The sequence below is a fragment of the Paramisgurnus dabryanus genome, chromosome 16 (assembly GCF_030506205.2).
Source record: "Paramisgurnus dabryanus chromosome 16, PD_genome_1.1, whole genome shotgun sequence".
Lineage (NCBI taxonomy): Eukaryota > Metazoa > Chordata > Actinopteri > Cypriniformes > Cobitidae > Paramisgurnus > Paramisgurnus dabryanus.
The window spans coordinates 21,675,027-21,810,499 of NC_133352.1; the positions used below are offsets into that span (position 1 = coordinate 21,675,027).

At 36.8% G+C, this 135,473-nt stretch overlaps 10 protein-coding genes across 12 annotated transcripts; 5 read left to right on the forward strand and 5 right to left on the reverse strand.

The window, feature by feature from the left end:
- The first annotated feature begins 8,036 nt into the window (after positions 1 to 8,036).
- clint1a (clathrin interactor 1a) lies at positions 8,037 to 23,151 on the forward strand. Its single transcript, XM_065272411.2, has 12 exons — positions 8,037 to 8,250; positions 13,747 to 13,851; positions 13,950 to 14,046; positions 14,170 to 14,278; positions 14,547 to 14,711; positions 17,194 to 17,377; positions 17,567 to 17,792; positions 18,007 to 18,091; positions 18,458 to 18,535; positions 19,027 to 19,310; positions 21,173 to 21,353; positions 21,458 to 23,151. The coding sequence occupies exons 1-12, from the start codon at positions 8,210 to 8,212 to the stop codon at positions 21,778 to 21,780; spliced, it is 1,878 nt and encodes a 625-aa protein (XP_065128483.1). The 5' UTR covers positions 8,037 to 8,209; the 3' UTR covers positions 21,781 to 23,151.
- A 710-nt stretch (positions 23,152 to 23,861) lies between these two features.
- lsm11 (LSM11, U7 small nuclear RNA associated) lies at positions 23,862 to 27,134 on the reverse strand. Its single transcript, XM_065272424.1, has 4 exons — positions 26,672 to 27,134; positions 26,396 to 26,535; positions 24,986 to 25,069; positions 23,862 to 24,807 (listed from the first exon to the last, which is right to left on the reverse strand). Exons 1-4 carry the CDS (start codon positions 27,126 to 27,128, stop codon positions 24,496 to 24,498), a joined length of 993 nt encoding a protein of 330 aa, XP_065128496.1. The 5' UTR covers positions 27,129 to 27,134; the 3' UTR covers positions 23,862 to 24,495.
- Positions 27,135 to 27,935: 801 nt separating this feature from the next.
- On the forward strand, positions 27,936 to 30,980 carry zbtb3 (zinc finger and BTB domain containing 3). The gene is made up of 2 exons (XM_065272458.1): positions 27,936 to 28,106; positions 28,553 to 30,980. Exon 2 carries the CDS (start codon positions 28,566 to 28,568, stop codon positions 30,339 to 30,341), a length of 1,776 nt encoding a protein of 591 aa, XP_065128530.1. The 5' UTR covers positions 27,936 to 28,106; positions 28,553 to 28,565; the 3' UTR covers positions 30,342 to 30,980.
- Positions 30,981 to 31,067: 87 nt separating this feature from the next.
- Positions 31,068 to 32,782, reverse strand: rnaseh2c (ribonuclease H2, subunit C). The gene is made up of 5 exons (XM_065272491.1): positions 32,675 to 32,782; positions 32,326 to 32,479; positions 32,133 to 32,245; positions 31,420 to 31,539; positions 31,068 to 31,327 (listed from the first exon to the last, which is right to left on the reverse strand). The coding sequence occupies exons 2-5, from the start codon at positions 32,477 to 32,479 to the stop codon at positions 31,307 to 31,309; spliced, it is 408 nt and encodes a 135-aa protein (XP_065128563.1). The 5' UTR covers positions 32,675 to 32,782; the 3' UTR covers positions 31,068 to 31,306.
- Positions 32,783 to 32,953: 171 nt separating this feature from the next.
- trmt12 (tRNA methyltransferase 12 homolog) lies at positions 32,954 to 35,324 on the forward strand. The gene is made up of 7 exons (XM_065272478.2): positions 32,954 to 33,200; positions 33,304 to 33,472; positions 33,584 to 33,782; positions 34,009 to 34,159; positions 34,240 to 34,349; positions 34,438 to 34,595; positions 34,804 to 35,324. Exons 1-7 carry the CDS (start codon positions 33,148 to 33,150, stop codon positions 35,182 to 35,184), a joined length of 1,221 nt encoding a protein of 406 aa, XP_065128550.1. The 5' UTR covers positions 32,954 to 33,147; the 3' UTR covers positions 35,185 to 35,324.
- A 507-nt stretch (positions 35,325 to 35,831) lies between these two features.
- On the forward strand, positions 35,832 to 45,922 carry sytl4 (synaptotagmin-like 4). Its single transcript, XM_065272446.1, has 17 exons — positions 35,832 to 35,988; positions 37,706 to 37,843; positions 39,392 to 39,607; positions 39,767 to 39,876; positions 40,098 to 40,203; positions 40,333 to 40,467; positions 40,544 to 40,643; positions 40,740 to 40,836; positions 40,955 to 41,055; positions 41,135 to 41,227; positions 41,346 to 41,524; positions 41,712 to 41,805; positions 44,016 to 44,177; positions 44,257 to 44,362; positions 44,542 to 44,650; positions 44,919 to 45,130; positions 45,339 to 45,922. Exons 2-17 carry the CDS (start codon positions 37,728 to 37,730, stop codon positions 45,479 to 45,481), a joined length of 2,079 nt encoding a protein of 692 aa, XP_065128518.1. The 5' UTR covers positions 35,832 to 35,988; positions 37,706 to 37,727; the 3' UTR covers positions 45,482 to 45,922.
- On the reverse strand, positions 45,661 to 50,193 carry srpx2 (sushi-repeat containing protein X-linked 2). Its single transcript, XM_065272465.2, has 10 exons — positions 49,718 to 50,193; positions 48,280 to 48,357; positions 48,019 to 48,210; positions 47,677 to 47,853; positions 47,451 to 47,574; positions 47,254 to 47,375; positions 47,002 to 47,181; positions 46,751 to 46,884; positions 46,550 to 46,671; positions 45,661 to 46,350 (listed from the first exon to the last, which is right to left on the reverse strand). The coding sequence occupies exons 1-10, from the start codon at positions 49,785 to 49,787 to the stop codon at positions 46,170 to 46,172; spliced, it is 1,380 nt and encodes a 459-aa protein (XP_065128537.1). The 5' UTR covers positions 49,788 to 50,193; the 3' UTR covers positions 45,661 to 46,169.
- A 1,598-nt stretch (positions 50,194 to 51,791) lies between these two features.
- ssh3 (slingshot protein phosphatase 3) lies at positions 51,792 to 62,519 on the forward strand. Of its 3 annotated transcripts, none has more exons than XM_065272503.2 (16): positions 51,792 to 51,984; positions 52,575 to 52,700; positions 53,564 to 53,601; positions 53,713 to 53,893; positions 54,781 to 54,896; positions 55,464 to 55,532; positions 55,908 to 55,973; positions 56,236 to 56,512; positions 57,053 to 57,181; positions 57,791 to 57,837; positions 57,921 to 58,067; positions 58,985 to 59,185; positions 59,813 to 59,990; positions 60,486 to 60,581; positions 60,781 to 60,870; positions 61,016 to 62,519. In XM_065272503.2, the coding sequence occupies exons 2-16, from the start codon at positions 52,653 to 52,655 to the stop codon at positions 61,184 to 61,186; spliced, it is 1,854 nt and encodes a 617-aa protein (XP_065128575.1). In that variant the 5' UTR covers positions 51,792 to 51,984; positions 52,575 to 52,652; the 3' UTR covers positions 61,187 to 62,519. The 3 variants fall into 3 exon arrangements, with proteins under 3 accessions (XP_065128575.1, XP_065128585.1, XP_065128593.1); XM_065272513.2 differs by having other exon boundaries at positions 52,578 to 52,700; XM_065272521.2 differs by having other exon boundaries at positions 51,794 to 51,984; positions 59,813 to 59,984.
- Positions 62,520 to 64,743: 2,224 nt separating this feature from the next.
- On the reverse strand, positions 64,744 to 66,220 carry mrpl18 (mitochondrial ribosomal protein L18). The gene is made up of 4 exons (XM_065270270.2): positions 65,973 to 66,220; positions 65,428 to 65,596; positions 65,091 to 65,325; positions 64,744 to 64,884 (listed from the first exon to the last, which is right to left on the reverse strand). Exons 1-4 carry the CDS (start codon positions 66,067 to 66,069, stop codon positions 64,813 to 64,815), a joined length of 573 nt encoding a protein of 190 aa, XP_065126342.1. The 5' UTR covers positions 66,070 to 66,220; the 3' UTR covers positions 64,744 to 64,812.
- A 21,600-nt stretch (positions 66,221 to 87,820) lies between these two features.
- On the reverse strand, positions 87,821 to 134,056 carry pdgfc (platelet derived growth factor c). The gene is made up of 6 exons (XM_065272544.1): positions 133,266 to 134,056; positions 109,770 to 109,965; positions 99,129 to 99,309; positions 91,299 to 91,503; positions 89,372 to 89,592; positions 87,821 to 89,292 (listed from the first exon to the last, which is right to left on the reverse strand). Exons 1-6 carry the CDS (start codon positions 133,372 to 133,374, stop codon positions 89,179 to 89,181), a joined length of 1,026 nt encoding a protein of 341 aa, XP_065128616.1. The 5' UTR covers positions 133,375 to 134,056; the 3' UTR covers positions 87,821 to 89,178.
- Between the last annotated feature and the right edge of the window lie 1,417 nt (positions 134,057 to 135,473).

A 135,473-nucleotide genomic window follows, 5' to 3' on the forward strand; every position in this document is an offset into this window, starting at 1 on the left:
CGCGCTGTTTTTGTGTGTTTCTTTAACTCTTTCAGTGTTTTTTTTTTCGTTGCCAGCCAGCGCCAGCATTTATAATGATTTTCACAAAAGTTTAATGCTTTCCAGAAAATGTTCTTCTATAACTATATATATATAAACATACAATATATCAAATGAAAGAACAGACACTCTGCTCCTACCTTCATTAGTTCTTTTTTATCACCTGTCAAATAGATTTCTTCAAAAATACCAAATTTTGAGCAAAAAGCTGAGATAATTGCATTTTTGTGAAGGACTTTTAATCAGATTCAGAGCAATCCTCAAAACATACAGGGACATACAGCTGCTTGCCCTAGGGCAATACTTCCAGGTTTTATAAGTTGCAGAAAAGCTCAACCTGGTGGATTATAGCGGTATTACGAATTGACGGAGATACTTGTCTTTGGCAGGGAAGCGTTTTCTCTAAATTGACGAGTTAACTCCACCTTATGAGCACTTACACATGTGCTTTGGACTACATCGAAACATGTGTCAAAATAACTTTGCACTCATAAGGTGGAGTCTGTGAGCGGTTATGGTTGGTGTGGCGTAATCAATGTGACATCACATTGATAGGGGATCCCCAACAGCCTGTGTTGTGTGACTGTTGCGGTTTAAAGGAGATAACATGAAGAAAAGATGGATTGAATAATAACAGGATGTTTCTGCACACACACTGGTAACTCATTTTCAGCAGGAAACATTTAAAAGTGAATTTCTAGGTTAGGGGGCTTTAAAAATTTTAAGGCAGCAAATTTTTTTTACAATGTGAATTTCACAGACAGGGTCACATATTGGTTAATACAGCCAGAATTTCTGCCTTGTTTTAATGTAGCTTCAAAGATTTAAAATATGGTTGTAGCATTTAATCTTTAACAAATTGCTATATGAATCACAAAGTTAAATTAAAACCACTATTTAATTTTGGTTTGGTTAGCTTCTGGGGATTCAGTGCCCAATTCCCTGCTAAATGTGTATGTAATAATTAATAAATGCTAAGTTAAGTGTGTCTTTTAAAATCAAAATGTTGCCTGTAAGATGTTTACCTGATGTCAAGGCCAGGTTATTGACTAAATCCATCCCCTTGTCTTTTAAGAGTTTTTACACAGTTTTGTCCTTCCTGTTTTTTCCTCTAAAACTTAAATTTATGTACACTTTTGATGTTTGACCTAGTGGGACTGCTGACTCCCTGAATTCATGTTCGTTTTATTTCTTAAGGTCCTAGCAGTGTTTTTGAGGTCCCCACCAATCTTCCGTCTCAACGTTTGTTTAATTGCCCCTGTAATTGCTTTGCTCTGCAGGCTGGGCCTGTTGGAGGTCTTATTGGCATGAGGTTGATCGCTCTAACATGGTCAGTACAGCCATATGTCTTCTCATTCTGGAATTCATATATGGGTCTGCTTACTACAGGACATGCGTTTGACTGTTATCACCCTCCACTGGCCCATTCAGTTTTTAAAGTCGTCCTCTTTTAACTTTGCAGACACTTGATGTTGCTGAAATATGCATAAATGAGTATCCACATTACAGAACTACATTACCCAGATGAATGTTTTTTTATAATCACAAGCATAAATGGAACAATAGTTTGCCTCATTATCTCATTTTTCATAAAGCTTTGTAATTTTGGACCAAGTTCAACAAATTACATTTTCTACTTCTCGTACCCACTTCTTTTATATAGTCGGAATTCCCAAATCCCTTCCCTCTCTGATTACCATATCATCTCAGCCCCTTCCCTCCCACCCCCTCCCTCTCCGCCTCCCCTTCCTCTTCTCTGTCAGTAAAGCTGCCCCATTAGCCCCTTTGCAGGAGTGTTAAGAGTAATGGCCCTGCCAATGTGAGAGCCAACACAGGGGAAATAACGCTTCCCTTGCCTGGCCTGGAAATCTCAGAGCAGGGTAATGAATCCTTATGAGAGCAAGGCAGGGGTATATTGTTCCCTTATATGGGGGAGGGAGGTGGGCAACAGCAAATTGAAGAAACTCACAAGCTGCTGTTGTTTTTGCAGGTCATTAAGTCTGTGTTAATCATCTCTGAGCAATTTCATAACTTTGTGGGGGAAATGAAGACCAAAGAGTGCTGAGCTGGAAAAGTTGGAGAGTTAGGGAAGATCCACCGGATCATGTTCACTGTGACCTTAGTTAACTTCCCTGTTCATTTGCTATAACAAAACAGGCACTGCGGTGTCCCCATGTAAGAATTAGTCAGTTGGTGCAGGACTCATCTATCACATGGTTTTGACTTCAGTCCTGACTTTAAAATTTGAGATTTGCTCCAGGCATGGAACTCGGTGTGGCCTGAATTCAACACAGCTCATTTTGTGTGATATGACTAATGCTATATGCTCCTTTCCATTGTTCGTGACACCTCTGGTCCAAAGAGCAACCCACTGCAAAAATGTACAATGCATACAAAGATGTACAAGGCATTAGTGTAATTGTTGTCTTTTCATGCATTTCGTATGTAACTTTCACTTCTGATTTGGAAGATGCAAAGGAGGTCATTGCAAAAGAGTTTTGGTTAATATTCTTATTAGCAGCTGCAATACAAACTGAAGGCTACTTTTATGGTGCCAACAATGAGGAAAGTGCATACAGCATTTGGATTTAATGAAGCCTTCCAACTGCACATTTTATTTGCGAATTCAAGTAAATAAACATAATTAATTCATAAATAAAGCCCCCCATGTACTTCACACTCGCTTATAAAATATTTTCCATGTAGAGAACAATTCTAATTGTAGTCTGGCACAGCATCTCCAGTAAACCCTATTCAGTGAACCCTTGCTTCCTAAACTGCAACTGACTTAATTTCTCTGGCTCAGTAAAATACTGCCATTTGTGTGAAACCAACAAAATTTGAGTGACATCATTCAAGCTTTTTTCTTTTTTCTCTGCTTATTTTAAAAATACGTGCTGTTTGCTATAGAAACAATTTCAATGTACACTGTCAAAGTGGTCAAAATTGTCCCTATAGCTGTCACAGGGGCAGTACATTTAAAGGGACAGTCACCCAAAAATAAAAATTCTGTTTATCACTCTGTTTTCACGAAGGAAGATATTTTAAAGAATGTTTGTAACCAAATTGATCAGAGGCCCAATTGACGTACATAAAAAAATATGCATCTAATCGGTTAGGTTCAACAGATATTCACAGAATTTTTTGCTAATTTTTCCGTGGCATTCTCACGGATATCCGCATTTTTCCGTGGCCCCACCACAGACTTTTTTTCCGTGGCATTCTCACGGGTTGGTTACTCAACTGTTTTGTCCTATTTTCTTACCACTTTCACTTCGGTTTAGGGTAAGATTTGCATAAAATGACATCTTTACCCAAACCCAATTTTAATCCCAGCACCAGGCGACAATTGTTTAACGTTTAGAAAATATAAAAGAATAATTTTATATTATATTATAATAATTTTATACTAAAAATAGTATAAACCACTACTTAAAGTGACATACTAACGCAAACACCAAATCTAATCCCTAAACTGAAGCATCAATGGTTTGAAAATAGGAAAAAGCAATTGAGTAACCGTTCCGTGAGAATGCCACAGAAAAGAAAGTCCGTGTTGGGGCCACAGAAAAATGCGGAGATCCGTGAGAAGGCCACGGAAAAATGAGCAAAAAATTATATGACTATCCCTCGGCATTATTAACATTCCTCAAAATATCTTCCTTCGCGTACAGCAGAATACTTTTTTTACCCAATATGTACCATGTAGGTACTGATATCCACTCTTTGATACCAATACCTCTGAGGTATATGAACTCTTTGGCTGCAAAGGTACCTTTTGAAAGGTATACCACCCCAGTGACAGGTAGGGACCCTTTTTTGGACAGTGTATTAACTCAGTATGTACTTCAGATTACTGATGGAGCATATTTGTGTGTGTCTTTAAGTATTTCCCTTTAGTCTACAATCCATTTGTTTTGTTTAATGCTTTGGGAGGAAACGATTATGTATTCAGTGTTATATTGGTGTAATACCACCTTATGGACTAATTAGGTAATAGTTGTGGGTGTAGATGCAACACTCCCTAACACCTCAACCTAACTGGAGGCTTGCCAACAACACCCTTGCACAGCTGGGCCTTGTTTGCTTGTCTTATCTCAAATCCCTTCAGATTTCTTCTATGGAATCATTCACTAAAAATGCAAACAGACAGTTGTATTGTTAGCTTGAAGAGAAGGAATGATTCAGCATAAAATTGATGAAAACATAATTTCAAAGCTCCAATTTAACCCTTTCTTACTCAAAGAGCTTGAATAAACTTAACATGTCTCGTTGAGCCCAACGTCCTTGAAAAATGTACATTGTAATATTCTTCTATCTTACCCTTTTTCAGTTTATCACATTAACATGTAACGACTCCAGATGTTGGCTCCTCTTTTTTATTTGACTTAATTACTAATTGAATTTGCCCATAAAAGAGCAGATGCTTTCAGCTTCAGAACACAATGTGTCAGGGGTACAAAATGACAGGAACATGTTGGGAATTCCACTGAGTGGATTTTAACGCTTCCCTTGCCAGGACTCTGTATCATGCTATATGTGTAAAATAGCATAAAACAATTCACAACATTAAGCAAGTTATGTAAAATGTTTTATTTGTGGAATAACACAATAAAATGACTATTTACGATAAGCATTGTAAAGAACCTGATAATATGCAATTAAATAATCTTAACATTTCATTCTTTTAAGTTCAATATTTGAAATGTCCACTGCTGTGTTCTATTACTCCTCACAGAATAGTTTTATAAACAAAATGCAGATGATAATGAATGTGGGTTGCAACCGCAAGAGGCCAATGTGGACTGTCATTAATAAAAGATAATCATGGGACAATGATCACTAGATAATTTCCACAACAGTTCGTGAAAACACACAGTTTATGCTGTAACATTTCCCATGAAAAAATGTGGTCAGAACATCATTTCAGTGGGAGTGGGAAATGTACTTTTTTATTTATTTCATCCATCCCACATGTTTCCAATTTGCAGAAACACAGCATAGTTTGGTTTTTCCCCTTTTTTACAATGCCATTACAAAACAATGTTCTTTGTTTGTGGCATTTGCTCTAATTTTACAGCTCTTGCTCTATTTTGTACTCATTGCTCGCTCCTCAACTTCACAATCCATGTGATATGGGGACTCTTTTCATGCTGTTTTATTTAAGGATGTTATTGTTGGCCCCTGCACAGGCCACAGTCAACCCCCGGGTCTTTTTCCCAAGCGACACAACCACCCACACGTTATCCATCATCTGACCCCTCTCTGCATGACAGGTCACTTCTTTTTTTACCAGGATGCATTATGTTTGTGTGTTTATACATTGAATTTGGGACAATAGGCTACAGTAATATAGTGCAATTGGGTTAGAGCTCATCATACAGGTGGGAAAGCCTTAAGATGGTATAGTTTAATGGTGGTTCTAAATCTCATCTAAATATGATTCACTGGGGTTTCCTTTAAACTCTGTGTGAAAAACTGTGTTGATTATATAGTAGGCCCAAATCTTTATAATTACTTTTAGGTAGACTATTATTGAACATATTCAGCAATGCCACAAATGTTTTTTCATGTTGTTTGTAATGATAACCGACATACAAAACGAAATATGATTGGGGTCTTGTATGTTGGGTGTAAATGAGAGATTCTTTATGTGGTGTAACAGTGCCCCCTACTGATCACTTAAGGTATTTGCTTTGATAATTATTATAAACGGTTAAAGGGATAGTTCACCTTAAAATGAAAATTCTGTCATCATTTACTCATCCTCATGTTGCTCTAAACCTGTATGAATTTCTTTTTTCTGATGAACACAAAATAAGATATTTTGAGAAATGATGGTAAACACACAGCAGCTAGTGACCATTGACTTCCATAGTAGGAAAAAAATATTTTGAAAGTATTGTGATAAATGATAAAGAAAATATTTTGATAAATGATGGTAAGCACACAGTTGATGGTACCCTTTAAATTCCATTATAGTTTTTATTCCTACTATGAAAGTCAATGGTTACTATCTGCTGTGTGTTTACAATCATTCTTAAAAATATCTTCTTTTGTGTTCATCAGAAAAAAAGAAATTCATAGCCTACAGGTTTAAAACAACATGAGGATTAGTATTTTAAGGTGAACTATCCCTTTAACTAGTCATTTTGTTTTAGATCATCACAGCAGTATCACAGTAAAAAGATTTCACTTAATTTCACGAAATATTTTAAGCTTTTATTCTTCGATATATTAGCATTCACAGATCTCTCTTGTAGAATGTACACTGCAAAAAAAGACTTTTTTACTTAGTATTTTTGCCTTGTTTTCAGTACAAATATCTAAATATTCTTATGATTTAATATTATTTTCATTGATGAGAAAAATGACCTTAGAAAATAAGTCTAGTTTTTAGACAAAAGAATTACAATTTAAGTTAATTTGTGCTTAAAACAAGCTAAAATATCTGCTAAAGGGGTGACACTTAATTCAAGAAAAAAATTCTCACCCCATTGGCAGATATTTTTGCTTGTTTTAAGCACAAATTCACTTACATTTTTGACTTATTTCCTTACGTTTGCTCATTAAGAAAAAGTATCCTGATTTAAGAATTTTTAGATATTTCTTCTGAAAACAAGACAAAAATACTAAGAAAGAAAGTGATTTTTTGCAGTGTACATGCAATTTCCACTGTTTAAAATTATATAATTTATTTAATTTCATTAGTATCACAGTGCATATCTTAAATGGATAGTTCACCCAAAAATGAAAAATCTGTCATCATTTCTTTTTTCTGATGAACACAAAAAAATATTTTGATAAATGATGCGAAGCACACAACTGATTATAACCATTGACTTCCATAGTAGGAAAAACAAATATGTTTTTATGTTAAAGTAAATGTAGTGTTTTACTCACTGTACCTGCATATTCAATTGAGTATACTACAAAACAAAAATATTAATACATAGAAATGTAAATGTGCATCTTTTCCCATAGCTGTAGATTTTGACCATTTATAATGTTTTTGAGTTTTTAGAATTGTTATTAAAGCTTTATCTATCAAACACACTTCTCAACCTTTTCCAAAAGAATGTGTTTTCTTCATAGGCTTAATGTGTGCAGTCAGCTTGTCTATGGCTTTCTTCATTGAACTTGCAGTAGTAATTGAAGTGGCTCCCATGGGTGTAGTGCATTTGGGGACGTTAAGTGCTGTCTCTTGTCATGCTGTGTTTTTATAAAATTGGTTCTTTTTATCAGTTTCCTGTGTTGTTCTTCTTTGTGTTTTTCTTCATTTATTTATTTATTTTGGTAACGTGCGCAAGAAGCCCCTAATGCTTGTTTTCCCCGTAAGGCTCTCCCCTATCCCAGGGGACTGTTGCTTGTGGAAGGGCCTCCATTTTCACCCATCACTAAAATTGCCTATCTACGAGAACACACAAAGACTTGGCATTTTAGCTCCTGAAAAATGGACTGCCTATTGGAGCTGACACCCAGAAACTTTTACTCTTTTTTCTTCAATGCTAATGTCTCACACAGATGGGACTGATACAATGTGGCAAAGTGCCTTTAACTGATTTGAATTTACTTTATATATACTGAAGGAGAGATTTCTGCTAGTTGTCACAACTATTACAATACTTCACATGCAAGGTTTATTTCTGAAAGTTTAGATTACTGATCATTCTCACCGCCCAGGTACACGTTGACCATGCAGGCCCTACTGGAGGCCACTGGGGCATGTTGTCACACCACAAGAGGAAAATTGTAAATAACTCATGCCGTTGCCGTGTTCACTCAAGACAATAATGAATTTAACCTTTTTAATCTACAAAACCAATATAGATGTGTTTGACCAGTTTCTACCGTTTATTTAAAGCTATACCGTTTAATACAATCCCTCCTCTACGACGTTTTCTCGGTCATGTTTCATGTACACGTCCCTTTTGCCACTTCCTTATCAAAGGATGTGGTGTTCTGCTAAAACAGCCTACGAAATTTCCGTAAGTGACAGCGCATTTCCGGAGTAACCTGTGTGGCCCTGAGCTCGTGCACCGCTGCCTGAAGCAGCGTAACTTTTCAGTTCATGCTTTTCCTTTCGTGACAGCTTGACTGGCACGACCAGCGGACTTAAGCGTCGGTGACCCCTGATTTCACGACTGGAAGCCACGACAACAAAGCCAAGATGTTGAATATGTGGAAAGTGAGGGAGCTGGTTGACAAAGCGTGAGTATTGTGAACGTTTTTGAAGCGATTTCGGTCTCATGTCTCGTACCTGTTGAAAAAGAGACACGTACGCACACACTGACGTCACATCACACTATCGAGACAGCGGCTAGCAGGCTAGCTAACCACATCTTTGTTAACCTCTAAAATAATTTGTTTCACGGGTTTATACCGAATGTTGCTTTCTGAAGTGTTTTGAAATTGACATACTGTACGGTTTGATTTTGATTTTAAAATAAAACTCTGCCTTCAAACTTCATCGCCTTACTAACTTTGTGGCTAATTCGGTGTCAGTTGCTAAACTTGTGTTGGCTGTCAAAACACGGCGCCTTGGTGATTGAAAGTGTGTAAAGTATTTCCAGACAAACCTAATGTATCTACAAGATCATTTTTTATGAAAACTTAACTTTTAAAGTATGTTAAATATAGTAAGAACACATTGCAGTGTTTATGTTTGACAGGTAACGTTAATGTCGGGCACTGTGTTTTTGATAACCTGTTAGCCACTTTAAAGACTTCTTTTTATATTTGTGTGGTCTTTGAGGCTAAAGAACTACCTGCTAGTTACACCTTTTGGTTGTAATCGTGTTACAAATGGTTTACGTGTACATATTATTATAGTGTTCATTCAGAAACTGCTAGTATCGGTGTTGCTGTTCTTAGACATGTTGCTTACACCCTCTTCCGGATAGTTGTCATCAACACTGTAACGTTTAATAATAAAACTTTACTAGTTTGTTAGATTAACTATTCGTTGTTAAGAAATATGTTTAAACTGATAACTGCCACAAGCAAGGACAAGCCCCTGTCTTTCCATTAGCTACTGGCTTATAGTCACAGACTACATATAAGTACTATCTTTAATTTTTTTTACACTTATTTGTTTTTAGAGATATCTTTTAAGTAATTTGGTTGAAGAACCACAGACTTGGTTGTTTTCAATATATGCTTGATTTCTGTCTTTTAATACTCTGTCCTGTATACATTTTCCTGTAGTTTTAAGAATGTAATAATTGTATAACTCTTGACCTAAGGTTTCTATCTGTTGCTACATTGATTTTTTTCCAACTATAGATGGTTTCAGCAAATAACAACATAAACAAACTGTTTCCCTGGAACACACATAACTTCCGGTAAACTCCACTAAGAATCAATAACAACAAAGTCGTTTTAGAGTAGTTTATTTCTTTATTTATAAGCAAAATAAACAACAAGTAGATTACATAAGTTCATATTTCATAGCTAAAGCCTATAAAAATGACACTGAGCTAATGTGTGCTGTGTACAATGTGTACTATAATACAATGTTAACTAACTTACAAACCGGCTGCCAAACCCCCCTTCACAGTGGGGATTCATGATAGCCTGGTCTTTAGGAAAATTTGTTGCAGAGTTCATTTTAGCCACTAGTCAGACCATTAAACAAACAGAAACCGGAAGGAAAGTTCTGACCATTCTGATGAAACCGTCCATACAATATTTCTGTAATCATTGATTAAGCAGGTGATATTTTAATTTTTTCAAGGCAGATATTTTATTTGTGTGTGTTCTGTAGGAGTTGAACTGATGACTGGAGTTGTTGGCATCATGCTACCAGTTGGTTTACAGTACTGTTTCCCACAAACCTTCTCTTAGTATCAATTAACACTGGCCAAATTTGACCCATGTGTTCTCCAGGGTTAAAGGAGTCATATGATGCAATTTTATGTTTTTCTTTGTCTTTGGATTGTTAAAAGCTGTTTGTGCATATAGAAGATCCGTAAAGTCGCAAAGATTAAAGGTTCTCTAAGCGAATCTGTGTGTTGATTTTTTAAATGTGTTTTCAAACAAACTGAGCGTAGTTAACTCCTCCCCCTCCCTTCCGTGCTTTCATGAACGCGCCCAAACCCAACCCCTCTTGGCGTTTATTGGTTAGAACACTTTGTTATGGTTTCTGGTGTAGGTTTGGCCAGATTGTTATTATTGCATTTTGTGGAGGCTGGACTGTCTACAGAGATCGCGTTTTTTTACAGTTTGATCTGCGGACAGGAAGCAAGCAGATAGTGAGGAGATGTTTGCTGTATGTAACAAAAAATGTTTTATGGTCTAAAACGCGTGAATTCGCTTAGAGAACCTTTAAAGTCTCAAACCCAAAGAGATACTCTTTCTAAAAGTAAATGCTTATCCATGCCTTCCTAAAATGCTTAATTCAAACACGCTTCCACATTTCTACCTCACTGTGTGGTAAGATTTGCATAGCATCGGCCAAAATGTATACGCAAAGAAAGAAGGTGTAACTTTTATTCTCGATGTAGTATTTTTGCCGCAGCTTTGGGAACTGATATTCCTAATATGGTAAGGGGCATAAGATTTCCGTCACATGCTTGAAGTATTCGGCCAATCACAACAGACTGGACAGCTGGCTAATCAGAGCACAGTGAAAAGCAATAGGCGAGACAGGTGCAACAATAATGTATGGTGGGTGGAAAATAATCTTATAAACCTTATACCATGTAAACACTTTGCAGTACACCACATATACAAAATAATGTTCTTTTTAGCAATGTCATATGACCTGTTTAAATGCAGGAGACATGGGCAATGTTTCTATAGCACTGAAATTGAGAACCATTGAGCTAATAGTTGTGTACAACTTTACTCAATTGCACAATCCTAAATGGATGTTGCGTTACAAAGTAGGTCCATGAAACTGTGTGATCTACCCACTCTTCAGCTGTGAAACTGTGATGTACTAAGCAGTTATCATAATTGCAGTTTGAAGATGAGGGATCTATACAATGTTTAGGGCTACAACCTTGATCTTCAAACTGTATTATAAAGTTAAAGATTGTGGTAAATGTTAAGAATCAAAACTATGCAGATGACCATCAGTACTCATAGTGTCATCCATAAAGCATTGTCATTTCCTGCATTTGCAAATTAACCTTGAAAGAAATGTAGCGTATTAAATAACTTTGTACAAAATTAGTTTTTCTGACCTTTTAAGCAGCTGAAATGCTGAGGGCCTCAATGTAGCCATGCAGGGGGGGGGGGGGCTCATGAAGTTAAAGGAATTTAGCTACACGCTGGTAAAAGACAGCCTGTTGAAAAGTGTTGTGTAACACTCCTCAAATGTCACACGAATGCAGTATTTCTATTTAGTTCATAATATGTGCATGTGAATATGCAGCTCAAGTCATTTTTTTTGTGATTTACTGTTTTCTAGATAAAACCGTCCTACATAAGAACATTCTGCGGAAATATATCCTTGATAAGTCAAGTCATGTCAAAGATTGAAAATAAAGTAAAAATAATGACTGAATCAAACTATGATGCTCATAATCTCATAATTAGATTGAGACTTTAGCCTGGATTTCACATGTATAGTATTTATCACTCAGCAACTGGCATCATATAATAAAATAACTAAGAATTATTATAGCTGTATATTTTATGGAGGAAAAATAAACAAAACTTCATCACCAAGCTCATCACCAAGTTGATGTTGGGTCATTGATGAATCAGACATGCTTCACGCATGCATTCCAGATCTTTCAGAAAAAGGAAATGATGGTAGCCACAAACACAAACAAACGGATATCATATCAAACTATGCCTACTTCATGTGTCTCTTTTTTTTGGTCTTTTGCTCTCTTTTACTTGCAACTTGTTGTGTGACTGAATTAAGTTTAGGGAGTTCATGATTGTAAATTACCAAGCTTATTATAACTTGCTTAACATGTTTGCAATGCCAATAATACACTCCCATCTCACTTGTGAGAAGTTTATAACAACAATAATTTTTAAGGTATCTTCATAGGCTGTTAGTTGAGACATCTATTAAAACAAAAAATCTTAGGAAACACAAAGGCCTCCTAAGGCTTTTGTATTTGATCCACCCTCTGTTTGGAGCAAGCTTCTCCTATACCCCACCCGCAATCACTCTTCAATCACTCCTGTGTGTCTTGTATAACCAGTCTTTAGCTCACTGTAGTTATGTACCTCTGGTACTAAACTGGTTTCACATAAGATAATAGCTTTGGGTGTCCTGTCATGCTGCTCACCTTCATTCTGTTTTTAAACAAAGGTGGGGGTCTGAGATTTTTTAGATAAGGGAGGACTCGTTTGAATAACTGTTCTTAGGACTTCCCTTTTAATAGATTAGTAAAGGAAAGTGTTTTGACTGATAACAATGACTAAGTTAATTTCACTTTAGACTATTGTGTACCAAATAAACTCCCTCATAACATAACATTTTGCCAGGTGCATTAATGCATTTAGTTGGTTTTGAAATGGTTTTGCATCCTTCATATCTCCGCAAGCAGCTAGCAGTTGTTTCAGGAAAAGCATGAGATCCCGGAGGCATCAGGCAGGATTCACGTTATTTCCATTAGGTTGGCTTACTTGGAAAGCTGAACAAGGCTTTCTTCTCCTTACATTCACAAATGGTCTTTCGTGCCATTTTAATTTTTGATATAAAACAAAGCTGTCGCGTGCATTTATGCATGTGACTTCTACTCGAAGGAACAATGCTAATGAGCGTTCTCGCTATCACTCTGATTATTGTGTGGACGTGGATTTCCGTGCCCATAAAAGGAATATGGGGTCACTGATATGTAAAGCTTTGTTTATACTCGCACTTTGGTCCGCAGCGCAAGCCCCGCTGATCATTCGCGTGTCTCAACAAACAGACGAGGCGTTTATAGCTGACGCATTCGCTGTTGAGTGAATGAATTACGCTGAAATCCTGGCACATCCCAAAGCCACAGAAGTAGTAGCATTACAAACGCTAATCCAGGAAATGTCTATAGGAATATTTATATTTCTGTTCTTCAAATTGTTTCAGGTATTTTCATGATAATAAAGAATTTTTTGAATGATTTTATTTAATGAGTGTTGCTTTTTTAAAATGCACGTTATACAACTCTCTTTTAGGATGATAAGGACTATACTGATCAAGCTGTGCATGAAACACTGTAAAATAGATTCTGAATCGATTTTTAATGGGACACGCGATAAATCGTTACAGCCCTAATAAATATGAGAACATGAAGAAAACAACAATCTCTTAAATATGTATTTATTAAACATTATCATTCCATTAACATTTTTACTAAACAAACAGTACAGACATCTTAAGGTTTGTATTTTATTTCTCATCCAGTTGTTAATTCAATACAAATATAAGCCAAAAATTTGGAATAATTTGTAAAAGAATTCATGTTTTAAACTGCAAAGTTTTCATACTTTACTTCCAGAGTGTCAGATATAAAGTATATCCATTGTTTTGCATGGATTGATCAAAGAGATACGTCACAGGCTTGCCTGCTTGAAAAACATTCGGAAACTTGTAGAAAAGAAAAGGCGTGAGTTTGGCCCAGAAATACTCCACCACATGTTTTTTGATACTTTAGATTGGTATAGCATGGGGATTACAACTTTTAAACTGTGTCGGAATGCATGAAATGGCATTAAACATAATTAAGTAATGTATGATGTGTTTTATTTTTTTTGCAGAACCAATGTTGTGATGAACTACACAGAAACTGAGTCTAAAGTTCGAGAAGCCACAAACGATGACCCATGGGGGCCCTCTGGACAGTTAATGGGGGAGATTGCCAGGTAGAAAAAGAATTTCGATGCTTGATTCTTTGAGTATTCTTTTTGTTACACACACTTGGAAAAAGTACAAGATTTGGTTACCTTCTGTTTCATTTCAGGTGCACGTTCATGTACGAGCAGTTTCCAGAAGTAATGAACATGCTGTGGACCAGAATGCTGAAAGACAACAAGAAGAATTGGAGAAGAGTGTACAAGGTATGAAAACATGTGGATAATAATTACTGATTTTTACTCTTGTTTGAAGGCATCAGCTTTATAGCATAAATGATCTAGTTCAGCTGTATTTTAATTTGACCTTTACATTTCTCTTCACTTCAGTCTTTACTGCTGTTGGCATACTTGATTAGAAACGGATCTGAACGGGTGGTCACTAGCGCAAGAGAGCACCTCTATGACCTGCGCTCTATTGAGAGCTATCATTTTGTAGGTGAGTGAACAACACAGTTGAGAAGGGCTTATTAGGTGTGTTTGAAATCATGTGAACTGTGTAGATTGTTTGGCATATGACATAAGACCACCTCTGCAAAGCCTATACAGGCTTAAGTGTACAGCGCCCTGGTACAGAACGGCACAATCACACTAGCCAAACGAGCCATACTTTGGGGTCAGACGGACTTTGGTATGGTACTGTTCACACAATGTGAGTATACCCTTAGTCTCTGGTAAGTGATGGATGCACTGGGTTTGTGTTCCAGATGAAAATGGGAAGGATCAGGGCATCAATGTGCGACAGAAGGTGAAGGAGATGATAGAGTTTGTCCAGGATGACGACAGATTGAGGGAGGAGAGGAAAAAGGCAAAGAAAAACAGGGATAAATACATCGGAGTGTCTTCTGACAGCATGTCAGGTTTTAGATACTGTAAGTACACCTAAACTTCCTCTCTTACACTTGCCACACAATCTTTTTGGTCTATTAAGAAACTTCATGTGATACAGCAGTCAGATAAAATTTCATCATATTTACTGTGTAAAGTTATGTGAAGTTAAGAGATTTTTTTTTTTACAAAAAAAAAAATCACTCATTAAACAAGTCCTGTGTTTCTTCTTCACTGTTATTGTCCCTGGAGGGTTTGTGTTGCCAGATGAGTGAACTGTAGGTTTATTTTGAGACTCACTATGGCAGGTTTTTCTTGCCACATGACAGCATAAATTATAAATTTGATGTTCTTGATTGAGTGGGAAAAAAAAGGTTTGTCTTTTTGCAATGCAAAATTTATAATGGCTGTTTGGAGTCACGTTTTTAATCTTTTAGCTTTATTCAGTAATGTTAACAGACTCCAGTTTCTAGTTAATGTCACGGGTTATACCTAAAGATGTAAAAACAAGTCTCTTTATATTCACATTTAAAATTATCGCATTAGTGTTTTTAAATATTAATTAAGTTTATTACACGGCTCTCTGGAATGCTTGATTCTGATTGGTCAGTTGAGACATTTGCAGGTTCGTTATTTTCAAATAATAACCGCTCCAAAATAATAACGCATAGCCGGACTACTTGCACGAGTAAAATCGCTCCGCGCAAATAAAGATCAATAAGATCTTTATCTGTTTGGCGCCATCTTGTGACAAACACTGGACAACCACGACAAGACACAGACAGCTTACTGAGACTGAACTTGACAAAATAGAGCATGACAGCTACGAAGCCAACACACAAAAAAATACAGAATGGGGATTAAAACTTCACAAAGACTGGCTAAAAGAGAAAAAATGGAGACAGACAAGTATGAAGCAGAGGATCTTAATAAGGTATTACGATCATTTTATGCATCTGTGCAAAGTTTCGCGGAAGGATAAAAATGTTAATTTAAAACAAATATGCCAATAAAATGTTTAAAATTCATATTCATGTCCAGTTTTTTTTCTTATGTGGCAAGTAGCCGTGTAATAAGCGGGATAATGTATAGGCAGCCGGTAGTTATTGGGAAATAAGCCCCTTCAGTGTGATACAAGACCCTCCGCTTCGCGTCGGGTCCTGATCACACTGTCGGGGCTTATTTCCCAATAACTACCAGGCCGGCTGCCTCTACATTATCCCTTACATATTGGGACTATAAGTGATTCAAACTAGTATTTATACATTTTTTAAAGAGTATCTCTGGGTCAATTCACAAGTGCAAAAAAGCCCCAAGAATTAGATTAGTATATATAGCTAAAAAAGAAAATAGTTTATTTTGGTACCAGTAAGATACAATGACATTTCCCTCTGATTTTTTCATCTCTGTGATGCAGAAAAACATATTGTAATTATATAGATGGTATATTTGTTATTTTATGTACTGCATTTGTTTTGATTTTAATATAAAAACATTGCATTCGCCTATGATTCTTTTTTACGGCTGTTCTACAATCATAAGAATCTAATGAGAATCGCCGCTGAGAATTACAAACAAACTTATTACAAACCACATTACAGTAATTAGCATTGGGACCGAAAATATGCCTAATTGTCATAAAAATAATGTTGCAAAGCAATGCATTTAGTATTTCCCTGAACAAGCTATTTCACATAACAGTTGTGGATTCACTTAATTAACCTAGTTCAAATGTTTACATCCATGCTGGAGAATTTTGCAGAAACCACTGGACAGTTTGATGGAAAAACTATCATTTTTTTTAAACAATAAGGTTTATATTAAGGTGTATTATCCTGGTAAGATTACATTTTGTTTTCCTAAATTATTGTGGACTACATTTAGTAAAATATAGCCTATTGTTCATGGCAGTACTACATTAAAAATAACCAGCAAATTTGTATGATTCTTATTTTTTCCTAAAATAACAACAGTAAATACATTTCGCAGATGTAAACATATGAGCAAAATGTATCAGTGGCGGCTCGTGACTGCTCTTCCGAGGATGCGCTAATTCAAAATAAGTGTTCGGATTGTCACGTGTGTGGTTCCCTTTTCCAAAATATGTGTCCTGCGTGTGGAGAGATCCTGTGTGCATCACGTGTTTTGTCAAAATAAGTGCCTGCTGCACACGCGTCAAAACCGTTTAATGTGTTTATGGTTAAAGAGACGCTCACCTTACGTAAATACACGCAAGACACTCCCTTAACAGTAAACTCTGATTACGCATGAGAGATTATGCGAGTATCTGGCAAACGCGAGTGTCTCTTTTCAAGTTCAAGGCAGCAGGCACTTATTTTGGCATGAAACGTGATGCACACACGATCTCTCAAAGCGCAGAACTCATATTTTGAAATGACGAACCACACACATGACAAGCTACATACATGTTGTGACGAACTTCGCATTGTGCGCTTCAAAAAAAGAAGTCACCAGCCGTCACTGGAATGTATATAATGTAATACACTTTGTTTATTTGTTCTGCAGCGGAAGACAAGTTTGATTTTCAAAACTCACGCTCTAAATGGGATGAAGACTGGGACAAGAGTAAGGGGGCGTTCCCTTTTAGTGATAAACTTGGAGAAATCAGCGATAAGATCGGAAGCACCATCGACGACACTATCAACATGTTCCGCAAGAAAGATAGGGACGATTCACCTGACAGATTCAGGTCAGGACCCCAAGGCCTTTTCACCTTCTCCTCTCAGATCACCTCATACAAATCTGAACACACAGCATTGCTTTGAACTAATTATACAGACAAAATTTTGTGTTTTGTTATATGGGTTTGTCTATTTTGAATTTGCAATGCCTGTAAACATTTTGTCAATTAACTTAAATATGTTTTCTTCTTGTGTAGTGATCCAGAAGAGGACAGAGGTAGAGGAACACGAAATGGACAGTCAGGGAAATCAGATTTTAAAGATAGCGAAGAGACTGTGACAACCAAAAGTGTACAGATCGTCCAGGCCACAGAGACCACTGCCACTCGAAAAAAAGGAGGCATCCCCTCGAAAACAATAGATTTAGGAGCAGCTGCACATTACGCTGGTGTTAAACCCTCCACACAGACAAACCCTAGCCAGGTAGTGAAGCTACAGAAGAACCATCGCTTCATGCTTACATCTTGACATGTCATACCTTTTGCTCTTTATAAATAAACCTCTATATTATTTGCACACATTGATTACACCAGTAAAAGATTTACTATTAAAAAGTATTTCCTGAATGAATGTGAACTCTTTACTGCCTTCTTGTGGCAGCTGTTGGCATTGTTTTTAACCTCTTTCTTTGCTGTAGACGACATCGACAGTGAGCCAGCCCAGTTCTGGTCTAGTGGACTTATTTTCAGTAGATCCTGCACCTGCTCAGCCAGCCCCCAAAGGTGAATATAGTAACACATTGTTTCTCTATAAATTTGAAGAAACTAAACCTAACTCTGAACAATTTACATTTTTGGAAGTTTCATCTTTTATGTTTATATTTATATTATTTGAATCTCACTTCTTAAATATCACAAAGTTTGATAAGCATATACAAGGAGATACAAGTATCATAAAGTGTCAAGTGTGAGGATCAGTTGTTTGGCCGTGTTGGTTTTAGGGCCCTTGTGGCATCCTACTAAGGCCCTGTCCCAAATGGCACACTCCGGACTTGTGGACTTCCTCAGAGTCCACACTTTGATGACATATGTTTTTTATTTCTATTTTCTAAATTTGAGTCTAATTTTTGAATATTGCTCTCTTTTTAGGTTTAAGTTCTGAACTGATTGGAGGTTTTGCAGATTTTTCTTCTCCTGCAGCTGCTGCGAGTCTTCCATCATCAGCTGGTATGTTAATGTTACCTCTCGACATACCATCAGGGCCACAATAAAATTTTGAATTCAATTTGAAAGGCAATGAGTGTGCTGTTTTATTTCTATATTATATGTTATTTTAATCATGTAATGGGAATGAAAATAAACAAAGCTGCTTGCAAAGTCTTCATCTTTAGCTGCCTGTTTCTAAAAAACTCCAAGCTGAAAGCTTTTAGATAGTGAGAGGGTGGGCAGCCATATGGTGGGGTGCTGTGCTAAAAGCTAATGAGCACCGACACATTTCAGCTCTCATTGGTTGTGACATCTCATCCTCTACATCCTCTGACTCTAAGTCAGTTAGGATAAAATTATTTTGACCCTGATTGTTTTTTTACCTTTCTCTGGATTTTTGTGCATGTTTTACTTTGAATGCTAGATAATAAAGTCTGACATGAGACCGGTTTGTGCAATTTAAGCACTATTTAAGCTATTGCATTTCATAAGAGACTTTTGTTTTTCCTCAGTTCCAGCATCTAGTAATAACGCAGACTTTGGGGATTGGAACGCCTTTCCTTCATCACAACCAGCCGTGCCACCAGCTCAGCCTGTCAACCCGGCAGGATTAGACCTTTTTTCAGGTCTACAGGCCGCCCCTGTTCTTGCTCCTGCCCCTGTCTCAACAGCACCCTCCGCTGACCTGTTTGACCTAATGGGTTCCTCACAGACTGCTAGCTTCAGCACCTCCCAAAGCATGAACTTCTCCATGACCAGCTCTCAGACTATGGGCCTACCACTGTCCCAATCTCAGGTGTCTGCTACTTTCATTATTACCTTTAGGTTGTATGTAAACATGTTTGAGTGGTTCTTATAATACAAACTTTAATATAATTAATTCATAATGACCTAATTTGGAGAGCATTTAATTCTAAAAATTAAATTTTACATAAGTTCAATGTTGTCAATATTTTTTATTAATTTTAATAAAGTTCTGAGAGTTTATTTTTCAACTTACATGTAAATGGCCTTAAAGGGACACTCCACTTTTATTAAAAATATGCTCGTTTTCCAGCTCCCCTAGGGTTAAACATTTGATTTTTACCGTTTTGGAATCCATTTAGCTGATCTCTGGGTCTGGCACTAGCACTTTTAGCATAGCTTAGCACAATCCATTGAATCTGATTAGACCATTAGCATCACACTCAAAAATAACCAAGGAGTTTGGATATTTTTCCTATTTAAAACTCTTCTGTAGTTACTTCGTGTACTAAGACCGACAAAAAAAAATTATGTTGCAATTTTCTAGGCCGATATGACTAGGAACTGTACTATCATGCTAGCGTAATAATCAAGGACTTTGCTGCCATACCATGGCTGCAGGTGGCACAATGATATTACGCAGCAGTCGAAAATAGTCCCCTTAGTATCTTTCAATAGCAGGGAACTATTTTCAGGGAACTGAGTAATATCATTGTGCCTCCTGCAGCCATGTTACGTTAAACTCTTTGGTTATTTTTAAGCATGATGCTAATGGACTAATCAGATATTTTCAAAAAAGTGTCCCTTTAAGCTACCAAACATTGACTAAAAGCAAAGCTTTGATTTCATGGTTTTTGTAATCAGTCATTTGGCATTGAGATAAGGAACATTCATTATTTGGCCTTCATGTGTTTGTCCTTCAGCCCAGTGATAGAACTTTATAAATTCCTGTTTTTCATGACTCATGAGTCATTTAACTATAAAATTTTCGTTTCACTCGTAAATTAGCTTCTGTGCTTTACAATAGGCATCACTTTATATTTTACATTTTGCAGTGCATCAACATTACACAATAAAGAATAAAAATATTCCTGGTGCTTACATGAAAAAACATTGCATTAGGAGCACAAAGGTCATGGGTTTGAATCCCTAAAAATCACACGTACAGTACTGATAAAGCATATAGCTTGAGTGCACTGTAAGTTGTTTTTTGATAAAAGCATTGCATAAATTTAAATATAAAAATGAAACCAAGCAAAGTGTATCCTGTGTTTTACATAGATTATGTGGTTTTCCTTTAAATTCATTATAGGGTACCTAATGCATCTCAATCTGTACATGCTACTTGCACAAGAAAATACAATTCAGGCCGAGGTTTAGAGAGCAGATAACATGAAAGTGAAACGAGCGAGGGTTAACACGCAGCAACGGCACAATTTTCCACCCACCCCCTCCACATTACCCATCAACCCCTGTTCCCTGGGGACGCCCATCACAGAGAATGGCAGAATGAGGAGGAACAAGTTTAAGTCAGAAAACCATTAAATTGAAACAAAAGCCTTGCACAAAGATAATATTTGCATGCTAAAAGCCTGACCTACTTTAAAATGGCAAGTTTTGCCATTTGGCTTAAGAAAAAAGCAGCCCCCCATGGTATAATTAGAGGGGCTTTTTAAAATGCTAAAATAATTTTAGTAGAAGACAATGCCTCTCGACCAACATTTCTGTCTTTTATAAAGCACGAATCTTGATAATACCACAGCGTAATGTTGTTCAGTATTAATAATGTCTATGTTGAAAAACTTTCATTTCCAATGTAGATTTTTACATAACATGCTTGAACTGCTGTTTTTGATCAGTTGTATCTACTGTGGTTTGTTGTAGCTAAAACTGAATTTCTTTTGGTTTTTGCAGCCATTGCAGACTATGGGGGACCCTTTGATGCCTCAACAACCAGTGACCCAAAAGCCCAATCCTAAAGCCCCTGTGCCATCAACTTGGTCCAATTCTAATGTAGATATAAGCCTAGACTTCCTTGGCCCTGGCATGCAGCCACCCAAACCTGCTCAGCCCACCCTCAGCATGATGCAGCACGGTAAGCATGAATTCAAATTTTGACACCTAAATGTTATTAATAGAAATCTCTCCTTACTTTATAAAAATGAATAAATCGCCCTTCGCTCCGTTTATTTGCTACAGGAGGTCAGATGCCTGTCAATATGATGACTCAGGGTTTCGCTGGAATGAACCTGGGCATGCAAGCCACCCCCACAATGGTCAGACCACCGGTTAACACCATGATGGGAGGTATGAACATGGGCATGCAGCCTGGCATGGCAGGTGGTGCTATGTGCATGCCAGCCATGGGAGGAATGCCAGTCAATCAGGGCATGATGGGAATGAATATGAACATGGGCATGGGTACGGCTGCCATGGGAATGACAGGAAACATGGGCATGAGTCCTGCCGTGGGACAACCTAAGCAAGATGCCTTTGCAGATTTTGCCAACTTTGGGAAATGAATGGGATCGAGTATTACATGAACAATACTTCTTAAGGTATGACCATGAAGAAGCTATGAAGAGCTAGAATACAAAGACTACCTGAAAGATGTCAAGTAAAACTACACAGGAAATGTTTGTTTTGAGTGATAATGATACACAACTGGATGATTATATTATTTACTATGTTCTTCTCATCAGCTGTACCAAGGAGCCCTATTGAGGGCAGGGCGGCTGGTTTGTTCTGAGAATCATGTCGGTCATTGCACATGCACGTCTCACGTTTTCGTGGCGTTGGGATTTTGCTTTAAGTCTAAAATCAAGCCTTGATGCAGGATTGCATGAAGAAATGTATTGATAATGAATTACTCTTGTTGACTGTAGACCTTACAAACTCGCATACCTTCTTAAATTTAACCCAGTTTGTACTTGGGTTCCTCATGCTATAAAAAGAGTTTATTGAATGGCCTTCCCTCTTTGCCTTAAAATGTAAATATATTTGCACACAGACAATAAATTATTAAGTTAAAGGGTTAACAAATTAAACTGGTGAGGATTTTTGTATAGAGCAAATCACTTTGCATTTTGTATTTGATTTTATTCAGAAAAAACATGTTCTGAAGTGAAATGAAGTGCTTACACATCAAGAAGATACAACGACGAAACGAAAACCATTGTGGCCTTTAAAATGGTTCGCCTGTGCTTTTTGAATTGAAATCCGATCTGCTTTGCATCTTTATGAAAATGCAAAGTCACACGTGGTGCCTGTCTGTCAGTTGCCTCTCTTCCTGAATATTTCATACAACATGAAAGTACAGTATTTACTAAAGGTACTGTTAAATAAGACGGCGTACATACATGCACACATTTTTTTTATGTTTTTGCATGGTTAATTTATAAGAAAGTTTGGGGCGACTAAAAGGATTTTTATATTTGAACCTGATATGGGTTCGTATTTTATGCACGCCTGCTCATGCTGAGTGTAAAGGGTGAGTCTGTACTACAACCAGTGGATTTTTAATACCCAGGAAGCACTGTGAGTTTAAAGATATATCTGAAGGACCATCATTGTATTGTTAAAATCAAGCATCTCTATCCACAGTGTGCACTAATGCCTTCTCCCATTCTGAGGCTTTTCACACAGTATGACCAAATTCTTCCTTTTTTCTTTTTTTGGGGTTGTGTCTTCGTAGTCTGTAGGATCTCAACTGTTCAGTTGGTTATGGGTTAGGGAATGTTGATATGAATATGAAACACTATACATTTATGCAAATCTATGACAAGCAACAAAATATCTTTCTTCCAGTGAGAATGTTTAATGTTTTCAATTTCTTACAATGACTTGATTGTACTTATGATCTTTTATGAATGACAATAAAGAGTTGATTTCCATTTTCATGGTGACGCTTGTTTTTTATATTGCTAATCAGTTACATGTGTTAACAAAGAATTATAGATCCTCAAGGACCCAACTCTTGATAGATGCAAAGTTAATGTTTATAGGATGAAAGCACTATAGCCGAATGTCCCATTTTACTGGATCTTTTCAAAGTAAAATTTTTAATTGGGCTTAAAGTTACTTTTGTTTAATAATTTAAAATAAATGGATATGCAACACTGTTTTGTATTTTTCTTATTCAGCACAGCACAAAATTATTTCCATAACCTAATATTTGTGTGTGCTGTTGGTTAGCTGTGGACATGGAAAGCAGTCTTTCTTAATGTTAGTTAATGCAAATACAATTGAACATATTAGTTCATTGTGCATTAACCAATGACAAGAGTTATAACTTTTGTTTTTTTTAAATATAAGTAAATGCAGGAAATAAGAGTAGACTAAGATTAAAAAATGCTGTACAGGTTTTCAAACTTTTTCAGCATGCGGCCCCCCTGGTGTATGATGCATTCCTTTGCATGCCCCCTAAAGAAAATTTATGTCAAAAAACGTCAAAAATGCAACATTTTAGTTAAACAATATACAAAGTTGGTTAGTAGCCTTATTTTGTTTTTTAGGTTTAATTACACAGAATTCATGATGAATTAATGAATTTTGTAAAATGTCATAAAACTGCTGACTAATAATAATAATAATACAATATTATGGTAAAGTGTTACAGTTTTATTAAACCATAACTATTTTAAATCATGATTAGATTAATTGTGGCATTATTTGTTCTAGTATGAAGTCCAGAAATACAAATATTTTAAGCATTGTATACAAAATGTAACTCAATTTATCCCAATAACACCACTATACAAAAAATACAAAGGTTTTTAAACAATTCATACAGTAATGTGTAAATGGCTGACATGCTGCAAGTTCAAATAGCAATCAGAGACGTAAAGACAAAAAGCTTTTAGTGCCAGATGCAGCTCAAAAAGCCCATTTATACGGTTTCACATCCATTGAGACTCACCACTCCACTCAGCAGTCATTTCTTCATAATGCAAAAGGTAAACTTCTGACAGAAAATTCATTTTAAATGGTTTGAATTTGAAAACAAGATTTACTGACAATAATAAAAAAACAACTTCTGTTCATTAGTCTATTTTGATTGTGTGGTATTTATACTCACTAAGTATTGGTGTCTTGCTTCCCCCTAGTGGTCATTTAATGAAACAAGTCAGTACGATGAACAAACTGTAAAATGCATTCTGTTGTTCACATACATATCAATATGATACACTTACAGACCTCACTGCAAATCCATAAATATTTATAAAGCGATAAATATTTTAGTCCTGTTGTACGTTTACGAGCAGAACATTTTCTCCTCTTATGAAAAGCTGATTGACATGACGCGTGTGAACTCTTCCGTACACCTGACGCTTCATTTCAGGTTTTTGTGTCACATTTGAGGTTTTTTGGACTGACTGGTCTTTTTCCAAGAGCGTGGATCCGTCCTGGTTACGTTTAGGGTCAGTGCACTTCTTGTTTTCCTCTTTGGTATAATATTGAGATGAACTACATTGGGGATCGGACGCTGCTCCCTTTTTCTCAACTGCAGCCAAAGCCACAGTCTCTTGCACTTTTAGCTTTTCAAACAGCTGTTAGAGAAACAAGAATTTAATTATTTAGGTTTTTTTTAAGCAATATACAATAAGAGGAATATATAAAAGCAAGAAAAGCTCCAGCAAACTATGAAATGCATATATTACCCTTGTACAAGTTAAAGTGACAAAAAGAGAGATAAAATTGTAATATGCATTCAAATTGAAAGGTTACCCTTGTGACTGTAAGTGCTTTCTCATGGTAGAGAGCCTCTCCCAAAAGGGGATCCCTGTATGTTTCATCCACATCTACCATTGCCTGGTACCAACAAAAACAGTAAGGTAAAGAGAAAACAAATAATCAGATTCAACAGTAAAATAAGAAATGAATACAGTAGAGATGCACCAATTTTGATCAGTTAAAAACCATCTGCAATTTGGATATGGCATGTTAAAGGCTAAGATAACCAGTTTAATAGTTTTTAGTCGTCTTTAGTGAAAAATAAATCAGTCCATCTCTTTCTAAAGTAGCAAAATGTACTTGACACATAAAGCAACAGCAATGGATTTTCAAATAGGAGTTAAACCTTGTTAATAAAAAATATTTTATGGCAAAAACAACATCTGAATGATATCATGTTGTCTTATTCTTATTTGTAGGTTTTTTTTCAATCTTATTTTACCTCTCTTATAATGTTTTCCACGATCCTTGTTCAATGAAAATGATTTGTTCATGCAGCAAAAAAAAAAAAAAAAAAAACTATACATCTTCTGAAAGCGAAATAAATACGCTTTCCCTTGATATGTAGTGTGTAGGATAAGGCAATATTTGGCTGAGATAGAACTATTTGAATATCTGGAATCTGAGGGTGTGAAAAATGCAAATATTGAAATAACTGCCTTTAAAGTTGTGCAAATTAAGTCTTTAGCAACTGCATCAACTAACAATAGAGTTTTGACAAATTTACGGTAGGAAATTTACAAAATATCTTCATGGAACAAGACTTTACATAATATTCTAATGATTTTTGGCATAAAAGAAAAGCTATCATTTTGAGCCATACATTTACTGTATTTTTGTCTTTTTCTTCAAGTATACCCTTGCTACTTAAATGGATAGTTCAAAAATTCTGTCATCATTTACTCATCCTCATGTTGTTCTAAACCTGTATGAATTTTTTATTTTGATGAACACGAAAGAAGATATTTTGATAAATTATGTTAAGCACACAGCTGATTGTAACAATAGACTTCCATAGTAGGAAAACAAATACTATGAAAGTATTGTGATAAATGATGAAGAAGATATCTGGATAAATGACAGTTAGCACACAGTTGATGGTACCCATTGAAATCCATCATATTTGTTTTTCCTACTATGGAAGTCAATTCTTACAATCAGCTTTGTGCTTACCATCATTAATCAAAATATCTTCTTTGTGTATGAATTTAATTCATACAGGTTTAAAACAACATGAGGAGGAGAAAATGATGAATTTTCATTTTTGGGTGAACTATTCCTTTAAGACTAGGTTTTTTGGCCCAACAAATATCAGTATTGACCAACAGCTGTTTGTAAATATCAGTATTTACAGAGAAAAAAAATTACTAATTCATTCCCAAATAATGATGTTTTAATATTTACCAGGTTCCAGAACTTATCAAATGCCACCACAAATCCAGAACACACTCCTCGTAGACCTTTAAAGGTTCGTATGTGAACCTTGACTCTGATTTTCTCCTGGACACATCTGTTCAGTTCTCCTAGTGGACTACCAGTATGCACTGTAAATAATGACAGAAGTTGTGTTAAAAAAACACACACTGTAATCTGTCTACCATTCGTTTTCCACCTGTCACTTTATAGAACAAATCCTTTGTAATGTGTTAAAATTCAGTGTTAATACATAGAGAAACATACGTGGCATTCGTGTAAGCACATTTTTCAAAGTCTTTCTCTGTCGTGGTGTTCGCTTCACTCCGCTTCCCTCTCCCTCCTCCTCCTTCACCGGGTTGTTTACCATAAGTCTCTTTAGCCTCTCTATCCTCTCCGGATCTGCTTTACCCTTCTGTGCTTTTCTGAGCTTTTTCTCCACATTTTCAGGTTTTGCTCTGCCTCGGCCGCCTTTCATAAAGCTCTCGTATTCGGCTATGTTGTTAAAGCACTTGATATTGGGGTATGGCAGTGGCACTTGTGGGGAGTACAGAGCAAGAAGTGGGTCAAACTGATCCGAACTGATGTCCAGTTTAGTTTTAGTATCATCTTCGTCAGCCTCTGGGGTTTGAGTACAGATCTCGCTTATGGTTTGCTGCTCAGATGTCTGGGAATGAGCTGGCTGACAGCGATCACTCACTGAATCTCTCTCACTTTCCTCCATTTTTGAATGAGCCGCAGACTGCGCGCGGAGCATCATGGGTAAACACATAAGCGTGATGCGTGAAGCTCGATTACACAAAAGTTCATTGCCAAATTTCTAGCGGAATATTTAATAAAAAATGGCCTAGTCGAAAAACTAAATTCTTCTGAATATATAATTCTATTATTGTGTATTCCTATTTTCGTATTTCTGTTAGGTTTTTATCCTAATTTTCTTGTTTTCTTTAAAAGATTTACTGTTATGGAATCGTGTATTGTACTGTGTGAAGAGTCGTACCAAGCAGATATAACATATCGTACTGCTTATGCTTGTAAGAAAACTTGAAACTGATTATCAAAATACCAATAATTCACTTAAAGTAAATAATACAATATAATATAATATAATTTAATAAGTATGGTTATTTTAGTCAAATTCACAAAATGGTTCATAATTAATTTTCATTATAAATATATTATTTGTATTTAACTGATCGTTTTTACTTGTAAAATGTAGAGTTGCTGTGGGTTCTGCTAGATGGGATACAACTACGGCCAAATATCGCGAGATGTTGTGTTTAGGGTTTGGGAGTAGGATGAAAACAGCGGTTCTTGCTAGATGTGATACAGCTAGTACCTAAATCCCGTGAAATGTTGGGTTTAGGGGTAGGTTTGGGGGTATGATTACGATTAAAGTAGTGCTCATCAAGCGAGATTTTGACCTTAGCTGTATCCTTTCTAGCCACAACCGTTGCTGCCTGATCGTCTCTTCTCCACGCCGGTAGATGGCAGAGCACACTGTTCGCGTTATATTAACACATCACGCGTAGAAATGTGTTCGTGATGTATTGTCCTAAAAGAAAAACATTCCCGATTGTAGCGCTTTAACCTTTCAATTCAAATGTTATTATTAAACAGTAATATAGGACTTGTTCTCGTGTAGAGGATATTTTAATGCCACGGGTTTTTTTGGAGGTTAACCTACGGTGTTCTGGTCAAGGTATGGTTTAGTTTTATGATTTAGTAAATCATGATAGCAGGATGCTCTTTATAAGCAATACCAGATAGTTTAGGGGTTGTATTCCCTATATTACTCATTTACTGGTGTATAATAAAGGTTGACTCTTTATTGTTAATTAATGTTTTGATTTTACGATTATTATACTCCAATGTCTTTGATCGACAAAAGTTTTATTGTGGTAGATTTACCTGTTCAGAGTATATCTGTGAATGGGCAAAACTAATCTGAAAGTGCATAATTACATCTAACTTAAGGTGACTTTGTCTCTTTGACATTTTTTAAGTTGGTAACATCTTGGGTTCTGTATAATACTACATTTTAATTTTATACAATTACATAAATCACATTTGTTATTGAACAGATTAACTATATAATAACAAATTGCTTTTTGGAAAACATTGATTAACATTTGATTTCATTCATAGGTTATCTATTACAATGGAGTTTCCAGGACACAGCCAGCAGCTCTTGAACACCCTGCGCTCTCAACGTCTGCAAGGTTTCCTTTGTGACTGTACTGTACAGGTTGGCTCAACGCGTTTCGTAGCTCACCGTGCCTTGTTGGCATCTTTTTCCCCGTTCTTCCACATGTTCTTCTCCGATCAGTCAGGGGGGAACACCAGCACAGTCAACGGAGGTCCACAGAGAGACACGGTGTCTATTAATGGTGACATAGTGACACCTCAAGCCTTTGGGTTGCTTCTTGATTTTATGTACGAGGGATTGCTGCGACTGGAAGCCCACCCCCCTCCAGAGGACGTTTTGGCTGCGGCCAGCTTCTTGCATATGAATGATGTGGTTCGAGTTTGTAAGAGAAGACTGCACGGTCGTGGTTTGGCCGAGGCGGATAGCACGAGGGTAGAGGTTGGAGCAAGCGAGTCAGCTAAAACGGAAGGACATCCCGATGGTTCAGCTGAAGATAATGTCCCTGCTGCTGAGATAGATAGGGGGTTAGGAAGAGATGGGGCACTTACAGTTGGAAATCCACCATTTTCCTTGTCTGTAACACATTGTCCTCAGTCCATCCAACAGATGTCATTTTATACCGATACTAAGACTGAAACACAAGCAGCGATGGGAAATCTCGCACACGGTGATGTCCTTACAGGTGTGGAAAGTTCAGAGATGGCTGACAGTACCCAACTTGGAATTGACTCCCAGCCACCTGTTAGCAATTCTTGTCCAAGTTTGCCTGCATATAGTTCTTCATCTAGGCCTGACAAGACAAGAATATCTACAAGGTCAGCTAGCCTCGAGTCTGCACTTTCAAGTCCGTGCAGTACGACAGAAATGATTCAGACAGGCACAGACACTCAACCTGTTGTAGCCGCTGCAACAGCGCTGAGCATGGTAGACAACGCTAAGACTACCCAAGATCACGCTGTGTCTAATGCACCTCACATTCGAGTAAACAGTCAGCAGAGTCCAACAGCAAATCGTGTCCAGAATAAAGGACAGTGTACTGGAAATCCTGGATCATCACAACACAATCAGAACCAGACAGAAAGACAACAAGGATACATGTCATCTAATGCAAGAAGCTTGCAGTATAAAGGTAAGAAACGTCTTTGCCAAACGTCAGCAGAGCCAGTAGGACAGGAAAATGAGGATTGTGTCAAGGTGAAAGTGGAGGCTATTGTGATTTCTGATGCAGAATCTGATGAAACGGATGAGACATCGATTACAGATAACAGTCAGAAGAGAAATACAGATTTAGATCACGGGGATGATTATGATGACAGCAACCATGATGTCGAAGAGCTCGCAGTCACGCAGTTCATACCTGCCCACACTTTAATTCACCTTCCCCATCAGGAGCCCCTCTCTTTTCCTCCTTCACCACATGGAGCGAGTTCTTCTGCAGCAGATAATTCTGGCTTCCCATCATCCCTTTTTTCAACCAATTCACAGTCTGAACAGCAGGCATTGTACCTTGAGGAATTTCAGGACTCTCTAGGGAATTACGTAGAGGATGTACCTACCTGTAACACATGCGGAAAGACATTTTCCTGTGCGTACACACTGCGAAGACACGCCATTGTACATACCAGGGAGCGGCCTTATGAGTGCAGCTACTGTTACCGTAGTTACACACAGTCTGGAGACTTATACAGACACATCAGAAAGGCACATAATCAGGGCCTTCCAGTTAAACGAAGCAGGGTCGAGTCTGACCCTCCGTCGCCACCTCCTCCTCCTGCCCCCCAGACATAGCTGCATTTTTTGGCCAAAAACTATTGAAAAATGACATTTAACAGAATTTAAAAATCATCTCTTCCACACTTTTGTGGTACTCTTCGTGGGTGTAATCCTGAAAAAAACAGGACATGTGCTTTTAAAGAATAAAACGGTTAACTTAAGACAAGTACACGTGCGGTTCAGAAACATTTTATGAAAATGTTTTTAGCATTGGTGTACAGATCATTTGGGACTTCTAGTTGATGTGGACATACTCATTTCAGTTTTTCCAACAAAAAGTGTCCTTGTATTTGTTGTGTTTTTTATTTATATGTTTCCCTGAGAGGATGGAAATATTAGATACTTAAGTAAACATGAAACTAGGTGTGCACAGCACACAAACAAAAATCTTTATAAAATTATTTTAATTATATATACATTTGATACCTGTTGGAATTTTTCATGAGATTCTTAAATTTTTAAGTTGCTTTGGATAAAAGGGTATGCCAAATGCGTAAATATAATGTACAGTAGCTGTGATACCAGTAAAAAACAAGAAGGTCCATCATATCAATTTCATGAAGAGCTGTGCTATGTGTGTATTATGTGCATCTTGTTTTTACCATGGTAAAACAAACTGTTTGAAGTGTTATTTAATTAAAATAGATTTCTGTGCCATTGTCCTTTATTTTGCTGTAAAATAGAAAGCTGAATACAACTGAATATCAATATGTAATGGTTAAAAATTCAAGGAAGCAGCAGTGAAAGCAATAAAACAAGACACTTTAATAGTTATCTAATTGTCATAATATAATTAACTTATTATTAAATTGTGACATTTTTACTCAGGCTTAACTGTTCCGTTAAAATATCAGTCAATATCACAAGTGAGTTGTTTAGTATGTGGTTCTGTCTTCAAGAAAATTATAATATTCACATTTGTTTAACTGTAACACTGTACTCGAGAAGTAGATGGTTGCTTCCATAATAAAATAAATCTCTCAGTCAACTTGTCCATGTATCTGCAAGAGATAACATTTGCAAATAATCAATATTACATATATTTTAATTAAGAGTTAAATATTAAAACCGCACATTATCAAATGTTACTCACTGCCTCTGCTAGCTGGGACCATGCCATTGCCATCACAACTCCATCATCAGATGTCGGTGGTGTCTCCAAATTCCAGTACGTGAAATTGTGAAACACTGAAGACACTTTTACTGTTCTGTCCTAAGAAGTAAGCAAAAATATATATAACAGTTACTAAAGTTTCATATAAACATAATACTGGTGAAAAGTTTAGGATCAAATGACATGAAATAATTATTACGATCTTTTACACTTTCTTATAAACTAATCTAAAGGCATAAGCCTTAATGTTTGATATTTGATTTGTAGAAGAAATAATTTTGCCAGCATATTTATTTGCTTAAAAAGTAACATTTTATTTTTAATGTTTTTGAAATTGATGATTAAGATAAAGAAAAATCCGTAATAAGAGCCCATAATAGATGGTAACTCTAATACTGTTTAAAAATAATTTCAAGAAACTGGTTGATAAAAATTCCCAATTCCTGTCAATTGGTGGCTCCTTTAAAATGGAAAAATATCACAATAAAATATTATTTTGTGATTTTCTTTAGTTACAACATAATTGTTGCATTTATAGTGTATTTCATAGTTTCAATTAATGTATTATTGTTATATAATGTATGGGAATATAAAACATTTGTCTTGTGGTGTATTTTTCTAACTATATGATATTAAGACTTGTCAGTAAATGTTTTAAAATGAAAAATACAGAGCAGAATAGTTAACGTTACCTCTTGATCTGATGCAGGTTTCTGAGTTTCTTTCAGCACCAGTCCTGTGTATCCTTGTGGGCAGTGTAGCTCTTGACCTTTTAGCCCTCGTCCCCTAAATGATACGGACATTTCTGCAAACAAAATGTTATCTTTATCTAGTGAAGTTTTAAAAACTAATATGTTTTGAACAGTTTAGTGTTAAGCGGCTAACCGTGCTTGCGTTCCTTTGTAGTGGAAGTAAAATATGTCAAGACTTCAGCAGGTCCATCATGCTCAATTTCACAAGGCAACAAATGGACCTGGGGTTTGTCCGCTTGCTTGAGGGAATCAAGTCGGACAGATGTGACACAGCTGTTTGCCGACATCTAGTAAAACAGAGGTAAACAGTGGCAAATACTAGGACTGAATAACGTTAGTGAATAAATTCTGTTGTATACATTACATTAGTTAGAATAATATTTAACAAATCTGTTTAGCAACTTTGGATAAACCAGAATAAAGCATAAGTTTATTAGTCAATACATCTATTAGTCATTAAATATACAATTTACTATCCTTACCTCGACTCGTTTTAATACTGTTTACGACGTGCTGTGATTGGACGGACGAAATTTCTTCGGCTACAGACGGACGTTTTTCGCGGTAAAAGTTGAAGTATGCTGCCATCTATCGTTTGAGGGATGTAGTGAGTTCACATTTTTGTTATTAAGATGATATATTATTGTTAGTCTATAAAAGCACAACAAACGTATATGGATCTGCGCTAAATTTTTAAATGTCCTTGTTTAAATAATTGTATAATCATAGCGATCTACAACTTGACAACTGTTTTTCAACGTGTGCAATACTGGTGACAGTCCGACCAGGAACAAGGATGAACATGATCGGTTCCCTCTCGCTCGAAGGCAAATGTGTTTTATTGATCTCCAGTAGGCTATATGTCCCGTGTTAAACATTAATACTTGTCTTACAGTGTTTGATGTAACCTAATGTCTGGGTCAAGAAAATATTGACTTTCTCACGCTACCAAAAAATGGTTGTAATTCCGTGTTTAAAAGTGCCGCAGCGCCATGCACAACTGTACAGGTGGGTTGCAGAAACGCTAAAACTAGTTAACTCCAGTAGTGTTACATTTGTGTGTTTTATGTAATAACTCGCCGGTGTTTTAAGATGTTGAACTGTTCCACAGGAAATACTTACTGTTAAAAGGTTTTCTGGATCGTAAATATTGTCCTCAAAAACACCCCGACGGGACTGTAAGCTTTCCTGTGATAGCATCCGTTCTGCCACAGCTGGATCTGGTGGCTATAAAGGAATATGTCGCAGAGGACAGCATTTGTGAAATTGTTAATATTCAGGTGAGCAGTCACTTCTGGTTAACACTGTCAAGGTAAGACATTGTTAAATATATGTGCATCCCTTGAGATGTTTGCAGTAACTAAACATAACTATGCCTTTATTTTTTTTAGGCTCCCCCATTTTCAAAGAAGGGTAAAGTTAAGTCTTTCAATGAGAGACTCGTGGAGTCTGCACAGGCCCTGTTGATTTCCAAAGGAGAAACGTGGAGTGTGGATCTAGAGAGAGATATCCCAAGTCGCTGGCAGTGTCATGGAGATCTTATCCTGTTTGGTGAAGGATGCTTCTCCAACACAATATGGAAAGAAATTGGTGCGTGAGCTTTTATATTTTTTAACTGTGTTTTTTTTTTCAAACTTTCTGTAAGTCTAATATTGTGTTATCAAAGAATATAATTATTTACAGATTTTTATTACAATTAAAATAATGTAATAATGTTTGTCATATTTCAATTTAACATCACATAAGTCATTTTAGCAAATATGTTTTATTATATAAAATGTGTTTTAAGCACTGACACATTTGTGATTTATTTTAGGATTGGAATTCTGGACGCTGGTTGCCCAGATCTTGGGAGTGAAACGTCTAGCACAAATTAAAAAGATTTCTAAGGATGGGTTTCGCACACCTATGGTGGTAATGCTTTTGGGAGACAGCAGCTATGTAACACACATTGATAACCACATTAGGTAACACATAGGTTGTCACATGTTTAAAAAATGTGATGTCAAAATATGAAATAAACTTATCTGCCTGCCTAACATTTTAGGTACGAGTTTGATATCACCAAATGTATGTTCTCTTCTGGGAATATAACAGAGAAGCTCCGAATAGCCTCTTTCTACTGCAGTGGAGAGACTGTGGTTGACTTATATGCAGGTGAATGCAATGCTTTATTTCTGCAATATCAGAGTTTAGATGTTTTTATGCACTTGAGATTTATGAGTTAATTTGCTCCGTTGTACAGGGATTGGCTACTTCACTCTTCCATATCTGGTACATGCTAAGGCTTCACATGTGCATGCTTGTGAATGGAACCCAGATGCAATAAAGGCTCTTCACAGAAACCTTCAGATCAATGGGGTGTCGGACCGCTGCACAGTCCATCAGGGAGACAACAGACAGGTGACGATAACAGCTTTGTACATTAAAATACAAATGCAGTCCACTTAAGTTTCAAATATAATTTCAGCATTGTTATGGATGAGAATAAATACTATAGAAGAGGTCATTTGGATAAACCGATAAAGCAATGATTTTAAGTACGTACTGTGTGAGCATTTCCAGCTGTGCAACTGTTATTATAAATAAACTCTTTGAACATCTTTGTTAGCTACCTTTAAGTAATCTTGCTGATCGAGTTAATTTGGGCCTCATACCAAGTTCAGAGGAGGGTTGGCCTGTGGCATGCCGCCTGCTAAAGAGAGACACTGGAGGAATACTGCACATCCACCAAAACGTCACAGCACCTTTACGCAATGAAACACCTGAACATTCATCTGCTACAGATGTTGAAGAAACTCCTCTGAGGATCCAGAGAGATATGGAAGTGTGGGCGGCCTGGGCTACAGACACAGCCAGTCGCATCTGTACTCTCTTGTTAGACATCACCGGAGGCAAATGGAAGACTAACATCAGGCACATAGAGCATGTTAAGACATATGCACCACATATCAGTCATGTAGTACTGGACTTGGAGTGTAAACCTCTCTAAACACATCCACGCATATGCACTGTATTCAGAATTAATTGTTTTGGGTCAGTTTTACCATTTGATGACTGCTGATTTTTGTAAAGCAAAGCTTGTTTTTATAATAAAATAATTGATTGTTTTGTAATAAATTAACAAATCACTTGGTTTGGTTCAAAATGCTTATTGTGTGTTTAATGTATCCTAAAATGGCTCACACTGCAAAATATATATATATATATATATATATATATATATATATATATATATATTTTATTATATATATAATTTGTGATTTCAGAGGAATTTAACAACATTTTATAAAAGTTAATACAAAAATAAGCTATTTGTTGGTTAGGTAAAAACATCTTCATTTTAATAAACACAATTTTTCTTACCCTATAAGCTTTTATATATTAAACAAAAACATCACGAAAATATAATCTCCTTAACTAAATACAATTAGTTTTAAAATAATTGTTTTGGATAACAAAAGACAATTTTTTTTTCAGTGTATGTAAACGGACACTGGATAGGTTGTCAAATGTTTTTATTACAGAGTAACGTTAGACGATTTTATCTCTACCGACAGAGATTCATGGCGGTTGCTATAACAACGGCACCAATTCTCACGGAACAACGCGTTTGCCCATCGACTTCCCGGAGGAAACGCTGGCGTTTGCGCGCATCGTGAACGCGCACCTGTTCCGCGGTGTGGGCTGCAGTTACTGAAAAGTTTGCGTTTGTCCCTAGAGGAGCTTTATTGGACGAAGCGCAGAGTGTGCACGGAGGGAACAAGAGAAAGACTAGAAAAATCCTGCTTAACTGGTAAGTGTTTAACTACTAACTTTAGTTTAAAGTCTTTAATGTGAGAAGAACGTTTATGTTCTCTTTTAAGCACAATGCTTTCTTATGAGTTTCTTTAGTTGTATAACCTCGATATTTGCTTTATTAACTCGAGTGTGCACGTTTATCTTAAAGTAAACACAGGTGGTGTTTATTTGTCTGTATATTGCCTATTCGTTTGCTTCACATACATTTGAGTACATATTAATGCAATATCAAGACAACCTGCTGTTATAGTATTTAGTTAAATTAATAAATGTTGTGTTACTGTATGTTGTGTCCATACCTTACAACTACACAAAACGTTCAGGTATTTATCTGTAAAGCTGTGGGAAGGTCCGTTTATTATGGTGCTCACTTTAATCCTCTTCAGACATGTAAAGAATGAGGAAAAGTTTGTTTTGTTGGATACACACTAAGACCATTTTAATTGAAAGGCGTTTGAATGTTTGTCTTTTTCTCACACTTTTGCCACCATGACACTTTTTATGGCTCTGTTGAATCATATAAGTACATCATTTTAAACAAACTAGGTTTGCTAAGGATCTCCACCCATGGTTGTGTCCTCAAAGGGCGGCAACTCACTGCTCGTTGTTTTTCCTCTTTTCCTGATGGCATTCCAGTGCTCTGGCACTGTCACTGTTGCCCTTTAGCTATTTAATCCCAAAACCATCAATTTTATGAATTTACAGTCCACAATTTCAGTGGCATCAAATCAAAACATGGTTCTCATGCTCCCTGTCCCTCTCTTCCCACCATAACATTTAGCTTTTGTTTGTTTATTCTGTAAGAACATTAATCACATTCATTTTCTCTTTATAGACACTAAGCTAGATAATAGACACAAACTTTTGACTTTTATGTGGTTAAGCTATTAAATTGTAAATAATATAGTGTATGGGAATGGTTTAATGATTCCCAAATTAATGATTATTCTTTTTATGATGCTAATTGTTATGTTATTGAAGTATTGTGATAAATAATAAAGAAGATTTTTAATAAATGATAGTACGCACAGTTGACAGTACCCATTGAATTCCATCATGTTTGTTTTCAATGGTTACAATCAGCTGTGTGCTTACCATCATTTATCAAAATGTCTTCTTTTGTGTTCCATCAGAAAAAGAAATTCAACAACATTAGGAAGAGAAAATGGTAACAGAATTTTTATTTTTGGGTGGACTATCCCTTTAACACGTCTAGTCTGAGCTCTGTGTGGTAGATGCCAGGAGTGTTATTGACATTGCTAGTTGACTGATGTGCATGTTGAGCTGTATGTCTCATCTCTGTATTAATAAATCAACCCCTGCAGGGAGGTGTAAGGAGCACTGACATCCACACTTCAAGAAGGCATTGAGCAAGGTTGCTCTCTGTATTTGTCAGTACTACCCTGTCTTCAGGTCTCTACCCTTTTAACAAACAGCTGGGCCTTTCTTATTTGTGTAACTCTTTCGTTATATATATATATTCATCTATTCTCGCTATCTCCAAGAAGCAAAGGGCACATTCATGCTTTTGTATTATGATTTATTATTAGTAGTTCAATCGTGTCTCATTGCAGTAATTCACACTTATACTTTAAGAAGTACATTAACGCTCAGTACACAGCAAATTTCTATAATCTGCTTGTTGACTTAAGAAATAAACTGTTGACTTAATGCATACAGATCCATTTGCTTGTTTGTTTTTCGTTCCTTAGAAGCAGGATTTGACACCTGAGGATGGTACAGAACATGGAGATCGATGTGTCCTCACTGACGGAATCGGAGCAAAATCTGATACTGGAAGTCCTACGGCGGGACGATGAACTTAGACGCTTGGAGGAGTTCCGCGTGAAGTGAGTTATGTCACCCTGTTGTCCCACCAAGTGTTCATCAAGTAATAAAAATACTAGAACAGCTGATTTTCACTTCAACACACTACTATATTTTATAAACCCTTTATATTTTGGATTAAGGCAGCAAGCTCCTTTTTCAGCAGTATAACAGCACATCCAATATGTGCTGGTCCAAATTAAAATGTACTTTACACACGCACACAGTGTCCTCCATAAGTATTGGGACAGTAAAGACAAAATTGCTGTTTTTGCTGTTTATTCAAGAAATTTGTAAGATGAGTATTAGGCAAAAGTAAGACATAAAGAGTAATGTTGCCTTTAAGGTCCTGAAACTACGATCATGTCAAATATTGAAATCATATGGAAATTAACGATCATGTGATGTGAAATAAATATCAGTAAAGGTACTAAAATTATACAGGTACTTACTTCCGACTTACTTCCAAGCCTTCCATGCTGCACACCCACAAAAAAGTGTTTTAAAATAAAGGCTCAAAAACAGGGTAGTTGAAGCCTATTACTTACTGAATATGACGTTTTTTAGGTAAAAAAAAAAAAAAACATTTTAAATGTTATTAGTCGACCATAGAGAACAGTACAAAAAAAAAATAGTTCATGACCCATGTAAGTGTAATAATTAATATAATTTTCAAGAACCACTAATTAAAAAAAAAATTCAAAGTAGTTGTTGGGTAGTACTTTTCCACAAGGTAATATAATTAATGGGGGCTTCATGAATGTCTGTAACATAGTTTGGTTAAAATTCCTCAATGGTTGTGTAAAAAAAACACAATTTTGCCTTCAAAGACAACTCTGCTCACTGTGACCCAATTTGGTGCATGTCACTTTAAATGTTAATGCGGTTCCAGGCGCATACAAAGTTCTGCCATGGTAACCGGTGAGCATATGGGGATAGTTACTCTCACTTAAAGGAACACGCCCACATTTTGGGAATTTAGCTTATTCACTGTATCCCCCAGAGTTAGATAAGTCCATACATACCTTTCTCATCTCCGCGCCTGCTGTAACTCTGTCTGACGCAGCCCCACTAGCTTAACTTAGCACAAAGACTGGAAGTGAATGGCTCCAGCTAGCATACTGCTAGCATAATACTTGGTGTTTCAAATCTGTTTACATGACGATAGCGTACTTTTAGGGTTTGGGTATAATTTGGTATAATATAATTTCTATAAAATCAAACAGTACTAAAATCATACTCCGCACTGACTCGAAACGCCAAGTATTTAGACTTAGCCTGGGGATCGTAACCTTATGGATCTAAGCCAGAGTCAGAGCCAGAATAACAGGAGGATTCATCCACATAGGTTCAGCAAATAAGATTTTAACATGATGTTTATGAATGTTTAGTTAACTTAGAGATGCCTGATATAGTTTTTTTTTTTTTACAATATCTGATATGCAAATCATTTTCAACTAATTTTAGCCTGTGCCAGCAAAAACTTTAACTTGTTTCTTTTACCCCAAAGTCTAATAGTTCTCTATTAGACTGGGGAATCTAATAAATAATGATAATTTGTCTACTCATAGGAAGCTGAAAACTGAATTACTGGAAGTCAGAAGAAAGGGTGCCAAGCGTAGCAGTGGGACATACAGTGAACGCAGCTGCGGCCGCTGCCAGGAGTCCATGAGCTTTCTGACCAGCAACAGCAACCAGTGCAGGGCATGCAAGCATTTCGTTTGCCAAAAATGTCAAGCTGTTAGACCCAATGGATCTTGGGTGTGCACGGTGTGTGCCAAAGAGATGTGAGTGTGTACCCCATGATTCCTAGCTCTCCCCTGTTGGGTCTCAAACCATTTAAAAGCACTCCTATTCAGAGGCACATTGAACTGGAAAATGTGGGCCTTGCTTAATGGAAAAGGTTAATGTTTAACTGAACTTTGACTTCACTGTTTCCCCCCTAGCGATCTAAAGATGAGCACTGGAGACTGGTTCTACGATGAGAGAGTTAACCGCTTCTCTAAAGCTCCTGGACACGACTTAGTCCGAGTTTCCCTCAGGAAGAGGCCGGGAGGTAAGTACAGGAAGCCAGATAGTGGAAAGGGTGAGAAAATCTGTCAGGAAAACATAGTTACGTTTTTGGGAAAATTAGAGAGAAATTGGGAGGTAAGAAGTGGATTAATCCTGTGTTTAATTTAATTTCTAAGGAACTAAATTGATGCTGTCATTGTTTTTAGGTTTAATCATTATACACGGATGTGAAATTTCCCCTCCATATTTTTAAATCTCTTCTAGTTAATAAGCGTGAGACAGCCGGGGAATTGCTGTTAAGCAGAACTGAATTGAAAGCTGTGCCTGTCCCCAAACCTCGAATAAAGGATGTCGCGCTAGCAAGCAAGAGGTGTGTCATCATAGCTGAATCTAACAATTTGTGACCGTGTCTATGAAAACCAGGCTACAGTATATCAGCCATATTATACCAATATATTTGTTTTAGTGTTACTATACTGCATACTTGTTTTTCTTTTAGCTCACCTCGTCTGAAAAACAGGGGACTTGATGTTCACGAGCAACAACGCAGTGACACCGAATCAGCTGAGAAAGCCAGTTTGTGTAGCAACCGCACTGATACTGAATCATCACACAGTACTCCACTGATCCAGAGGTAAGGTTTTAGTCAGAGACACAAGGATCTACGACTACAGATGTAGAAATGTAATGCAAACCTCTGATTTGCATAGAAAAGGGGAAGTGACTGTTAAGGTTAGTCCAGCAGGCTCCACTGTTTCCAGTCTGGCAAACGCTGACAGCCCTGCACACTCCACCTCAGCCAATGAGACGGTTTGTTTTTATCTGTCATTCACCATGTTGTGTATTTTCTTTTTGTGTATCTGCCTCTATTCTTTTCCATGTTTAACCATTCTTTCCCTAAACAAGGCCTCTTTAATTCATCGCATAAGTGTCTGCCCTGACTCTCTACGTGACGTGGATGGGCTTTTCAAGAAAAGTGTCAGAAGAGTACACAAACTGTCAGGTGAAGTCCTATAACATGAATATTTTTCATATTTATTTCCATAGCCAGAGAACATACCTCTGCTTTTCATCCACACACATTTCAAGTTTATTAAAGTGCATGCACTGTTTCCTTATAGATATTAAGCCAGTCTCCACACTTGATTTGCGTGAAGATGGAACAAGAGGCGCTGTATCCTCAATGGGAGACAGGAGCAAGTCAGTTCCTGGCCTCAATGCTGTGAGTTTATTTCTCTTCGTGTTGTTTAAAATACAAATTGGATGGTGACCGTATTGATTTGACAAACATGTCTCATCAGGATGATGAGGAAGAGGATGAAGACATTGATAATTTGGTGAATATACACAAAAAGAAATTTGGTAATAGTTACGGAAGTCTGCATAGCTCAAAGGTAACCCCCTTAATACTCTTTTGTAGTAATAATAATAATAATAATGATAATAAATTAAATTAAATAAGTGAATGAATGAACCAAATAAACTATTTTGCAAATATGCCGGGCTTCACAGATGACTTCGGGCAGTTCAATGAGTGTGTACAGTGAAGCGGGAGACTATGACAGTGTGGAAGTGAGTGGAGAAATTGTCTTCTCTCTCTCCTATAATGATTCAAGTCAGAGTCTGACTATTCTGGTTCATGAGTGCAGAGGACTGGCTTACGCTGATGCAGCAAAAAAGAAATGCAACCCGTAAGTGGGCCTCCACACAGCTGATGCCAAAATAGTGATTTCCATGTGTTTTGCCGAGAAAGAGTCTTTGTAGGAGACTGTCGTAGGAGTTATTTTCCATTGCTGAATCATACCATTGGGTTCAGCTCAAATGAAATCACTCTGAAAGTTTGCTAAACTTAACTGAGACTGTGGTCACATATTGCAGGTATGTGAAGGCTTACCTCCTCCCAGACAAGAGCAAGAAGAAAACATCCATCAAACATAACACCAACAACCCCAGTTTCAAGGAAACACTGAAGGTATTGTTTTATTTCCTGTGAGATGGTCAGACTGGCTTGAGAATAGAGATTAGGAAAAACAATATTTTGAGCTACGTAATATTTGCATAAGATTCTGCATAATCTTCCACAGCTTAGAACAAGTAATTAATATTCACATTTAGCAGATGCTGTTGCATTTGGCAGACACTTTTATGCAAAGCGACATATACTGCATTACAATGTATACATTTTTGGGGGGTTTGAACCCATGAGCTTTTGGTCTACCACTGAGCTAAACAGGAACTTGCCTTTTTTAAACCATTGGTTCTCATTTTATAAAATACATTAATTTATCATAAATTTTGTGTAATTAAACCTCAACAATATTATGCAGTGCCCGAAAATAGTCCCCTGCCATTGTAAGTTACTAAGGGGACTATTTTCGGATCCTGCATAATATCATTGCACCTCCTGCAGCTGTTTTACAGCAGCAAAGTCCTTGATTATTACGCCAGAATAAGAGTATAGTTCCTAGCCATATCTGCCTAGAAAATCGCAACTTTTTATTTTTAGGTTGGTCTTAGTACAAAATGTAACTACAGAAGAGTCAAGTTTTAAATAGGAAAAATATCCAAACTCTTTGGTTATTTTTTAGCTCAATGCTAATGGTCTAATCAGATTCAATTGATTATGCTAAGCTATGCTAAAAGTGGTACCGCCAGATCCGGAGATTGGCTAAATGGATTCCAAAACGGTAAAAATCAAATGTTTAACTCTAGGGGAGCTGGAAAATTAGTATAATTTAAAAAAGTGGTGTCCACCTTTAAGTCATGAATTTTCTTTGGGGGGCCACAAAGGGATGCATCCTACACAAGGGTGTGCGCACATTGAAAAGTTTGATAATCTAAAGCAGGGGTTCTCAAAGTCCGGACTCCGGTCCGGATCCGGACCCGACGGCAACTTGATCCGGACCCGCGTCCACTTCATATTACAAGTGCATTAATTTCTATGTGATTGATTAAATGTGTGCATTTGCTATTTCTATGTGATTGATTAAATGTGTGCATTTGCTATTTTACAAATGCATATTAAACTTGTAAACCATTCGTTTAGTTTTTTTTTCTTTTTAGATTTAAGAGTATTCCTGGTCATAAAATAAAACGAGTTATTTAAAAATTTCCTGTGACGCTGTAGCCATCACACCCAGATATTATGCACAGCTACTTCATGTACTACGGCTTTTGATCAGTCCTTACCAATCACTGTTGGTTTGAGTCGTTTAAAACATGCTTTTAAAAAAGCACCACTCGTCAAACATAATCTTAAACATATTCTTTATTATCATGAAAATACCTGAAAAGGTTTGAAGAACAGTAATATAAATATATCCTTAAGCCATTTCCTGGAGCTCCGTGTGTCTGGTTCTTCGTCTGCAGCGCATATCAAGTTTCTGCCCGAGAGCGCCCCCTGGCTTTTGGATGTAGCGGCATTTCGTAGCGGTAATTCATTGAGAAGCATAGCAAGAATCATCAGCCAATTTATAGGTGCACCCCTAATTTTGGTCAGTGTCTCTGCCTACCAACCACACTTTTTTGCCATGGTTTATGCATATGATGGAGAACAAATTGTGCCATTTCTCTAATTAGGTTGCTCTGTATTTTGCACCTGATTACTTTTGGCATATTTCTTGTGTTTATTTTTTTTTTATTTACTTTAAATGCAAAATACACTTATGTTTTTCCCAAACTATTTGTGTTGATTTGTTATATAAACAAATGATTTACATAAAGTTTTTCCGGACCTTTAAAATTATGGGAATTCAGATTTGGACCTTTGAATGTAAACTTTGAGAACCCCTGATCTAAAGCAACTAACAAAACTGAAAATATAGTGATTTGTATTAGTTTTACTATAGGATACTAACTATTGAGCAATAATAGCGTTCTTTATATGCCATGCTTCAGAAGCTGTAAATTTAAACACTTCTTACTAAACTCCAATATAATGAGGATTATATTGACACTGATGGTAAGTACACTGTATTACTGAGTGACGATATCAAATATTTGTTTTTATGCTTGCCCTGTTTTAATCAGGAGTCAACAATGTGCAGTGCACACTTAACGCTAAACAAACTGGCCAAAGCACGCATATACTAGCATATTGGCCAAAGCAACCTCTAACTTCAAATAACATGATGCCCTATTAATTTTATGTTCATACACAATCTCTGTTCTCTTTTGTTTCAGTTTTCTATCAGCCGCACCCAGCTGCTGTCTCGCACACTACAACTCTCAGTTTGGCACAACGATCGGTTCGGCCGCAATGTTTTTCTGGGTGAGGTGGAGGTGCCAATAGAGAACCATGACATTGAATCTTCAAATGCAGAGTGTATGGCACTTAGAGGAAAGGTAAAGCTCTTGTAGTTTTTACTCTGTAGAGCTGATAAAAGTAACTTTTAAATGGTAATTTTTCTGTTCGTCTTTCTAGGCAGCCACAGCATCATCTCCCTTTGATCAATACAAAGGAGAGCTGGCTATTTCACTAAAGTATGTTACAGCCAAAAACACAAATGAGGAGAATCTTAAGGGGAAAGGTAAGGAAAACTAGTTAAATGTGTGTAGATTTATTACATTACTTTATGCTTGTTAGATTCCTATTTTATATAATTTTCTTGTAAAGCTGCTTTGAAACAATGCAACATTGCAAAAAGTGCTACATAAATAGATTAAGCAACAGTTTTACAAATCAAAATGATGTCTTTATATACTGAAGGTAAAAAGAACAAAGCGGAGGAGGGTGCTGAGCTACATGTCTTGATCAAAGAGGCCAAAAATCTGACTGTCATGAAATCTGGGGGCACAATTGATACCTTTGTGAAAGGGTTTGTAAATAGCTCATTTTTTGCTCATTTCAAGAATTTTTTATTATATGCTTTACAGTATAATTAGAATTGTTGCAGAGTTGGGAATGCCTGAATTTAAAAGACTCATCTATCCACATAATTTGGAGTACATTTATAAAAAAATATTATTTTACAGAAAACTTTGTGCTCCACAACTTTTATTTATATTTATTTATTTATTTATTTACTTATTTTATGATGTAATAATAGTGTTTAATAGGTTAAACTATTATTTCTATATCCTTAGGTATCTGCTGCCATCAAAAAATAAGAATACTTCAAAAAGAAAGACGCAGGTGGTAAAGAAGACATCAAACCCACATTATGACCAAATATTTGTGTACAAAGATTTGAGTCTGGAGCAGCTGAAGGACATGTGTCTAGAGCTCACCATCTGGGACAGAGAGACCATGTCTAGCAATGACTTCCTGGGAGGAGTCCGTCTCAGCCTGGGAGCAGGTTAAAGCAGATGTTTTGTAGATAATAGATGTGCTGTTTTAAATATTAATTTATGATTATTGTTCATCTTTATGAATGGATAACACTTTACAACTCTAGTGCTGACATTTACAGTCTGATTTCTTTTTATTGTACTGGTTTAAACTACTGAGCACATCAAATTTAAAAGCTTTCCATATTTTAAATAATCTGAAACTGATGCTTGCAGTGACTGTGAATGAAGGGAAGACGCAGTGGGTGGCAGATTCGACCGGTGAAGAGATTTCACTGTGGCAAAAGATGATGCAGTACCCTGACTCCTGGGCAGAGGGCACTCTTCCACTGCGCTCATCCATGGGAAGGGGCAAGTAAGGACATGGTCGATTACTCCAACCCCAGGGATCAAAGATGGGGGGTGATACACTCCAAAACACACAATGTTTTTATGTGTAGCTCTGCATGACACTAAACTTTTAAAGAAGGCATTTTAAGGTTCTTTTGTATTTTAACAGATTTAATGCAGATCAAAGAAAATGTGAAAATATACTGTATTGACACTGTAGATTCATTATATTTATTTTCTCCAGCAAACTGGGTGTTTTTAAATACAACATCATTTGAAATGTACGACACAGTAAATACTCAGTCATTACAATTTAAATGAGCACTTCATGTATGCCCCATATATTTTAGTTGATTTCTTACTGTGTAAAAAAAAGTTATTTTATGTCATCAGTTCAAAACTGTGAGCACGTTCTTGTTGGAGCTACTTAAAATAACCAGCATTTAATAAATATTCAATATTTTAAACAATCCTGTGACTAGATGATAGATTTTGAGCATTATAAACATGTTCACACAAAGATTTCCGCCTGCAGATTAAAACCTGATCATGTATACACAATGACTGCATGGTGTATATAACCATGACTCCATCCCTGACCGAGTTTGAGATGTGTTTTGCTCCTCCAGTCAGACATGAGTCTCTTACAGTAAACCACAACATCATCATGCCCCAAGAACCATGCCGGGAACTGATGTGGAATGTATCAGAAATAAGTTAGTCACAGAAGTCCCTGTTCATCTCCAACCTCTCTCGCTCCTCATCTGTAAGGAGGTAATCCTCTATGTACGAGTAGAGCTCATCTGAAGAGGTGGGGTTAATGTAGCGCTCCCGATCCACACCATATTCATCTAGCAGCACCATGGTGAAATATGCTGTAGAGATATGCAGCGCCTGTCTGTTACAAAAAAAAACAATCATTAATTCAATTGGAAACACACACATACAGTAGACCCCACCCGTAAGATCGTCATATGGATTTGATCAAAATATGGCCTGGTCTTGATCAGGAATTAGTCAGTATGCTGGAACACATGTTTGTTATATTGCAGTTGTCATCTGCCAGTATCACTGTTAAAACTGATACTGATAGTTACCTAAGATCCTCTATGACCTCAGGCTGTAGACGTTGTTCTTTAATGCGGCCCACTGCTCGAGGTGGAGTTCCTAACAGTTCAATAACTGTGACGTGTCGCAGATCTAGACCACACTCGGCCTTCTGTGTCAAAATCATACAATTGTGCATTGTTAATACTAAAACATTAGATATGTTTGTCTCTGTGAGGTATCTGACATACTTGCAGCATAATGTTCTGGTGCTTGTATCGTTGGTTAGCATTATCTGGAGTAGACACAACCAGAAGTTTTCTCTTCTCATAAAACTGGTCAAGCAGAGCACCGGCAGATCTGACGTCTGTATTTATGTTCATTACTGTGGAAAATTCACACATAATGCAACCATCAGAGAAAACAACAGACAATTGAAGCTGCTGTTAATGTAAAAATATTAACATGCATATTATTTAAAAACATAATAACTGATACTCACATACACACTCTGCTGCTTCATCAGACCAGCTACGGTTGAGCTGACAGACACGTGTTGAAAACCCCGTTCTCTCAAAGCCAGGATCACAGATGTATTCACAAACAGCCCCATAATTATTGCCATCAGATGAGCAGGTCAAAGAGCCATGCATGGGAGACTTTAACTTTGGACACCGTATCACTAAAGGACAGAAAATGGCAGTTCAAGTAAAAAAATCCAATAAGATGTTTTCATTCCCTTTCCTGAACTTACCTTCAACTTGCACAGTAAACTTGCAATTTGCTGTGTTGCGAGCCTGGTCGAAGGCTTTATATCGAATTAAATGCGTTCCTTCAGGAAAGTCTGATCCAGATTCTGGTCCATTTCGCAAGACCCTAATAAGAAATAAAAAACATTGAATAATTTCCCATTTTTAGTAGTGTGGCTTTTAAAAAATATGGCAGACATACGTTAGTGATCTGTCAGCGGTATCTCTGGCAATAGGGCGCTCCCAGGACACTGTGGCAAACAGTTTTCCTGGTTCGGCTACCTTCACTTTGGATAAAGGACATTTCAGTTTGGGAGGGTCATGATCTGAAAAAATGCAAAAATAGTTTAATTTGTAATACATTTTAACTAATTAATCACCAAATGATGTAAACATTTAAACTTGCATAGCCAAATAGATAATGTTACCTGCACAGGTGGGTTCTGCTCCACTCCATTTTCCATCTTCTTGGCATACACGGTAGCGATCTCCCTCAATCTGGTAGCCTTCCAAGCAGGTGTAGTCACACCTGGAGTCCATCAAAAAGCCACGCGTACAACTGTACATACCGTAGTCAATCAGAGGCAAAACATGGCAACGCACCTCTAAGAGATTCAGACATAATATAAACAGTAAAACACATGAACCATGTATAAATTACTTTTTGTACTTTGCAGCACCTGGCTAGTTACATGGCTTTTATAGATTAAAGGGCTTGCATCTATGACATGACCATTATGACACCATTCATTTGATTTAAGTAAACTTACTCCGACAGACAGCCGTTCCGGACCAACGGCGGCTGGGCCTGCATTGCACAGAAGAGCGTCCTAGCCGTTTATATCCTCGCTCACAGGACAGCAAACACGTTGTCCCAAGTGTGTTACGGTGGTTGCCACCTCGAGGGGAAGAGCAAGATAGCTCCCCATGGGACAGCTTTAGTGTGGGGCACCACTGTGGATCTAATAGAAAAAATACTTGTTGCATTTCACTTACTATAAAAAAATTTGTGAGCCATTATCATTACTTACGTTTGTAATCCAGCTCAGGGGTGTGATAAGTCTCCTCCTCATGTACTTCATTATTATCATGGTAAATTGCAGCGGAGCCTGTAAGCAAGCATCACAAAAAGTGACTTTGTAAGTCCTCATTAAACTTTGAAAAGATTCAAAGCATTCCAGCGGATCAAAACATTGGCCCGCATATCACAGCGAATCAGCTGGATCATCAGTGTCCTGTGGCCTCCGTGGTGGAGCAACGGATCATGACCACCCTGTTTTATTTTCCATGAAGCACAACCACCATCATAAATTCTTTCCTCTCACACACGTTTTCCACTTTCACATACATAAACCTATTTAAAGCTCTTTCTTGAAGTGTATAGTCTATAATTGTGTGAGTTTTCAAAGGTGTTCAAATAAAGCAACATAATGTTTCATAAGAAAATATAAGAAGATTGTTAAGCCAAACAACCAAACTGTTTCAAGTTAAATATGTCAAGAGCTTCCAAGTTTCATTTGCATCACTTATAATCTATTGGAATTACTGAATTATTCTTGAGATGCTTACACCAAATGATAAAAAAGCCTTGGTTCATTTCTGACTAGATTCTCTAAAACTAAGCAGATTAAAAAGTGACTCCAAGTCGTGGATGAATGGAAAAGAAAAAGTGTCTACGATTCATACTTGATGCTGACTATAAAGTTGTAATTAACTGTGACTCAACATCCATCAGTCAAAACAAAACTGCACTGATCTGCCCTAATATGTAGCTGTTCTCGAAGGGTTAATGTTCCAATTTTATTGTATGACGAAAACATTGTATTCAATTTCACAACTTGTTAATGCAGTATGGACGCTTAAAGTCAAGTCTTGACTGGACCTTTTAACCATTTGTGCATTTGCTTTTGTATAATATACGCATTCATGACAGGCTACATACTGTAATTGGCTTCCTCTTAAAGGTCACATTAGGGCACTGTCACAGCTGGCGAGCTCACGTCAATAATTTACTGGTTGTTTAAAGACTTTGATGTTCACTTTAAAAGTAAGCATAATTTGTTAAACTTGCGAGGTTAAAACAATTTATGGTGCCGCTTACTATATTTGTGTCTGGAAAACTTTTACAGATAATTTAAGTCTAAATTCACTTTAATTTACATGTTTTCAGGGACATTAACGACTGCAGGGCCACTGAATGCTATTAAAGGTTTTTGTAAATTATTATTAATCAATATCACACAAAACAGCTTAACCACATTTTATCAATCGTTTCTAAATGGATAAATAGAATATTATTCTTGACTAAATACTTATTTTAATGCAAAAATAAACTCAAGTCATGGTTATATAAACTTTTACTGATGCAACTTAAAAATGTGTTCTGTACACAAACACAGCAAAAGTCGTTTTGTTCAATCAGATAAATGTTATTGTCATATAAAGTAAAAGAAAATGAAGACATCTTACCCTCAGTGGTATATCCCACAGTGCGATATATGATGGACAATTCAACAAGTAGAATATGTAGTTTTATCATTGCAGGTTATGTCAGGCTGATATGAAGTGTTGATAGCAGCTTTAAATGCAGCTGTGGGTATGTTGGTAAGTCAATAAAGATCGTACGGATGACTAGCCCCTGATAGTGTTCAAAAGAAGTGAATGCGCAGTCATAAAGCAACTGGCGTCTCTAGCAAAATCTGAGCGCGAATTTCTTCCACTAGTGGGACTTTTCAAGCCTTGGGAGAGAGAGGGAGAAGCAGGGTCTGAGCACTTGGACGCATGGTGGCGTTGTTGATGCATAAACATATTCTGACTGTTAACAAGTATGATCAAAGAAAACATAGAAAGTTGCTTAATGAAAGCTTGACAGATAAATCATATTAAACGGTAAGTTAGGACAGCAGATACGACCGACAGTATTGTATTAAAGTGATAGTTACATTTACAAACTTGTTATAAACGAGTGACAACCAGGTCTATACCTGTAAATTTAAGGACCCATATTCAATTATTGTCGTGATGTGCAAACAGAAACGCACCGAACAACTGCAACGTGAAATCAATGCAACAGAACGAAAGCACAACAAACACACTCATGCCAGCGCTCCCACAGAGGGAGACGTTTGAGTGGGCGGGTCTGGGGTCGAATGTGGGCGGACCCCGCTAATAGGAGGAACTGCTAAAAGTATCGGATACAGTGGTGCGTGCGTCTGCGTTTTTGCTTCCGAAATGGCAGCAACAAAGTTGCTTTTGCTACCAAGAATGATATGTATTTTATTGGTGGGTTTAAAAATCGATTAGTTTTTATGCAGCGTGCAATATTTTTTGCGCAACAAACATGCTTATTTTCACCAAGCAGTGCTGTTTGGGGTAAACCAAAGCTTTGACTGGACGTGTTTATCAAATAAGGCAATTGAAAAAAAAAAATCCGGTGTTAAGTCGCCATCTTGATAATTACCTTCGTCACTTTAACTAAAAATAGAACAGTGACGAAAATTAAAAGGCTTTAGACAGCACAGTCACTGTTGTACATTGTTGTATGGACTGGACAATTGTAGAGTCACACCTCTTATGGTTGTCAGTAAATTTTACATACCAAGCAAATGAGAAATGGCAACCACTTGAAAACATGACCAAAAACTTACTACAGTTTACTATCTAAGTGTAGCCTACTACAGTATTTCATTGTTTGTTTGTTTAAGATAACCTCATCTGTGTCATATAAATGACAGCATTAAAAACCTTATGACGTTTACCTTATGAATCACAGTTCACAGTTAATGTCATGAATCTTCTTCATATTTATTTATCTGTTCTATATCTGCAACAAACTGCAGAAACACACCTTCCCATTGCTGATCTGATCACTGATCCACTTATCAAATTGCTGTCTGTTTGAAAGCCTTTGGTGTTGTCTTGTTTAAACTAACACTAACTATTGAGTTCATCAAAATGTCTTGAAATTACACTGTTACAGCAGGTAATCCTTTGAACACCAAAGCCATTGAGTGATGATGGTTTTCAAACCCATGAATGCTGAGCACAATAGCAGTGGTTCTTTGTCTAAAACTGTCATGTTGTTGTTATAGCTGGGAAACTATTCAATTAATCAAATTCTTGATTATGTCGACTATAAGTTCACAAATTACCTGTTATAAGGTAAATGTGTACATGTGGCTCAATAACAATAAATCCCAGTGCATGAAACAAATGACCCTTTTTGTTTTTCTTGATATTTAGGTAAATTAGATATGAAGGTTATACGTTTAAAGTTAATAATTGTAATTGATTGCAAGAAGATTATATGGTAATATAGTTGTATAATATTGTATTTCTACGTAATATTTATATATGAAGCAATGCCCACCTGATTATAAATAGGCAAAACTCAACTGTTTTTTGAGTTAAGACGTAAATTTCCATATCTTTTATTTCTCTTAAAACAATGTAGGATATTTTTGTTATGTGTTATAAAATACTGATCAATGAATATTTATGTCCCTGTCTCTTTAATACATTACTCCCGATCCGCCTCTTCCATTTAAGGGCACATTTACTTTTCTCGGCCGAGAATAAGTCTTCCTGGTTTCAAGTATAGTAACTGCCTTCCCCTTTAAATGTATTTGGATCAGCGTAAAAGTTGTGGACGGAGTACTCGTATAACTTTGATATCTGGATGAAAATCACACAAGGAGGAGATTCTTATATTTTCGCAGTTTTTCCCCGCGGATCAGGTAAGCCAGCTGTCCATTTTTAGTACGCCCTTCTTAGCTTTTCTTGAGGAACTGGCAATGCACAGCATCGAGTCGTGTTTTGGGTTGAAACACGGCTGCGCTTTAGGAGCTACATAATCATTAAACATCAAAGCCTAAAGACATAACATAAACATTAGGTGTGTGGTGTACTCTCTTTAAAGATTTTTCGTGAAACAGAGAGGAACAGATGTTTGTTATACCGACAGCGGTGTGTCGTGAAATACTTGCGCTCTTATATGAAGACTGTACCATGATGACGTGCAAGCGACGTTACTACTGTACAATTACAATTTCATCCACATTTAAAACGTGGAGCAGAAATGATGACGTTTCAGGGCGTCTGAAATCGGAGAAGCGCATTAATATGATTTGGCCAAGAAATGCACGGCATGTCTCCATCTTAGTGCACCATTTAAGTCCAGATTTAGATTAGAGAAATGCGGATTTATTAAATGACTCGGGAGTGTAGCTATTTAAGCGAACCTGTTGTTGTTGTTGTTGTTTTGACACTAGACCTGCGTCGGACGTTGTAATAACATTGTATCACTGTGTGTCGTTGTTTTTCTCAGTAGTAGCATACTTGAGGAGACACTACTGAGCTGCTGTGACTCGTCTGCCGGTGTATATGCAGGATAAGCGGTTGTGGGATGGCTTTGCTGACCTTGCACAGAGCACCGTCTATTTGCACAACACCGGTGAGTTTCGCGTATTAAAATGCAACAGAAAATACATTACAGATATGTGTTAGTTTCATTTCCCCACACTCTAATTCACCCTATTCACCCTCCTTTTGTATGTCCGGTTAGTCTACACCTCTCGTCTTGTTTTTTATGTCAACAAATGCATGTATGCTAAGCGGGGATATCTTTTTGATAGCATATCAAAAGTTTCTAGCTGTGAACCTATTTTTTTCTTAGTTCTAATGTTTGTTCGGGTATGCATTTGTTATATAACACAAGATACCTTTTCACCCATAAACCCAACACGCTTTGTAGTATCTTCTTCTAGAAGCAGAGCTTTAACCTTAATCCTCATTGGCCCTCCTCTCCACCCTCTCTCTTCTCTTTCTACCTGTCTTTGTCTGGACACGTCAGTCACATAACAGGTAATGTTACTGTCTCTCGTTTCGTTCCATATAAGCACAGATAACAGGCTACTTGCTATCCTTCTCTAGGTCTTCCTCTGCTGTTTCGTCTCTGTTACCCATTATCATCTTCAGTGTGAGCTTCCTCTTTGTCATATCTTACTGTCACAACATTGTTTAGTCAGAAGCCTTGTCATTCTGTGTCTTGGTTTCAGTTTTTTATCAGTTTCCCACCATCACTAGTTCAGAGCGAGTTATTATATGTGAGCTGGGTTGATATAGGAGATCCACAGGAGTCAAACGGCATCTGTTGATGTCCGTTTAATATTAAGTTAAGCCTGCACGGTGTATCAGATAATCGGTTTGCTATAAATCATTCACTCGTTTTAGCATCACTGTTCTCCAGCAGCTCCTAATATTACACTATCACTTTAGTTTGTATATAATCTGTTTTTATGTACTTGGATTTTTTAGGATGAATTAATCCCAAGACGAGGAATACTACAGAAAAGGTGATTGACTGTAATGCATCTTTAATTAAGCCTGTGTGCGTGCGTATTGTTGTATATAGTGTTTCCTGCAGGAATGCTTAACTGATTAATCTTTCATTTCACACACACCAGAGAAAGTTTCGCACTGGTTAAGGGGGCAGTGCTTCTGCTGGAAGATAGAGAGGGAGAGGAGGGAGTACATGAAGAAACCATACCCCTTCTACTAGGTCCTATACACAGACCATCTGACACTCAGTGCAGACATTTGCAAGCAATGCTTTCGTTACTGCGACCAGAGGACACAGTGAAACTGGTTAGGATCCCCAACTTTATTTTTATATATCATTACACTGCGCTTCCAAGACTTAAGGTCATATGCTGTCAGAAATAATAGTAAAAGCTGTCACTGGTGCGGTTGCCTTTCAGAAAGTACACCTTTTATTGTGCATATTTATACCTCAAAGGTACAAATGTTTACCAAATACGAGGAACTTTTTGTCCCAGTGACAGTTTTAGGACTACTTTTTCTAAGTGTACAATGTGATTTCCATGTATTAGAAATTAATAAAATATTTAAAAAGGCATGGAAAGTCATATGAATATCCATAGTGATTTTCATATAATATTGTTATGTATGCGCTCTACAGAGTGTTTTTTTTTTAACAAACAACTTAAACGTTGTGGAAATATACTCATGAAAAGGTGTTAGATCCCTGTATGCTTTTCTTACACTGTCCACAATGAATACCTGTTATATTTGTACAAACCATACACTGTTTATTGTCTTATTTATGGAAGTGTTTAAACTTACCGTGCCTACTTTCTTCCATGCATGTGTCTGCGTACTTAAAGGGATAGTTCATCCAAAAATAAAAATTTTGTCATCATTAACTCACCCTCATGTTGTTTAATACCTGTATACATTTCTTTCTTTTGTTGAACACAAAAGAAGATATTTGATAAATGATGGTAAGCACACAGTTGATGGTACCCATTGACTTCCATAGTATTTGTTTTTCCTACTATGAAAGTCAATAAGTACTATTAACTGTGTGCCTACCATAATTAATGAAAATATCTTCTTAATCTTACATAATTTTCATTTTTGGGTGAACTATCCTATTAATGACAGTGTTCTTACATTTCATATATCACTGTCATTTATCTAATGTATTAAACATATTTCTCTCTCTCCCTCAGGCTGTACGTTTAGAGTCAGTGAGCCCAGTTAGACTCAGATATTTGCTCATAGTTGGCACACTTGACAATAAACAAGAAAGTTTATTACTTGGCATGGATTTCCCGGGATTAAACAGGTATTGCGTCTTCAAAAAGTAATACTGTCTAGTAATTAACTTTGAGAGACAGGATATTCATGCTCAGCTTTTTATTAGGACAGCGTTCCTAGAGCTCATTGTGTAACAGACGTAATGGGTACTGTTCCCAGAAAGTTATATCACATTCTATTGCTGATTTCGATTATGAATATATATATATATATATATATATATATATATATATATATATATATATATATATATGATAAATGAATAAGCTTAAATGTCTTACTTTGCCATTTGACCAGTAATTTAGCCTAAATATATTTTTTGCAAACATGAACAAATCCAGTTTATAATCCATTTCTTATATGTATAAGCTCACATATCTTATGTATTATGCATATTTATATATTTCTAAGTATTAAACCGTACCGGTCAAGATGACTGGCAGTATTCGGATTTCATTTGGTTGCTATCTGGGTATAGCATGTATAGGAATGTTGTAGGCAACCAATCAAAATCAGGCATTCCATATTGTGACTATTACATTTCTATAAGGAATAAATATTTTCTCACTCTTTCTCTCTATTTTCTCCTGCTCAGTGATGAATGCACTATTGGCCTGGTCTTGCCAATATGGAGTGACACACAGGTTTTCCTGGATGGAGATGGGTAAGAGCATTCTGGCCAAAAATAATTTAAGGCATTGATCTTTAAAGTTTAATTTTCACAAAAGTGTTTTATGTTGTTAAGAAGCTTGTGAAGTGATGGCTTTAATTCTTGGGAAAATAGGGAACAGGTATTTGAGTCATCAGCCACTTAGACGGTTAACATTGAGCAACAGTTTACATTGAGTGCTATTGTTTTAGGGTGAATATTGGGCATTTGACACTTTTGATCGGCACAATTATATTCTTAGCTCAATTTGGTCAATTAAAATGAAATTGTAAGTAAAATGTAAATGCTGTTTCAAAAAACATCTATTTGTTTAACTTTGTAAATGGTCAAAGTTCTGCTTTTCTTACAGTTGAGTTTGTTGTCTTGTAGAGGTTTCAGTGTGACATCTGCAGAAGTGACACGAATCTTCAAGCCTGTGTCCATTCAGACGATGTGGTAAGCTTTAAAGGAGGAAATGCAGAAGACACAATCTTACCCTTATTTCCTCAGCCTACAACAAAAATGCTTGGTTGTCATACATTTTCGTTATTTTGTTAAATAAAAAGAGTTTACTACCCTTAACTATTTTTACTGTGATCTTAGGTTAGCAATCCAACGCTTTATTTTAGACATTTATGAAAAGCCTCTGAATCAGCTTTGTGGCTGTTTGTGGTTTGCCTGTTCACAATTTACTGTACCATGTCGCACTTTGCACAAGGTCCGTGCTGCAGGCGCTGCATGGCTGCTGTGAACGTGCTGTGCGTGGAGCTGTCATCCCTGGCTGTGGACTGGAGTGGGCACAACATTACAAGCAGCAAATAGAGTCTGACCAGATCTGCATTAATGAATGGGGGGCCATGACTGGCCTGGAGTCAGTCAGAAAGAGCAAGGGAGGAAGTTACGCGTCTAATCGGGAGTCAGTGGAGAAGGAGATCAAAGCTCAGTTGAGAGAAATTATGAGGACTGAGGATTTGGAAAATATTACCTCAAAACAGGTAAAGCAAAAGTATAAAGACACAATAAAAACTGACCCCATTTTCTGACCCCAAATATATGCATCTGTGCGTTGTATTCTGTTTTTTACAGTCCACTTAGCTCTATTTTTCCAGTGAATATTGTTGATTATTTAGAACATACATGATGTCATAGCCAAGATGATTTCCTGATGATAAGGAAAAGTTGTGTAGTGTTTTATTCTAAAAGAGCATTATCCTCTGGCTTATCATGTTTTTATGCGATGGCATAAAAGTTATAATAGTTATTCAGAAGCATCGAGACACACCCTTTCAATCTCACCTGCTGTAGATAAACTTCCTTTGACATGACTAGGCTTGTTGTCGTATTCAGAATATATTCGTGAAATGAATGTATAGTACAATACAATTTAGACAGCAACTCCCGTCCCATCCATTCAACAATAAGGAGTGTGCCTTAATGTAAAACAATTGTATATAAAAGATATTCATGAGATTTAGAAGGATACATTGAAAACATCAAGACAAGTTATGACTACAGACATCTTGCTCTGTTTGTAGGTGCGAACAGCTCTGGAGGCTAGTACAGGCTTGGACATGAAAGACTACAAAGAGTATATTGACAATGAGATGATGGTCACTATGGCGCAGATGGACAAACCTTCCAAAATTTTGGATTACCTTTACTTGGTTAGTGGTGACGTTTGTGTTCTTTTGCATCTACAGTATTAACATAGAGTGCCGCAGTGATGACATATTTTTGTAGGCTAACCCAGGAGTTACCGGGACACTGGTTCCCTCGCAAAAAAAAAAACACATTTATTTTTCCCATAGACTTTTGGATTATTGCAAAAAATAAGCTCTGTGTTTCGCAAAAGTATATGACACTTACACGTTTTGTCTTCAAAACAAGTCAGTCTTCAAAATTCATACAATTTTGGCTTTTTTATTTCTAGTAGATGCATTTAAACTTCAAAATTCATAACATTTGTATTAATTTGTGAAGATTAATGTCTAAGGGGTGGTTTCCCGTACATGGATTAGACTAAAATAAATGTAAGAGCTGTCCAAACTGAAAACAACTTGCACCGACATATCTTAAAATACCTCAGTGCCCTATGTTTTTCACAGACCTTGTTTTTGTGATAATCCAAAAGTCCATTGGACAAATGTATTGGCTTTTTAGCGAGGGAACCAGTGTCCAACTAACTTTCAGGACTGGCCTACTAAAATACGTCATCGCTGTGGCATTCTGTTGGGTGAATATACAGTAATTTGTTTGTCTTTCTTCCTTTAAAGGGTTCAGAATGGAATGCTGCCAACTTTGAAGAGCTACGGAAGAACAAGTATTAAGATTAATGTATTATATCATATTGCATTAATCATATTCACATATTAAAATGCATTATATTTCATTTTATTTTTATAGTGTGGGCTACATCCTGAATGTTACCATGGAGATTGACAACTTTTTCCCAGAATCCTTCACCTATATGAACATTAGAGTTTATGATGTAGAGTCAACCGACCTGCTCCCACACTGGAAAAACACATACATGTTCATCAATGAAGCAAGGTACACACAAACATACACATATAGTAGATATGTGTGGTTTACAGAGACTAAACTGAACAGACTGTATATTCTATTCCTTGACCTTTTCACTAAACGTAACTCTCACAGAAAACTTTTTTTAATAATAATTTACTATATATTTAAAGGGACACTCCACTTTTTTTTTAAATGCTAATCTTCCAGCTCTCCTAGAGTTAAACATTTGATTTTTTTCCGTTTTGGAATCCATTCAGCTGATCTCTGGGTCTGGTGCTTTTAGCATAGTTTAGCCTAATCCATTGAATCTGATTAGACCATTAGCATCACGCTAACAAAACCCAAGGAGTTTGGATATTTTTCCAATTTAAAACTTGACTCTTCTGTAGTTGCATCTTGTACAAAGACCGACAGAAAATTAAAAGTTGTGATTTTCTAGGCAGATATGGCTAGGAACTATACTCTCATTCCAGCGTAATAATCAAGGACTTTGCTGCTGTAACATGGCTGCAACAGGCGTAGTGATATTACGCACTGCCCAAAAATAGTCCCCTGCCATTGAAAGTTAGTAAGGGGACTTCTTTCGGCTGCTGCGTAACATCATTGCACCTCCTGCAGCCTAGTTTTAAGTAGGAAAAATATCCAAACTCTTTGGTTATTTTAGCGCGATGCCAATGGTCTAATCAGATTCAATGGATTATGCTAAGCTATGCTACAAGTGCTAGCGCCAGACCCGTCGATCAGCTGAATGTATTCCAAAAAGGTAAAAATCAAATGTTTAACTCTAGGGGAGCTGGAAAATGAGCATATTATCAAAAAAAGTGGAATGTCCCTTTAAGGGATAGTTCACCCCAGAGTGAAATTTTTGTCATTAATTACTCAAACTTGTATCTCCATCATATGCTAATGTTTTTTGTCATTGTTTCATATTAATGATACAGGAAAAATGGACAGGCCGTACTGGTGCATTGTAAGATGGGCGTATCTCGCTCTGCCTCCACTGTTATTGCTTTCCTAATGAAACAGCAGGGCTGGAGTTTAGAGCAGGCACTTAACCACGTCAGGGAACGACGGCCTATAGTGCACCCAAACGAAAGTTTCTTCAAGCAGCTGCAAACGTACAGTGGCATCCTAAATGCCAGGTGAGTTGTGTTCTCTAAACAGTTTTGTACTGAAATCAAATACAACTTAAAGGGGACATATTATGAGATTTTTTTAAAGATGAAAACTAAGTCTAAAATAGGTCTGAGCAAAAGTGTGCCGTTTTGGGTGTGTCATTTAAAATGCAAATGAGCGGATGAAGTGCAACCACTGATCACAATGATGGTGGTTTGTTGCAATTGAAACTCAATTGTGCTGTGAAATATTTTATCTCTCTCTTTCTCTCCATACTAAATGGTTGTGCTGTGGTTGGATAGTGCAGATAAAGGGGGCGGTATTACCTTATTCTGACATCACAATAAGGGCCAAATTACAATGACCTATTTTTCACATGCTTGCAGAAAATGGTTTACCAAAACTAAGTTATTGGGTTGATCTTTTTAATATTTTCTAGGTTGATAGAAGCACTGGGGACACAATTATAGCACTTAAACATGGAAAAAGTCAGATTTTCATAATATGTCCCCTTTAAACCATGTATATATCAAAAATGATATATATAGCACGACATATTCTCTGTACATGTGGATACACATTCAGTAAAAAGTATGATAGTGTTACATTCCAAACAAGACTTTGAGCCAGAGTCTTTAAATGTCTTTTTTTAGCAAGCAGCGCCACAGCGCACTCTGGAGGAGGAAATCTAAATCAGAACCCCGGCAGCCATCTGTCCACATTGCTCCAGCCACAGAAAGTCAAAATGAACAAAAAGAGGAAGAGGAGGAAGGACTGGAAAGTCCAGAAGAAGAAGAAAGCACCAGCGAGGAGGAGGAACGCGATGTAAGGGTAAAATCTAGATAATCTGGGACATTTTATATCTATCAATAATTTTCATCAAAATATCACACTATTTATCACATAACAGAACTAGAATAACAGAACATGTCCTATGATTGCGCAAAATGCATGCACTTTAAAAATTAGGAGTCTCACAATGTCCCAGATTATACTAATACATCCTTAAGAGGCCGTTCACATAAGATATGGTTTTGCATGAACAAATATGTATTTATGTAAATGTTAGACATTACCATTATACTTTTCTGGTATTTTTCAGCCTTGAGCTGGAGGGGCAGTATTTTCGAAAAGCCATTTTAAAATATTTTATTATCTCGTTTCGTTACTGTACATTGCCCTCAATATGTTTTTGCCGAACACAAGAACTTGTTCTGTGGATAGCCCAATACATAACTGCCATCTGATGATTTTTCTGTAAACTCTTATAATGTCTTACTTCATATAGCATCTGCCAGACATTCAATATTGATTTCTTCTTTTTAGGTCTTTGATGAGCGTATGGAGGACAGTTTTTCTGAGTCATCTGAGGCAGATACAGCCACATCCAACCCAATTATAAATATACAGGAAAGTGATAAGGTTAGATCAGTCAGCTTCATCTTATTCGTTTATTTGTAACTAGATTTAAAAGAATTAACAATTTTGGAATTACTTAGCAGTTGAAATGTGGTTGAAAATATGTTACATTTTAGACCATTACAGAGCATATGTGTAATTTCAAGATGGAGGATACCAAAATGATTGATAAAATACATTTCTATTACACTTTTTATCCAAGATTTCATCAAGTCCAAGCAGAAGTGGAAGGATGGATCTGTTTTCTCTTATGCAGTCTATTCAGCTCGATGATGAGGGGCTTGATAAAGAGGTGAGAGAAAAAGAAAGCTTGGGAGAGCAAGTCTGGTTTATTTGTAAGGCTGCAGAGCTGAATTAGTTTGTTAGCTTTTTTGGTTTCTTGAAAAAAAAACACTGCACTAGCCAAATAAATAACTGAAGAGTTTAAATTAATTTAGATGGCTATTGCTCAGAGGAATTCCCCAGCACAACGAAGGAGGAGTCATGGACGAAGAGCTCTGGCCCATCAAAAAGCTCATGTAGATGTTTCACCTGAACCAAGCAGCAGACAGGCACAGATCAAAAGCCAGGACGAAGTGAATACACCTGCTTTTAAAGACTCCTTATAAAAACAGAGCGGATGGAAAATGGGTTAAAAGGTGAGAAAACGAAACACAAACTGGGATACTACAATATTGGACAATCTTGCACACCAACCTAATTCCGCTGTATTCCAAGTTCTTAATGGGAATAAAACAGAACAAGATTAGGAAAATTCAGCTTCTCTGATATGATGGTTGATATAATAAAGCCTAATATTGAGGCTTGACTGTGGACGGTCAGAACGCACAAAGCACATTGTTACATTTCATTGCAACAAATATCTCACTTTTCTCGCCCAAAACCCATAAACTCATTCCAGATTGTTTTAAACATATAACCATAATTTTTAGTTGGTAACACTTTATTTTACGGTGTCTTTGTTACACATGTTACATGTAATTATTATAGTAATAATAGTTAATTATGCATAATTACATGCAACTAATCCTAAACCAAACCCGAATCCTAACCCCAACCCTACAGTAAGTACATGTTATTGAAGATTATTACTTAGTACTTAAATACATAATTACAATGTAACAGTGACGCCTTAAAATAAAGTGTAACCTTTTAGTTTCTATCAATCACCCCATGTTAAGTAAGTATAGATACAAGAACTGTTTTTTAGAGATTCAAAATGTGCCTTTTGTATTTTCCATATTCTTTGCACCTTCACACTGAGCCACATTCGGTTTACTCCACAGATTTTAAGGATATTAAAGGAAGTAGAGTGTTTCCTTGGCTGTCTTAAAAGAGATTCCTCTCTTAAAGCATTATTGTTATGTATTTTTAATAAATGAATAATGAGCGTGACTTCTCCATTACCGGTGAGCTCTCTCATTTTAGGAGACCTATGCAATAATTTACTTCTCTTTATAGCTGTCTCTTCTCCGTGAATGTGAAGCTTCCTTGGCTTTGTGTTGTCTGTTAGGGTTATATATTATTTAACATGTGTAATATGCAGGAGATAAAACCTGAGAAGAGTATTTTTTTCTTATCAATGTGCCACATTGTTGTGATTTACTGTATAAGTGGTCTGTGCTGTCCCATAATCATTCGCATGCCACACTTATGTTGGTTCAGTGCCTTTAGTTTAGAGACCAAAATAACCACATTGTTGGTTTTAATGTATTTGCAGTTAACTAACACAATTTTAATGTAAAACACGTCCTTTGCTTTTTAAGTGATGGTTTGTTTCCTTTTAAGCACCCACGTGTGATGTCTCATTTTAGTATCAGACTGTATGCATGCTTTATGTACTGTAATGTATGTAAACCTGTCTTTTTGAAGCATGTGTCCTGAGTGTGTGTGTTTAAAGTATATACAAGTAATATCTGCTGTAAAACATTTTTGTTGAAATGTGTGTACTGTTCTTGCACAAAGTGCCAATCTTGTGAAACCAAAGTTGTGTTGTTGAATGTTAGTATCAAGCAACCCTGATTCAGAGTTGTTTTCCACTCAAGAACAAATGTGTTAATGCGTATTATTGGTAAATGATCAATGGAGCCCATAATCATGGCTGATTTTTCAGCTGTACCTGATGTATAATGTGCCATGCCTTATCAACATCAGTAACCATGATGTTTTTTCCAGTGTTTCCAGTTTTATTTTGGTATCAGGTGGAGTTAAAAAGCAAGTCAGGGTTGCTGTTTCTATTTAAGACTGATCTGAAAATATATCTTTCTAACTTGATAAATTGTCATCTGTAGTATAAAAAGTGAGTTTATAATGGAGCAAAGCAACACAATGCAAATCATACACTGTATTGGTTAATCAGGATTTATGATGGCATTAAAGATAAACATATTTAAACTGCAATTTTCTGGTGACAAGAATTGAATGTGCCAAACAAGTCCTGCTTCATTCCAGTATTCTCAGAGAAAATAACTGGGTAAGTTTGTAAAAGCAGATATTGGACGCTTCTAAACACTTTGTCTGATCTCCACTTACTTCCAGCAAACATCATCAAATATTTGAATACATAAAACCCAGACAGCAGATGGATCTGCAACGATGTTGGCAGCGCCGGTACGAACAGGGTGCTGATCCGGCCTGTTGTCTGCTGTCTTGCGTAGTTTTTACAATGTCCTTATTAGTCATTTTAGAGTATCTGGTCACTTTAGATACCATTGCAATATCTAAAAGTTTGGTCTCTAGTATTACGTGCAGACTCTGCTCTGGTTACTTTTATCTATGTGGCCTGATAGCTATATTTGTAGTGCGTAAGCATCCTTTATTTTCAGGAAATACTTTTAGAGGCGTTTTCCCGTACAGGGCTTATCCTAGTCCCAGACTAAAATGCATGTTTGAGCAGCCATAATTTAAAACACCTTGTACTGACATAAATTAACATATATTAGTGCCATTGTTTTGTCTCAGGTTGCACACCGGTATTGTTTGTTTGTTAAAATGACTTAAATTTCCTACTATACTAAGGCCTATACCTAAATTAATTTAAAGGGATAGTTCGCCCAAAAAATCTATAATTTTCTGACTCTCACGTTGTTACAAACTTCTATAAAAAAATCTGATGAACACAAAGGAAGATATTTTGAGGAATGTTTGTAACCAAACCGTTCATGAGCCCCATTCACTTCCATAGTATTATTTTCTCCTCCTATGGAAGTAAATGGGACTCATAATTGGTTTGGTTACAAACATTTCTCAAAATATATTCCTTTGTGTTCATCAGAAAAAAAAATATTTATACAGGTTTGTAACAACATAAGCGTTTAATTTTTCATTTATACATGTTTGTAACAACATAAAAGTTTCATTTTTAGGTGAAATATCCCTTTAAATCCTGTTCTGGAAACCGCCCCTTAATGCATTTAACAGTTTGAAGTTGTTTACTTCTTTCTTGCCGGAGATCTTAGGTATACAAATCTGAAGTATTTTAAGAATCCCATGAAAGTGTTTTAAAAGTAAAGTGACTTGCTACTTAGTGTATTGATTTTTTTCTCAAAAATTACTTTTGTACTCAACCAATTAATCATTAAAAGTTATGTTTTTCCTGATCCCATTTTTCAAACTTTAGTTAGTGTGTAATGTTGCTGTTAGAGCATAAATAATACCTGCAAAATGATAAAGCTCAAAGTTCACTGCCAGGTGATATATTTTCTTTAACAGAATTCCCCTTTCAAGCCTATAGTGAATGGCCGGTTTGGACTACAGCCCTCTACTTCCCAGTTGAATGACGTCAATATAAAATTTGGACTAAAAAATGGACTAAACTCCACCCACAGGAATACGTCAGTTGCCAGTTTGGCTCAAACGGCTCTGCTAAGCTAAGCTGTTGTCGAATCACAACACACTAAACAAATTACACAATCAGAACTCATTACGTATTTCTAAAGGAGGGACTTCATAGAACAAGGAAGACATCAGCCCGTTTTTAGGACAGTGAACAGCTGTATAGAGATAAGTAAATTGTGTGACAAATACTGTTTTTACACACGAAACATAAGCACATGTTATATTGCGCACCATAAACACAATAAGAGCTTCAAAAACAGTTATATATGTATATCTAATTTATTAGTAATATTTACCATTCTGTTATTGACTCAATGAACACACAGTGTGAATGTGAGAATGTTTATATTTACAGATAAATGTTATATATATAAGGACAGAAAATAAAAAGAGCAATTTAAAGAAATTTTTGCCTTGGTTCACTAAGTACAACCCCACCCTCTTTCATGGCTGTCCAGAACGTCTGAATCTGCAATACAGGGAAAACAAAATTACCCGAAGCATTTATACCATCTGTGATCTAATTATAAGATTAGGAGCACCAAAGTTTAAATCTTGTAATCGTTGATATGGATGATTTTGTGATGTAGAATAAATCATAAAAAAAGCCTTTTACTGTTTTTTCACAGATTGGATGACATGTATAAAGAAGCTGAATTTAATTCAACAACTCACCGCCTCCGATCGAAACATCCATGGTACCTCTCGATAAACAACCCGTGTGATGCCAGCTTCAAGACACCGTTGGGCCAGCACCTCACCCACAGCCTGACAAGCTGCTACTGACCGTGTGGAGCCCAGCTCCCGCTTCAATGCCCACTCCTTAGTGGAGCAAGAGAGGACAGGAACTGTTGAGTCAATAGAGAACACATCAGCTGTGATGTGTTGCTGTGAGCGCCTGAACACCAACCTGAGGAACAAGATGATCAGTTAAAAACATTCTTGCCATCTCAAATAAGAAGGAATCTGTTCGTACCTAAAAGATCAAGATGTTTAAAAAATGCACACAAACCTGTGATAATATTTTCTAGAGGGCCACACTGTACCCCAGCCTCGATCCTTCACTGCAAGGGCCATCTGTTCCAAGTTTCTTGGGTTTCGGTTAATAAATGTTTTATTGATGGCTTCATTATCACTAACCACAGGTTCTGGTTGTAGTGCTCTCTGACTGTACTTTTGAGCTGATGTGAAGAAAAGACAATCATAAAGAACATTATGTAATAATTAATGTTTGAGAGATTTCAGTTTCATTTAACTTTTCAGTAGAGTAAACAGTTTGATCTCTAGTTTTACGTGCAAACTCTCCGTTTTGGTTACTTTGATCTATGCGGCCTGATAGATGTATTATTTGTAGTGCGTACGCGCCTGTTGTTTTCTGTATGTAGTACATGCACATCCTTAAATATATTTATTATTTTAAACAGCAAATTGTGCATAGCCACAAAAAAGCCATTAAAATTACAACTGTCATACAACGTTTGTCAATTCTTTAAATCAGTCGCACATACAGAATATTGATTGAATAGGTGAAGGTTATAGTGTCTGTGAGTTACTCACACGAATGGCAGTGAATCCACGCTGCTGCTGTTGTAGATCTTTGACATTGACCTAACAGAGTGCGAACACTACGGCAAAAATCGCTGAGCAAAGCCATATCATAACTGTTAAACGACTCAGAATCCGGTTAAAAATCCTAATTCTAATATATGTGTTAACATCACACTTACTTTACACTAAAATGTTTGAACACTCAGTGCGCAGCCATTTTGGTACGGTTTTGCTACAAAGAAATGACCGGTGGGAAACGTTACGTCTTTAGTTTGGTTCCGTCATGTAGAATTTACAGAATAAGAATACATAAAAAATTATAATAAATAATGAATAATGTTTTCTTGATATAACAAAAAACTTTATCACATAAAGTTATTAAGATTAACACTCCCAATAAAACAATAAAAATAGTTAGATTGCCACCATAGTCCACCATGATTTAACATTGCATACCACACGAGGGCACTACATCCTTCTTCTTAAACGATTAATGGGGAAAACACGGTTCTGGCTTGAGGTGATAAAGCTACAGCCACATCTCGCGAGATGTTGGGTTTGGGTCAAGTAGGATTAGGAAGAAAAACAACGGTTCTGGCTAGAAAGGCTACGAGATTTCACGAGATTTTGGCAGTAGCTGTATCCCGACTAGCCACAACCAAAAAACACCTTTTCCCAATGGCACATAAATAATACATATGCATATAAATTAATCATGGTACTACTCTATGGCTTTCTAAAAATGTATCATGGTAGTCTTTTTAAATCCACTCCAGATACCATGTAAACAATGCTAAATATTAGTTCCTAAATTACTGTAGACCAATTAGCATCAGATGCCATCACTATCATAATATGACAGCACTAATGGGTTTAAGTGGTATCCAGTTGTTCTCCAAGAAAAGCAACGCTGCTGAAAAAGTATTGGACTAAACATAGCCAACCATTTTAAGAAGGTTAGCTGTTTATTTTATTCAGCCTTTCTTGAAAGGTAAAGTTGAAATCAAGGTTTCACACATGACCACTTTTATTAGTTTAATAAAATGTTTCATTTATTTACATAATTTGTGATGAATCAGGAGGGTAGCAGGCCTACCCCTGCCGGTGAAGTTTATTAAAAATACATAGTTCAAATGAAACCGTATTTTCTCTTCATGGCTTATTACATCCCACTTCTATATTTTTAGGAAATGGTGGACTCACCTCTGGATCCTAAGGGATTTTCTGCATGGCTTGCCATTTTAATTTGGCCAATTTGTTTGTGCTGCACTTTTTGCATGCTGTGAACGGGTTGCACCCCTCGATAAAATAAATGGTTCTCCAGCCAAATGAACAAGCATGCTTCTGTTACTAAAACCCCTACATTCACAAGAACTACGGCCTACTTTTGACGAGGAGTTAACCGAATGCTCCTTCAGATTAAGTAGTTTAAATAAACTTTTTGGAGAGGTGCTGTTTGTGCAAATTTGTTTGTTTGGCGTCTCAACATTTCCTTGAGTAAAGCACAGGGGTAAAGATTGTTTATTAAATATTCCCTTGTCTAAAATAAACTTTTTGGAGTTATCCCTGTATAAGTGTTAAAGTTAACTTGTAGAAAATCGAAAGCGCTGATCTGAGGACCCAAAACCAATCTTTTTAATACTGCACACCCAAAAAAAGTTAAATGAAATGTAACTCTGACGATAGAGCCTCAAATAGAGATTAAATAATACAATGAATCATTTTAGCATAATAGTGTTGATAAGCCAGCTGTGTTGTCTGTATCAATTTCCAGAAAGCAATTCATTCACACAAGCACAAATCTTGTCGGCTACCTGCTTCACTGCTTCGTATCGATAGAGCTCAAACTTAAAATCAATACACTAAAATGTCAAGGCTGTGCAGAACTAAAAGAACCTTTTATTCTAGTACTTTGAAGTTAAAGAGAAAGCAGTGCAGCATAAAAAAGATTATAACATTTCTTCTTTACAAACAGATGAACATGTAACTTATTACATAACAAATCAGGATTAAAATGTAGATTTAAAGAGTAACTAAACCCTAAACCAACTTTTTTTAGTAAATGATCTGTAAGAATGATGCTTTATTAGTGCTGTTCATTGATTTTAGTAATTTTTTTGACATTTGGATATAAAGTGTTTCAATACTACAATATATGGTGTAAAAACGTCTGATTGCTGCCCTCTTCAGGTTGAACGGTGGCTACTGCAGTTGAATTTTCCTATTGGATGTTGGGTCCAAAAAATGACTCGTGACGTAAGCAGGTTCAAGCTCACCACGCCCTTGTTACGATCTCACCACACACTTGATACGAGCTTAGTTCGTCCCCTCTATCTTCGTTGGGATCTGCCCACTTTTCTTGCATTTTTCAAATATTGCCAGTGGGTGGAGTCACGCTCTCACCAGGGGTTTAGTTACTCTTTAAACAGTCATAAAACATATAACACCACTAGGCTAGGCCTATAGCATAACAGACATATTTATTTATTATCCGCAATATTTCATGTCTGTATATCTATGTGTACATGCATGAAGATGCTCAGCATAACATGTTCACAGTGAGGGAATGAGCAATAATAAAGGGATGTGAATGAATGAAACTGGCTGTGAAACAGAAGTAACACTTGTGTCGGAATGTGTTGCTATGCAACACGGGTTATCCAGACATGGTTTGGCTGCATGTAGACGATGGTGTGGGTGAGGGGGAAAAGTGACACAGCTCTCCGCATCACCACATACATCTTAGCTCTATTTAAAATGTCAGAGTACACACCTAAACACACAAAACAGGCCAGTGTCACTTACAAATATGACTTACATCCACCTACTGAAAACACACATATTCAAATATGTATTCAGCATATATATATTCATGTAGCCTATTTACAAGCTTTAATACAATGTGTTAAAGGTAGTATTGAACATAATGTGATTCTGTAAGTGTTTAATAATCAATAACAGCCCTTAAAGACTCCATTTAGCTGTGAACATACTAGCAACATCCCTGAAATCAATAAAGGAAGAATTAGAAAAGAACTGCAGTTTTGCGCATGTCCTCTAAGTGGCGGTATGGTTCACTGAATATGTTTCAGTATGTCGGTTTTCAGCATGCTACCTGTTTGAAGACAGTACAATTTCATTGTTTTCCGTTTTGACTTTGAAAGAGCTGTGCAGTTGATATGGTCAGATAAAAACACATTTCCCTCAAACTATTTTAAAGCACAGTGCAAAGCAATAAAACACCTCACACACACCTGAATGCTTGCAGGCAAGGATCGCTGTAATACGAACAAAATCCTCCACACAATTGATGCTTTTATGAAATCCTAAATTTATTAAAATTTGAAACATTTCTTTTTTTAAGTACAAATAGAGGACACAAAGTTTATCTCAAATATTGTGCAAAATATAAACGGTTAACTTAGCTAGCCTAATGTAAACTATTAATATCATTTGATATAAGGTTAAAATAGAGGCAAACTGTCTTAAACATTAATCAAACATTTATAAGTTAATTGCAATAAGCCATTTGCACACACACTAATGCACACATACATATAATTAGCCTACTAGTTTTCGCATTTTATTCTTTTGATCTGAAAGTGTTGATGCTTTGTGCTATGTAGCCCTAGGCTACACATGACCTCCATTATTTATCATTCACTGTCAAAGGCTCATGAGAAAAGAAGAGAAAAGGGGAGAGAGAGGGAGAGGACAAAGAAATAGTTCACATCGCTCCTCATCTTTGTGTGTCTTTGATCCACCTTCAGAAAAAAATGCTTTTAAACAGAGTAATCTGGATTCTGGATACATGTAACATACTAACACTGGTCAAAACAGCCCAAAATCACTTCATTCTTCTGCATCTTTCACTAAATTGCAGAACAGCAAAGATATATCAAATATTGGACTATTACAACATTCAGACTATCGATTAAACAACATAATTATTGTACTTTTTCATTCTGCAATCTGCATTGTGGGGTAAAACCGGTGTAGAACATGATGGTTTAAAAATGAGAGGGAGCGCTAATGAGGTAAGTGGCCACTTGTGTAGATCCCTATAGAGTTGACCCAGTTAAGAGTTTGATCATCCAGGTGTGAGCTATGCTGCCAAGCCAGCTGGGAGGAGAGGAGTACTTCATCACTGTCATGCCTGTGCACAGAGAATACATTTAGTACCCAATAACCACTGTTAACACTGTTATATTATATTATAGTCACACAGCTCTTATACACATGGTTGCGAAGGGGGTCTGTGAAATATAATAATAATGCACATGTTAGAAAAAGAACTCATAATGTATTGAGTAAAGATGACCTAAATCTATTCAAATATTATTACTTTAATGGTATTTGAATAAGAACAATCACCAGGAATGTCGTTTTTACTGTTTATATAACAATGCATATACTGAGCGTAGCATAAAAATGATAAAATAGTCAGATTGGAATGAAACTGAACAACCACTTTACATATAATGTATAAAACATAATCCTATGTCAGAAAAAATGGTCCCTAGCTGTGGAGCAGCAGTAATATGTACCATTTACTGTAGGTATAGAAATGTATTTCATACAAAACTGTACCTCTGAGTATGAACTCTTTAGGTGCAACGGTGTGCTTTTTAAAAGTATACAAACTAAGTGACAACTTAGGGACCATTTTCACCATTTTTTTTCAGACAGTGTAAATAACTTGAACTAAACTGTCCCTTGCATCCAGCCAATAGCAAAGTTTCTGCATCCACTGCCAAAAGTACTCAGTGTCTATACTAATAAAACCTTTAGAGCTCAATGTTTCCTGCAAACCAATAAAAGTCAATTTAGCACCAAAGCCACACAACTCGCCACTTTTAAAGCAATAGAACAAAAATGTATAAAACTTTGCATATAAAAATAAAGCAAGCTTGACAAACATGATGATGCACAGTAGTTGGTATAGACAGTTTCAGCAGTAACAACATAAACAAGCGGTTTCGTGGTCAACACGTAACTTCCGGTAAACTCCGCTAAGAATAAATAACAACAAAGTCCTTTTAAAGTAGTTTATTTATATAACAAGCAAAATAAACAACACATAGATTAACTAGAAAAGCAAAACATTTGTTATTTTTAATGAAGTATTTGTTCAAGAGTTCAGTTTAGCAACTAGTTAGACCAAGTGCGTCGGATGAAACGGTCTATAGCTTACTTTAGTTCCCTTTCATATTCACTTACATAGTCAAACACATCTCTGGTTAAGGTTGTGTGACAAAACTGTCACTAAATTAGCCAGTGGCTGTAAAGCACAGCTGATGCCCTGCCAGAATGAAAAATGTCTTTGGCAGGAAGAGAGAAATAAAGTCTTTCATTTTAGAACTCAATTATCCAGAATACCCAATCGATCTCTCCTGAGCCAGACCATACAGACAAAAGTGTCAATCCATTCAGAAGTGGCATAGGCAAACAAAAGATATACTCAGTGTGTCTGAAATTCTTTTTTGGGTTATTAAACACGAATTGATTAATGTGTGAGGGAAGCACTTACATTTAAATAGGATATTAGATATAAAAGCATTGCATCACAATATGGTTGCAAAGTACAAAGTACTCTTTATCTAAATGCATCTGTATTTGGGGCGTCTTGCCCAAGGAAAGCTAGGGAAATAAAAAATAGAGCAAAATATATTCTAAAACTGAATGAGAAAGTATTTGACACTACATAAACATTATGAGATGTGAGCTAATATTGGGATAGAGTTTCAAAGGGAAATCTGATATTTCTGACCCTGGCACACTACATATTGGAACACAGTGTACTCATTTTTTTTAGATACACGACTATTCACAGTGTAAAAACTTGTTCATATTTGGTTGTTACCACATTCAGGCCCGTGTCCCATTTGATGCTTCCTGGCTTATGCAGTGCCTTTTGGGATTTAGGGAACTTTTCAGTGCACTGGATGAAGTTAAAATGGCTTTCTGATCAGTGCTTATATACCGCTACTGAACTATGGAGCTGTTAGAGATGTAGCCAGATGCGTCTACATGAATGGATCAACTAGAAGTGATGGATAGACTACTTACAGAGTTAACCCACCCATGGAAACTAACTAGAAATTAGACTTAAATAGAAATAGACTTAATTTTTACATGAAATTCAGGCTGCATATTCAGAAGACATCCGGTATTTATAAATAACCTTGTTTCATCGTGATCATCTTAATAAAATGTAAAAGGTCCACTGTGGATGCTCAGTGTATTTATCAAAGTTGTTCCATCAGCATTTAAATGAGCAAAGACGCAGATTAATCGACCAGCTCTGTAAAGATGACAGATTATTTTATCACAGAGATTAATTTTGGCTTTGCATACTTGACAAACTGCCCAGACCTGATTCAATTTCAAAGATTAGGTTGTTAATGTTGATCCAATGAGGGGTCTTTCAGATTAGAGAGAACTATAAAGCCGACTAATTAAGAATAAAGCTTCCATCATCAAGTCTCATTTATTGCAAACTAATTGTATTTGTAAATTTAATGTACTCATCGTGTGCTAGTTTGTGAAAACTAGTTTCTATTTGTACTACATCCAAAATACAATAAAATGAGTAGGCATATCTGTACTAGTGAAACAGATGGTAATATTAAGTCCCATAAATCATATGGCACTAAACCACTATGTAACACATCCAAAAAAGGTGTCCAATATTCAATTAAATTCACATCAAGAGATGATTCATTAAATTAGTACAACTGTCATAAAAACAATAAAAAAAACCAATGTCACATGCAAAAGCAATTTGTAAAACAATGTACGAATGTGGTCGTATGAATTAATACGAATTAGCCACCTAAATACATACAAATTGCCATGAGATTGCAATGAATTCTGTTGAACTGTGAGAATTATCGAACATTTAAAAAACAGCATATCTGTCAAATAAACATATATAATTCATTTTACATTTAACAAATTAAACAATTAAACTTCTTATGTCAACTTATCAAAGGTCAAAACTTAAAATAATACACTGTAAAAATACAGTATTTTTGTCAAATCAACACATATTTTTATGTTACGTAACTAAACAAAATAAGTTAAACAACTGTAACTAAACAAAATAAGTTAAACAACTTCAACTTTTTTTATAAGTTATGTCAACTTATCACAGGTTTAATTGACTTGCCAAACCAAGTTGATTTAACTTCATGCTTAATTTTTTTTACAGTGTGACTAATTTGCACATACTCAACAATCTCCATTGATCATTGTTTGATGGGATTTGTCAGATGAGTGTGTTAACCTGGGTTGTTGTCTGTTTCACAAATAAAAAGCCTAGGTCACACTACTCATGTCTTTGTGCCATTGTTTGCCTTTTATTAAAGAAAGCGACTGAAGCACAAGATATGAAAACCAATCGAAACGAGTTGGGTTTGGAAGAACTGTAGATTTGGCAACATGAGGGTTGCGCTGAAAAATCATCTCCCTGCTTAAACTGGTTACCCTGCTGTCTTTGAAGAGGAATCATTCATCTCAGGCCGGAGAAAGTGAAGCGAGCCAAGAACCGCAGGCGGCAACTCGCCTCTCTGAACTCTAATAATACCTAGGCCAGTGTTTTTGCAGAAAAATTATTGAATAATACAGGATTGGTAATCAAGATTTAACAGCTGAGTTAAATGGTGGCATTGTAAACTGATGAGTAAAGCATTTTGGATTCAGATTGCAAATTATTTAGATGAAGAGTCAGCCTAAAGTTTTCTTTTACCCCAAGCTACATCAGACAGTCAGGTTTGGTTTTTGCATTGTACATAAAATATTCAACTGTTGCTTTGAATAATTTAAATTCACAGTAGCATTTAACATAATAAAGACTTACAATGTTTCTTTTTGTACCTGGCATGGCTGCTATTTTTCCACAACCCATTGAACTCATATAACTGTAGCAAGCGTTGGATTTACATAACTTCCTCTTTTGATGGCAAGTCCCTGGCTCTCTGTTGCAAGGGATGCCTTATTTCCATAGCAACAGTATCTTGAAGCAGACTGAAGGTTGGCATAAAAGGAAGTATGGTGGGTGTAAAAATGAATTGTAAGATCAACAGAACAGACAGAATTTTAATACGTTTAACATTTGAAACAGAACTCTGAAATGTTTATCCACAGCCCTAACGGCTAACGTGGCACTGAAATAACATCGTCATTTCGTATAGCTGCCCTCATTGATTCTGTGCATGGTTGCATATTTTATTCTTCTTCCTTACTTTCACTTTTCTTTTTTTATATTTTTATTCCTGTCTTATTACTTTTTTATCTGTTTTGGCAGCCACACATGCAAAGCTCAAACTTTAGGATGACTTTGATCAATATTTCCATCTAAACAATAGGATGACTGATGGTCAAAATCTTCCTGTTATCATGCACAACATGCAAATAAACATTCACTATATTATGTATATATTATTGTATAAATAGTTAAAAAATTATATACAGAGGGCATTTGTGCAGATCAACTGGTGGAAACGCCAAGTTCACTGACTCCATTCACAGGGAATGCATGTATTGAAAAATTTAGAGCTTCTCACTTTGATATGAACCGGCAAATGCAGAAGAGTTAAGTTATCTTAAGATACGATGTGCATTGCTTACTGTATGACAAAATGAAATGATATATTAACTGATCACTTACAACACAGTCTGATAAAAATAAGATATAAACATTATAACTATAATACATATGATATTAAATAAACCACATTGCATTTTCAGGATACAGTATTACACAAAGTGTGCTCTTTTTAACTTAAAGGTGTGGTTTTGGGAGCAGTTTGGGTGTCCAGCTTGAAAAGAGAGAAAGAGAAATTGTTTTGGTATTTTGTAGCAGATGTTTCATTTGGGCTTGGTTCTTTTCATCTAAATTAAATTCACTAGGGAACAGTTTCCACCGGTTTAACGTATCAAATTCAAATGGAATAACACGCATACACATGTCGGCAGACACATATCAATAAGCAGTGTGTTCTTAAGGTGATCCATACCCTTGGTAAGCCCTTTTGATCCTCATCGGGCCTGGCATTGTTCAGGGCTGGTTGGCACCTCAGATGGAAATCATGCCAGCTGTGGGTGTCTTGGAAGCCTGAGAAAAGAATGAAACTGCCCACAGATGCATTCCAAGGAGAAGAGCTAAAGTGATCTTATGGCCTAGTAAGCCATAGTTGGGCAACAAACAATACGGATATGAAAGTAATGGTGAATAAATATAATGTAGAAGATTAACTTTTACGTTGTTACGTTTATCCTCCTTTATATTTGCTTTTAAATTTCTTTGCTATTTTTAACTCCACTGGACTTGTTACTGTGGCTACTCTGCTTTTCTGGAAATTTCAGCATGTTGCCATGCAAGCACTACTTAGGTTTTTCTTTTTTCCAAATACAGAACAGCAATTAAAAGGAAGTTATTGCAGTGCTTTTCCCAGTAGTGATGCCTTTAGCAAAATATTGAACACAAAGGGACACACTAACACATTCCATCAACAAGCAATAATGAGTGTGATATGTTTTTTTAATTGCTGTATAAAAAGGGCACAACCCTGCTGTGTTGTGATAATAACCAAGTTGTTTTTCTAAAAGAATCTTCCTTATTCATCCTTAAGCTAAAATGTTTAAAGTGATTCAATGTTGAATGTTCTAAATTTAAAGAAGATATTTACAGATTTTATATCAAATTTTATATGCCTTATAATTTTTACTTGCATTACAGCTGAAAAAACGAAGCTAAAAACGAATTTCGTTAAAAATGAAAATTCTCTCATCATTTACTCACTATAATATTATTAAAAAACTGTATAAATGTCTGGTAACACTTTACTTGAATGGGTGTTCATAAGACTGACATGACCCCATAATCATGACATGACACATGCCATAAACATAAAGGAGATTTTATGCATGTTTATGACAACTGTCATTAAGTGTCACTTGTTCATTATGCAAATGTTTTTAATGCAAAGATGAAATTTTTTGAGATGTCTTTGTTATGACAACTTGACATTACCAAGACAACATAACTGACCACTTTTTACCAGCGATACAAATTAAATTTGTCATTAAAATGTCATTAAGTGTTAATACTCTGTCAAATAGCTTTATAAAAGCGTCATGAATATTTTTCTTGACCTCAGCTACAGTGGTACAAATATAATTTGTCATTAAAATGTCATTAAGTGTTAATGCTATGTCAAATAGTTTTATAACAACGTCATGAATATTCTTCAGTTCATAATACTAATAATATTGATACAATTATATTTTATTGCATTTGGAGACTGATTTACCTAAAATTAAATAAAAACAGCAATGGGTCCATAATGCTGGAAAACAGTTAATTACATTAAATAATAAATGAAATGTTTTGTTAGTTTTTTATTCAACATTTTTAGAACCCTCTGTGTGAGGAAGAACAAGTTCTGTTAGTTGTCAGTTTTTTATGTAAAGTATAATCTTTTGACATGTCTGTTGCATTTTTTTTTTTTTTTGAGGTATTTAAAATTATTTGACATGGTATTAAACACATTTTAATGACAAGTTCAAGTTGTACCACAGCAGTTGAGGTCAAGAAAAATATTTATAATGCTGTTATAAAACTATTTGAGAGAGTATTAATACTTAATGACATTTAAATGTCAGTTTAATGTAATGTTAACCCATAAAGCTAGGTAGTTTTTTAAGTTTGAGAATTATTGTGCTATGTCATGTTTATTTATGGTGATGATGAATTGGTTTATGCTAAGTTGTCATAACAAAGACATTTCAAACAATGCCATCTTTGCATTAAAGGCATTCTAAGCGAATCTGCGAGACGTTCGTTTTTGTTGACGTTTGAATTGTTTTCAAACAGACTAACTCCTAGCTAACTCCTCCCCCTCCCTTCCGTGCTTTCATGAACGAGCCCAACCCCCACCCCCAAATCCTTTTTGTCGTTTATTGGCTGAAACACTTTGTTTTGTTTTGTGGTGCTAGGTTTGGCCACTGTGTTGTTATTGCCGTTTGTGAAGCCTGGGCTGTCTACAGAGATCGCGTTTTTTTTACAGTTTGATCAGCGGACAGGCAGCAAGCAGATAGTGCGGAGATGTTGCTGTATGTAACAAAAAATGTTTTATGGTCTAAAACGCGTCAATTTGCTTAGAGCACCTTTAAAAATGACATAATTGAACAAATGACACTTAATTACAGTTGTCAAAAATGTGCATAAAATCTCCTTCATGTTCATGACACGTGTAATGTCATGATTATGAAGGTGTCATGTCAGTCTTATGCACACCATATTCAAGTAAAGTGTTACTATGTCTTTGTTCTGATGACCACAAAGAAAGATATTTTGAGGAATGCTTAAAACCAAACCTATCATGAGCCCCATTTACTGTTATAGTGTAGTAGTATTTTTTCCTATGGAAGTCAACGGAGCTCATGGTCAGTTTGGTTTCAAACATTCCTCAAAATATCTTCCTTTGTGGTCATCAGAACAAAGACATTTAAACAGGTTTGTAACAACATGAGAGTGAGTAAATAATGACAGATTTTCATTTTTGGGTGAACTATCCCTTTAAGCATAATTACCACAAATTGTGTACTGCGCACATCAATCAACCTGTCTTGTTTATTCTTGAGACTAATACAGTGTGACTTTGCATTGAAACAGCACAGTTTGTCATGCCGGCGGCAGTTAACATAAATTCAGTACGAAATGAGTCTATTTTCCCACCAAGAATAAATGTCTGCCATTAGGCCGTCTGACTGGTTGCAGTTGGCGTGAGATATTACCTTTCTCTTTAGCTTCCACGTGACTCTCACTACACTAAGAAAGGTCAGCACTGAATAGCAGTCTCTTTGGAGGACTGTTTGCAATTTCTTTTCCGAGGTCTCAGATCACAGATGGTGCTGGAGTAAGTGTTTCCAAAAAATAATGATGAAAGCAAAGAACATTTTTTGCTTGGTTGTCATGGACCATCAAACTTCATCATTATGAGCTGTGTTATGAAACTCAGACATAAGACTTCTTTAAAACATGATTTAAATAAACGAGAAGCTTTAGGGAAGTCGTGCCACTAAGCGGCTATTTGCAACGCCTCTGGGCAGTTATTTCAGTCATGCACGACTAAAGTCCTATCTAATTGAATAGTGAGTGAAAGACAGATATCTCTAAAACCACAGGCTAAAACAACATATTTCTGGCCAACAATTAATCTGACCATTATAACCTTTGATATATAAGCTCAAATTGTGATAAAAACACCTGTTTTGGGGTCAGTTACTGCATATTTGTGTGTACAGGTTGTAAATTTGGATTCTGTACAAAGCCCCTCCCCCAAAGAATCTTCAGCCTTTATTGATTGATGATTGGCTCTTTTAACTAATAGGCTGGACTTCCGTGGCCAGAAAGGCAATGTTGAACGTTCCATTGTTCCTAATAGAGATGCTTAAGTTTGTTACATTCAATATCTTTGTTATTAAGCACATCATTTTTACAGTGCAATGTTTGAATCCCTGTGACCATTACGCCATAACACCAGAGCGTGTGTGCTTGAAGTTAGGTAATGCACAGACAACTTTTTAACATTACCGCATGGTAATTCAGTGATGCTTTTATATTGGGCCGTTTGATCTTCCAAATGGAAGACAGACATCAAAGGCCCCATGAGAGAAGATGAAAAAGTTTGATATGCAATAAAAGACATTGGAATCAAGTGTGCTGAGAGGTATTATATGAGACACCACAAAGAAAAGAAAACTTTGAAAACTTTTCCAAATATTCAATCTGTAAATCCCATCAAAGTTTTCACTACAAAGTATTACAATTTATCATCAAAGACCAGGAAAACTTTAAACAGATGCTTCGATATTAAGTGACAAAGTGTTTGTATGTAGATCAGTGTAATTCAAAGTGAATTTGGACACAACACCAACAAACAGTATACGAAGGCGAGTCAGATGCTTTGAGGTATACATCAACAAATAAGTCCACTAGTGTATTTCAAAGAAGCATTGTGAGCCCTTGTAACCATGAAGCAGACCAGTGATTTAGGTCAATGGCATCCCAGAGCATCACCCTGCCTTTGAGATTTCAGACCGTTTGCTTTGGACAGAGGCCATCTAAGTGAAGTCAAGCAAGTTCCACCCTGTTCAGACTCCCACAGAGAGAGAGAGACTGGAGAGGGCTTTGGGTGTATAGTGACCTTCAACCATGACAGGGATTACAAAAAGCTAAGACAGCCCTCACATGTTCATGCTGTGATGTTTTGTGTTGTCATTTTGGTCAGGTCTTTCTTGGAAAATAAATGTTTAATCTCAATCTCAACAAATGTGTTATGATTGTTTACATTTGTGGTCCCAGTCTATAAAAATCCTGCTATTTTTTGTGATTTACTTCTAGAAAATCATCCTACATAAAGACAAGTCTGTTAAAATAACCTTGATATCTTTATATTGACTGTGTAAGGCCATTTCAAAGATTCAAATCAAAGGGAAATCAATGATTGAAATCAAACTTTGATGCTCATTACATTATGAGACTTAAAGGGATAGTTTGGCCAAAAATTATATTAAACCCATGATTTACTCAAAGTGTCCGAGATACATATGTCCATAATTTTGCAGACAAACACATTTTCATTTATTTTAGAAAATGTCTTATATCTTTCAGCTGCTAAAAAAAACCTCCGTAAACTGCGTAAGCTCTCAATTTGAATGCGGACGCGACTAAGATGGCGGCATTACCAGAAGCTAGTTATTTTCGTTTATAAAGTTTTAAATGTGGATATTTCTACAACCAAATGGCACGGATTACGGATTACCCTCAGAAGGCCTTTGTTTATCATCATGGAGCCGTTTGGAATTAATTTGTTAAGGATGGATGCACATTTTTTGGACTTGAAGGACATTGACCCCATAACTTCACATTTGATTTACTGAAAGATCTAAAACATTTTCTATAATATCTGAAAATGTGTTTGTCTGAAAAATGATGGACATATGCAACTCGGACGGCTTCGGGGTGAGTAAATCATGGGTTTTATATAATGTTTGGCCGAACTATCCCTTGACTTTACAGACAGGGTCACATACAGTTAATATTTGTAAAATAACAATACTGCAGTTCACTAACAGAAATGTGCCTATTTTGAATCCCATTAGGGAAAAAGCGTCGTCTCCTCCACATCATTTTTTTTTTTTGCTCAGGTATGTCTATGAGCATTGTTGAAACATTATATCATACCACACCTCGTGTTATTGCCTCCTAGGATGAATTGTTTCATTGTTTTCCTTACTTTGGACAAAAGTGTCTGCTAATGCACTAACAAAATCCATAGAGGTTTTACAATAGAGAAACACCACACGTTAGAATGCTAGAAATAGGCTAGGGAAATTTGAAACATTGGATGAACATTTTTAGTGTTATTCAACCCCAGATAATTATGGAATGCATTAAAAAACTTCCCATCTTTTAGCAGTTTACAAAGAGCAATGGGTTTGATAAAAGCAGACTAACACTTTACGTGTGCCATGCGGTGCTTCATTCGAATGCCAAGACAAACAGACATTTTCCTCAGATCAGACTCCTGCTGGGGCTATGGGTGCTGAATGCACGCGGTGTATTCATTGGGAATTCTCCTAATGAAGAGGGACGTCTTGTTAAAACTTTCCAGGAGCTGGCTTGGAATAGGGCGGAAACCTCTTCTTTTCAAAATGAGATCCTTCCACTGTGTTAGGCATCAGTGGTTTCCTAAATTTGTAAACCTTCAACCATTAAAGAGTAAACTGACCCCAGCTGTTGTTTTTTCTTCTCCTCTCTCCCCACTTTTTTTCTCGCTTCTCCGAACAACCACATCACTGATCTGGATTAGAGGGTCTGGAAAGTGGTGTTTAGATGTGAATGGCCATTTTGTGGACTGCTGACTTGTAATATGGAGGTCTTTACATGTGGTTTGTGACCCCTTTTCTGAAAGGTCAAAAGGGAAAATGGAGGAAGTCTGCATCATTCTGTAGCGCCATTAGGTCTGAATGACTAACAAAGAGAAGGTTTGTTTGTTATGCTGGGCACTGGGTGGGATAAAACATGAAAGCGTGACAGTTAAAGTCAAATTGTCGAATGTAAAGATACAAGGTCATTTTCTCTCAGGTGTTCTCCATTCAGAATCAGTTTTCCATTTCCTATTAAGGTGAACTGAGATGATTTTCTCATTACTTAGGCTGTTCCTGCAATGACCTCTGTAGATTTGGGTGGTCTGGTGACAACATTGTTCATAAAAGCATAAGTAATTGCAGAGATGACTTATATTTTGGGAGTGATGTTCAAATATGTCCAGCTTTTTAATTAAAGAATTGAAAATTTTTCCATGTGCATAGCCTAACATCTCTAATATCGGTCAGATGTCAAAACCCAAAATCAATCCGATGTCAAAACCCAACATCGGGCTGACAGCCAAACCAACGTCAATCCAACATCAAAACCCAACATCGATCCGATGTCAAACCCCAACGTCGGGCTGACGTCAAAACCCAACGTCGGGCTGACGTCAAAACCCAACGTCGGGCTGACGCAAAACCCAACGTCGGGCTGACGTCACAAAACAACATCAATCTTACGTCAAAACCCAACGTCAATCTGACGTCAAAATCCAATGTCAATTTGATGTCAAAATCCAACGACAATTTGACGTCAAAACCCAAAGCAAGCCAACGTCAAAACCCAACGTTAATCCGACCTGTCAATCCGACGTCAAAACCCAACGTCAATCCGACATCAAAACCCAACACCGGTCTGAAGTCATAATCCAACATCAAAACCCAATGTCAATTTGACGTCAAAACACAACGTCAACCCGACTTTAAACCCCAACGTCAATCCAACATCAAAACCCAACATCGGTCTGACGTCATAATCCAACATCAAAACCCAACGTCAACCCGACTTCAAAACCAACATCAAAAAAATTAACTGCTTGAAGAACAAACACAACTGAAAGGACTGAAAGTAAAACCCACTGACATACTTAAAATACCCATTCAGCTATATATTTATTATTGCCTTTAAGATCAATTCCTTTGTTGTTTTTTCATTTGTTAATCTGGTTTGATATAAATAGGTTTTGAAAGTATTTTTTTACATTTTACAATTCTTCATTTTGTTTTTTTCAGTCTTCGGTTGTGAACAAAACAGAGCCAGCAATGCCCAATGTAAGCCAGATTTAGCCCAGAATGTGTTGCTATCTGGGTTCCAATAGCTGATTAAGCTACAATGTGTTTTATGTTTCTCAGATGTTACAAAGACCTTATTCACGGCACAAGATCAATAAAAGGTTATCCCTAAATGCCTTGCGTATGCGGCTCTAACATCTTAGAGTAACCAAACTTATCTGTATATATTGACTGTTAGGCAAAATAGACTTTTAACTTTTCTAAGTTTGTTTTCATTAAATTCTGTGGAAATTAGCTGTTATCAATGTAATATGTGGTTTAAAAGGTTTAAAGTGTCTTAGCATGTTGGGATGCCAAGAGAATAATTTGAATATGTTAAAAACTACATAAATTACTGCTACAAGCATTCAAATAAAATTTGAATAACTTTATGAACTTTCTTTGTTGAATAGAACTACTGTTAAATGCTAAATTTCCTGCCAAACAGGTCACTAAGCTAGACACAAATGTGTAATCTTTGCACTATTGGAAAAATCATTGAGCACAGTTTGGAAATGCTGTGGCTAAGTGGAGGTTCCTCTTGGAAAGAATAACAAACATAATTAGATCTCATTAATCTCAGTCTAACACATTAACATTAAGGGTCTGTGTTTTCATTGAAGTGTGTGTTTTTATTTAACGTCTAATAGCCTCTTAGTCACAGAATTGGATGTGGTCTCCTAGATTTTAGACCATGACTACTTCACTGAATGACATAGACATCTCATACATCATCACTTTGGCGTTTAAACTTGCAATTGTATAATAGGGTGGTATTAGAAAGTTTGCATTGCTGATGATATCATGGCATCCATGCACAATGCAGTATATTTAAAGTGTGACACAGTATCTGTCACTGTCAGAAAAATGGAAGTGTCCAGTAAGCTAAGCTCAACAGGACTGTTCTCTAGACTTATAATGCAATGACTCTGTCAATATCCAGATATCAAACAAATATTATTAAAGGAGGGAAATAAGAAAGCAGAATTGGGTTGGAAAAACAAATTAAGCATCAAAATGTAGGTATAGTGTATTACAATGACATAGTAATGGAGTAAAAGCCAGTGGACATACATTACCATGTTTCCTGAGAATGACTCTTAGTTTAGAGTTTAAGGAGAATGCTGAATGTTCATTAATCTTTTGCATGCCTCATTCCAAATCATTAGTGGAAAAACATTACTTTTGGATTACCGGTGGATTTTAGATTGTGGTTTAACCTTGTTGGTAGAAACACCATTCATGCCCTATTCTAGCTCTTTTTAAACCCACAAACTGTATGAGTAAATTTCATTATTCAAAAGATACAAAAAGATGGGACAGAATTGACTGTAATGTTTTGAATGCTAAGCATGCTAGACAAAAGAAGGTTTGCAAAAGATATCACATGACATCTTTAGTGGAAAGCAAACTGTCCACATCCTTGTGATTAATGCCACTCAGATGTCAGATCATTACTTTAGACAGGAACCACAGCCAGTCCCTGAAAAAGCACAGAGGAGAGAGCCCTATAATTAACTAAATGAGACCAAACCCACAGTCCAGCGTTCATACGCACATCGGATTCATCTCATAGATGTAGCCATGGTTTTATTGAGCTCTCTATAAACTTTGACAGGGAAATACTCTCTGAAAGCATCTGTGGAACATAAAAGATCATCTGCTCATAAATTTCAAATTTTAGCTACAACACATTTATTTTCTTAAATTGTGATCCTCTTGTTATTACTCTTATATTTTAGAGTTAGAGCTCTAAAGGCTAACGTAGAATAAAAAAAACAGCCAAAAAAAAACAACAAAATAAATAAAAGCAAGAATCCACCTTAACCCAACATCAATGGGATAAAAACAGATCTAAACGAATGAAAATGTACACTGTCAACCCAGTAAACTCAAACCAAGTTGAATTTACTTAAAAAAAAATGGAGAAAAGTTGTTGCGCTAAAATAATTAAGTAAAGTGAACTAAAACAAGTGTACATTTGACCTAAAAATTTCTAATAATTTCAGTATCATTAAAAATGTGTAATATTAATTGCGCTGTCCAACATCTCCACTTAGTTCAAAGACTTTCTTTTTTTAAATTAATTTATAATTATATTACTTTTAGTGTTATAAATGGCATATTACTCCAAAACTCACAACCAACTAAAGTCAGTCATTGAATAAACTTGATTCTCCACATAAACACATACAAAAAACTTGAACTGGCAGTACTGTGGAGAGAACTACAATAAAATGTGCTGAACAGGGTTCAAGTAAGTAAACACTGATCACCAGAATGGTGACTTTACAAAATTATCATTTACAACAATACATTATATAAACATTATATCACCCAGGGAATTATACATTATATAAACATTATATTTAATAGTTTAAGCCTATATCACATTTAATTAACAAATATTTAAAGCAACACTATGTAGTTTTTTTACCTTTAAATAATGTCTCTAAAATTATTTCAGTGATAGAACAACTTTTAACTGGACAAATTGTACTGTTGCTGCAACCTGAGCAGACTCCTAGCTGCTACAAGCACACTCTGAAAGTGGGGGTGGCGGGTAGCAAACACAGCCCCGCCCCTCTCCCTGCATCCAGAAAGGTGTCTGATACCAGGCACTGTTGCGCTTTTCAACCACATGGGGGAGCTGTAAGTCATTTTTACATGGAAACTACATAGTGTTGCTTTAAGTAGTTAAAGTTTGGATCAGTTCTTATGCTCTGAAAAGCAAAAATAATAAAAAATCTCTAACACAATGGATTATGGGTATTCCTTACAACATGTACCGAAAATGTTAAGTTCATTTCACTTGAAAGTTTCAGTTTAATGAATTTGATATGTTTAAAAGTGAAATGAACTAAGATTTTGAAGCGCATCTCCAAAACTCAAAATATTAAGTGATGTTTACATGATTTTTAAGTAAGACAATATCGGTGTTAACAGTGTACAAATTAATAGAAATTTGCCACTTCTTAAAATAGTTACATATTGCCATGAGATTGTGTTGAAACAGCCTATTAGGTTTTCATAATATTAAATTAATATATAAATATTGACATGATTACTGCATGCTTTTCACCCATTTTCCATGTTTAAGTGCTGTAATTGCTTCCCCAGTGCTTCTATCAACATATAAAATGTGTAAAAGAACAACCCAGTAACTTAGTTTTGGTAAACCATTATCTGCAAGCATGTGAAAGAAATTTGGCTCCCTCTGTGATGTCAGTAGGGGATAATACCGCCCCTTAATCTGCATTATCCAACCACGACACTGCCATTTAGTGCAGAGATCCGCTCATTTGGATTTTAAAGAACACACCCCAAATAGCACATTTTTGCTCACACCTACAAAATAAAGCAATAAACCCCAAGAAGCAGTGGGTAACCAGTGCATTTTATAACAGCTAAGGGGCGTTGTTAGGCACAACGCGAAGCGGAAAACCCCCTTAGCTGTTATAAAATGCACTGGTAACCCAACGCTTCGAGGGGTTTATTGCGTTTATAAAACGGTTACTTTCATATGCATAACGTTAGCGGGATTTTATAAAATAAAACAAAAATAAGTTGTAATTATATTAGTACATATATTACTCTTCCGCCAAACAAAGTAGTTCCTCAGAATCAAGTGTGACTGAAGCTGAAAAAGCCTTGCAGAAAAATTCTCTTCTTTAAATAAACATAAAATATCAAATGAAAGAACAGACCTGACTTTCAGACTAATGGCTGATCTCAAAGCATTAGGTGGCTTGTTTGAATGGTTTGCCAAGTGTAGGTGTTCAAAGTTTAAAAACAAAAACATAACATCAAAGAATAACTGTTTACAAAATGACAGAGGAATGAATCAGAAGGAACGAGGCAATGGACATCAGACAAGGAATAACATAGATTGAGTCATCATGTCAAGTTTAAGCAAAGAATGTTGCCCATTTTGTTTACTCAGCTGCTTGTCGAGTCAATCAAAATGAAATTTGTGATCAAAGTGTTATTTTTCTGTGATGTTATTTCTGAGTCATTTGTTATATTGTTCCAGCTTTTATGTGTCATCTCAAAGCTCTTGAAATGTTTTATCATTGTTCTGTCACTGACATTATATGATATGATATGTGTCAGTTACACAAGTACAATATTATTATTCACTTTGTCACCCATGTACATGCAAAATGACATGTTCGTCATCTACACATAAAAGCATAACCAATATCTGCTGTGAATACATTTGTAAGTACTTTAAGTTATTTTTTTCCATGACACAAAATATAAACAAGGCAGAAATATGTTTAGCCTAATATAATGGGACAACAGTGATAAATATGAGAATTAAAAAATCTCAAAACGTAACACTCTCACGTGTAAAATGTCTACTCTATCACAGTATGCAGAGATTCACTTTTCTATAGAAACCAATTAAAATGTATTATATATTTGTCCAAAAACACCATGGGGCGGTTTCCCAGACAGCACTTATCCTAGTTGCAGACTAAAATGCATGTTTGAGCTGGCTTCATTTAAAAACATCTTGCACTGACATATCTTAACATATATCAGTGCCATTGTTTTGTCTCAAGATGCAAACATCTTGGTATGTTTGTTAAACTTCTTAAATGTTCTAATATAGCTAAGGCCTAGTCCTGGATTAAAGGATTAGTCAATTGTCTTAAAAAAATCTTGTAAATTTACTCACCACCATGTCATCCAAAATGTTGATGTTTTTCTTTGTTCAGTCGAGAAGAATTATGTTTTTTGAGGAAAACATTCCAAGATTTTTCTCATTTTAATGGACTTTAAATGGACCACAACACTTAACAGTTTTAATGCAGTTTAAAATTGCAGTTTCAAAGGACTCTAAACGATCCCAAAAGAGGCATAAGTGTCTTATCTAGCGAAACGATTGTAATTTTTTGTCAAGAAAAATAAAAAATATGCACTTTTAAACCACAACCTCTCGTTTTCTTCCGGTCCTGTGACGTGCCAGCGCGACCTCACGTAATTGCGTAATGACGTGGAAAGGTCACGTGTTACATATATGAAATGCACATTTGCTGACCATTTTAAACAATAAACTGACACAAAGACATGAATTAGTATCATTCCACATACAACAACGTCGGAACGGTCCTCTTTCTCGACAATTGTAAACACTGGGGCGAAGTTTCGCATACATCATCTTTACCTCTTGACGTGATGACGTATTATGTGAGATCGTGCTGGTGCATCACAGTACCGGAGACAGACGAGAAGTTGTGGTTTAAAAGTGCATATTTTTTATTTTTCTTGCCAAAAATGACAATCGTTTCGCTAGATAAGACCCTAATGCCTCTTTGGGATCGTTTAGAGTCCCTTGAAACTGCAATTTAAATTTTTTTATTTTAAAGTGTTGGGGTCCATTGAAGTTCATTAAAATAAGAAAAATCCTTGATTGTTTTCCTCAAAAAAATATATTTTCTTCGTAATTGAACAAAGAAAGACATCAAAATTTTGGATGACATGGTGGTGGGTAAATTATCTGGATTTCATTTTTTAAGAAAATGGACTAATCCTTTAATCTAAACCCTATCTGGGAAACTGTCTGAGCGTAACATTTTAAGGCATTATTAAGTAACACAATTAAGAAAAAGTAACATTTTTAAGTGAGACAGACAGCAGTTTGATGTGTTTTAATGCATCTTTTATATCTGAAAGGTTGATGTCAGGTTGCAGTTTATAACTTGTGTGTCACTTGGAAAACCCACAAAAAGTTTGATAATCATTTAAATGGTAAGAGCAACAGAGTACTGGCAGTTCTATGTCCCTTTAAATTCTAAAAAGTCTATGTACATGAACATCTAACATTCCTTAATCCAAAACAATGCTTTATTACGTATATCAAACAAGTGGAATTGAAAAGTATAAATGTCTCCACAAAAGAGTGCCTAATACTGCAACAAAATACTACTGTGATTATGAAAGCGGAAAAAGATTCTAACAAAACTGTCCAAAAATTCAGTACCAAAAATTGTAATAATGTAGAAAAAAGTCCAAAAAACAGAACTTTAAATGTATTTACACAAGATTCACTTTTGCATTTTTATAGTTTAATAGTGTGAATGAAGCCATTCTCACAAGAGTCTATAGTTCGTTTCAAACAGTAAAAGATGAGCAAAAAGATTTCCGCTGTTCAATCATTTCATTTTGAAAAGTAGCAAAATGACATGCTCATCTTCCCTGAATGACTCTTTACAATCTATTAATGAAAATCTGGCTTTCAATTCAGTGATAAGAAGACAGTGGAGAGCTGGTCTATTCAAGAAATTCATGTCTTTGGGATATCCTATAAAAGACAGTGTCCAAACCACCACAAAATTGTCCTCCTTTGAAAGTGGATGCACGATGTTACAGCTAGGGTCCTTTGATATTTTCTGTGATGAAAAATAAGCCCAAAAACTATTCAAGAAAACATCTGTTGCCAAATGTGCTTGCTCCTCAAGTAACACATCTTTAGGAAACACATGAGTCCCTTTGGAGTAACAGTAATTCATAGTTTAGTTTGGCTTTTTCTCATTTTCTCTCTCTTCCTTTTATTCACTTACTCATCCAAACCAAAATCACTCAACTCACTTCAGGCCATCTAGTTATCCTGGAATCCAAGATATAAATTTTAAGATCATCTCTTCCGCATTCTCATTTCCTAAACCTGGATTGGTCTGTGCATGTGCGCACACACACACTTATACAGTACATTATATGCAAACCTGCACACACAGAAGTAAGGACTGTGTCCAATTATCCTCCAAATATTCCATGCTATCATGAGGCCAGTGGAAACTTCATGGGTTAATTCTTGATGGATTTGGAGCCCGAAGAGAATGGAACTATAGGCTTAGATGAGTCAAGATAAGATCTCCAAACCTGGGTTTCATTAGTTTGCAACATCAGGGTAAAAACGCTCACTTTGCCAGAAAAAAATTCCCTGGGTGAAGCAAAGTCTGTTGGGGGGCCAGTGTATTTTCCTAGGACTGGTTTAGTCGGAGTCATTTTTACACACACAGCTACACTCCTCGTGGTGCTCCAAGAGGACGTCTGTCAGAGTTTTTTGCAGCCCGCGACCCCCTGTCCTGTGTTTTAGCATTAAAACCTGCGAAAGAAAAGATTATAAAGCTTTCAAACAAATCACACCTTTCGCACACACAGATAAGAGGCTCTTAGTGTTATACCTCATGGTATTTCTTGGCCACCTTGGTGGGCGAGCACTGGCAATCATAGCAGCGATGAGAGCAGCAGGCACAGTTTCCCCCGCAGCGCTTCACCAGCAGGCAACTGGGCCAAAAGATCGCGTCTGTCTTTTTCAGCTCTTCGCGCAGTGAGACGGAAAAATTTCGTGGAGTGCAACTGTACATCTGTACTTCCTCTCGAAGCAGGTTTAGATCCACCACTCCTACACGAGCACAAATAGATGTGGCTTTCAAATGCATTCCAAAAATAGTGTTCCTCTCATCAGTGAAATTACAGACCAAAACGTTTGCTTGCAAAGGGATTTTTATGTTTTTTCGTCAACAAAAGGAAACATGATAGGGAAAATACGCATTACGTTAATTATAATCAAACGACTTTAAAGGGACACACCACTTTTTTTAAATATGCTCATTTTCCAGCTCCCCTAGAGTTAAACATTAGATTTTTACAGTTTTGGAATCCATTCAGCTGATCTCTGGATTTGGTGGTATCACTTTTAGCAGAGCTTAGCATAATCTATTGAATCTGATTAGACCATTAGCATCGTGCTCAAAAATAACCAATGAGTTTCGATATTTTTCCTATTTAAAACTTGTCTCTTCTGTAGTTACATCATGTACTAAGACTGAAGAAAAATTAAAAGTTGTGATTTTCTAACTGTGCGTTCACACCAGCCGCGGAAGAGGCGTAAAATACGCATGTACCGCGTCAAGTTTGCCGCTTGAACATTTGAGTTCACTCGCTTCATCCGCGCGTGAAATTCTAGTCATTCGAGAAATTCACGCAGAAATTCGCGTCATGGGAGGGGCTTCTGTGACTCCGCAGAGACTCCGCCACTCTGCTCGCTTCCTGTAATCACATCACTACTACAGCAAGGTTCTGATTGGTTAACGCAGCATGGAAATTCGCCGAAGTTCAGATTTTTCAACTCGCGCATTTCAAACGGCAACGCTCAATTTGCACGGATCGCGTGGACCACGCCGAAGGATAATAATCCGCGTGTAATCGCATCTTTGCATTGACTTAACATGTAAATCACAAGCGCTTGCCGCCTCTACCGCGGTTGGTGTAAATGCAGCATAAGCCGATATGGCTAGGAACTACACTCTCATATTTGCATAGCAATCACGGACTTACGCAGCGCCTGAAAATAGTCCCCTTGGTAACTTTCAATAGCAGGGGACTATATTCGGGCAGTGCGTAATATCATTGCGCCCCCTGCAGCCATGGTACGGCAGCAAAGTCCTTGATTATCACCCCCGAAAGAGAGTATAGTTCCTAGCCATATCTGCCTAGAAAATCTCAACTTTTAATTTTCTGTCAAACCTTCGTACACAATGTAATTACAGAAGAGTCAAGTTTTAAAAAGAAAAAAAATCATTTTAGCTTGATGCTAATGGTCTAATCAGATTCAATGGATTGTGCTAAGCTATACTAAAAGTGTTACCGCCAGACCCGGAGATCAGCTGAATGGATTTCAAAACTGTATGGGAGCTGGAAAATGACACTTCAAAAAAAGTGAAGTGCCCCTTTAAATCGCTATAGACTAAAGCTTATGGATGATTAATTCAAACAAATTTAAAAAGTTTAAATGAATACAAAAATATATATTTAAATACCTGTGTATATGTGTTTAAAGTTTGGTTAAAGCACATTTTCTTTTTCACTATTGTTAAATGTAATTTTTCATGTATTTCATATATTTTAAATATATGCCATTTTAGTTTTGGACATTGTTATCCAAAGCAACTTGTAGAGCATTTATTTTGTAGTGTGCTCCCTGGAATCGAACCCATGACCTTTTGAGCTACACTGTAAACAATGACGAAATAAAAAGCACTTTAAAAAAGACCAGAAACTTTGACTAAAACAAATGTGTTAAAATGATTCTGAACACATGATCTTTACCTCTTTTCTTTTGGTGGAAGAAAGACTTGCCCACCACCTGCCAAGTAGGCTTGTAAAGGTCCTCCATGTCCACCTGCCAGCGCTCTGGCTCCAAGTATTTCATCACCTCCTCCATTGTACTGAAAGTAGATACAGCCTCATTCAAAGCATCAACACTCTGCATCCATGAAAGAACCTGCGCAGCTGCCTCAGGCTCCTGTTGTTTCTGAAAACACAAAATATAAACATGAAAACAGGGATATAAAGACAGAATATTAAGTCTCTGCCTAATATGTAATAATTTAATAATCTAATATTATATTCATTTAATATAAATTAGCAATTGTTTTAATGTATTCTTTGACACTTTATCCACAAGATCAATTAACCATCCTGTAAAAACCTTCACCCTGTTTGAACTCTACTGTGTGCCAGGACATCAACAATGATACCCGTGGTGTTGGGCAACCTGCAGGAAATCATAATTCTATACAAGGTTCAACTCTACTCCAATGCCTCAGGTCCTGCGGGATCTGTCAACATGTCCTTTATCCAGCTGCTTAATTCAGGAATACTAACATAATCCCCCTATGAGTGACACGTCCAATAGCGCACTCCAAAATCAGGTTACAGGTAGGGAGCGAGTTGGCGCGGCAACCACCGTATAAAGGACATGATGTTAATGAAAGGTCGGATTTTTTACAACGATAACATATCGCTGCAATGAAGCAAGCAGTAAATAAGGTCACCATCAGAGCCTGAATAAAGTCACTGGTCTGAGACCACTACAGAAAAATGCTTGAATGTTGCATTCTGTTAGGGTAAAAACATGTTTTATTCAAAAATATATTTTCAGTAAAAAAAAATTGAGAGCAAAGCCACTGTAAAAATGCTAAATTAACATATATTTTATTAATTAATAATTATCACATGTATTTCATGCAAACTCCCAAAAATAAAGGTTCCTAAAAGGGTCTTTGTCAGGCTGTACGGTTCCCTAAAACATCCAGGTTCTGCTGCACAAAAGGTTCTTCTTACTGGAGAAAGGTCCTACAGATTATAAAAAATGAGAAAGAAATTGTTGTTTCAAGTCAAAAATTCTCAAATGTTTTTCGGCGTGCGGCCTCCCTTGTTTACGGTGCATTCCTTCATGTCCCACCAGAGAAAATTTATGACATAAAACTTTCTAAAACAAAACATTTTAATTAAACAAAACATTTTACATTATACAAAGTAATGCCGTTGGTTAGTAGCCTTTTTTTTCTTAGACTTAGTTACACAAAATTTAAGTTAAATTAAAGGTATTGCGGAGGATTTTCTTCTTCCGGGTGGATCATCAAGACTATTGGTCCTCCTAGTTGTCAATCAGGATTGTTGCGCAATTGCATTTTTTAAAAACGTGGAGAAGGCAGTACTTTTCTAAAATTCGCGAAAATCCTCCGCTACACCTTTAAATTCATGTATTTTATAAAATGTCAAAACCGAGGGCCCCTTGGCACTAGTGTTGTAGTTCTCGAGACCGGTCTCGGTCTCAAGACTGGTCTCAAGACCACTTTTTAACTCTTTCCCCGCCAGCATTTTTAAAAAAAGTTGCCAGCCAGCGCCAGCGTTTTTCATGATTTTCACAAAAGTTTAATGCCTTCCAGAAAATGTTCTTCTTTAAATATATAAACAAACAATATATCAGATGAAAGAACGGACCCTCTGCTTTCAAACAAAAAAATCCTACCTTCATTAGTTCACCTTGTGATCACCTCTCAAACATGGGTAGGTTTCTTCAAAAACACCCAATTTTGAGCAAAAAGCTGAGATAGTTCCATTTTTGGGAAGGACTTTTGATAGAGATCAGATGCAGAGCGATCTTTAAAACATATACGGAGTTCTTTCTCTTTCACGTGAGACACTACTTCCGGGTCGTATAGGTTGCGGAAGAGGTCCGCAACTTATACTTATACACCTGGTGGATAATAGCGGTATTGCGGAAAGGCGGAAAATCTCGTCATTGGCGGGGAAGCATTTTCTCTTAATTGACGAGATATCTCGTAAATGGCGGTGAAAGAGTTAAAGGTCTTAGGTCTCGTCTTGGAATCGACCGCATTTTTACTCGGTCTCATCTTGGTCTCAGACAAAGAGGACTCTGAATTTTATTTCAAGACCGGTCAAGACCACAACTGATGGCACACTGCAAAAAAAAATTTTCAAGAAAAAATTATTCTTAGTATTTTGTCTTGTTTTCAGTAAAAATATATAAAAATTCTTAAATTAAAATGCTTTTTCTTCATGAAGAAAAAGACCCAAGAAAATAAGTCTAGATTTAGAGCAAAAATATCAAATTTAAGTGATTTTGTGCCTAAAACTGCCAATGTGCTAAGCAAATTTTTCTCGAAATTTTCTTGAATTAAGTGTTTAAGAAACAGGTTAAAGATTTTTTTACTTACCCACATTTTACCTGACACATCTAAGTGTTTTAAAGCAGTGACTTGCACTGGTCTTGGTCTTGACTTGGTCTCGGCCTGTCTTGGTCTTGACCCTTTAAAGTCTTGGTCTTGTCTCGGCCTGTCTTGGTCTTGGTCTCGGTCATGACTTGGTCTCGGTTTAGGTGGTCTTGACTACAACGCTACTTGGCACAATCTCACGACACCCAGTTTGAGAACCACTGCTTTAGGGAACCAAAAATGTTTTTATTCTATAACGTTGCTGCTAAATATTTAAAAAAACTTAAGTGCATGATGTCAAATTTAAATGTATATAAGTAAGGGATAATCCACGGCTAGCCATGCATTAAAGGGTTTTAATGCACGACGTAGAGGCGAAGAACCACCCGACGCGTAGCGGAGGGTGGTTGTCTCTGCGAAGTGCATTAAAACCCTTTAATGCATGGCTAGCCGTGGATTATCCCGCTTATACCTTGGTTATTTGCCAAGTTAAAGCTGTAATTAATGTTAACAGTGTAATTTTTTAACAGACGGGTAAAAATTATGGTCATTTTCTTAAGTTAAGGCTCGCACTCCATCCGCTTTAAATAAAGTAGTGCTGAAATAAAACCTGAACACTTTAAAGAGAGACGCACTTATGTCTCTCTCTCTCTCTCTCTCTCTGCAAGAGTAACTGTGTTACTATGGTTACCAATGTTTATAGTAGCAGATTCATTTCTAACTGTAATCAAACTGACTGGAACTACCTGTGCATTAAATGGTTTTAATGCACACCTTCCAGCCAATCAGAATCGAGTATTTAAACAGACCATGGTATAAACATCTCTTAAAAAACAGACCGAACTCAAAATGTATTACCATCATAATACAACTTCTCCCAAAAAACCTGCACATGCAGTTGTCATTCATTACAGAAAACTGGCTTCCAGTTTTGGCTTTGGTCATCAGCGTTGAATGGAAACCATTAGCAGCTTGTGAATGTGAGGCTTCATGTCAATCTGTAAATTAAAGATCATATGAGCCCTGCTCTATGAAACCACAGCCAAGTGTCCCTAGTGAGGTGGATAAAAAAGAACTCGTGCACTTCGCTCATGAAACAAGACAGATTTTTATTCGACTTTGGCAAATACAATTTCTCAAAATCCAACACTGGCATTGAAAAAGAGGACTTGAAGTTATTTTATCAAAATAAGTTAACTTCCTAAGACTTTGGACATTCAAAGTCTACGTGGGTAAAATGTGTGATTAACCTGAATGTAAAACTTAAATGTAGAATATACAGATAGCAGCTTGCCCAATGCATTTACACTTACATCTATACATTTGGCAGACACTTTTTTCAAAGCGACTTACAGGTATACTTTTTATCAGTATTTTCACTTGGGGATCAAACCTATGACCTTTGCGTTGCTAACAAAATGATCTACCAATACAACAACAGGTACACAACACAATGCACCAATAAACATTTGTTATTCAAGTTGTGTCATAATAAAGGTAGAAACGCGGTCACTTGGACAGTACCCTTTCAAAAGGTACATCTTTGTACTTAAAGGGTCATATTGGTACCTCAAAAGGTACATATTGGTACATATCTGTACATAAATGATACATATTAGGACCTTTTCATTCATTTAATATGTGCAATTTCACGCGTTCGCATTAACATGTAATCAATAGGGTATGAGATTAAACATATTTGCCATCTTGTCGGATGGGAAGGGCGAGAGGCGTCTGTATTTTTTGCCCAAACCCAGAGTACTCTCCCCTCTTTAACTGGGATAGATGTACTAGTGAGAGCGAGGCGATGTGGTGGAGGAGGGATGCTGCAAAAACTGTCACAGGACAGAGATGACTATATATAGATACCTCTTCGTGCGGATTGGTTGGATTACATGACCATGCTCCTCCCGAACTTAGTTAAATAAACTTCATGTGTCACAACATGTAGAACATGCTGTATGTTTTTCTAACACAAGAAAAATAGCTTAGACTCAGATATAGACATAGGAGCACTGATTCAACGTCTGCCAGTAACGCATCAGCTCTGTAGAAAACCAAGATCTCGCTCAAAAATGTGTGAGTCACCCGTGTGAACATATTTTGGTCAAGACCATGCCAGGTGGCATGCCAATCATATATTTAGTTTAAAAAATGAGCAGGAGAAAAATGAAGTCAAGACTTTCCAAACATTTTGCTTTAAATCTTGAATAGACACTGTGTTTAAAATGACATCTCGTGTAATTCAATAATCGTTGTGGTACTCCTGAACAAATGCAGTGCTTTCCATTCACTTAGAGTAAAACATTCTGCTCATAGTTCTGTTAAACAAAACTGCCATCTACAATTACTTTAAAAACAAGTGCAACTACAACTACAAAAGGTTCTCACATGGAGTAGAAAGCAAAGGCATGTGCACACTGTTCACACTGCATGTAAACCACTTTCTTTTGAAGAGAAAAAGTGGTTTCAGATGGTTAAAAAAAACATGACCTGAACTTGCTTTGGCCTCCGCAACCGTCTCCCTACTGGGTCCAATGAAACCTGTTAAGTATGGCAAAAATCATCATTTATTTTTGTTCTGTACACTCTTTGGGTACTGTAATTGTACAAGGCCAGTAAAAATCATTAAGCAGATGAAATGAGGCACCTTTCAGTCAATTCAAATTGGAAAATGTCCTCCTGGTGCTAAAAGAAACAAGCATGTTCCTTTAAATAAAAAAAACTTTTATTTCCAGAGCTGGGTGCTGTTTTAATGACCTCTTTCCTTAAACTCTTACCGGTTTCCAAAATCTCTTCCTGAGCATCACAGCTGGGTCTTATTTTCCCCCTTCTCTTTGTGGAAGTGGTGAAGGGGAGTGATTGCTTGTTTAAACAGAAAGAGCAGGGCTGCCCCCATGGTCCTGGGTTTCCAGTAGCTGAGGTTGACCACAGAGAAACAGAATTCTGCTTTTCCAACATGGCGGTCCATTGCCATGGAATGCAAAACCAAGAGTCGGCCAAAACTTAAAGGTTCAGGGCGCTCATTTTTCTACATTTCATCATCAGAAAAACCTTCAACTAGAGAATCTGAAGCACACATTTTACTTGCATCAACACACTTCAAAGACGATGATTAAATAAACTGTTATTCTTAATAACCCTGAAGAGTTTTTTTAATGAGAAGTTTACTTGATTTGTGAAAAGTGAGTAGAAGGAAGACTACCTAAACAATAATGTTACACAACAGCCAATGCAATAACATTCGGTAATGTGCAGGTGCTAACCACACACACTTGAGTGAAAAACATTGATCTCTGTAAATGTCTGATCTTATCTACTTCATATGTTTGTGTTGTCAGGTTTACTTGAAAAATCTCTCATCTAGAGTTCTGCTTTTTGACATATGTTTTGTTAGTTACGTCATAGTGCACAAGACTGATCACTTATCTGTATGCTGGCAAACCTCTGTATGCTACTTAGTCATTTGTACAAGTCAGACAGATGATATATGAAAAGGTAAAAGCCAATGTTAAACCTGTCAAGAAGGAACTTGTTTTCTTCAACATACACAATACATTTCGACCTGAACCCAACACTACAAATAAGCATTGTTTTTTTGTAATACTGTCACAGCAAAATTAACAATGTTAACACTGCAAATGTGCATCATTGCACATCGACTCCAAAGCAGCCACGAGCCTAGCATACAAAAAACCAAACTCCAATTGTGTGAGTCAGGACTGGAGGAGGCTGGGGAAGCAGTGCTGGAATTGAAGGTTTGCTCGACATCCTCCTCCACAAACACTATAAATAGAGCTCCATTCAAACACACCTTCGCTGATGTGAGTTATAACCAAAGAAAGCCAAAACACACCTCCCTCCAGCAATAATAAAAACCACCACAGTGAATAAAGAGTACAGAATGTGCTCATTTAATGTGCTCATTTTATCCCACATAATAACATCCTTAATTTTGAATTTGAAAGAATTATGACATAAATCAAACATAAAATATCTAAATAATCAGAAGGGTACTAGTGCTATATTTCATGCTATTACTTAGATTTAATTTTCCATTATCAGAGTGTTGGCGATGATTTTGCAACCCTTCTGTTTTTGTTTTATTGTAGTTATGACAGTTACATTAAATAAAAACACAAGCCAGGATCAGAGAGAGGTTCACCAATTCCCAGCCGAGCACTGGCTCCAGCATTTTAACTATAAGGGGTATGAGATGAACTAAAAGGTGACCCTGGACCACAAAAGCAGTCATAAGCAGAACAGGTTTAATTTAATAGCTAACAATACATGATATGTATGGGTTAAAACAATAACTTTTTCTTTTAGACCAAAAATCATTGGCATATTAAATAAAGATCATGTTGCATGAAGTTATCTTGTAAATTTCCTACTGTAAATATATAAAAAAATATTTATCATTAGTAATATGTGTTGCTTCATTTGCATAACTTTTCTCAATATTTTTCTCACTTACTATTATTAAGACCCCCCCCCCTTAGTTCCAAATATTCAAATAGTTGTTTCTTTGCCAAATATTGTCCTAACCTAACAAACCATACATCAATGGAAAGCTTATTCATTCCTGACCCTTATGACCCCAGGTTCACAAATGATTAACTGAAAAATCAAATATGAAAGTGTCTAATGTGTTTTTCTTTGCATGCAATGATCCATGGTCACACTTGTCCTGTCTAATTTAGTATCTCACCACAATCTCTGAAATAAATTATGTTTGAACAGTAAAGATGCAACCTTGATTTTACAGAGGCAGATAAGCAAACCTTTGTTCAAATGAAAACAATAAGACCAATTTTCAATGTCGGGGCAAAGTGTTCAGACACGCTCTAAGGGCTCAATAAACAAATTTAGGGGAAAGTGGAGTTATAAAAGTTTGACAGGCATCACACATCAAAGCCAAGCATGACTATTAAATCATTTCAGGGGAATGATCCTTTTCAAATGTTCCATGTGATGCCTGTCAGGGTATAAATTAAAGGGAGGAAACTGAACCGTAGCCAAGGTGGAAAACACCGTCACCCACCCACTGTGGCTTTCACCACCACATGAAGTGAAGCATTAGGGAAAACGGAAGAATATGATTATTACTTCAAGTTTCTTAAATGACATTTAAGGTCGCCAGGTCATTTTAGAAGAGAAACAGTAATTACAGCTATCCTGCTAGGCTAGCTCGCTTTTAATGTTTGGGAACAGTGGAAACTATATTTTTTATAAAAGAGCGCACAGAATGATGCGTACTATTCACTGTAACCCAGAGTAATGTCAATCAGATCTTAATTTAATTCAGCAGAGGGCCATTATGACTCAAAACATTATTCACTGTTAAGCCACTGCACAAGTGTTTAAAATAGTTACACAATATTTTAGTTCCTACAGGGATTAAGTTGCTACTTACCTGTTGAAGTAAAGAATAACGGATGCAGAAACCTGGGTCCGATGGAAAATATTCATCAGAGACGAAGCGGATCAGGATCTGGTTACCCTTGGATACTTGTGGCCCTGGGGGCACTTGGGAATCACACCAACGCCCCAGTACCATCCCTCCGACAGGCTCCTCCACTTCCACATAATCATACCTATAACAACAGGTACACTGTATTAGCACAAGAGCTTAATGAATCACTAGCAATCGTGTAAAATGAAAGATAAAAAGTCACTGCATTTAAAGTTAGTGACAGCGCTAGCACTTTTAGCATAGCTTTGCACAATCATTGAATCTGATTAGACCATTAGCATTGCGCTAAATATAACCAAAGAGTTTCACTATTCTTCCTATTTAATACTTGACTCTTCTTTAGTTACATCGTGTAATAAGACCAACAGAAAATTTAAAATTGAGATTTTCTAGGCAGATATGGCTCGCCAGTACACAATGTAACTACAGGAGAGTCAAGTTTTAAATAGGAAAAATATTGAAACTCTTTGGTTATTTTTTAGCGTGATGCTAATGGTCTAATCAGATTCAATGGATTATGCTAAGCTATGCTAAAAGTGTTAGCGCCAGACCCGGAGATCAGCTGAATGGATTCCAAAACGGTAAGAATCAAATGTTTAACTCTAGGGGAGCTGAAAAATGAGCATATTTTCATAAAAAGTGGAGTGTCCCTTTAAGTTTAAATATGAACAAGACATGCTTTCTTTATCAAAATCAAGAGGACAAGCGTCTGTCCAAATAATATCCCCTTGTCCACTTGATGAAGTCAAAACAACTGCAGGGATTCCTCCAATGGGGAGCGCTTGAAGTTTGCGAGTGGATGTTTAAAAATTGACCGTAACAGAGCCAATCAAGCCCTGCTCGCAGGATATAATAATGCACTTGATGCTTACTGTGCCACATCACTGCTGTCATAAATCCAGAATCATGTGCTTCCTATTGGCTACTAGCTCTCAACATGAGACTGAAAGTGTTGCAATGATAATTACAGGAAAGGTTAATTATCCGGTGAAACTACTGTATATAGCCAATTCATCACTGTCTCCTATTATGTAGCATAGACTGTTGCATCTACAATGTGCTATGGTCTAATATATGTGGCTGAACAGGTAGCTATAGCAATGAGGTTATTTACACAAAATGGTAAACACAAAACAATGATACAGAAAGATGAAGACCAAAAAAAAAAGGAAAAATACAGAGAGCACTATTGAGACTAACTAAGCTAAAATAAGCTTGGTGAGATTATAAAAGGGCTATTGACATGTTAGCTCATAAATGTTATTTATCTTTATTTGATCTCAAGTTAATATGGTAACCCATTAGGCTTTTCATAAGCTACAATTGCTGTGGCCTAGAAATATATTCTCACGAGAGTTTAATGAACCGTATGAGCTATGAACCGAAGCATAGCTAAATGCATTATCTCAATCACCCTAATGGCTCTTCAGACCACAGAGAGGAAATCATGAAAGCTAAATGTATCTGTTGCTCCACATTCTCAGACATCCCAAATCACATTTCAGCAACAAAGGAGTTTTCTGTACTATATTTAGGGAAATCGCACCTAATCAAATGATAATCCAAGACGATGGACACGATGATAGATCCGGACAGCAGCATTTCTCATGTTTATCCAGTGGTTTATTATGATCTCAAAAACCAAAAAATCCTTTAACTTAAACCTACAACTTTAATACTAACGAATTTCAAATATTTGCATTTGTCAAGCACATGCCAGTACAAATAAATACACATTTTGCCGTGCTTCACAGTTTACTTCCCTGATTCTGCTTGGATACTGCTGCCATGATCATAAATGTACACAAATAATGCACCCCCTTAAAAAACAACAACTTTAAATTACCGCCCGGGGCCCGTATTTAGTTTTACACTGCAAAAATTACTTTCTTACTTAGTATTTTTGTCTTTTTTTTCAGTAAAAAATATCTAAAAATTCTTACATTAAGATGTTTTTTCTTGATGAGCAAAATTACCTAGGAAAATAAGTAATAACCTTAAAAAATTAAGCGAATTTGTGAATAAAACAAGCAAAAAAATCTGCCAATGGAATAAGAAAAATTATCTTGAATTAAGTGTTTATGAAAAAAGTAAGCACTAATTTACCTAAAGTTTATATTTTTATCTAAAAACTGGACTAGGTAATTTGCTCATCAAGAAAATACATCTTAATTTAAAAATGTAAAGATATTTTTACTGAAAACAAGCCTACTACTAAGAAAGAAAGTCATTTTTTGCAGTGTAGTGCCACATGGCAAAAAACAGTTTATAAATCACATGCATTCTATAAAACACTTTATTTCTGTAAAAAGTAAACACTTTAATTGATACACTCACTATAACATATTGCGTGGTTTAAATAGACTGCGGGTGGCATGTAAAAAAAAGTGCACAGCATGCAAAACCCAACAGCATGTTTTTACCCAACACTCCCATATCTCTCACATAACACTCTTTTGGGATCTAAATTACAGCCTGTTGATGTAACTTGGCCTGAACCCGAATTCAGTGGCCTTTCTTTAATAAAGAAAAGAAATTGTAGAGGTTGTGGTTGTGTTATTCCTGCCTGCGTGGCCCAAATGTTCCTGCAGTGTTCAATAAAGGCTGGTTTAAGTGGTAGATGTCTGGTACAATTCATATGATTGGACAACCATACGTTCCCTTTTCTGCAGATGTCAACACAGGGCCTTTGACTATCTGATGACACGGTTTATTTTCTGCCCTGCTCGACCCTAACATTTCCGACCACATTCAATGAAAACAACACAGGCCATCACACATCACGCTAAAAAGAGACACGTGTGATAGCAGAGACCCAGTGATATCAAGCAGCAGTATGCTGGTAAAGAATTGAATGACTTGAGAGAGAACCGAACTGAACATCACCTTATAGCTGGACTCTGCAGATTGCTTTCTAGTTCTCCAGACACACGAGGTCAAGTGTGTTCTGAAAGCTATGAATGCCAAAAAGGCGAGACGAGATACCAGGCAGGGTCCTCCGAGACTGTGCTCATCAGTTTGCAGAGGTTTTCACGGATATCTTTAATCTCTCATTAGCACATGCCTGAAAATGGCTACTGTCATTTCAGTGCACAAGCAATCTAACATCACCTCCCTGAATGATTATAGGCCAATAGCACTAACACCTACTAAATCCAAGTGCTTCAAAAGACTAATCCTAGGACACATTAAATCAGTACTCTCTACCATCCTAGAACCACATCAATATAGGTCAAACAGATCCACTGAGAATGCCATAAACAGTGCTCTCTTTCTAGGCCTACATGCATACTTATCTATGGGAGAACCTGTCACAGAAGTTTAAAAGAGCCAAAAACATTTAAGAAGATCACCAGAAAAATCCCTTTCCAAGCACATAATGCTACAATTAAATACTTGAATAAGACTCACATAGACATCAGCTCATTAGAGATTAATAGCTTATGAAGGAGCTTCAAAGCAACATAGACGACTTATAGGCTTGACAAATGACAGCCAAAGATAAAGGGTGTGTGCTTACTAAAAAAAAGGAAAGATTTCTCAAGAAACTCCAAAGACACTTTGATGGAGAAACCTACAGATTACACCTACAGATACAAACTATGTACTGTATAATATGATCCTTAATTCTATTGCAATATAGTAAGAAAAGGAACTCAAAGATCTAAGACAAGAATTGTGTACAGATCCTTGCAATAAGGGGCAGTGCATTATCATGCTGCAACACAACGTGATGGTCGTGGATGAATGGCACAACAATGGGTGCATTTTATGGATTACATTTTGAATGCACAGTGTTCGTTGTCCATAACCACACCACCACTCGATCCTCAACGTAGACACCAGCAATCCGCTCACCCACACAACCTCATACACGCTGTCTGCCATCTGCCCAGTACAGTGAAACCGAATTCATCCGGTGGAAAAATTAACATTCAATTCACGGGCAACAGCTCTGGTGGACATTCCTGCAGTTAGCATGCCAATTGCACGCCCCCTCAAAACTTGCGACATTGTTAAATTTCCAAAAAAAATCTGAAAATATGGCAATTTTTTTCTTGTTGGTGTGAACAAACAAAAGGATAATGGGACAATATTGCTGGAGGTTATATATTCAGCATGTTGCTTTAATTTCATACTTTATATTACAGGACAGTTGCTTTGATTACATCCAAATAAAACTTTTTTTAGCGTTAAGATCATCACAGCAACGTGCATTATTACCTTTACCACAGGTACATTGGAACACAGAATGTATACTAAGTGTTTAGCAGTTATGAATATATATATATATATATAAAAAGGGGGTTGACAATGTTGAAGTAAAAAGTATATATATATATATATATATATATATATATATATATATATATAAAAGGGGGTTGACAATGTTGAAGTAAAAAGTATGTATGGTGAATGTGTGAAAAGAAACCGTCAATAGAGGAGAACAATCCACCTGTTTCTTGACGTAAATGTGGGCGCCGCCATCTTTGAGCTTTCCGGTTTATGACTTCCGGTGAGCCACTAAAGGTAAAGGTAGTCTATTGCGAAGGACACAAGTGTGCCGTTTTGACTGGCTGTTTATTATGAAATCCAAGAAGACCGACTTATTTTTTGCAGTTAGGGGTTGCCATAATAGCTAATACAAACGCAGTAAATCTCTACAAAACATTTGTTTTAACCATAATCCATGCACAAGAACTGAATGTGTATGTGGCGCACATTCAATCATGATCTGTATTTACAAATCCATCCAGTAAAACCTTTCATAGAAATTACATGTAAACAATAAATACAATAATTGTTTAAAAACAACTAATATTATGTTGATAAAATATGCTGATTTAGCTGATTTATTTATTCTGCTACTATATATTATTACCAAAATGTGAATACAGTACAGAATATATACAACATAATCTGCTTACCCGTAGTTAATGTTTATAATAGTTCGCAATATGTTTGGGCGTACTTTTGTTATGTTTCAAATGAAAAAGCAAATACTTCAAAAAGTAAGCAAATAATTTCATAAGCTAATGTCTCCACCGCGTAAGAAGCGATGTAATAATATTTTCATAAAACGAAAACAATATTCAGTACAGTAGATTAGTATGTTTATTATGGTTCGTTCAAATAACTTACAATATTTTAAATTAGAAAGAAACTGCAGACTGTGTCGGACCGCGTGAAGTTCGACGTGTCGACATAAACAAATCCATAAAAAAATTGTTGTGACATTTTAAACCGAGAAACAGGTGGAAACTGTAGTAATACTAACAAACACATATATACATATACACCAGAAACAGTGTAAGGGTAAGAGGCAGATCAATAATAAATAATTATACTACGGGGCTGTTGCTTTATTCTGCTTGGTTGAGAAAAGTTTCACACGTATGCATTATTTTTTGATAAACGCACACTTGACTTAACCTGGCTGCAGTGGCGGCGTTTCACGAAAACCTAGGGTATGGCAAAAATTCTTCGTACAAGAAGGCCATTCAAATAACGAATCTATGAAACCACATTATATCCATATGTGTACATACTCCACCAACCTGTACAAAATCATATGATTGCACGGATGTACACTCACTGACAATACGGAAGCAATACAAATGAAAAACAAAAATAGAAATCATGGTTGTTTAAAATGCTTTTCAAATGTTGTCATTCTTATCTAAGTGCAACTCCAGCAACAGATAAACTAAAACAAAATAATATCAAAACATACTGTAAGATCCCTTCACAAATCTTGTCATGACAGCCGCCAATAACACTTATAAAAACACAATAAAGACTTAATGTGATATAGAGCACACATAGTTAACCCAGCCAGCTAACCAACTAAGACAAAAACATTAAATAAAACTCTTAGTAAAACAGGGCTAAATACAAAAACAAGCCTTACCTTTTGTCGTCGTGCAGTTTTTATTCCACAAGTCGCCATATTCAAAAACGCGCGCAAATAATTAATACAATTCACTTCGACTGCGCTACAATTTCCCAGTGTATGTTTATTTATCCACAGATAACAAATCATTTTACTTCTTGAATAATGTATGCAATATGCATTGCGCGAGTGTGGGGGAGAACCGTGAGTCTGTTTGAATGTTAAAACAAAAAAAGGAGTTTACTTGCGAAAATAAAGATTAACAACAGCGGTCATCATGAAACCTCCTGCACAATTCAAGCTGCGCTGCAAGAACCACAAGTTGATGACATCAAAGTACCGCGAGGGTGAGGCGAGAAATCATCGGAAGAGTTTAGTTTTAAACCGCTCTCGCGGCACGTTGATGTCATCCACATGTCAGTTTCTGTATTATAGCATGAAGTCGAGCATACGCGTAAATTATCCATATTAGTGATATACCAATGTTCAGATATGTTCTACTGAAAATATTTAACATTATTTTTAATGAGCTTCATTATAGCCTGTTGATTTCTGGTGTTTTGTCTGAATGTTGGGTATGGCAACTGCCATACCCTGCCATACGCAAACGCCGCCCCTGCCTGGCTGTGCCCTCCTACGCACTTCCGCTCCATTTCATTTTCCTTAAGTACTACGTCTGGGATTTCGGTCTATTCTAGCGTTTCGAAAAATAAAATTTTTTGTAGGACCAACCAGCGAACAGAGGGAGTGGCTGAGAACAAACACGATGTTGTGCGTCAGTTTGAGTTGTAGTTCAGTAATGGCAGCGGAGAAAGACGTGAGAAAAGCTATTCGGTCCGTTGTTGCAAAACTGCCAAATATACAGAAGTTAAAGCCGGAGCAAGATCAAAGTTTGCTGGACTAATTAAACGCATTATCACATTGGGTGTGCATTATTTTTATATGATTCAACAGCCAGTTGTCAATTATTCCTTACATAATCAGTTAAAAATAAAAATAAACACTTGCGTGGATAAGATCTTAAAGTCAGTATGACTGTGGTTGTAATAGAAGTCCTGGGTTTTAATTAAAACAATTAATCGCCCATATTAACTCTTTCCCCGCCATTGACGAGATATCTCGTCAATCAAGAGAAAACCAATGACGAGTTTTTCCGTCTTTCCGCAATACCGCTATTGTCCACAACTTTTTAAACCCGGAAGTATTGCCCTATGGCAAGCTGCTGCATGTCCGTGTCTGTTTTAAAGATCACTCTGAATGGGATCTCTATGAAAAGTCAGTCACAAAAATGGAATTATCTCTGCTTTTTGCTCAAAATGTGGTGTTTTTGCAGAAACCTACCCATATTCAAAAGCTGATTACAAAAGAACTACTGAAGGTAGGATGAAACGTTTTTTTTTTTAAAGCAGAGGGTCTGTTCTTTCATTTGGTATATTGTATGTTTATATATTTGAAGAACAACATTTTCTGGAAGACAATAAACTTTTGTGAAAATCATGAAAAACGCTGGCGCTGGCTGGCAACTTTTTTTAAAAACGCTGGCGGTGAAAGAGTTAAAGGGATAGTTTACCCCCCCAAAAAAAACACAATTCTGTCATTTACTCACCCGCATTTTGTTCTAAACCTGTATAAGCTCCTTTCATCTGATGTACACAAAAGAAGATATTTTGATAAATAATGGTAAGCACACAGTTGACAGTACCCATTGTATTTGTTTTTTCTATTATGGAAGACTCCATAATTTATAACACAAATTATTTTGTGTTCATCAGAAGAAACAAACTCATTCAGGTTTAGAACAATATGAAGGTAAGTAAATGACAGAATTTTTATTTTTGGATGAACTATCCCTTTAAAGAGTGAACTTTACAGTAGCACATTATATAGTCAGAATTCACTAGAAAACAGAATGTTATTCAATGCAATACTAACAAACATTTTGAGAGTTTTTGATCTTTCCCCCAACAGACAAACTATACATCAACAGAAAATAGTTGCCCTGGAGTATTACCAAGATGGCAGCTGAGTGAACTGAATTGCCCTTAAGGGACTTTGTACTCACAAACAAACTCTATCACCCACATAGGTCAAATACACCCTCATTGCACCATCGTCTACACTTCCTCCCTAGGGCCAGAAAATCTGATCTAAACAAAGTGGATGTGTAAGTTCACATAGTGTCATTTATGATTCTGTCACGTTACTGTATGTTTACAGATCTTAGATCAGTTACATGGACCAATGGGAAGACAGTAGGGGGAACTGGTTTGAAGTTAAAAATATATGCTATTAAAAACAAGTCACTGGGAGCAACTCTATATGTAACTGGCAAGACTTAAAAAAAGGCTAACGTACATGTGCAGTAAGTGTATTGTCTAATTGATTATTGACACTTAAGAATTTATACATGAAGTAAAACCATATTGATTTATTTGTTCAAGCAGAACAACACAGTATGTCACATAAATCATGAGAGAAATCAACCAAAACCTTGGCTTTATTGCAGCCGTTGAAGAAACATTTCACAGGTAACATCTGCAAGTCAATAAGACAGATAGTAGAAAATACATTTATTAATAATTGGCAAGGTTTCCACCTTTCTTGACTCTAACAGTCAAAAAAAGGTCATCATTAAAATTCATCCAACGGTAAATGCCCACAATCGATTGCACCAGACAACGAAACACGGACAGAAGCCAGAAAGGAGAAGCTTGTCTGTAATTGAAAGGGTCTTAATGTAGATAGGCTGAGCCGTGTGTGACCTGGTGTGTGTGAATGCACGTCTGCAGTTGTGTGTAAGAGATCTCTCCAGAATCTCAAACAGATGCTATAAAGCTAGGAGACCCAACGAAAAGCAGCAAGGGCCATTCTCAATGTCACCATATCAGTCATGATGAAAATAAATATATAACTGAACGTAATGACTTTAAGGGTGGGCTTTTCATTATTCATCATCCTCCTCGTAGCACAGCCAATCTCCCAAATGGCCTCCCCTCGACTCTAAATCTTAAAAATGTATACGGTCACAACAAGCACATACATCTCCCTGTAATCCCCCGCCCCTCCCCACATACACTTCATAGTTCATATAGTGCTTCCTTGTATATAGGTGCTTTATCTTGCGCTATGAGACCCTGTCAAGAGAACGCAATTGGTGCCTGATGCGAGTTGTTTAGTAGAGCCGATTTGTCGCATAACACAGAGCAAATAACAGAGCGCCTGAAAGGAAACATTTCTCAAGCTCTCAAATCTTTCACATCTCCTCTTATTTACAGATACGGTACAGACTTGTGCTATATTAAAACATGTGTGTGTGTATAAATCAAGTGTCATTTTCACATCTAAAACAAGGTCAACTGAAAATGATTTGTAGCTCTTGTTTGTTGCCATTTAACTCTGAAATGTGTTCATTTCAAAATTTAATGTATACACTCACCTAAAGGATTATTAGGAACACCATACTAATACTGTGTTTGACCCACTTTCACCTTCAGAACTGCCTTAATTCTTCTAATTCTTTAGAAATGTTGGCCCATATTGACAGGATATCATCTGGCAGTTGTTGGAGATTTGTGGGATGCAAATCCAGGGCACAAGGCTCCTGTTCCACCACATCCCAAAGATGCTCAATTGGGTTGAGATCTGGTGGCTGTGGGGGCCATTTTAGTATAGTCAACTCATTGTCATGTTCAAGAAACCAATTTGAAATGATTCGAGCTTTGTGACATGGTGCATTATCCTGCTGGAAGTAGCCATCAGAGGATTGGTACATGGTGGTCATAAAGGGATGGACATGGTCAGAAACAATGCTTTGGTAGGCCGTGGCATTTAAACGATGCCCAATTGGCACTAAGGGGCCTAAAGTGTGCCAAAAAAAAAAACATCCCCCACACCATTACACCACCACTACGAGCCTGCACAGTGGTAACAAGGCATGATGGATCCATGTTCTCATTCTGTTTATGCAAAATTCTGACTCTACCATCTGAATGTCTCAACAGAAATCAAGACTCATCAGACCAGGAAACATTTTTTCCAGTCTTCAACTGTCAAATTTGGTGAGCTTGTGCAAATTGTAGCCTCTTTTTCCTATTTGTAGTGGAGATGAGTGGTACCCGGTGGGGTCTTCTGCTGTTGTAGCCCATCCGCCTCAAGGTTGTGCGTGTGTTGTGGCTTCACAAATGCTTTGCTGCATACCTCGGTTGTAACGAGTGGTTATTTCAGTCAAAGTTGCTCTACTATCAGCTTGAATCAGTCGGCCCATTCTCCTCTGACCTCTAGCATCAACAAGGCATTTTAGCCCATAGGACTGCCGCATACTGGATGTTTTTCCCTCTTAACACCATTCTTTGTAAACCCTATTTGATGCCACGCTCAAAATAGCTTAAAATCATCTTTCTTTCTCATTCTGACATGCAGTCTGAATTTCAGGAGATTGTCTTGACCAGGACCACACCCCTAAATGCATTGAAGCAACTGCCATGTGATTGGTTGATTAGATAATTGCATTAATGAGAAATTGAACAGGTGTTCCAAATAAGGTTGGGAGTGTATATAATAAGTGTGAAAAATGGTTTTAATTTTAGGAAGGAATCATTCATGCAAAAATAATGAAACATGGTTTGAGGTTAAGATAAGTGAAGTGCATGTGACGTTTGGCCAGTGACCAAAGAGTCAGAGTGTCTTACTTGCAAATGCCATCGTCTGAATCCTCCAGGCCAAAGCGTTGATCAAAGGTCAGCTGGATTCTAGATGCCTCTGTGACTGCCACCAGTCTCCAAACTATAACTGTATTGCGAGGATATGTGTTGGGGAAGTTAGGACTGTGAATAATTCCTTCCCCAGTGACAGTGAGGATCTTCTCATGTTGAGACTCTTGAACTCCTACAGTAGAGAAAAGAAAGTTGTTTATAAAGTTTCACAACTCAAAACAGATTTGCAATATCATTAATAATAATAAAAATACACTTCAGATAATATGTAGCTTATAAACATCAGTTGAAAATCAAATGGATTACACAGACAATCTAGAGAGACTGTGTGTACTGTGCGATTTGATTGAATGATGCTGCATAATTGATCACACGCAGTGAACCAAACTCAGCATCTTTGGTTTTAATAAGCATCAATCAACCGAAAACCTGATAATCATATTAAAAGGATAGATAAAAGGAAAATATGACAATGATTTGCAATGTCAATACCAATAAATTTAGCAGAGTGATGTTGTGCAGTTTTGCCAACACAGCAAACGTTGATACATCCCACACAATAATAATTGCCTCACCATAATAGTCTTTCATATTATAAGATCGACCACACGCAGCTATAAAGTTTTATTTACTGGGATGCTACATGTGCCAATGACATTTCAAGAACACTGAAGCTGGTGTGAAAATCATTGCTTAGGGGATAAAACTTGCTACAATTGATTTTACTTGTAAGAGCTCTGATAGTTTAATAGGCTGGAAATACACTTATATTAACATTTATGCATTTGGCAGACACGTTTGTGTCAAACTACTTACAATGCAGTTTCTAATAAGTATGTGTGTGCACCCTGGAATCGAATCCATGACTGTTGCGTAGCCAATGCATTGCTCTACAAGGTGAGACGCAAATGTCATTTTAAGCTTAATGCTTCTGGTTTAGCAGAGCCGTGTTGAAATGATCCGAAATGATTACATGATTTACTCTCTACTTTGTTTTGACAAGATTTAAAGAGTTGTTACTCCCTAGGGCAAGAATTAATAATGACTTTCTCAGTAATGGCACGCCTTCCACCTGCAGCTCTGCCAGTGAGGGCACAAAATGAGCCCCACGACTAAGTCTCTTTCTGCTTATGTACCTCTGCCAACATTTCACAATAGTTACCTCAGCAAAGTAAAAGAGCTAATAAAAAACTATCCTGAAAATACTTTCTCCAAAAATGGATGATTCCTGTCCAATAAAATTGTTATTGAATTCGGAAAGTGGATTGAGTTCTACCTATCCTCTTGTCCGCAGCTCAGCGAAGATGTTTGATGTAAACAGACAGCTGTTGAAATGCAACACCAGTGCTTGGTTTTACAGGCCTGTCACATTCAGAGCCCACCCAGGGGACATGCACACAAATTTTCTTTCACGCTTCGCTCCCCGAACACACGCAAGGATCTGTCAAGCTGTGTGGCAAAGTCCGTGTCAATAGGTATTCTCATCTGTCACATTGATACTAAATCTCTAATGTCCTTCTCTGTCTATCTGAATTCACCTTATTCACCTTAAAATGTAATACAAGAGCAGCATTTTCTTGTGTTGTAGGATTTGCCGGCACATCAATGCTCAGAGGATGATAAGTTATCAACAAATGACAGTCATCGCTTCTTATCCACAGCAAAGGATTATTAACTTGTTAGCTGTTTCAGAGTCGAAAGATAACAATGTAAACATATTTACCACAAATGCCTAATGCTCTCTTATCTTCTTATTTGTGTTAGGATTAACAAATTACTTATCCGTCTATGGGCTGGATAAAATGCACCAGCGGTACGTTGTTAAAAAAATAGCTCTTCCTAAAATGAAAACTGTCAGCATTCTTGATGCTTTTCACAAAAAGGTACAAAAGTTGTCACTGGGGCAGTAACTTTTTGAAAAGTGCACTTTTGTATCTAAAAGTTGCATATTTGGTACCTCAAAGGTAGCTAAGAGGTAGATTGGTCAATGACGTGACATTAATTATTGTGTCCGTATGGTTCAATTAAATGTAAAAGGGTTAGGGTGACCATACGTGCCATTCTTTCCGGATGCGTCCTGGCCAGGATTTCGGTGCGTCTTCCGAATACGCTATTCAGTTAAAAACATAAGACATGCAATTGTAGTTTCATTATTACCATAAAAATGTAACGGTTGCTTTTCTGTAATAATAATAATAATAATAATAATAATAATAATCCCCTATATGCGGTCGACAAATACGACTTCCGGAAGAAGCACCCGAAATCCTGGCCAGGAAGCGTCCGGGAAGAATGGCACATATGGTCACCCTAAAAAGGGTTAAATTTCAAAATAAATTTCCTGATTACTTGCATACAATTTTTTTTTTTTGGGGACCAAGTCTAAAATTTCTGGTTTTATTTCATTTTGAAAGAATATTTTGGGGATAATTGCAAAAATGACACTGTGGTGTAACCAGCCTGTATTGGTGTAACTAATATTTTTTTAAATTAAAATATTAATATATTTATAAAAAATGTGGAATAAAATATAATAATCTAGTTTAGTGTAATATGATTTATTTACATACATTGTTACATAAGATTATTTAGAAAACAGAGCTGTTTTCAGCATATGTCAGGACAAATAATACAAAAACGCATTAAAATTTACATATGGAAATAACTAATAAAATTGTTTTTTTTTTGATGATTACGTTTACATGTCATCAAGGTGGATAAAGTATTTAATATTTCTCATTCTTTGGCGCAATTGGCGGTTACACCATTTGACATTTTCAGGTCCATTCAGTCTTAACTTTCATAAAAATGGTGCAAATGTAATTTTTTTATTCCATAAAATCAACATAAATACACTATGTGCATTGAAACAAACCTCATGGATGCTTTTAAAACAAGTTTTTTTTTAAGATTTTTGAATTTCTCATGTTGCCAAACATATCTGAAGAAAGGTACCATCCCAGTGACAACTTTTAAGAGTGTCCTAAAACTTTTGAAGACTGTCATGGTCACCATCAACTTACATTGAAGAGAGCAAACTCCCATTGTGTTCAAAGGGAGACAGAAAGTCACAGGTTTGGGGTGAGATGTCAAAAGAATGTTCATTTTTGGGTGAACTATCCCTTTAATGTTGAATGATGTTTCAGGAGTCACGGGAAGACAAATGACTGTGAACCTGTGGAGCTTTGGAAAGGTCTGGGGAACAGACTTAACCCCAAGGTGTGTCTGCAACCACAAGAGATAGAAATCTGATCGCTGACATCTTTAAAAAAATGAAGGAACGTGCAGACTAGAGAGAGAAAGATAAAAAGAGATCTGTTTAGGTCATCAAAATTCAATATGTTTGACTTAGTCTCTGTATGACTTGTTTATAATAGACAGGAGGGAAAATTTTAGGAAAAATGAAGCCTGAAAAAATGTCTCCACAAACATGACGGCGGCTACTTTTATGTCTCTTTCTCGTGTTGTGATTAATTGTACTCCAGGGAAGAGATGTGAAAGACTATACAAAAGCCCATTTTGCAAGACAAACCTTCCACGCTTCCAAAAAAAGCCATGAAAAATTTTGTTTGACATGCAGAAACCTAACATGCCCTGCAAACTACTGCCTGCTTGAAGAATAGACACCTTGTCAGTGCTCGTAATTGAAAGCAAGATGGCTCTTGCTTTTGTAGAGATGAGGAGCATTTTGTGTGAAACTTATCCAAACAACACAGCCTCCGGAGCGGTGTCGAACACCTCAGATATGTTTGCATCACAAGCCTAAACTCTTTATGGATTGCGTTATATAAACAAATCAGGAGTTGGCTGCAGCTGCCAGAGTCTTTGATGTTGCTTGAAACGACAAAGAAAGTCTTTTTCAGCATTTCCTCTGCATGTTACAGCATTTACCAAGTTGACTGACAGCTTCTCGTCAAGCTTTATATTATGTTTAAAAAATAAATATTTTGGCTTCTGACAAGACAAGCCCTCTTTATTCAAGGCCAATAACTGTAAAAGTTGATAGCAGTTCTTGATAGGGATAAGATGCATTTAGGTTCTCAAAACAAAGTAACATAGGGCTGATTTAACTGTTATGTTATTAAATACTCGACAGTAAGTCTCATGGGTTTTAGTTGGGTTCTGCATCATTCAAATTGAGAACCCAACTAAAACCCATGAGTCGAGACTTACTATCCAGTACAACGTGTGCACAGCAGAATGAAAATGCATTTCTCCCAGCCAAATGCTCAACGTGCAAGGTAAATACGGGTACAAGTAAGGTAAAAACATAAAGCTGGTACAAACAGTACAATAACATCTGGACGTACTATACACAATTAGACAGACAAAATAACACATGGAAATGTAGAACAATATATACGTATATATGTATATATTTACAAAACAGTGGCAGCTCATGACTGCTCATCCGAGGGGCGCTAATTCAAAATAAGTGTTCGGAGTGTCGTGTGTTGCTTGCATTTTCAAAATGTGTGTTTGTTGCGTCATGTGAACCATGTGCATCACGTGTTTTGTCAAAATAAGTGCCTGCTGCACACGCGTCAAAACAGTTTATTATAAAAGAGACGCTCACGTTCACAAAATACACGCCAGACACTCCCTTAACAGTAAACTCTGATTACGCATAAGATTATGCGAGTATCTGGCAAACGCGAGCGTCTCTTTTATCATAAACCCTTTAGACGCATCTGCAGCAGGCACTTATTTTGACAAGACACGTGATGCACACAGGTTCACTCGACGCGCCTTACACATATTTTGACATTACGAACCACACACATGACGGGCTACATTATAAGCTACAAGTATATACAAAATTATACAAAAACAATAATGTAAACAGTCACCAGTGGATAGTAAAAAGGTGCACATTGGTGAAGGCAAAAAATAGTTTTTTAGCTTAAAAATAGCAGCATAAGGAAACCATATTGTTTCTTTCAATTTTGTTTGTGATATGTAACGGTTTTGTGCTGTGTAAGTCTGTTATTGAATTTCTTGTATTGCTGCTCATTTTGGCCAGGTCACTCCTGTGAATTAGATTTTTAATCTCAGTGAGTTTTTACCTGGTTAAATGAAGGTTAAAAAAATTAAATAATGAATGTTTACTATATTTCTACTCAGTGGAGAAGAAAAAAAGTGTTCAAATAACGCAATTCTTCTCACTGTGTTGGTCCCTCTGTGTGATTGCACTGAATTGTTTTGAATTGCAATTCAGTAAATCCGTCTTTCTGTAATTTAAGCTGTATGGGATCCAAGCATCGTCAATTCAGGTTCCTGTGAGGCATGACCGATTTAATTAAAATTTCTCTCATTTAAAACTTAATCCCAAAAAATAAATTCTGTTTCTCTTCACCAGAACTAACGAACAAAGAATAACAAAAGCCTGTTAATTATTAAGACTTCTATAGAAGGCACACCGACACCTAATAATGTACTTATACAAGGAACACGAAGATTTACACACAGTTAAGCATGAAATGAATGAGCTCTTAAAACAGAACAAGGCAATTATACGCCACTGCAAAGCTCAAACATCATTCCTTAGGGAATATACAATTTGCTAAACATTTCTGTACATACGCAGCTTACGAGCAAAACAAAAGAGGGAAAACTTGGAGAAAATTGGGGAATGGTAGCTGAGCTTTGCAAACACCCAAGCATAAAAGTTTCTTTCTGTTCTAGCTCAAGTGCACAAATAAAAACAGAACATTTTGACCACCAGAGCAAAGTTTGCCTTTAGAAACCGAATCTCGGCCTTCACACTAAGACTTCCTTGTTTGATTTTAAAATTAAGGCTTGGTCGGGATTGAGAGAGCTTCTCTGTGTCTGTACCGTGCGATGACCTCATCTCACTGGGTTAAATAATGTCATATAATGATCAGAGACTGGGCCCCTGGGTGCATTACCTCAAACATGACTTTCCCTTGACCCACCTCTCTTTTTTCCTCTCTCATGAGGAGAACGCAGCACTGATTAAGGTAGGAAGCTGAGCATGAATAAATACAAGCTCACAGTGCTACCATTGTGCCTTGTTCGCACGTTAGACCGCCGACTGAGCCCCTGAGTTTAAATATTAACCTGGAAGCTGCGGAAACAAAGACGACACACACATACGCAAGTGGATGTGGGCGACGGTGCAAATATAAACAAAAACACTTGAGAGGAAAGCAGGGACTCTGATGTCTCTGCTTATATACTGTAAAGTTAACACTAAGTGACACATACTCAACATCAAACATATTGGCTGTACAAATCGCTTTATAATGTAATTAATACATTTGGTGTACTGTATTAAGTTGTAAGACTGGTGGAAGCAAAATTATTATTGGCCAACAGATATTCGGGATGATATTTGCACTGATTTTGTTGCCGTAAAGCCACATAAACCATAAAAGAGTCCAAGCTTACTGTTCTCCAAAGTCCACCATTATCAGTCTGGGGTTTCGAAGACTACAATAATTACTTGCACATAGAAAAAAACATTAAAGAAGAATCTACACCAAAACCCTCCTTTTAATCCTCCTGTTTGAAATTTGGACCACATTTCACTCAATTCATATCTCCCAGTTGTTGGCAGGAGGCCTTGATGTCTGTATTCATTTCGCTTAAGAAGGTCAGATGTATGCTACCGCCCATAAGAGCATAAAAGAGAGCAAAGTGCTAATGTTTCTGATTCCAGGGGACTTATTCAGACACTGTCTGTGTTTTAATCCCCCATATGTTGGGAGTTGACTGCAGCCGGCTGGTGAAACTGTAGCTCACGCCGACTATTTCCCTCCCGTACATGCTTATACACCCGATCACCCCCTACTTTTAAGTTGCTCCTACATCTGCTTATGATTAAGGGTTTGTGGCACTAACTACAGGTGCCGTAAATTCCTCCGCTGGCTTTTTCATACATATATTGCTTTAAGGTTTACAGTTAGGCAGCACAGAGATGGAAGGGGAGGGGGAAAGAAGAGTAACTGGAAACAGAAAATGTGAAAGAATATGGGAATGTAGGGGTTGGGGACTAAGTGGGGGTAACACAGCATGGGAATGTATCATACCATTAAAAAATAATTTGGCTTCAAAAGCGTTGACTTATCTGGAATGTTTCAATCTGCCGTGCAGATGGTCCGTATGGAGACTCGCCACAGGAGTTTGATGCTTTGACTCATTGGATTGCTCATTTCTAATTGGCCATTTAACGTCACTTAACTGACGAACCCCTTTTTCAATAGACCAAGGAAGTTTTTGTGTGCATATGTGTAAATCAATGAATGTTTTAAAGGGACACTTCACCCATTTGCATGAAGTTTTGTATAGTAAGAACACCAGTCATGTTTTTGAATGGTCATGCATCATTTCCTCAGTTGCCGCTGCGACAGGAGAAATACAGATTTCAGTGTTGCACTTCCTTCTTTCAATGATGTAAAAATCATCATTTTGCATCATTGAAAGCCGGAAGTCCAATATCTTTGTTGACTACAAACCCCCTTTTCTCGGTCAAATAGGCACTCTAAATGTATGTTACATTTCGAATACAAATATGACACACTTTCGATAAAGATTAATGCTTCTACGGGTGAAATGCTCCTTTAAATGAACCCTTTAGATTGACTTACATTAGGCCTTTAATTTTGTGCATCCATTCTCTAATGTTACAGTCTTATTCAGCAAGTCTTTGCACACATCAAGCAACCAACAGGAAAACGTTTCGGTCAAGACCAAAATCAATAGTTAATAGATTTACAGCAAGACCTCATGACACTGAGAGTCACACCCAAACATCTGATACCACTCCTGATAATGGCTGTATTTTACATTTTTCTCATTTAATTTTTTTATAATTACATGAATTTATAAATCACCCAAGCATATTTGTAGTAACAGCTGAAAATACATTGTAATGTGTGGGATTTTATGCAAAAAGATCATGTTCCATTGTGAAATATTTAATTAATTTCCTACTGTAAATATAACAAATGTATTTATGATGAGTAATGTGTGTTGCTGCTAATAACTTCATTAGAAAATGTTTTTTTTGTCACTCTCAGATTCTACATTTTCACACAGTTGTATCTCGGCCAAATATTTTGCTATCATAACAAAGCATACATTAATGCAGTGGTTTTCAAACTGGGGGCCGCGAGATGGTGCCAGGGGGGTCCCAGTTTTATGATATTTTATGAAATACATTAATTTATTATAAATTCTGTGTAATAAAAATAAAAAAAATAAGGCTTCTAACCAAAAGCACTACTTTTTTATATAATTTAATGTTTTTTTTTAATTAAAATGTTGAGTTTTAGAACAGTTTTTTGTCACACATTTTCTTTCGAGGGCAGCGAAGGAATGCACCATACACAAGGGGGGGCCACACGCTGAAAAAGTTTGGGAACCACTGCATTAATGGAAAGAATATTTATTCAGATTTGACCCCAAATGACACAAATATGCTTACATTTTATTAGTGACCTCAAAACAGTGCAGTGTACAAAATTTATAAACAACTTTAATAGATGTATTACTTAAAATATTTTTCACCAAATCTGATATTTATGTTACTGTAGGCCTACAGTATGTAAGTGACAGCCAATTCTACCCATTTGCCTACATAATCTCACAATACAAATAAACCAAGCAAAGAGCAAGTTCAAGTGAAGCTCATCTAAACTCAATCACTTTAAATGATGTGTGACCATAAGGTTGCTGTTGTGTCATCACATGCAGTGTAATGAAATACTGCAGGGACTTCACCAAGACCTTATTAGGATCTTAACAGGCCACCAAAACTTTCTCTCTTCACAGCTCACAGAATGAGGCTTGTCCATTAACACATCCTCTTAGAGAGCTCCAGAACATTCGTACATGCTATCGTATAGCCAGGGAAGCGTTAAAGTAACCCACTCGGTGGGTGGGTGGGTGGGTGAATGTGAGTGTGTGTGTACAAATGTGTTTGGGAGACACTTGCCCAATAGGAAATTTGATTCTGCAGTTAGCACAAATGTTTGGCTGCTAAACTAACTCTAAGCTCGAGTTCATCGCTATTAAAATATGCATCAGTTCAAATAAAATCCGGGCAGTGTATTAGTTCTTAAAATAAGATCTAGACCAGTTCTAAAATTAACAGCGACAACTGGAAAAACAAAAGCATGTGAAGCCCAGACGCATTTCTGCAGATCTCGATAACTGCTATGATATTGACTTGTTAAATCCGCCACTCATTCTTCAACATTTAGAGTTTGTAGGCAAAAAAGCCACTAATGCAGACTCTGTCAAAAATTAGATAATGATATAAAGGCAATGCTTTCGATGCGTATTACACATTCATAAAATACTTTTGTTTTAAATCCACTTCTCAGGGGGTTCAGAAATATTGCTTTTTTGGCAGAATTGGTTAAACACCACAACGATTTATCAGCAAAATCCTTTATGTGCACGGAGGAAGAAATGAATGGACGAAGGCAAGCTGTAAAATGAGGTTTACCAAATATATTACGATATCGGCCAAACTTTCAAGCCTATTTACCGTCATTCAAAAAGGACAGTAAGGAGGAACTAGATTTTTTTATTAAAACAGAGATTTTGATATGTACTTAGGTTTTGCAGCTAAAAATTTTGTTTATATTTAGTGAAATTACTTAAGTGAGGTTTGTGAAAATAGATAATTTTAATCACTGACTAATAACCTATTTATTGCCATTAAAGTGAAATTACTGAACCCAAACAGGGTTTCCCGCAGAAAATTTGTTAGTTAAGGTGGTAGGGTTGTGCAGTTGGGCGGGCCGGGGGTGTGGCAATCAAAGGGGCGGAGCGTACGCATCATGATGAAAATATTTTTATTTAAAACACTCAAATAAAACTCAATTTTGAAGAAACTATGACAGAAAATTAACAAATACTAGATTATTAATGAATTAAATGTTTTATCAACAGGCTAGTTATCCTCCAGACATTGACGGACCATGTCTTTCTCTCATTTTGGCCATGTGGCGCGTGCCCGCTCGCAGTGTGAACCCATCAACGCTATTCTCTGAGATGTACTTGACGGCCTTTTGTGCAGCGAATTTTTTTTTTTTTTGGAAAAGGTGGAAGGGTATCCAGCTTAGGTGGGCCGCCCGAACTGAAAAGTGCTGCGGGAAACCCTGCCAAACATAAAAGCATGATACAAAAATGCTCATTTGTAAGCAAACATGTCAGATGCACTTAAGAGGGTGATTTGCATCTAAGCTCCTTATTTATTAAACCATAAAAGCAAAAAAGCACTGCAATTTGTTAAAAATGTCCAATTTCTAGATCACGAATGTAATTGCAAATTAAAATAAAATGTTTCTAAACAGCTTTCCCAATTAGGCCACAGTTTGACTACTTTTTTTGGACAAACCACAAGCAATATTCCTCCAACTTGTATCTACGAAGCAATTAAGTTGAGCCAAAAGTTAAAAGCTCAGTTAAACAATGCTTCGAACATAGCCACAATTTTACCTAAGCTACGAATAGCGTAGCTGTCACTGAATATTACTGAACATTGGAACAGGAAACTTTAATGTCGAAAAAAAACGACAAGCTTTAAATTAAAGAGACAGATTACAAATCTGGTCTCTTCATTATTAATTCGGATACTACGCTAGTCCAAAAATAAAAAAAATGACTCTGGATGAGAATACACGAATTTAAAATGTCCCTATTAAATAAAGCTAACTAAAATTGGACTACAAACCTTTTGCAAACAGAGCAAATGTCTGTTAGTGTGACTGAAATTAAACTCTTCCGACACATACTGTAAGCTGCTGGAATTCTTGCGTTTGCGGTTCTGGCCACATACACAAGTTTAGCTCATGGTGCATGTAGACCACATCCTTTTACAATCTGGAGAGGTCTTTAATAAGCAAAACAAATGTGTGAGTGAGTTACTCTCTAATGGAAGTCTGCTGTCCTGCCTGCCTGATGCGTACAGTACTTTCACCACAGAGCTCTGTTAACACAGTTAGACGCACAGCCTGACCAGACGGGCCTGAATTAAATATGACATCATCTTTAAAATACCAAAAAAGCAGCAGAATTCAGACAAATAAGGTATCTATGACAGGCATAAAATTTACCATGGAAAACGAAAATAAAAAGAGCTCACGCACACTCAATCCAGATTTTAGTCTCATCAAGGTGGGTGGCCACATTAATGTCTAGGAACCCCTCTAATCTTATATTAAGAAAATATGAGGAAAAACTTCCATATAACAGCCGAAATCGCTAGCCAGTAGAGACACCAGCCTCCACAAAAGACAAATGTCATGTCTATCTTTACTAAGAGCATATGCTCACCTTAAATATTTATCTCTCCTTCCCTCTAAACACACACACAGGCACATCTGCATCTGGCCCTAAACCACATTCAGACACAAGACATCATCTCTTTTTGTTTTTTTTTTTTGTAGCAGCTGTTGGTTCTCCTGTGGAAAGGCTGCGGGCTCTTTGTAATCCCATCTGTGATAAGTGATGCATGTGTTTGTGTGCATGTGTGTACTAACATGCTCACTCGAGCTTTACCTCAGTAATGCAACTCCCCCCAAAACAACTTTAGAAAAAGATCAATCTTTAAATCAATGAAAAGTTGTGACAAGTAAGGGTGAAAGATATCCAACTAACACACTGTTTATTTTTTTTTACATCCAAGATCACTAAAGCACCATGAGTTTAGATAAAAAGCACATTTATTATAACCAATTTGGAAGTTCTGATGAGGGCAACTGACAGTAAAGCATTAGTGGCTTACGCAAAAAGCTGTGGTTTATAATTAACAGCATTTATAGCTCTTTGTAAGTAATATTGTATTGTAAGTATTGTGCGTATTATTGACAGTAGGCTACTTTGTTGAGTAACAACACACAGTGGGAATAAATTATTATGGATGTATTTAACAGGTAAATACCCAAGATACAGGTATTTTCAAAACTGTAACAGGTTGAGACATGCAATGCCCAGCTGTTTGTAGTGAGCTACTGACAGGTTTAACATCTAATCTAATACCAAGCTAAAATATCCTATGCATTTCTTGGCAGGTAAACAGATGATGCAACACTACTGGTGCCAGCGCAGGGCCTACAAAACTACAAGTATTATTGTACACATCTTGTTTTATTGAGGTTCAGATACTCTGCCAATATCATTTATCAGTCTGACCTGACTAATACCTAAACATAAACACACACGCACGCACGCACGCACACACACACACACGTATAGTCTATACAATTTACATTAGGTGGTTCTTGCATGCTCAAGCATGCACACATACCATTGGAAGATGGTCCAGACATTTAAAATGAACCAGGTGAACTTGTCTTCATGGGTTTAGGGCTACAAAGCAATTGATTTGCCTGTGACGGCACCATTTAATATAAAACTGCATTGTATGGCAATACAGCTTTGTATCTAAAGATTTCAAGTTGGTGGTAAACTGAAAGGAAATGTTCTGTAATGTTTTCCTGAATGTGTTGCCTCAGAATGAGAAAACCGTTTAAAATGTTTAAATATAGTCTGAATGCATTGCATCTGATTGCTTTTTAACACACACCATTAAGCATTTGAGTGACTGGATCTGTCAGACGCGTTTTGTTACTGTTGACTAATAACAAAACAAATGCACAATCGTGCGTGACTAATAGATTCCAAAAACACCCAATTACACCATAAAACAACTAAATAATAGAAGACATTAAACAAATGGCCGAAATGATTTCGGTCTATTAATGGAAACACTTCTCATTAAACTTATTTACAAGAATATGCATTGCAAAGTTTGCTTCAAATCTTTAAATACACACCCCTTTGCATTGCAAAAAAACATGCATTTATAGATTTTTTATTTATTTGAGTCTCACTCACCTCATATAGCCTTTTATGTATAATGACGGTTGCATGGTTGTACTCTGGAGTATGAACCAGGTGTGTGTTTAATTGTTTCCATTGCTTAAACATGCTCCATATTATTCAGTGATTGGTTTTAATCTCTTTCTAATCCTTTCCATCCTGTCTTTGATCTTGTTTATATATCTCCATCCATTGGAAAGGGCTAATTTGTGGAGGTGGATGATCATGCTGACTTATCAGCAGTGTGCATGTCTTAAAGACACACTTGATGGGTTACATTCTCCAAAACACCCTGGAGGTATGAGAACAGATTACCAAAGGATTTCCGTTACCTTTAATGTTTTTAAAAATGGGATGTTCTGATTAAAATATGCAAAACAGAAAAATCAATCTATACACGAATAAACATTTCAATACAAAAGTGCACCTGGTTTCTGCAAGTATGGGCATATAAGCCAGGTGGTTTAGCTAAGAGTGAGCAGAACTATTTTGGCACAAGTAAAATAGTCGTGCCCGTTCAAACTGAACAGGCATGCAGTCCAAATGTTAAAGCCAAGAAGATTTTCAACTTCCAGCAAAAACAGTTGTATTGTTTAAAGTAAAAATTGTGTACGGTCTTAAAATCTTACAGAATGCAGACTTTGAGCGAATAAAGTGAAAAAACTTTTAAAAGATCTAAAAAAAGAAGTCACTTTATATAGCTGATACAGTAAAACCCCATCATTACTGTCACAGGTGTTTGGACTGAGATGGTCCCTTAAATTGTTGAGTGGTGCAATGTGAAACATGCACACACACTCAGCGGTGGCCAAGAAATGAATGAGGGCTGTGCCTGGCATCCCATTAGCCAGTGGGGCTTCCGGCCTGAATTAGTCCTGTCATTTCATGGAGCTAATGAGAGGTTTCTGAACAGATGTCCAATGCAAGAGGGGTTAGATTATCTCACCTTCTCTCACCCCAGTTGTTCTAACACATGATGCGCTTTCCCGATCACCTATCAGCCTATTAACCGTAATAAATGGTAAAGCAGATATGGGCGGATGGGAACGCTCAGTCTGATATAAACACACCGATAAACCCTTTACACACATTGTTCTGTGCAATGGTTAATATTATAGAACTATCATGCATCTTACCTATCGGTAAAAAAGCCAATGAAAATGTAATACTCCGTTAGGTATTATGAATAAAACGGGTGTGAAATAGTGGAGGAGATGATCTGTGACTGTGCATGACAGCATGTAACAGTCATTCGAACCATGCCAACTGAAAAGGTCAATGCAGATTCCCTCATCCATGAAGGAAGAACACTTACGACACTGCACTTCAGCATCAATACATTAGAAGCTGTATTTCGGTGGCAGTTCAAGTGAATCATCTTGAGTCCGGCCTGCATACAGCTATAAATCACAACCGGCGTCCATCTTAGCCGACAGCCAGGCTTGCTGCTTCACCTCCATCTGCAGACTAAGAAATGGATCTCCGATCTCCGGGGAGATCCCAAGTGCCACGCCTGACACCAGCATGTGTGTCGTGTGTGCAGAAAACCTATTTGAGATTAGGCAAAAAGCCAGGCGTTCTTTGCATACCGCATGTGATTGAGTTACACACGCTGGGTGTGCGACTAGCACACCGTCGTATATCATATCACATCATATGGGAGGAAACATAATGCAATCTGCCTGGCACGGGGGAGTGTGGTGCCTAGCCAACGACAGGTGTGCCACCAATTCCTTCAAATAACATAACCATTTTTCACCAGCAAACATTGCACTGCTGACAGAATAATGATGAAGCTTTTGGATATCGCGTTCCAGCACAACTTGGCATTCGGTTGCAGTTTCTGGGAAATATAAAGTTCTGTACGAGCAATCAAATATGCTGCACTGATTTTGTTCATGGCACACAAAAACTACACTTCCATACAAACGAAGTTTAGAGTAACTGGGGTGTAACTGACATTTTTGGAGCTTGACCACCTGAGTTATGATAAGAGGAAGACAGTAAAGGGTGGGACCCGGGAAATGACTCAAGGCAGATTTGAACTTTGGTCACCTGCACATAACTGCTCAACCCACCGGGCCCACATCTCCAACAGTACTGCATTGTTTTGCAAGGTTGCTGAAGAATCTGTCAGTTTTCCACAATTTGTGCCATTCGTTGTGTCAATTTTCTAAAATGAGTCGTATGGCAACATAGACATTTCAACAATAATCATTATTCTTTAGCAAATTTGTGACCATGCCTGTGAAAACCCAACTCAAGTATTTTTTTGTGATTAATGATTGTAGTAAAACAGTCAAAGAACATTCTGTGAAAATATAACCTTGATATCTTTAATATTGACTGAATAAGGCCATGTCAAAGATTGAATAAGTGAAGTCAATGAGTGAAATTAGATTGAGACTTAAGCCTGATTTTCACCAGCAGGTCACATTCTCAGAGGCCATATTAAAGTAAAAAATAACCACTTCACATGTTTTTCTTATACTTCTTATAGGAGGCAGAAGGTGGTGTGGACGGTAAAACATTTCCTTATTTCACAACCACAGCAAACATACCTGTCATGTTCTGCCAATATTGTGTGTTTTTATGTGTGGGCTGATACACTAACTCTGTAATCCTCCCAGTCATAAACATTGCTGTATTGAGTGCAAAGCTTATTTAAGATTAATGTCTCAAAAAGACCCAAACATATTGCCAAGCTAAAAAAGACTAAGGACTGGATGTCTGCCACTTCAGTAGTATTTGTCGCTACACAGCAAAAACAAGTATTAATTCTCCAGATACAGGATATGTACAGTATGTTTTCTACAACAATGCCAAGATATTAATGTCATGAAGAGTTAGTTTTAGTCCTATCAGATAAAGCAGTTTTTCCAATGATCATGTTCAACCCGTTCTTCAAATCAGCATCATTACTCAGTTTATTTTTAAGAAAAGAACACTCCAAACATGATATTAAAACAACACAATCAGTGTTATTTATGGGACAACACACTAAATGCATTGTCCCAAACTAGATATATCTCTGTGTTATTATTGGAACAACACATCTTTTATTTGCAGTGACACAAAATGACACGTAAAGTGTTAAAGAACACCCATGGTCCGATTCACCTTTATATATTTTCTTTGGTGTGTAAGTGTGTATTAGTATGTTAATGATATGCAAAAGGTACATACCCCAAAGTAAACGATGACGCAAAATATCGCGAGATATCGTCTCCAATGTCAATCTCTTTTCTTGGACTATAACAAACACACGAATTGTAGGCAACAGATTGGTGATGTAGACGAGGAAGACATTATCATAATTCCCCCTGCTTCAAACTCACAGCCTGCAAGTTAGCATTGCGAGCAAATCTTTCAAACATGGTAAGGAGCGTCACATTTCCGGCTGACGTCAGATGTATTCATCGACCGATATGGATTTTTTAAATGCCGATTAGGGCTGCACGATTTGGGTAATTTTTCCCATTGCGGTTATTGATGCTAATATTGCGATGTGCGATTGCGATTATAATAAATGGTATCATGAGTCAACTTGATGGGTTTTAAGGAAAATCCACACACAGTTTAGGGATAATGCTAAAATGTGTATTTGTAAAACTAGAAATGTTTTCGTATTGCCACGTGATGTAGCAACTGCTCAGTGTCAGTAATCCTAAATCCAAAATACCGCCATACACGTAGTTTTTTTTCAGCTACCAGATCACTGTCAATCTCCTCTTCATTCATCTTCGCTTTGGTATTTCCGTGCTGTGACCCACACGTGCACTGCCTTTTTTGTTCGTTTTTCTTTCTATTTTTAAACACCAAGAAAAATCATCAAACTGTTATCAGAAGGTTTGTGTTAACAAGTTCACACATTTATTTATGTAATATAATTGCAACATTTTGCTGTCATATAATTGCACAGACTGACATCGCGATTGCGATGCGATTAATTGTGCAGCACTAGTGCCGATGCCGATTTTGTTTCATCAGCCTTAACCGACGACCGATACAGGCTGACGATTTTCTTGAGCTGATATTTGGAGCCGATACTGCTTTTGCTCACTCAATTTACATCATAAAAATGACACAATGATGATGCCAAATGTTACAAGTTTCAATTTTAAAAACTAACATTAAACAAAAAAAAACTATATTTAATAAACAGGTAAGGGTGCTATGGAATCATGAACTGCGCTCTCCACAATGACGAGGAACTATCAACAAATGATAATGATTTCTAATGCTTCACTACTACAAATATATATAGAGATGAGAAATAAAAAACGGTTTTGTCCAACTATGATCAACATTCTTCGATGTTGTCATGGAAAGATTGGTTGTTTTTAGTCACATGACCTGCAATCGCTTGAGGCTTCCCTCGGTCTGTAAATAATGCCGGAAAAAACTATCGGTGAACACAGCAGGCACATATTGGCCGATACACATAAAACTCGCAAAAATCGGCCCGATATATCGGTCTATCACGTACAGATTAGCTGGCCAATCAGGGACACAGATCTTTTCAAATCTGTGCGTTGAGTGAAATCTGGAGCTACAAAAATGTACGGTATGTGGAAAATAATGTGTTTTTAACCATAAACCACACGAACACATATTATACCAAATACACAAAATAACGTTTTTAGCAATGAAATAGGTGCTCTTTAAAATGTCACAATGTGTTAAACAGCATAGCACAAAATTAAAAATTAACACATCCTATCATAGAGTGTACCGATTTCTTATGATGTCTACTCTAACCGCACCCCAATAAAAAATGTTTTATCAATGAACTGTAGTCCATATAGTCCCTTACAAATTTATGTCATTCCAGAGAGCCAGAAAAATGTCCTAACTTACTAAAAAAAAGAAATGAGGTAAAGCTTTGACTATTTTAATCCTTTGTGTAAGACACCCAAAGCATAATATGAAAATATTCCCTCAATCTCAAACAAAACTGAAAGAGGATATGTAAGAATCTAACAACATAACTGGGCCAGTGGTCTAATAGAATAGGTTTATTCTTATAGATATAAATATCTTATACAAAATATAAACACAGCAAAGATATCCCAACAAAGAGAGGAAGGGACTGCAAAAGGGTGGGGGCACTTTCAAAATACCTCTCTGACAGCGAGTGCTGACATCTGCCAAGGTATGTAGACATGCCTTGAAGAGATAGGAACCAAGGTCAAGTCATCGCATTTACCTGCTGCCAAAATTCTAAGGCCTTCGGAATTCAGCCTGCTTTCAAAACAGGCAATATCCAAAGACAGCTTACAATAAGAGTGCAATATTATCTGTCCTGGCAGAGTGCTAGTCCTCACAAAGTTACAGGTTATCCACTTGTTTCAGTATAGAGGATTAAATGACAGGGAGATCTGTGTTTTTAACCTCTCTGCATTCCTCACAAATCATTTTTCAATCTTTACAATACTGTACATTAGCAGATCAAACTTCTCATTACACTGTTTTATGAAATAAAACTACGTGGCTTTTCTGTGAGGAAAAAAAACAGGGTGTTAGGGGCTCATGACTGTTATTAAAAACAATGTCATCTTTCCTCAAACTGTCTTGGGGCTACAGATAAGGATGAAAAAGAAAAAGAGCATCGAGTCAAGGTGAAGGATGACTTAAAGATTGAGGAAGTGCTGTTGTCTGGGAGTGATTGACAGAAATATATATGACACAAGGTAAGCTGGACCTGAGGCTGAGATGCTACCGCTCCAGTCTAGACAAGAGCAGATATCCAATGAACACACATTAAGGCTATATCCACACGAAGCCGGTGCATTCCCTATCCGATCATTTTTTTTCTTGCTCTAAAAAAATAATCCGTAAACACGAAACCACTGAAACCGACTGAAAGCGCTGTAGTATATATGCCGGACCAGTAGGAGGCGATGTAATTCTGCCACAGATATACACTATACACGGAGAAGAAGACTTTGAGCATGCGCATAGCCAACGTATGGTGTTGTCCATTATCGCTTGTTGGTCACCACAATTGCATAGAAGCAATAGATTTTGCTGTAATAAAGCTAGTAGGCTTTAGTAGCTTCTGTAGCACGAACACAATCACGTAATCCGCCGTTATTGTTGTTGCTGTTACGTGTGACGCTTCCGACACGTGATGTGATGACGTTTTCGCTTCACAAAATATACGGATTGGCTGTACAGACGAAACCGCAAGGGTGTCGGTTTCAGATTTATCCACTTTAGGACCGGGTTTCAAAAAATAGCGGATTCAGTCTCCCAAAACGCCGGATCCGTGTGGATGATACGCCAATACGATAACAAATTTATACGTATGCAGTGATACGCGTCTCCGTGTGGACAGCCCCTTAGTGTGAGTGCTGAAACAAGGATGTACTATAAAGTCTTGTTTTCATACATCTGCTCCTGCGGCTTAAATAGTGCGGTGTTGGCAATGCCAGGTTGTGGGTTTGATTCTTAAAGAAACAAAAATATAAATAAACTTTCAATGCACTACAAGTTGCTTTGGATAAACATTTGCCAGAAGCTTAAATATATATGACTTTTTAATGTTTAATGATGTGTAAACTTCCTGTCTGGAAGCAAATGAGATTTGGACTAGAGAGAGAAAAAAACTATTTGTGGTTATGCACATTTTGACTGCAGCCAAAACTCAATGGTATCATTTTTGCTGTCAGTGGAATATGAGATTTACTGCCTTTGAAAGTCAAACTGGGGATCAACATTACAAGTGTACTTGCCTGGGGCCAAGAAGGCATTAAGAAGTTAGTCGTGTCTCTTATCACTGCATATAACGTCAAAAATCATTTGTCATAATGTAGCACAATTACAATGTTAGTAAATGTTTTTCTTATTTCTTAATATTGAATGTTTTCACAGAAGCCAAGATAAAACTAAAGTAAAAATAACCTTATAGATGGTTTCAGCAGTAACAACATAAACAAGCAGCTTTCGTGGTCAACACGTAACTTCCGGTAAACTCAGCTAAGAATAAATAACAACAAGGTCCTTTAAACATAGTTTATTTATAAAACAAGCTAAATAAACAACACGTAGATAACCAAGAAACCAAAACATTTGTTATTTTCAATGAGGTATTTGTTCAAGAGTTCAGTTTAGCAATTAGTCAGACCATTAAAAAACGAAAACCGGAAAAGTTCAGACGAAACGCGTATCGCGTCACCGCACATGCGTCCGATGAATCCATCTATAGAGGTGAACAGGAGGCCTTGCAAAGTCCATTTAATTTCTCAAACCATGGAATTCTTGACCCTTTTTTAACTGTGACAGGAGGACATATCAACCAAAGGATTATGGGTATTAGGTTAATGGTGACACAGGTGCCAACACAAAAGACAGAAAGACCATGAAATTACAGGAGGGAAAAAATCCAAAGCTGTATCCCAGTTCCTTAGAGAAACTTGACTGCCCGCCTGCTGATCCCTTTATATTTGAGTCCTGTTTGGAGTAAAAATGAACACTCACTGTCCATCATGACGAACATCAGACAGGCACTGACTTGCTTGCCAAATCTGTCACACTGCCTTTCAAGCATGTTGACAGCAAAAACATTTCACTAACCCATACAGCCTGAAATTGTGTATGGTTATAGTGTTGTTGTCGTGTAAGGAAAGTTGACGGAGTAATGTTGCATAGAAATATTAAACCTCCCGGAGGGTTTTCATTTTTAAATCCAAAGGGTTTTGATGCAAAAGTTTGCTCCTGTTGAGCTTCTGAAACCCAGGCATTGGCAGGGTACAGCGTGTCGATTGACAGCAAACTTTAATGCCTACAGTATTACAGCCAGGAGGGCTTGGTGAAAAAGGCTAAACTCTAACAGGGAGTCATTTGTCTCAGGTGTGTGTATGCCTGTGTGTCGAGTTAGCAGAGAGCTTGCTTCATTTCACTGGACTACTGGGCATTTGTATTACATAGCCTGCCACCACCCAAAGTCTATGCACAATTGCAGAATAAACTGAAAGTGCTATGGAAACTGTTTAACACAACAGGCTGGTAATACGAAAGGGTTCTGCCAAAGAAGAACGCTGCCAGCTGCCACACAGTGTCTCCAAGTTCTGGGCAGCACTTGACTCAGAAGCCTTTATAACAAAAGCTAAATTTGGCTATACTTTCAAAAATTTCCATGCACCTTCAAAAGTTTTATATATAGAATAGCATCTTCAAAACAGGTGCTCATCTGAAGTCCTTAAATAACTACCTAATTAGAGCCCACATGAACATGCTGGGAAAAATGTACAAATCTGTCAGTAAGAAAACATTAACAGTCAGTTAAAGTGTTTCTTGTAAAATTTCAAACAGATCTATGCTTAAAAATGATTATACACATTATAAAAAGTAGCACATTAAAGCAATGATTGCATGTTGTGATCATACCAATTACAATATATGAAAATTTGGGAGTTATATAAAAAGTTTTGTATGTTGATTCAGAGTTGGCATCACCTTTACCACGTACATTTCGGGTATTTGTGGTACCAAGCATTTCCCAGTAAGCAAGTTCAACACATTACTGTTAGCAATGGGGTTAATCTAAAGTATTGCGAGACCTCGGTTGTTATTGAGGCTCATTCTCACATGTCTCTGCTTCAGATGTCAGAGGGGTTAGAGCAGATTAAAGCAGGATAATTTGGCACCAAGAGAACACTACAGCTGCCTGCTGAACCCACTCTGACTGATTTATGAACACAGCTAAAGGTGTGATCTGCCGAGTTTGGTGCAAGTTTTTGAAGTTCCTTCATTAATAGGGCAGGTCACTGAGTAAAGAACACTGTTGCAACAAGGGTTAATGAGCAACTTCTCACCAGTCAGGCATCTGGGTTCTGGCTTTGTTTTTTACCTCATATTTCACACTACAGTCTAAAAATTTTTTGGATAAATAAAACCTTATACAAACTTTTAACATGTCAATAAATGGGGATTACAAGAAAGGCAAAAAGCTATATAAATGTTCTGATTTATTTTATTCAGAGCTCTATAGAGCTTACAATGTTGTAATGACTTAGATGCCCGTGCTGTAAAGTTTGAACTTCAGCATGGTCAGCTGTAATAGTGAACATAGGGTCAGTCATTAAAAAAACAGTTTACTAAAAACATAATTTAAAGTAGCATTGTAATATATGCCACTAGTTACAGTGACAACATTTCTGATTTCAGTGTTGGTTCCTAAATGTACTGTAATTGCAAGATCAAAAATACTTTGGTTTGGAACAACACATTTTTTTTATTCTTAAGCACACCATTCCTGTAATGATGTTAATTTAAAACAATTGATCAAAACAACTCAGAAAAGAGTTTAGAAAACAATTACTGAGATGGGGGAATGGCTCGGTAAACTGTGAGCTGGCAAACCCTGCTTTGAACCTGAAAGAGTTGGTTGAGTACCTATTTAACCTGACCTCCACCTTACACTGCATGCTGTAAAATGAACCTGACCTTATCAGTGGTGAAGAGCTGCCTCCATCAACACCAACCAAAGATGACCATGACAGAGCATCTACTGTTATGGCAATTAAAGGGAGCTCAAGAACAAGAGTCTCCCTTCAGAGACCCTTGGCAGAGCATTCTACCAATTCACCCCTATTCTTAAGCCATTAAGGAATAAAGGTGCAGTTACAGTCAAGGACCCATATCAAATGGCAATCACAAGGGCCTTGCTGGCACGCAACTCTGACCCAGACGGTCTAGATATGCGCTGGTTAAGTCGTGCCAACTCTTTTGGGACAATGATATTAAAACAATTTAAAGTTAGTTTTGAAAAACAGGAGCTGTATTAAAGAAACAACGCAGAATCTCATCTGTTTTGTAACCGTGGTGTTTTCAATTTGGAAACCATTAAGAACTTAAGATAGGAAGATCGTAAAATATGAAGTTTCTGTAATATGGCCCCAGAAGTGTATAACACTAGGCTAAATAAAACAGGTGGGTGGGTTTACTAGAATCTGAGACTTTTTCCAATATGTTCACATTGACATGTTCTGCCTTTCCAATAGTTTAGAGAAAAACATTATACAATGAAATCTTTACTTAACTTGAATGCAGGAGGTTTCACTCTACTTTACCCCTGACACAGAAAGGGGCGCTCCCTTGCCTAAGTCAACAAGGAGTATACATCTGGTTAATGGTGCGCAATGAGCGATAGTTTGCTTGTCCCCTCCAACTTTAACTTCACAGCAGACAGTCATATGGAAACTATGAGTCCATTTTACTACCATTATTTTTTTCCAGTTCACCTGTGAATATTAGTGGGATTCAGAGGAAAGCAAATGACATGACCCCGGGCTCCCCACGCTTCATGAATGAAGTCTTTCTGCGATCAGAGAGAAATCCCACCACAGGGGACCCGAGTTTTCCCTCTTAAACACACACACAGATGTGTCTCATGCACATGAAAGCCAAATGTAACTTCCTACTAAGCATAATGCGGTGTAAAACTAATAAAACCTGGCCATTCATTGGAAGGTAAACGCAAAGCGTCCCTGGAGAATTGTGGTCGTGTGAAGTAGTTGAAAGACACTCAGAAGTTTGAGTTAATCACACGCACACCCCAAAACAACAAGAAAAACATAAGAAAATCACTATACGGGTTTTACAACTTACCGTTTTGGTCTTTCGTACCGGTGTGGAGAATCTTACTGTGACTCGATTCCGCCACCGACTCACGCGGATGAAGAGACGATACAAGAATTAAGAGAAGCAACGAAATCATTTGGATAAATGATGGCTGTCGGTGCTTATATGCACTTTGGATGTACTTTTTCAATCACCATGCAAATATATTGCTTGTGAGACGAGTATCCAACTTTGGACACGTCTGTGAGAGGTACGTGCAAGGTGAAGTCCACATAATCCTGAGTATTTCTCCGGTTTCTGGCAACTTTGTTGGCGAAAGTTAACGGAGAAGCATCTGCGCACAGTTGAAGGAGCTGGAGTGAGCGCGCACCTGTTAGCAAATTAGCCTAGTAGTTTTGACAAATCGCGTTAAAAGGATATTTCAACGTGCGTACGGCTGCAATCTCACAACTAAAATCTGTTGAAACGCGAAACATACATGTGCCTTTCTGCAAAGTGCTCGACTTTTCCCAAACACAGTCCATCTGCGTAAACGCGCACGCGATGCATACTTGTTGAAACGGTTCTCGTTTAATTTCCAAATGATGTAACTCGCGACCGACTCATATCCAACTTTCTGAAGCAACTTAAGGTCTATTATGGTCTTATTTTAGGTGTCTGCGACGATGGCTCCTACTTTTTGGCGAGTGCAGACGGCCGACTGGCGGCACAACAGGTGCTACACATAAAGTCAAACTTCCCCGTGAGGAAACTCCCCGGAGAGGCGGGGACCATTCAGCGCTTGCTGCTGCTGTTGCTGCTGCTAGAGTCGCACACAGTGATTATATTTCTCCTATTTCATCCACCACACACACGTGTGTGTGAGTGTGTGTATGTGTGTTTGCGAGAGAGAGAGAGAGAGAGAGAGAGAGAGAGAGAGAGAGAGAGAGAGAGAGCGAGAGAGAGAGAGAGCGCAAATGTGTTTTTGGGTGCGTCTGAGTTCGTGCTAATGATTTCATAGGGCATTTCCCCCTCACATAAATGTAGCATATAGCCTACTGAAGTTTATACCAAAATATAGTTACAGTTGTTACCACTATAAAAGTATAATCACATAATAAAAACACAATAAAAATCCTTCGATTACAAAAATGCAAAAATGAACTACTGGCAAAACCATGGGTTTACTACAGTAACCATGGTTTAACCATGCATTTTGTGGTAATCATAGTTTAACTATATTAACCATGCTTTTTTAAAATGTAGTACAACCATGGTTAATTTACATAAGAATATTACAGCATACATAGCTTTTTGAAGCTTTAAACAATTTGAAATTCTTTTTTTTACCCTTATGAAAATTCCATGGTTTTACTACAAATAAAACAAAAATACAGGTTAACCTGTTTGGTTTGACAAATGTAATTAACACGCCAAAAAAAACAAAATAGTGTATGAGTAACATTTAATGTAGAATATTTTAAGGGTTTAATAATGATAAAATGCTAACATGCTAAAAAGTAATTTAAAATAAAATGGCTTATGTAGTATTGTGCCTAGTAAATGACCATGGGGATTTTTAAATCATTAGTTAATGACATGTTCTTCCTGAACGAGATTCCCCCCACACAACAGGATTTCTGATCTGCAATTTGAGCACCTCCGAGTGCTTCCGAGCAGATTCGGATGCTCTTAACACACCATGCAATACAGGAAAATCTGATAAGATAATCAGTTCAACCACGAAGATGATTGGGACTTTACCTAGGATTGTCGTAAGTGGTAAAATCGTCCCAAATTCAGCACGATTATCTTTTGGTGTGTGTAGCGGGCTTTATGCAACTTAAAGGAAATGTTAAAATCTCTGTCAATTTGTCATATCAAAGCTGCAGAAAGTGCACTCACTCCCCCTGTGTAAGTAATTTCCTCCTCCCTGCTTAATGCATCAACCCGTAGAGGTCTTTTCATGTGGTTAATCTCATCTCCCTGTTGTCAATGGGTTCCTTACGTGCCGGCTATACCCTTGTAGATTCCTATGGCAGACTAAACAATCAGAGCAAGACACACATTGAAGTGATTCTACCAGACAAATGATGCAATGGCTAAGCAATTCACTTTCAGCCTCTGACCACTACAGAAGTGGAAAAGATGCATGCCGATTCTGAAAACCAGAGTTTAATTACATTTTTTAACCCTTTAACTGGCGCAGCCTTTTTTGAGTGGAGGTGACAAGGTGATGTACACCTTCACATTAAT

Bases quoted from the DNA above. Each gene is read 5' to 3' on its own strand.
- clint1a (XM_065272411.2), top strand. From the start codon at position 8,210: ATGTTGAATATGTGGAAAGTGAGGGAGCTGGTTGACAAAGC. The intron at 14,279-14,546 runs GTGAGTGAACAA...TTTGTGTTCCAG, and splicing joins TGAGAGCTATCATTTTGTAG to ATGAAAATGGGAAGGATCAG. The intron at 14,712-17,193 runs GTAAGTACACCT...TTTGTTCTGCAG, and splicing joins CATGTCAGGTTTTAGATACT to CGGAAGACAAGTTTGATTTT.
- lsm11 (XM_065272424.1), bottom strand. From the start codon at position 27,128: ATGGAGGAAAGTGAGAGAGATTCAGTGAGTGATCGCTGTCAGCCAGCT. The intron at 26,536-26,671 runs GTATGTTTCTCT...CATTATTTACAG, and splicing joins TGTGCTTACACGAATGCCAC to TGCATACTGGTAGTCCACTA. The intron at 25,070-26,395 runs GTAAATATTAAA...TGTTGGTACCAG, and splicing joins TTGATAAGTTCTGGAACCTG to GCAATGGTAGATGTGGATGA.
- zbtb3 (XM_065272458.1), top strand. From the start codon at position 28,566: ATGGAGTTTCCAGGACACAGCCAGCAGCTCTTGAACACCCTGCGCTCT.
- rnaseh2c (XM_065272491.1), bottom strand. From the start codon at position 32,479: ATGTCGGCAAACAGCTGTGTCACATCTGTCCGACTTGATTCCCTCAAG. The intron at 31,540-32,132 runs GTAACGTTAACT...CTTACTTCTTAG, and splicing joins AACCTGCATCAGATCAAGAG to GACAGAACAGTAAAAGTGTC. The intron at 31,328-31,419 runs GTGAGTAACATT...TATCTCTTGCAG, and splicing joins GGTCCCAGCTAGCAGAGGCA to ATACATGGACAAGTTGACTG.
- trmt12 (XM_065272478.2), top strand. From the start codon at position 33,148: ATGGTTGTAATTCCGTGTTTAAAAGTGCCGCAGCGCCATGCACAACTG. The intron at 34,160-34,239 runs GTAACACATAGG...CTAACATTTTAG, and splicing joins CACATTGATAACCACATTAG to GTACGAGTTTGATATCACCA. The intron at 34,350-34,437 runs GTGAATGCAATG...TCCGTTGTACAG, and splicing joins TGTGGTTGACTTATATGCAG to GGATTGGCTACTTCACTCTT.
- sytl4 (XM_065272446.1), top strand. From the start codon at position 37,728: ATGGTACAGAACATGGAGATCGATGTGTCCTCACTGACGGAATCGGAG. The intron at 44,651-44,918 runs GTTTGTAAATAG...CTATATCCTTAG, and splicing joins ATTGATACCTTTGTGAAAGG to GTATCTGCTGCCATCAAAAA. The intron at 45,131-45,338 runs GTTAAAGCAGAT...TGATGCTTGCAG, and splicing joins CCGTCTCAGCCTGGGAGCAG to TGACTGTGAATGAAGGGAAG.
- srpx2 (XM_065272465.2), bottom strand. From the start codon at position 49,787: ATGATAAAACTACATATTCTACTTGTTGAATTGTCCATCATATATCGC. The intron at 47,182-47,253 runs GTAAGTTCAGGA...TCTGTCCTTTAG, and splicing joins GTTTACTGTGCAAGTTGAAG to TGATACGGTGTCCAAAGTTA. The intron at 46,672-46,750 runs GTATGTCAGATA...ATTTTGACACAG, and splicing joins ACCAGAACATTATGCTGCAA to AAGGCCGAGTGTGGTCTAGA.
- ssh3 (XM_065272503.2), top strand. From the start codon at position 52,653: ATGGCTTTGCTGACCTTGCACAGAGCACCGTCTATTTGCACAACACCG. The intron at 53,602-53,712 runs GTGATTGACTGT...CACACACACCAG, and splicing joins CGAGGAATACTACAGAAAAG to AGAAAGTTTCGCACTGGTTA. The intron at 57,838-57,920 runs GTATTAAGATTA...TTATTTTTATAG, and splicing joins GAAGAGCTACGGAAGAACAA to TGTGGGCTACATCCTGAATG.
- mrpl18 (XM_065270270.2), bottom strand. From the start codon at position 66,069: ATGGCTTTGCTCAGCGATTTTTGCCGTAGTGTTCGCACTCTGTTAGGT. The intron at 65,597-65,972 runs GTGAGTAACTCA...TCTTCACATCAG, and splicing joins GTGGATTCACTGCCATTCGT to CTCAAAAGTACAGTCAGAGA. The intron at 65,326-65,427 runs GTTTGTGTGCAT...CTTGTTCCTCAG, and splicing joins TCTAGAAAATATTATCACAG to GTTGGTGTTCAGGCGCTCAC.
- pdgfc (XM_065272544.1), bottom strand. From the start codon at position 133,374: ATGATTTCGTTGCTTCTCTTAATTCTTGTATCGTCTCTTCATCCGCGT. The intron at 109,966-133,265 runs GTAAGTTGTAAA...TCTCTACTGTAG, and splicing joins CGGTACGAAAGACCAAAACG to GAGTTCAAGAGTCTCAACAT. The intron at 89,293-89,371 runs GTATAACACTAA...TTTCTTTCGCAG, and splicing joins TGGCCAAGAAATACCATGAG to GTTTTAATGCTAAAACACAG.